General features: G+C 37.7%; 3 protein-coding genes across 3 annotated transcripts; 1 reads left to right on the forward strand and 2 right to left on the reverse strand.

Moving 5' to 3' along the window:
• The first annotated feature begins 5,747 nt into the window (after window positions 1-5,747).
• On the forward strand, window positions 5,748-25,518 carry ASIC5 (acid sensing ion channel subunit family member 5). The gene is made up of 10 exons (XM_063310515.1): window positions 5,748-5,793; window positions 6,175-6,481; window positions 6,717-6,948; window positions 15,185-15,307; window positions 18,419-18,568; window positions 19,269-19,416; window positions 19,975-20,031; window positions 21,268-21,436; window positions 24,622-24,713; window positions 25,195-25,518. Exons 1-10 carry the CDS (start codon window positions 5,748-5,750, stop codon window positions 25,383-25,385), a joined length of 1,515 nt encoding a protein of 504 aa, XP_063166585.1. The 3' UTR covers window positions 25,386-25,518.
• Window positions 25,519-40,864: 15,346 nt separating this feature from the next.
• Window positions 40,865-89,155, reverse strand: GUCY1B1 (guanylate cyclase 1 soluble subunit beta 1). The gene is made up of 14 exons (XM_063309696.1): window positions 89,057-89,155; window positions 88,492-88,565; window positions 64,628-64,728; window positions 63,094-63,212; window positions 59,117-59,314; window positions 54,735-54,965; window positions 53,551-53,667; window positions 52,362-52,495; window positions 51,519-51,716; window positions 50,136-50,373; window positions 49,024-49,164; window positions 48,161-48,315; window positions 45,913-46,039; window positions 40,865-43,457 (listed from the first exon to the last, which is right to left on the reverse strand). The coding sequence occupies exons 1-14, from the start codon at window positions 89,057-89,059 to the stop codon at window positions 43,434-43,436; spliced, it is 1,860 nt and encodes a 619-aa protein (XP_063165766.1). The 5' UTR covers window positions 89,060-89,155; the 3' UTR covers window positions 40,865-43,433.
• A 6,627-nt stretch (window positions 89,156-95,782) lies between these two features.
• On the reverse strand, window positions 95,783-111,205 carry GUCY1A1 (guanylate cyclase 1 soluble subunit alpha 1). The gene is made up of 8 exons (XM_063310852.1): window positions 110,696-111,205; window positions 107,891-107,952; window positions 106,653-106,708; window positions 104,519-105,228; window positions 102,114-102,599; window positions 101,360-101,503; window positions 98,219-98,373; window positions 95,783-97,992 (listed from the first exon to the last, which is right to left on the reverse strand). Exons 1-8 carry the CDS (start codon window positions 110,936-110,938, stop codon window positions 97,791-97,793), a joined length of 2,058 nt encoding a protein of 685 aa, XP_063166922.1. The 5' UTR covers window positions 110,939-111,205; the 3' UTR covers window positions 95,783-97,790.
• Between the last annotated feature and the right edge of the window lie 32,974 nt (window positions 111,206-144,179).

Raw genomic sequence — 144,179 nt, forward strand, 5'->3', positions numbered from 1 at the left:
GGAGTTGGAGAGAAGAGAATTATTTCAGTACATTGGACAGGTGGTGGGAAAGAAAGGATAGTATGTTTCACCTGGCCTGGGCAGAAACTGAAAGTATACCATTGGGAAAAGTAATGTGGAACAGAAGTGTGCTGGCAGAAATGTTGGGAAGAACATAGTTGCCAGGAGCATGGTCTGTATTGGACATCAGCTGGAAGGGAAAAAACAGGAAGGTAATGACCAGCTGAGGACATAGCAGCAGCCCAGGATGAAATGGCCATATAAGGCAGTGACCAGCCACTGGAGGAAAGAGGGTATGTCAGGCACTTGAAGCTGGGAAATTCATTAGAACGTAATAAAGTGTAGTAGACTAACTGCTCAGAAAATCTTAAGATGGCTCAGGATGGAAAACAGCACTTTTGAAACAGAACTTTGAGACATGGGCATGGGATGCCTTTGCAGTGTGTTGGGCATGATTGGAGGACATCACTGTTTGGTTCTGCACTTAAGAAATTGTGAATGGCCTCTATTGGCAATTGGGGGGGGAGGAAAAGTATGTATCTTGCCAAAGTCTCTTTTGTTGTTTTTCATTGTCAGTCAAAATAAATTAAAGGTCATGTAGTGCTTACAGAGAGTTTTATACAGATCTCTTATCTTGAATGAATAGAAATTTGTATTAATGTGTATATGTGTATATGTGTATAGTGTGTGTGTGGCTATGTATACACACATATATATGCATTTTGTGTTCCTTGCATATTTTGTAATTTCCGCTGACACATTGCCCTTTACATTTAACCTCCATTTACAATTAATAGCTGCTTTAAGTAAATGGGAGATCCAATAACTCAAGGTTAGGCAAATACGGATAACAGTTGATGCAATATTAATAATCCAATCACATACTCATTTCCAGTGGGAGGAATAAAGGGCAAGGTTCAACAAACTGCACAGCAAAAGCATTAGCTACAGAAGTTCTGAAATGTTACCCTTGGCTGCTGCTTCTATTTTTTTAAGGGCCTTTATATAATGTAGCCCCAGGCATGTGTTTTTAGTCACTGTGGAACTGGTGGTCTCTGGTTCCTTCAACACTCCTTTTCGATAAGATGGGCTAGAATTTTCCCCGACACGGTTCCATACTCTCTCTTCAGCAGTAGAAAGATTCCTAAACAATATAAGACTGCCAATTCTTTTTAAAATTTTCAATCTAGGTATCTCAAGTACAAAGTAAATGGGGCTGTCAGCAAGCCTAAAGAAACTAATTATTTGGTACCTGCTCTGAGTGGGCCTAGGTTTATAAGCAAAATCCAATATGAATTTAACTCAAATTATGGTTGGTCAGGAAAGAGAACCCTACTGTTGGACAATCAGCTGCAAATAAGACTTTGCAGCTGTTTTTCATTTAGAGAGTTAAAAATTTGTAGAAGTTAGCATTTATTTCGAAAACTTCAGCACAACTAATATATTTTGGAAAGCTACATTAAAAATAAAAGTTAGTTCAGGGACTGGCAGCCTATAACCCACCAGCTACAGGTGTTCAGACTCCTGCAGGGAGTCAAGGGGAAACAAATGACAGAACCAGCATTCTGCCATCATAACACAAGCGCCACCACTCCTTTCGCATATGATGCAGGATGTGCACCTGGGTACAAAAGGAATGGAATTTGCATTGCAATGACACAACACTGCTTAAGTTATTTTGACAGGCACTTCGGTAGGTGCCCCTCATTCCCAATTTTTGCTAAGCCCACCGAAGTATGTTAGGTTATGCTGTTTATCTTCTAGCCACCAAGACACAAAATCTTTTGCACCTTATACCCCCAAATCTCATTCTTCCTGATGTCACTACATCACCAGCCACAAGCCTAGCTATTTCCAGATGCTAAATAAATTTTAAATATTGAAAATTGAGCCCCTGGCTATAGAAAGATTGCTCACTGCTTGTTTAGGCTTAAATTGTGTTTAAATAAATTACAATTAACCATGCATAACTAGTATTAGTGTGTTAATGCCAGTATATTGTTATTAGCTGTAACATCAATCATTACATGATGCCACAGTGTAATAATAGTGTGTAGTTTTGGACCATGTATTTGTATGAATGTGCATGGTATAAAGAATGGAATGCATGGGACTCACTCAAGGCAGGCCATAGAGACAGAAGATTTGTTCAGGAAGCTTTCAGCTTATGCAACATCTAGAAAAGTAGCAGAATGAAGACTTTGAGAATAACATAAGAAGATGGTCATGTTCACCGTTCCAATGGTTTGCATACATCGTAACGTTTCTCATGTCATGTTTCTGATCCGCGTCTATCACCTGCGGGGTGGGGAATTCCAGCCCTGCCAGGCTGTTATCTTTCTGCTGCCCTGAAGGAATGTGTGTTTGGGTTAGGACATGTATTCAAGGTTACTTTCCCAGGCAGAGGTGTGACGCTTGCCAGGCCCGGGAGGGGGTGGTTGCGGGGGTGGGGTGGGAGGCGGGATCGGCTTGGAGGTGAGGGCTTTTAGTTTGTATTTGGCGCACTTTTGCTCATTCTCAGCTTTCTTCGTATTTGCATACTATCCTTTCAATAAATCAGTTTTATTCACTAAACTCTAGTGAGACTGACTTCGTTGGGATAAGGCAATCATTACAAAGATGGTTCTCAAAACAAAAGATTATTAACAACAGACGGTTCCCATGTGAACTCGCAATGGCACTCTGGTGGAAAATTATCGTGAGAAAAGTGTTGAAGTAGGAACTGTAGTCTTTTGGAGCCATCATTTAGGACAAGTTACTATGCACAATGAGCATCCTGTCCTTATTCTCCTGAAACTCAATTTAGCCTGCCCAGTTAGACTTCAAATCGTGTAGGTGAGCCTCGTTGTATGCGTAAGTACAACTTTTACTTGAGAAAGTGAAAAATTTAAGTTGTAAATATGCATTTACTTTTATGAATCCTGAGTCCGTGGAAAAAAATCACATATGGATTTTTAAAATATCCAATTCATACCTTTTTCTATGCCTTCTTATAAAAATGTTACTTCACTATGACACTGTTTACAAAGTACTATATATGGCCTTTATGATAATTCCCATGCTACTTGTCATGAGTAAGGATGGCGAGCAGGGGGCTCCCTTCCAGACTGTTAAGTGCATGCGTAGCACTGAGGAATTGGTGAGCCATTCCAAGAGGCACAGATTGGGATCGCCTTAACCTGCGGGGTTTATATGGCTGGATTTTTCCCACGCTTGTTCAGTTTGTTAGGATTACTGTTATGTATTAGCAAATAAACATTAGAGAACAGTTCCCTGTCTCAGAGTGTTTCCTGGGAGTCAGGACACTACTACTCCTGCTTTCTTTATCCAGAGAGTCAGGACATATGGAACAGTCATATAATCCACATAAAAACCATGGAAATTTCAGGCATGGGGTGTTGGGGAAAAAGCCATGCAATAGTCAGTCTTGATTTTGGAGACAGGGAATTTTTAAAAATGATTTGTTGAGAAATGATCTATTTATCTTTCTTTTATTCTGCTGTATTTCATAACAATTGCAAGTGGTTAACAATATTAACAAATACATATAAAACATCCACAATAGTCAATGTTAAGTAATTAAGCTAAATTATACAAATAATTTAATAAGTTGCTGGTGTGTTTCTGGGTGCAATTCAAGGTGCTGGTTGTCACCTTTAAAGCCCTTCATGGCTTGGGACCAGGTTACCCGAGGGACTGTCTTTTCCCAGTTGTTTCTACCAGTCCAATCCGATCCAGCAGGATGGCCATGCTCCTGGTCCCGTCAGCCAAGGAATGTCAGCTGGTAGGGACCAGGAGACAGGCCTTTTCTGCTGTGGCCCCTGCCCTCTGGAACATCCTCCCTCCTGAGATTAGGATGGCCCCAACCCTTTTGGCTTTGCAGAAGACCTTGAAGACCTGGCTGTGTGCCCAGGCCTGGGATCCAAAGTATGTGAAGGGCCCCATTTCCTGATTGTGCTGACACCAATGGCTTTTAAGATCTCTCAGCTGTATTTATTTTTATATTTAAATTTTTGTTACTGTTTTTATTGTTTTTATTGTATGATTGTTTTTATTATTGTTAGCCACCCAGAGTCACTGGTTTGAGATGGGCGGCTATATAAATGGAATAAATAAATAAATAAATATTTAATTAAATTGATTAAAATAAATAGAATGGAATCATATGTTGATATGTGCCATCTTGGGAAAGGCTATCTTTCTAATGACAGTAGTTAAAAGTAGTTAAGATATGAACTTGCCATAGCTAAGCTAATCAGGGAAGATCACAGATAGTAAATCGAAATGAGCTGGTTCCATGCTCTTTAGCTGCCAAAGCCATATCCTTCCTTTTCATTACTTCGAAAGTTTTCCCCATCACCATCCTGATTCCAGTAAAAAGATACATTTATTGCAAATAATTACTACTCCTCAGAATTATGCTAAATTATCACCATCTCATTTTAGGTTTCCCAGAATGAATGTGAATTTCCAAAGGCTAGTTACTGAGCTCCCTCTAGTGTTATTCAAGGTCATGAATTTTCATGTTCGATTAATTGTTTGAGCTTTGTGAAATTTCATAAGTAAATCAAAGGGAAGCCAGCTGGATTCATTAAGTAAATTGTGTGGAATAAATAACAAATTTTATTTTCATTAAGTTGTAATCTTCAACATGAATTTTAATGAATCACCGATATTAAAGGGGAGAATTTTAGAGTGCAATACTGCCCTTCCCTTCCTATGTTTATTTTGTGCAGTAAGAAGAGCAATTGTGATATCACTGCATACTGTCTGGCTTCCTCTTGTATAATAAAAAGGCCTGTTTATGCAAAATATCAGAAATCTATTCAGATTTGCTGTGTGTTTTCACCTGATAACTGGATTTTACACATATTGTACATCTACACACATATTTATGAATAGACTCTGAACTTCATCAGAATACACGGAGATTACTTCCAACCATAAAACTCTACTGATTCTTTGATAGGACTGTGACATGGAGATACTGTGAAGACTAATGTATGTGAATCAATTTGGTAACCTGTGTACTAATTACAACAGTGAACATTCTGCATTCACAGGAAAGGCTGCCAGTTAATGCAGTGTAATTCACACAAAGCTTTCTATTCAATTGCATTAAGAAGTTTTTTTTAAAAAGTGAAAAAACAAAACATATTGCTTGATCAAAAGTACCGAGTTGCACTCAAAATATATCTTTGCATTCTGGCCTGATGTTCTAGTAATTAACATTTGATTCATTAATTACAATATTATTTATAGTTTTAAAAAGTGTCTCTCACCTTTTTATCTGATATTTTGTGTGCTCAAGCTCATGCATTTGGCCTTCTTGTGTACTTTAAAAATATATAAAATGAGTGTAGCAACAGAGACAGGCAAATTGCACCTGTTGTATATTTAATATAATCCCCACCCCTTTCCTGATGTTATAAAAACAATTAACTGCCTGTGTTCTAGATTTGAATCTTCTAATATTTGTCTAATGGAGAAGCTTAGAAAATTAAGGAGCTTTCATGGCAAAGGTACGCTTTGATAGTTATTACACTGAGTTGGCTTGTCTTAGTTATATTAGAGGGGACTGTTTAGCATTATTCCCTTTCTATGGAAATAATGAAAATTGTAAACACTTGTCTTGTTAAAAATATCTTAAATATTTAACTCTTTTGAGTACAATATGTAGGTAAACTGCAGCTGCAATTTTTCATATACTTAGAAAAATGCCATATGGCATTTACATTTGACTCATCATGCACAGGCTTGGATTGCAAGATGAGAAGGAGATTATGAAGAGAGGTGAAATAATAGGAAAATAACTGGATTCATAGGAAAATGTCTCTGTACTGCTTCTTATAACTTTTTGTGTAAAAAATGCTATCCCAAGTAGACTGATACTTAGACAAACCAGTGTAAACTATCATCAGAGAATCTTTCATAAGGATCACATGATTTATTTATTTTTTGGCAAAACATTTGCATGGCCTCCTTCTCTCTAGTCTGTGCTTCCTTTTTTTCTTAATATTGGTTTGGAGACACATGCCAAATATGTAGACACCAAAAGTAAATACATAAAATAATGAAAATTATTTTCATTAAGGTAGGTGCTTTACAAACAGTATCCTTTATCCTACCGAACCCATTCTCAAAGACCTTTTTCATTATTTGATAAATGTTAAGGATTTCTGGAAAAAGCCAGGCTCTATTTCACAAGAAAGACTCTACCATCTTTGGAAGAAAGGAAGAAATATGATTATGAGTTCGCAACTTCTACTTCCTTCCATGGGGTGCACAATATTGTTCATACAAAGAGCAAGACACGCAAGATCCTATGGATGATAGTAGTCCTGGGCGCCATTGTCCTAGTTGCCTGGCAGATCTGTTGTCGTTTCATCAATTATTTCAGCTGGCCCACCACCACCTCAGTTGTAGTTCAGTATGTGGAAAACATTGAGTTCCCTGCTGTAACATTTTGTAATCTGAACAGGTAAGGCACTGTTTTCTTCCTTGTGTTCTATATTAATTTAAGCATCAAGGCTATCAATTCTAGCATTTTAGAGTATGCATTTATATAAGAGTAATAGATCACAATATTATAGCACATGTAAGGTCAGATAAACTCTGTGTAATTCATCTTTGCTTTGAAAAAAAAATGGTATGGACAGCCTTGGGCTACTCAAGCATTCCAAACTTACATTTACATTTCTGATTTATGCTCATAGGTTCCAAACTCAAGCAGTAGCTAATCTGAGCATCATTTTCTTCCTGTGGAGCATAGTGTCGGGAGTTCTTCGTATGTTTAATACTGTTGATAAGTTTAGCCAAGAAATACAAGATTTTATTCATGGGAATCAGAATTTCAGCATCAAAGAATTTACAAGAAATAATGGTTTCTATCTCAACAACAGCACATTGCTGAATTGTGAATTTTTTGGGAAGCAATGCTATCCAAAGGTAATATTTTTTAATCCAAGAATCAATCAATCAATCAATCCAGTTTGGTCTAGTGGTTAAGGCACCAGGCTAGAAACCAGGAGACAGTGAGTTCTAATCCCACCTTAGGCATGAAAGCCAGCTGGGTGACTTTGGGCCAGTCACTCTCTCTCAGCCCAACTCATTGTTGTTCTGGAGAAAATAGGAGGAGGAAGGAGTATTAGGTATGCTTGCCACCTTGAGTTATTTATAAAATAACAAAGGTGGGATAATATACAGGTGTATGTATGTATATATGTATGGTATATACAGTATATATTTGCTTTTATCAAAAATGAGTAGATATTTTGATGGCGAATTATCCAAATGCTGAAATAAATTTAGCATTTATCTAATGATCTGAAAGACAATATTGTCTGAAAGAATATTGCTTGAAATCTGAAAGACATCTTTCCACCATGGTAAGACAATGCATATGTAGCTGTCAGAATGCATATTTTGATTTTCAGCAAAGATCATATGCAAAGATCATGATGCACCATTATAAAAGAAAATGCCATGTAATACTACACACTAATATCCCAAGGCTGGAGATTTTTGCCTAATGTTTCACCAATACATAGAGGTGTAGGTATTTATTTATTTTATTTATTTATTAAATTTGTCCCCACCCATATCCTCCCATTGGGGGACTCTGGGCAGTTTACAATAAAATAATCAATTAAAACAGTGAGCATAAAAGAGAGCCAGTTTGGTCTAGTGGTTAAGGTGCTGGGCTAGAAACCAGGAGGCTGTGAGTTCTAGTCCCGGCTTAGGCACAAAAGCCGGCTGGGTGACCTTGGGCCAGTCACTCTCTCTCAGCCCAACTCACCTCACAGAGTGGTTGTTGTGGGGAAAAGAGGAGGAGGAAGGAGTATTAGGTATGTTCACCGCCTTGAGTTATTTATAAAAATAATAAAGGCTGGATAAAAATTAAATAATAAAATACATAAAAGATAAATATGATATATAAATATATCATTACTCCTAATAAATGTTAAAAAAATAAGAATAAGAATAAAATCCAAGTGGCAGGAGAATCCAATACAGTCCATATGTGGGAGGAGTGGTCTAAGATACCAGCCATCCCCATGCAGCGCTACTCCCCTCTCCACCCCAAGCGAAGAGGTAGAGCCAGGTCTTCAGGCTCCTCCAGAAGGTCAGGAGTGATGGGGCTAAATGCACCTCTGGGGGCAGCGTGTTCCACAGGGCAGGGGCTACTGCAGAGAAGGCCTGCTTCCTGGACCCCGCCAAATGAAATTCTCTTACCGATCGGGTCCATAGCATGCCCTCTCTGCTTGATAGGGTGGGATGGGCTGATGTAACCTGGCCCCATGCCATGTAGGGCTTTAAAGTTGATAACCAACATCTTGAATTGGACCCGGAAACAAACTGGTACCGAATGCAGCTTGCACAGCAGCAGTGTTACATGTGGCCTTCTAGGGGCCCCCAAAACAGCCCGCACAGCTGCATTCTGGACCAGCTGGAGTTTTTGGATACTTTTCAAGGGTATCCCCATGTACAGAGCATCTATGTGGGAGATAACAAGGGTATGAGTGACAGTTCAAAGGGCCTCCCAATCCAGGAAAGGGTGTAACTGGTACACAGCATGAAGCTACACAAAGGATCTCCTGGCCACAGCTGCCACCTGCTCTTTGAGCAGGAGCCATGAGTCCACGAGGACCCCCAGATTATGCACCGGGTCTGTCTGGGGGAGTGCAACCCCATCCAGAACCAACAATGACAAAGTCCCAGATACAGAAAAGCCATTAACCCACAGCCAGTCCATCTTATCAGGGTTCAGCTGAAGCCTGTTGTTCCCCATCCAGACTCCTACAGCTCCCAGAAACAGAGAGGGAAGTCACAGCATCACTTACTTCACTTGGGATAGAGATGTATAATTGGGTATCATCAGCATATTGATGATACGTCAGCCCATGGTGACGGATGATCTCACCCAGAAGTTTCATGTAGATGTTGAAAAGGAGTGGAAAGAGAACCGAACCCTGTGGTACCCCACAAAGGAGGGGCCAAGGGTCGAACCTCTCGGGCCCTATCACCACCGATTAGGACCAGCCCTGGAGTAAGGAAGCAAACCAGCGCAGAACCATGCCACCCACCCCCAACTCCCTGAGCTGCCCCAAAATGATACTATGGAAAGCGGCTGAGAGTCAAGAAGAGCAAGGTGGATGTGCTCCCTCCATCCCGCTCCTGCATAGATCATCCATAAGTGCAACCAATGCCATTTCTGTCCCATAACCAGGCCTGAAGCCTGACTGAAAGGGGTCTAGATAATCCATTTCCTCCAGGACCCTCTGGAGCTGTAAAGCCACCACTTTCTCAACCACTTTCCCCAAAAAGGGGAGGTGGGAGACTGGATGAAAATTGTCCAGAACAGTAAGGTCCAGTGATGTTTTCTTGAGGAGGGGGTACACCAACGTCTCTTTAAAGGCAGCTGGGAACACCCCCTCTTTCAAGGAAGTATTAACCATCACCTGGACCCAACCTCATGTCACCTCCTGAGCCACTTTTACCAGCCAGGAGGGGCATGGGTTTAGATAACATGTGATGATATTTACTGTCCATAGGATCCTGTCCACTTCCTTGGGCCCAACAGGATCAAACTGTTCCCAGATAACTGGGTAAGTATGTTCCTCCGGTATCTCTCCAGAGCATGCCTCATGCTTAGAGTCTAACTTGGAGCAGATCTGAGTGATTTTGTTCTGCAGATGCTCAGCAAATTCCTTTGCATGGTCCTGTAGGTGGGTCGCTGGGCCCACATTCCCCAAAAGTGATTGAGTGATTTTAAACAGGGCCGTCAGGCAGCATTTTGCGGACACAATAAGAGCAGAGAAGTATTTACGCTTCACCACTTTTATTGCCACAAGGTAGGCCTTAATAGCAGTTCTAACCTGTGTTCAGTTGGATTCGGTCTTTGTCTACCTCCAGCGGCACTCTAGGCATCTCTTAACCCTCTTCAGAACCCTCAGCTCCTCCGTAAACCATGGGGAGTGTCGGGTTCAATGGGCCAAGAGAGGCTGCACAGGCACGATCCTGTCCAAGGCCCCAGCCGCCTCCCTATTCCAGACAGCAGCCAGGACCTCCACTGGACCATGCAGCAGATCCTCGAGTATAGCCCCCAGCTCTCTCTGGAACCCTGCTGGTTCCATCAGTCATTGGGGGCAGACCAATCGAACAGGGGGCAGCATAGAAACTCAAGTCCACCAGGGTGTGATCTGACCATGACAATGGGAACAGCTGTAACACTACCCTCAGATCACATTGCCACTGCCAGGGCTGCAACTGGGGGGTGCAAGCGGGCCATGTGCCCTGGGTGCCACACTGGGGTGGTGCCAAAATGAGCACTGGGGGGGCACCAAAATGAGTGCTGGAGGGCTGCCAAAATGGGCATGGAATCCATGTTTGCCCTGGGTGACACAGTCCCTAGTTGTGGGCCTGGCGACTGCTCCGACAAGAAAACCAAGTCCAGGGTGAGGCCACTGTCTTGAGTCGGGTCCTGAATCATATGGAACAGGCCCATGGCTGCCACGGTAGCCATGAACTCCTGAGCTGCCTCCAAGGAATGCCCCAGGGACAGCAGGTTGAAGTGCCCCAGAGCCATAAGCCTGGGTAACTCCATCGCCAGCCCTGAGGTATACATTAGTGAAACACAAAGCAAATATTGATACCATCATATACCCAATCATATATTAAAAAGGTTTTTTTTCCCATATGGGCACAGAGACATTCCCAACTAAAGTAGTACTTCAAATAAAAGTGAAACAAATTACATGTGCTTGAATAGAAGAAATAATTCTAATTTATTTTAGCTAAATAGGAATTCATGAGCTATACAGTTTAAGAATGAACAAAAAATAAGTTCTTCAATTTATATACTCTCTCTCTCTCTCTCTCTCTCTGTGTGTGTGTGTGTGTGTGTGAGTGTAGAGAGAGAGAGAGAGAGATGCATAATAACACATCTTTCTTGGGATATAAAAATATAATACATAACATGGTCCTTATTGAGTTGTAAGGTAGGAATGAAGATAAATTATTTTGATTTAGACTGTTATATGAACCTGTTGTTGTTTATTTGTTTAGTCGCTTAAGACTCTTCGTGACCTCATGGACCAGCCCACGCCAGAGCTTCCTGTCGGTCGTCAACATCCCCAGCTTCCCCAGGGACGAGTCCGTCACCTCTAGAATATCATCCATCCACCTTGCCCTTGGTCGGCCCCTTTTCCTTTTGCCCTCCACTCTCCCTAGCATCAGCATCTTCTCCAGGGTGTCCTGTCTTCTCATTATGTGGCCAAAGTATTTCAGTTTTGCCTTTAATATCATTCCCTCAAGTGAGCAGTCTGGCTTAATTTCCTGGAGGATGGACTGATTTGATCTTCTTGCAGTCCAAAGCACTCTCAGAATTTTCCTCCAACACCACAGTTCCAAAGCATCGATCTTCCTTCTCTCAGCCTTCCTTATGGTCCAGGTCTCACAGCCATATGTTACTACAGGGAACACCATTGCTTTAACTATGTGGGCCTTTGTTGTCAGTGTGATGTCTCTGCTCTTAACTATTTTATCAAGATTTGTCATTGCTCTTCTCCCAAGGATTAAGCATCTTCTGATTTCCTGACTGCAGTCAGCATCTGCAGTAATCTTCACACCTAGAAATACAAAGTTTTTCAGTGCTTCTACATTTTCTCCCTCTATTTGCCAGTTATCAATCAAGCTGGTTGCCATAATCTTGGTTTTTTTGAGGTTTAGCTGCAAGCCAGCTTTTGCACTTTCTTCTTTCACCTTCATCATAAGGCTCCTCAGTTCCTCTTTGCTTTCAGCCATCAAAGTGGTATCATCTGCATATCTGAGATTGTTAAAGTTTCTTCCAGTGATTTTAACTCCAGCCTTGGATTCCTCCAGCCCAGCTTGTCGCATGATGTGTTCTGCATACAAGTTGAATAGGTAGGGTGAGAGTATACAGCCCTGCCGTACACCTTTCCCAATCTTAAACCAGTCCGTTGTTCCGTGGTCTGTTCTTACCGTTGCTACTTGGTCGTTATACAGATTCTTCAGGAGGCAGACAAGATGACTTGGTATCCCCATACCACTAAGAACTTGCCACAATTTGTTATGGTCCACACAGTCAAAGGCTTTAGAATAGTCAATAAAACAGAAAGAGATGTTTTTCTGAAACTCCCTGGCTTTTTCCATTATCCAGCGGATATTGGCAATTTGGTTCCTAGTTCCTCTGCCTTTTCTAAACCCAGCTTGTACAGCTGGAAATTCTCGCTCCATGAATTGCTGAAGGGTACCTTGCAGGATCTTGAGCATTACCTTACTGGCATGTGAAATAAGTGCCACTGTTCGATAGTTTGAACATTCTTTAGTGTTTCCCTTTTTTGGTATGGGGATATAAGTTGATTTTTTCCAGTCTGATGGCCATTCTTTTTTTTCCAAACTTGCTGGCATATAGCATGCATTACCTTGACAGCATCATCTTGCAAGATTTTGAACAGTTCAGCTGGGATGCTGTCGTCTCCTGCTGCCTTGTTATTAGCAATGCTTCTTAAGGCCTATTCAACCTCACTCTTCAGGATGTCTGGCTCTAGCCCACTGACCACACCGTCAAAGCTATCCCCGATATTGTTATCCTTCCTATACCGATCTTCCGTATATTCTTGCCACCTTTTCTTGATCTCTTCTTCTTCTGTTAGGTCCTTGCCATCTTTGTTTTTGATCATACCCATTTTTGCCTGGAATTTTCCTCCAAGGTTTCTAATTTTCTGGAAGAGGTCTCTTGTCCTTCCTATTCTATTGTCTTCTTCCACTTCCGTGCATTGCTTGTTTAAAAATAATTCCTTATCTCTTCTGGCTAAGCTCTGGAATTTTGCATTTAATTGGGCATATCTCCCCCTATCACTGTTGCCTTTTGCTTTCCTTCTTTCTTGGGCTACTTCTAGTGTGTCAGCAGACAGCCATTTTGCCTTCTTGGTTTTCTCTTTCTTTGGGATGTATTTTGTTGCTGCCTCCTGAACAATGTTGGGAACTTCTGTCCAGAGTTCTTCCGGGACCCTATCTACTAAGTCCAGTCCCTTAAATCTATTCTTCACCTCCACTGCATATTCCTTAGGAATATTAGTGAGCTCGTATCTAGCTGATCTGTAGGTCTTCCCTAATCTCTTTAGTCTGATCCTAAATTGTGCAATAAGAAGTTCGCGATCTGAACTACAGTCAGCTCCAGGTCTTGTTTTTACCGACTGTATAGATGTCTGCCACCTTTGTCTGCAAAGGATGTAGTCAATCTGATTTCGGTGTTGTCCATCTGGTGAAGTCCATGTATAAAGCCGTCTCTTAGGTTGTTGGAAGAGAGTGTTTGTTATGCAGAGTGAGTTGTCTTGGCAAAATTCTAGCAGCCTATGTCCTGCTTCGTTTTGTTCTCCCAGGCCACGCTTACCTGTAATTCCAGGTGCCATCTGACTGCCCACCTTAGCATTCCAGTCTCCCGTGATGAAAATAACATCTCTTTTAGGCGTGTTGTCCAGTAGGTGCTGCAGATCCTCATAGAACTGCTCTACTTCAGCTTCTTCAGCATCTGCGGTTGGGGCGTATATTTGGATCACTGTGATGTTAGATGGCTTGCCCTGAATTCGAATTGAGATCATTCTATCATTTTTTGGATTGTATCCAAGCACTGCTTTAGCCACTTTATTATTAATTATGAAGGCTACTCCATTTCTTCTGTGGTCCTCTTGTCCACAGTAGTAGATGGTGTTCATCTGATGTGAAGTGGCCCATTCCAGTCCATTTCAGTTCACTGATGCCCAAAATGTCTATCTTTAATCTTGACATCTCCCCAATAACCACATCCAATTTGCCCTGGCTCACAGATCTTACATTCCAGGTTCCAATGGTGTGTTGATCCTTAGAACATCGGATTCGCCATTCACCACCAGCACCATTGGCCGCTAGCTGTCCTTTTGGCTTTGAGCTAGCTGCATCATCATGTCTGGGGCTAGTTGAACTCATCCTCTGTTCCTCCCCAGTAGCATTTTGACCATCTTCCGAGCTGGGGGTCTCATCTTCCGATGGTATACCGACATATCTCTGGTTGTACTGATCCATTTAGTGTTCACGGCAAGAATACTGGGGTGGGTTGCCATTACCTTCCTCAGGGATCGCATTTAGTCTGACCTCTCTGTCATGACCTTCCTGTATATGAACCTACATACCTAATTTGCTTCTCCCAAGTCTATATACAAATGAAAGGTCTGGGCATATGTGTATTATTATCATTAGTAGCAGTAGTAGTAATCACTTGGGATTCTATTTGCTGGTATTATATTTTGTTGATTTTAAGTCACTGCTGTGAGACGGACAGCTATATAAAATGTTTAAATAAATAAATAAATAAATAAATAAGCAAATGATATTTTCATGGTAAAACAGATTTGCAGTCCCAAATCTACCTTTTAAAGCAGAACATACTTTATTCTATAAAGTATTTTAAAATATTATGAAGATATATTGTAGGTTAACTAAAATATACACAACATTCATTATATTAGGGAGAAACACTATGAAATATGAGTACAAAAATAGATGTGAAAATATGTGCCAATTTTCCTCGGGTCAGTTTGCTTGAGATAAAAATTATCTAATGAATATAATACAAAAATTGACTAAAGATGCATCATAACCATGTGTTGCTAGTGGGGAATGGAAGCAAAAAAGATTAAAAACTAGGGTTTTTAATTCACAAATTAAAACTGGGGTTTTACTTTAAAAATTAATTCCCACCCATCCACCAAGAAAGGTCAAATAGTAATCATTACTGAAACTCAAGAGCTCATAACTAACCATTTCCATACCCTTATGCCTGGGGAGATTCCATATCATTGTTTATGCTGAACAAAAGCAACTAACATTATGACTGAAAACTCCATAATAAAACTCCATCGGTTTCATTGATGGGACCTAACTTCAAGCCTATGCATGATGACCTGCCTTGATTGCCTACTTTCAACAGTGACCTTTAGCCAGAGCTGAAATTATTATTTTTTAATTAAAAATATACTTACAAAACTGTGTGCAGTACAAACTTCTTCAATCACTGACTTCCATGGTACTAAAATGCCACAGATAACAGCAAAACATGAAAGCTCCAACTGCTGTGAGAAAGTACTAACTCCATTTTTTCATTTCCTTTTTTTCTTCATGGAAGGACTTTGAGCACGTCTTTACTGAATATGGGAACTGCTTTACTTTTAATCATATTAACCTTCCTACAAGAAGAACAGTTAGCACTTCTGGAAGAGGTCTGAGTTTGCTTTTTGATGTCAAACAGGTAGGGTTATTCTCCTGAATGTGACAGTTTTGCAATTCCACTAGTTAGTGAACTGATTTGTCTATAATTTCCTTGCCATGGGTAGCAAGCACGGGAAGGCAAAAACAAAGGTTGGGGTCAGGGGCACAAGCTGTCTGCCATTTTTTATGCTTTTCCACTGGATGGCTGGAGGGAACACTGGCCAATTTAATCAGGACAGTTGAATTTGGGGGAGCTAAACCAGTGATGCAACTCCACTGGGACAAAACCTATGAAGAGCAGTTACATTTTGTAGGTTTAGCCTGAAGAAGAGAAAGCTAAGTAGAGACATGATAATAGTCTTCCAATACATGAAGAGATGTTATAAAGTAGAAGGTAAGACAATAACCAATGGGTGGAAGTTTAACAGGGAGAGATCCAAGCTTGAAATAAGGAGGAATTTCCTGACTGTGAGAGCTATTAATTGGAACAGTCTGCCTCCTGAAGTTATGGGTGTTTCATCACTGGAGGATTTCAGGAAAAGATTGGACAGCCATTTGTCCAGGATGGGATGGGTTTCCTGCAATGAGCAGGGGGGTTAACTAGATTACCCTCAAGATACCTTCCAATTCTATGCTTCTATGAAATGCCTTTTTCTCCTCTTTCACTTCTGTCTGATGATCCAGCAGCCATACAGAGCAAAACACATGATTTTTCTCTAATAGCTTTCTCTATATTGATGCCCCAGATGTATTAGAATGATTCAATGCCTATCGTTTCCAGTCTGCAGGTCTTAATGTGATTTTGTTGAGAGTAATGACATGAGAAGAGATGAGAATTGCAATTCAACCCACCTGGAGGGTATACATTGGGAAATGGCAAATTGTATGAATTTGTCAGACAGTTTTGAACTCAATAACACTGCCTTTAAGTGCTGTCAAAGTTTGAGTATGCTGAAATATTGCTTCAGCTCTATATTGCAATCCCATACATGCTAATGTAAAATCTCCATCCACTTGAGTTCTGCTTCTGGTAACTACATAGTCTAAGTCTTCTTGGCAACTATATGAAGTTGTTGCCATTGTCTTCTTCTTGGTGTTTTTTTTTTAAAAAACCTCCTATCTAACCCTTTGCCCTGGGAATTCCAAATAGTACTCAGCCGATTCTGACACTGCTTAGCCTTTTTATATCCATGATGGTTGGTTTGTTGCTGCCACCTCTGTTGTATTCCATACATTAATTAGTGGACAGTGTGTTGAACATTTGTTATGGAAATTATTGGATCAGTTAGAAAGAGAGAAATTAATTACAGATGAGTCTGTAAATTTTCATGAAGGATGATCCAGATTTACTTATTGTTTAATTCTTCCTAATTAGGAAGGACAGTTCCAGGCCTAGGGTTCCAGTTTATGTACTGTTTCTGGATTTTAAAGCTGCATTGATTCAGACTCCAGAAATAAAAGAGGAGTAAAACATTTTGACTCATCAATCTTGAAGTGTTATATTAATTCCATAGTGTAGAGACTGACAGGAAAGGATTTCCACGATCCTAAGACAACTAGCAATCCTGCTCAACTGGATGTCATTGTCGTTTGTCCCAGACTGAAACTGGTTTAAGGAGAACATTAAATGTCCTGATAATAAAATGGAAATTGGCCATCAAAAGTAAAAAAAAAAAAAGTTTTTCTGAAGAGATGTAAACATTATTGCTGGTTTGTATGTGGTCAGGTATTGAACAGGTCTCATGTTTCAAATATCTGGAAGTTGTTTTTCATCATTCTGGAGCCCCAAAACAGTAGACCAAATACAAGTCCAAAAATACCCAGCAGGTTATTGCTGCACTACCAGGCTTCCTTCAGACTAGTGGTGCCTTGCTTAAGTACTCTATGGAGCCCAACCTGGACTATATGTTAGTCTCCTCCTTTCAGAAATAGTCCAATTAAGTTTTTTAAGATCTATTTTCCAAACTCAAATGCATAGCAAATGATATTTTAAGACTTCAGGCTACATTATTGCAATATGAGGTGAGGATTTGGGCTATTGTTTCTAATTTTTAGTTAAAGTTTAATCTAGCTCCTTCTGGACTTGCTGCTTTAGCACTGATGGATTCCTATCAATTTTCGCAGTGCAATCCCTTAGAGGCTAAATTCTGAGCATGTGGTTTTTTAACAGGATCACCTTTAGGTTTATGATTTGAGCATGCTGAAGCAAGCATTGAACAAGAATTAATGATACAGAATATCAAATAGCTTGGTCTTTGGTCATATTTGGATAAAATAAATTGCTCACCTTAACCAGTTAATATTATTGTAACTTAGCAACTCCTATACACAAAAGAGCATATTCAATAGCAAGATGCAGTATCTTTCTTTCCAAAGTGCGGCATGGAAAATTCAGGAAAATTCCATACACTGAGAGACATGAGTGCCAGCAATGGGAGCAAGGGGGCACCAATGATATCATATGTACCATGATGTCCTCATGAAAAATACATTAATTACACATTGGTGTCTACCAGATGCTTGTGGTGAGAGAATCTGCTCTTGTGGTGGTAAAGCAATAAAAGCAGTAGGTTGCATGTTTTTAACCTGTGTTCTTCATCAGGATCTTCTCCATTGTCTAATTGCCCTTCAGTTCCTATCTTATTTGGGTGATTCTGAAACATCATTCACTTCATTTCTACTTTCCAGCCCAGATGCTGAGATATGTATACAAGTAGCTGAAGTCTGAATGGTAGTTTGTATGGTAGTCAGAGAGACCTAATCTTCAGATGTAAACTGTGGACATTTTACATTTGTTTTTATTTGCAATTCTGGTCAGCGACTGTAATAAAAAATATTCATATTGAGAGAATAATGAGGTAATTTAAATAATAATTTTAAAATGCATGAGTGCTCAGATGTAATGGGATTGCTGTCAAGTAAGTGTGTATAGAACTGCAACCTTAACCTAAGGTATAGCTGAGGGATGATTAACAATGATCAATGACATATTACAAAATATAGCAACTGCCTCATAACTATGTACTTTATGTTGTTGTTGTTTTAGTTAATCATAGCGGTAGATAATTTTGCATCAGAGCAACTCACAGATCACTGACCTGGAACTTATCCCATCTATTTTACTGTATCTTTCTCTAATGAATCGTATTAGGGTCACTTCACTGATGATCCTAGTCTTGGTTTTGTTGATGCTGGCATAACCTTTGCAATCCACTCACCTAAAGAACCTCCCCGATTTGATGGTTTAGGTGTCTCTACACCAGTGGGGATGCATGCCCATGCTGCAATCCAACAGGTAAAAGTAAGTATTAGCATTAGATATGTAAAATGGGGTTCAATGAGTTCACCTTTTATTAAGTTATTTTGTTTCTTATAGTTTAAACTAATAAATAATAGAACATATCCTTTGTATAGCTGTGACAAATAAGTCTAAAAGAGATTACAGAGCTTTAGGATTTAGAACTGCAATGTTAATCTTTGATCTGCATCATTAAATCTAATTCAGTCCTGATAATGAACCATTTTAAGATAAAACCTAGGGAAAAATAGGGTTAGAATTAGGGTTAGGGTTAGGGAATGGAAAGAATAAAAAAGCAGCATTTTTAAAAGTTACATTGAAATAGGACTTTGATTCTGCTGTAGAGCAAAATGCACATGTCCCAATTACAGTTTTTTTCATTTATTTCAACACAGGGATATAATTCCCAGTATATTCAGTTGTGCTTGTGAACAATGCCTTGATTAGGACAAATGTAGTTAGTTTTCCAGAAGGACAGTGCAGTAAAATTCAGTCTGTTAGAAGTGGCAGGACAGTTAACAGGTTTCCAAAGGTCTTTGTACTTGAAGATGGTTTGCACTGAAAATGTTTCTTTTACAGCTATTATTTTTCTGGATTATTTTTTAAAAAGCTGTTCAGTCAACACTTGACAGTTGAAATTGATGTTATTTTCTAAACACAGCATGGGACTCTTCTTCCCCTTTTTTTCTTTTTTTCATTTCAGACAATTATTCAAGAATACCCTTGGGGAGAATGCAACCCAAATATTAAGCTTCGGCATCACCAGATCTATAGTACCTATGGGTGTCAACAAGAATGCAAGGGTCAGCTTATACAAAAGCATTGTGGATGTTTACCTTTTATGCTACCAGGTGCACCTTGACAGATGTTCTTCTTATTTTACAAAGGGGTGGGAATTTAAAAAATCCAGTAATACTGTAGGAATCATGACTGGAGAAAAAGGTTATCAAGATGTCCAGAGTAGAAGTTACAACATATTTAAATTAAAATAAAAACAGGTGAGCCTCAAAACAGAAATATACAGGTTATGATATACAGCAATGAATGCAACACTTAAGTCTAGGGGTGCCTCTGTTTATGGGAGGGAGAGTGGGCATTCTGGAATTTGCCTCACATACAGACTTTCTCTACATAACACTTCCAGGCAAAACTTAAAAGGTGACATCAGTACTGGGAAGAATGGCTGAAATTGCCATTTGATACATCAATAGAATAGGTTAATAGAAATACTGTTACTCTCTTTCTTTCTTTCTTTCTCCTACAGAGAGAGATATTATATCCACCCTGTGAGAGGAAATAAAGCTGAATTGTTAGATGAGTGGAAATGTAGGTTTGAATATGCTGTTCATATTTTTGTTTATATTTCTCATTTTCATTTACCGCAACTGTCCCATGCATCTGTTGAAAAGGAAATGGCACAGAATGTGACTTGGAAAAATATTACGGCTGTGTTTCTCCTACACTGTGTGAGTATAATCAGTAAACAAGTATCACAAAACTCAAAACTGGCTCATAAATCCCACTGTAGTTGACCCAGATTGCACCTAGTCAGATCACTGTGATGTGGAGATGATAAGATTGGCCACTGGCTGAATGACTGTACACGATCTGAGTTCCTGCACCAATGCTGCTGAGGTTCAGTAAGATGTAATACTAGGATGTAACACAGGATGTTCCTAACTATATGCATATCCCAATCATACAAAGGCAGGATCATTGTCAAGATAGAATAAGAAGGATTAGACGAAAAGTCAACAAGATTCTAGCATGTTACATTGATGGGAATAACAAATTAAGGAAAACATACAGGGTGTGGCTTCTTGAATTCTTCCAAACCTTTTACCAGCAGTGGCCAAAAGAAACCTCTGTATTTTCTTCTTTGAATAGAAATAGTATGTTCTATGTGTACATGTCTGTAGGCACAGACTGGACGGCACATGGTGGGCTCCATATGCTGTGCTGTAGGTCCTGTGACCAGTATGTATAGCTATTTGGAATGGAGAGTTTGGCAACATTCTGAGAAGTTGTGCAACTGCCTCTCCCTACAGATTCACTGGGAGAATTTTTTTCTGGTGTGTTTTTCTCCATAGTCCCAAATAGGACCCCTTCGGTTTTGGAACTAATTAATTTTGCTAACTTCTCCCATCATACCAGATTTGGCCCTATTCCACTTAGGTTTTTGAGAGTGAACTTGTTGATAGCCATACAGAAACTTGAGCCCCTTTACCTGATTTTGTTCTGCTGGGTTGCAAAGTATAAAAATGAAACAAGTGAAGTTGGACATCAGTAAATATTTTATTGATATAAATGGCTCAGATACATAAAATATCTTAGTTTTCTCAAAATAGTTTCAATTTTTTCAGCTTAGAATTAGGACTGGGTGCACGTAATAAAGAATACCAATATTAGCTTTATAAATGAATAGACCCCCATTGGAATCCAGGTTCTATTCACCTCCAGCCAGTATGGGAAACAATTCCATCAGGAAGTATAATCCAGAATAATAACACTTCTCCTTAAAAACATGTATAAAAAGCCTTTAATTTGCCCTGTTAATTATATATTAATTAATTAATATTCACTTCAAGTAAAAATCTTGCATTGGATAAAACATCTTATCCAAAGAATATATACTATCTAAGTAGATAAACCAGACCCTAATTTAGTGTGTGTGTGTGTGTAATTATTTTTTTCCATTTTAGATAAAACAGAATTCATGGGATTATGTACAGGAGGAACACATAATTCTACATGTCCAGTACCATGTGAAGAAACAGATTACCCAGTCACCATCTCCTATTCTACATTTGCAAGTGAAAAAGCCCTGAAATTTCTATCTGCAAAGCTAAAGAAGAAACCAGAATACATTAGGTATTTTTCTTTTTATTGTATGGTCAAGCCGATTTCAGGTTTAGTTTCACTCAGTGTGCAGCACCTGCCTAATCCAGTTGGGCCCCAAAACTAAGCTGACCTTGGCCTGCTTAGTACTTATATGGGAGGACACCAGAGAAATAAAAAAGGACCCAGTCAAAGGTAATGGCAAACCACTTCAATCTTGGTCTAGAAAGCTGCTTCCATGTAGTCACTAGGATTTGAATGTGACTCAAGAGCATCATTACTCTTGTTTTAATATGAAGGCATTGAAATTGTTTCGTATGTAGATAAAGTCTCCTTAAATCTTCTCCCTTATCATGACTGTGATGTCACCTGGCAATGCAATCCCACTCCTTTCTCAGTGTGCTCTGACTCTGGAAGCTCCAGTGGAAGAAAGAAGCGGATGTCAATAAATGTCTCCATCTCTTCCTTATTCTCTGGATACCATATGTTGGTAATATTTTAGGCTAGGCTAAATGATCTGATGGTCCTTGGAATGAGTGTAGTCCAAACCCCCCCCCCTACTTTTTTTTTGCCACAATTTGTGTTAGAATTAGGTGCTTTGGAAGATAAATGTTTAACTCTTTCCCCACCTCAGTCCCACTGTTGCATTCTAAATTACTGTTGTCATCCAGGTACTGTTAATTCTGCTAGAAGCAGACAATTAAGTGCTGTGCAGACAGCTGTATGTTTTATTCAGAAGATGAAATTTAGTGTGGGGACTATGGAGAGGGAAGAGTAGTAAAAACCATTCTAGATAAAGAATCCTCCAGGGTCACTGTTGTGATCAAAGCTCTATCTGCTTTATATCAAAAACAGGAGTGCCAAGGATCTTCTTTGCAGACTGAATTTCATACCAACATTTTTATTTAATTTGATTATCCACAAATGGAGCTCTATCTTGCAATTACTCAGTGAAGCTTGACAAATTACAGGAAAATGTTTCTGTTCCCAAGTAGTTAACCAACAGGAACCTAGCAAACATATTAATGAGCAAACATTATAAATGGTCATCTAATTGTCATCCATTGATTAAAAAAAAAGTAAAAAGGCAGATTCATCTATAATACAGCTGTGTGCCATAGGTGTAGAATAGTAGCATCTCTATTGCATCAGCAGTCATAAAAAATGGGGTCCATTAGGAAAGTCATTAAGTAATTGTAAGACAAAGTGTTCTGAAGAGAAAATGTTAGTGAAGAAAGAAATGGTTGCATTAATGAATCCTAAATTTTCAGAGCTAGGCAAAAATTAGGCAACCTTTTTATTATTAAGAATCTACAGTTGAAGAACAAAAAAGAAAGAAAGAAAACAGTGTTAAAATACAAAATATCTAGGCTAAAAAGTCTATTAACAGCTGGAATTAAGCATACCTGTATTGTGTTTAGACCCAATGGCTTCTGATCACCATTGCTCTGACACAGAATTTAGCTACCATCCTAGAGATTTTGTGATATTGGTTGTTTGCATACTGGGACTGGTCCTGGTAATTTGTGATCAAAGTAAAGTAGCTCTGTTCTCCGAAGTTGATTAATATAGCATTTTAGGTGTTCCCACAGCCAGGGAGTTTCCATCTCTAGTTCTGAATGGAGTTGCACTGTTCCAAACTAGTGCACAATTTGGAGGTCCTCCTGGATTCATAGCTTCAGTTTAGGTAGCAGGTGGCAAATGTTGCAAGGAGGGCTTTTGCACAACTGTGTTTTGTCAATTGCACTCTTTCCTGGACTGAGAGGTGCTGTTCATGGTCACTCATGATTTGGTCACCTCCTTACAATGCGCTCTACATGGGGCTGCCCTTAAAGAGCATCCAGAAGTTGCAACTGATCCAGAATGTGGCAGCACAGGCAAGTTATACCCTGCTCTGTGAGCTGCACTGGCTCCCAGTATGCTTCCAGGTATTGTTCAAGGTACAGGTTGTCACCTATCAACCTTGCATGGCATGGGGCCAGGTGATTTGTGGGACTACCTCTCTCTGATTGCTTCTACCATCCAATTAGATCCAGGGATGCTGAAGGTCCTGCTGATTAAAGAATGCTATCTGGCAGGACCCAGAAAACAGGCCTTTTCTATCACAGCACCTGCAGTTTGGAATACCCTACCCCTGAGATCTGATTGGTCCTGACACTGCCAGCTTTTCAGAAAGCGTTGAATACATAGATATGTTCCTAGGCTTGAGGTTGAGTAATTAGCTGGAACCTGTGTGTTGTGATTTGAATTTATTATAGATTGGATTTTTACTTTGGCTGCTTTCATAGGTTTTCAAATGTTGTTTTGAAATGTTGTGTTTTTATAGGTTGTTGGCCACCTAGATTGCTATGGCAAAATGAGTGTCCATGTAAATTGAAGACATGTGTATGTCCATACATACATATAATTTCAAGAGTGCATGGATGACCGTAATTTCAGTGTCTGAACATATACATAAGCACTCTTGTTAGGAGATATTATTAATTCTCCCAGTCACTGATGGCAAAACATATAAAAGATAAAAGCAGTAGACAACTTTGTATTGCCTAAGGCAAGCTTCACTACATCGACAAAAATAAGTGTAATGGCTCTGAACTCAAAATTTAGGAAAAAATGTTAGGAATTAGAAACACAATTCTTGCATTTTAACAACCAATTTTCAGTGAATAACACTCCATGCCAGATACTATCTTTTCATTTTAATTAAAACGCTGAGCCTGGCTGAGACCCACCATTATGCTAATCAAGCCTATCATCCTCAGGAAGTTATTATAGATATTTCACTGATTATTTTGTTTCTACTGCCAGATTAGGGAGAGATGCTTGTGAGATACTCATATCCAAAACTTGCTTAATTTTGATAATATAGACCTGGATTGGGGCAATATGGAGAAGTTGATCCATCCAGGCAGCAAAATGTCTTGGGCTGATGCTGTACTTTGTGTAAAGCATCATCATCATCATCATCATCAATATCCTGATCCAAGTTATTTGTCTCCTTGCCTACTTTGTTAATGCTTAAAATTTTCCTCTCCATTCACAGACTTCCCATGATCTGAACTGGGCAAAAGAGGGTATAAAAGGCCACTAATAAATCATAGGAGAAACAGTGTGCTGTCGGCTATTAATTGATTCTTTTTCCATGCCTAGAAAAAAAAGCATAGCTAAATTGACAACAACAACAACAACAACAACAACAATGTCTTTATAACCCTTAGGCTTAATCTTGTATATATTGACATTAAATATCACAATCTGAATTACAAAATGACCCAGCAGCAGAAGGCACTGAGTATATCAGAACTATTAGGTAAGTATTCTAGAATTACATTTTATGTGTGTTATTGCTGGTTTAGATAAGGCTAAATAATATATAATTAACTTTATTGTTCTTAATTTATTTCAATTTGTCTATATACAACTCTAATGTAAAAATAGATGAGAATATAAGGATAAGCAAAATATATAAAACCCACAGACCTACAGCGAATAAGCTTTTATCATGTTTTGGTCTCATTGATATCAAATATGTACATAGAATTGAAGCACAAGTATTATATCTCAATGTTAGTTACCCATGTCAATATGGAGGAAATGGCCAGCTGGCATGTATTTTCATTCTGAACTATAAATTGCACACAATCCAGATATACCCTGTGCAGATGATATCGAGTTGTTAATATACAATATTAAATCATATTGATTTCTGTAGATGTTATTTCCAATTAAATATGGATGGAATTGCACTTCAAAAAAAACCCAGACTGATAATTTTCTTGTTTTCATTGCAGCTGATATTGGTGGCCAACTGGGCTTATTTTGTGGAGCCAGTATGATTACCATCATTGAAATTGTTGAATATGTGTTCACCAACTTCTGTTGGATGTGTGTTTTTCTTCTATTAAAAGCACCAAAATTGCCTGATTGGAACACTTCAAATCACAATGAACAAATGCACAAGAGAAGAATACAAGAATGTTAAGACCTTGCCGAAAGCAAATAAAAAGTGATATAGAGACCCCTAACCCTTTGTGTGTATACACAGCATTTATTTTTAACATCCATCTTTGTTCCTAAAGGAACAGGTGGCCTTAGTGTCACTATTCATTTTTTATCAGTATAGGTAGAAAGTCCACTTTATGTACTTACTTGGACAGAGTAATAGTGACCTATTGTCTGTTAGCTTACTACTTGGATTACAATATACTTGAAAATGGTCCAGAAAATTCAGCTGGTCTGAAACAGCAGCTAGACCAGTAAAAGTGGTGTGGTCACTGCAATCACATTATGGCTACGCTTTGCAATCTGTCACCATTATCAAAGTACTGATTTCATCTTCAAATTCTTAAAGATCTTATTCTATACACCTAGGGGCAAAATTACCCCCAAAAAACTTCTCCTCCTGTATTTACTCTTTGAAAATAGCTCTCCCTGGAACCCTCCCAATTGTAGACAGATGGTAGCTACAATAGAGAGACTTTTCCAGTGGTAACATCCTTTCTATGAAATGCCTCCCACCAAAGGGATTTTCCTGTCACTTGCATTGTAACCTTTTCAACAGCAAGTTAAAGTTTTGGGGATAATTTAATGATTTACTATCTGTTTTTAGTCCTAATGTTGCTTTATTAGTGTGTTGCATTATTTTTTAGCTGCAAGTGATACTTAAATTATTGTACTGCTGAATTGTTTGCTTTTTTCCTTACATTTCTTTACCTTACGTAAGTAAGTTTGTATTTAATTTATATTTTTATCTAGATATAACTGCAAAACATTGGTCCTTGTTTTATTGTTTTATTGAATAGTGATTGGACAGGATGTGGTTAGTGTATGGTTAAGCATGTCATGTGAACCTAAGAAAAGGATTGAGTAAACTGTGACTAATTATGGTTAAATGGATCATGTAAATACAACCAATATGTGAGTTTGCAAAATAGTCTGTGACTTGCAGTTTGGTATATTCTATGAGTCCCCACATAAGAGGGAAAGCAGAAGACCAGAATCATGTGGCAGGAATCTTAAGTATCCCATTAAATTGTTCCATCTAAACTAGACTAAACTAAATTAAACATCAGCAATACTGGTTTGGTTTTGTTCTGTTTTGCTCTGTCTTTTCCAGTATCTTAAAATAAATTATTCTCGCTCTTAGGCAGTTTGGGTTCCCCTATTGGCCCTTGCACAGGACTTGGCAAATCATAGAAGAGTTACAGTATGTGGAGTGAGCAGAAGTGGTTAGAATAATGGTAGAAGATGTTGCAGAAGAGAACTGTGACCTTGTGGAAGAGCAGGCTGCTTGACAAAACTGCAGGCACGCGCGCTCCTTCCTGTTCCTCCCATTTGAGCCTCTCCCCCAACAGTGTCAGCAGAGTGGCCAGGAAAGTGGCAACCTTGACACAGATGTGGGGGAGATGAGAGGAGACAAGTGTCTGGGCAGTTCTGCAGCTACCAGTGAACGGGGAAGTCCAGCAGCCAAAAAAAAGAAGGTCTTTTTCCTTCAGAGAGAGTGGATGATCCCGAGAAAACAGATGTACAGAGCCCAGCCAAGGGAAAGCATAATTTGGAAAGGTGCAAAAGCTCTATATGTTGGCTATTAAAAAGCCACAACAGTGAAGAGATGTCCCTTTCCAGAATGAATGTGGTGGCAGAATGAAAACTGACATGGAGGAATCAATGTGCTGCACAGATGGATCTCCTTGATGTGTGGAGCATTATGCCTGTACATTGGAAGCTGACTGACAGATTGTAAGACTGCCACCTGAAGAAATCTTTTTTGGTCAGGAACATGTAGATTAAATTTGGTTCATTTCCATATATTTATTATTAATTTTATCAACTTTCCTTTGTATTTTTTTAAACAAGAAAATTTACATTTATACATTTACTTGTGTAGACCTTTTCCTGGAATATGCATTTTTATTCAGTTATTCCTCTGAAATGAAGTTCTTTTAATACCTACGTTTTCTAAAGCAATTAACTACTACAAATGTATGCTCTTTTGCACTCAGATATTGACATGCATCTTTATGCAGTTGCCCATAATAATAGCTGTCTAAAGAACTTCATGTGGTGACAAGGCTTTTTATTAAGCATTATTTAATATATAGATATCTAGATGCACACATTTTCACAGATAACAAGAAGGAAATATGTAACTAAAAGTGAAGTAGATTTAAGCATCTCTACTTACAATGCATTGCCAGCAGATGTCCTACTCATCTTTCTCTTTTAATTCCCAGTATTATAAAAGCATGATAGCCATAGGCAGTGTTTTAGGACTTTTATTGATTTAAAGTCAAAGACCACTAAAGGACTGCTACTACTTTAACCCAGTAGAAGCAGAGTTATGAAAATATAAAAATGCATCCCTCTAATTCCATCAGAACATTTAATAGAGGTAGTCCTTGTTTAGTGACTGCCTGAGATAGCGACCATTTGCAGTTATGACGATGAAAAAATAACTTTGTGACCAGTCCTCACATTTATGATCTTTGCAGGTCTGTAAAGCAAAGGAAAGCTGAAGCAAGACTGGAAGCACAGTTGTGGTTTCATTTAGTGACCATTTTGCTTAACAACTGAGTTGCTGGTCCCAATTGTGGTAGCTAAACGAGGACTACCTGTAGGCACAATTGCTGCTTTTTAAAAGAGGCCACTCTACACAAAATCTTGACTTCTAAGCACTTGAATCCCAGACTTTCAAAGCACACATTTATCATCCAGTTGATCATGTATTTTTGTGAAAGAAAAGTATGTTTCTAAATAGAATCCATGGGTTCTTCAAAGTAACATTTTCAGTTCCCACAGTTTCAGTAGAGGACAGTGAATCTGTACTGAAATCAGTAGAAAATATTACTTAATTTGGGAATTATTTAGGATACAGGTTAAAAAAACAGTGGCCAATATCATAAGGCACTGATACACTGTAAACTGATGGTGCATCTGTACTGAAATGCTTCCTAGCTACTTCACATCAAAATGGTATCTTGACCCTTAGGAAAAAGGGCCTGTTGGAATGCTTTATAGGAAGATACTTTAGTCCCTTGGTCAGTTTACATACTGGATAGAAACCAATCTCTGGAAGTAAGGCAACGGCCACTACCTTAGGTGGGTCAAAAGGAATTATACAAATTCAGGAAAGAAGACAGGATCATGATAGCTCAAAGAAAATACCACTTTCAGAGACTGTGTTTCTAATACGAGTTGCTGAAGCAAAGGAGAAGAAGCTGATTGTCTTTGTGCAAACTTCTCAGAAGCAGCTAACTGGCCATTGTGGAAATAAGATGGAATGCCAATTTCATCCAGCATAGATGTTTGTATGTTCAACACTGGAAATTGTTACCATATCTCAAAATGTTTTTGTAATTATGTATGCATGTTTAAAGCAACGAGCACATATCATAGCTTTTAAGTGCTAAATACTTTTTTTCCCCTGCTCTGAAAATGTTTATCTTTTTAAATGAAATGCAACCCATAGAAATGCTTCCACCACTGGAGCTTTTTAGTTTAGAAAAGCAAAATGGGAAGACATGGCAGAGAATTTTTAGAAGCATACATAGTGTAGAAAAGTGAAGATAATTCTATCCATTCTTGAAAAATAACATTTACTGGAAAATGTTAGGCAGAGAGAGATGTTCCCTCCCCTCAGTTGCTGATACGGATAAGGCAACATCAGTATCTGATGCTTGGCATTCTTCCCAGCCCTGAGAATTCCCAAACATCTGGAGAGAAGACTGATATAAACAATAGCCAAATTGTTATTTGGAAGAAGAATTGTAATCTCTATTCTTTATAGAAGGATCTGCAAACAATCCTGTCAAGTCAGTAATGGTGTGACAACAAAACAATTTTAGTTTTCTTGTTTGTGTTGATAACAATTGACAATTCAGCATTCTCTGAAACTCAGTTGGGTAAGCAAACTCAGTTGTATAAACAAAATGCATGACCTGTATCCTGGAAACCCATGAATATAGACACAGCATTTGAAGATTCACAGAAACCACTGTCTTACACAATGTTCACATGAAGTTTCTTCTTAATTCTTAATACAACTCTGTGTGTGCGTGTGTGTGTACCTTCAAATCAGTGTTGACTCCTGGCAACTGCCTGGACAAGTCCCTGCAGTTTTCTTGCCAAGATTTCAGAAATGATTTGCCACTGCCTCCTTCCTAGGGCTGAGAGAGAGTGACTGGCCCAAGGTCACCCAGCTGGCTTTCTGTCTAAAGCAGCACTAGAACTCTCAGTCTCCCGGTTTCCAGCCTGATGCCTTAACCACTACACCAAACTGGCTTTCTAATAGTACCACTGGGAATGGCAAATTCCCATTCATTAAGGCTTGAAACAGCAAGCGCTTCCATCCCCAACATTCAGACACTCAAAATAGATGTTCCACGTACTGAGCATAGAGGCAGAAGGATCCGTCATGGAGTCCTTGATGGTCTCTGAGCTTGGTTATTTGCTTGCAGATGCTTCATTGCCCATCTAGGTAACATCATCAGTGCTAGTGAGTGTGAGATTTGTTTCCTGCTTATATACAGTAGCTTGCCCTGCCAGTTTCCTCCTTGGTAGTTCCTTGATTATATGCTTCATGTAGCACAGAGTGGTAGGCAGCGGTATTGCAACCGAAACTCCCCATGACAAGGGTTCAATCCCAGCAGAAGCTGGATTCTCGGGTAGGCGGCTCAGGTCGACTCAGCCTTCCACCCTTCCGAGGTGGGTAAAATGAGCACCCAGCTTGATGGGGAGGTGATGACTGGGGAAGGCAATGGCAAACCACCCCGCTACAGTCTGTCAAGAAAATGTTGCGAAAGTAGCCTCCCCCCAAAGGGTCAGACATGACTCGGTGCTTGCACAGGGGACATTTCACACAGTTCCTTGATTAGGAACAGGCTAGAATCTCTTAAGGGTATTGTTTTCTGCTTGATTGATTGTCTGGTGTTAATCCCTGCTTATCTGGGTGTAGGCTGCCAGAGAGGTGTGTTTTTGTTTCCTTCTTAGCTTTTTGATTATATAAAATAATATTTTATTGTATTATTTTAGTGTCTTAATATTTTTCTTAATACACTGTAATATACATTGTAATACATTGTAATAATATGTTATTGTATTATTTTTATTGCATTAATATTTTATTACTATATTTTAATATACAGTATTTTGTACTACATATATTTTAATATATATTGTAATATACATTGCAATAATATTATTATTGTATAAAAACAATAAAAAAGCTAAGAAGGAAACAAAAAGACCCAAACACACCCTCTCTGGCAGCCTACACCCAGATAAGCAGGGATTGACAGCAGACAAACAATCAAGCAGAAAACAATACCCTTAAGAGATTCTAGTCTGTTGCACAGTCTCCGATATTTTGAATTTGCCTGCTAATTGTTCAAGAAAATTGCTCAGATTTTTAAATCAGAAGTTGATTGTCTTTGCCTAAATACTATTCATGTATATCTTATTCCATCTCACGTTTTTGTGCCTCAGATCCCACCGATCTGGAACTGTTTCCAGTCTATGCATAGGTTTTCATCCTGGAAGTTGGACAATTGTTGGTTGTTGAGAGTATAAACATATCTGCCCTGAGTAACACCAACTGCCAATGTTAACACCCACTCCACCCACCCACTCCCCAAATTGCTTGCCCTTTTTGGCATGAATCAAAATGTCTTTCGTTTTTTCACAGCAATTGACAGAAAACACCACCCTATGCAAATACAGCTTTTTTAGCTAAAACTTACTTTGCATGTTCCCATCTGGTAGACATTTTGCTAATGATAAAAATCATTTATGTTTATTGAAGATATTGTACTGAATTTCAAAATCTTTGCATGAATCAGTTGTTTATAACAAGTAATACTTTGTATTACAGGAAATGATTTTTAATGTTTTGATTTATATGTGCAATTTTAATTGCCACATACATACCATTAATTACCAGAAGCCATAGAGAGAGCAAAATATTGCATAGGCCAGTGGGAACAGGAAAGAAAGAATGAATGATACTCTTTGAGCAAAGTAGGAACAACTGTTTCTGTTTCTCTAAATTTATAAACATGAAACCAGAACAGCATGTTATTTTGGTGATATCACTTCCAATTATTTTGGTATTGTGGAATAATTGGCAGGAAGCTGGACTTCTCAGTGATGTCATGAGACTATACAAAACCAAGTCGGATTTTTTCATGCAGTGCTGTGTTAGGAAATATAGTGTACTATTCACCTCCTTTAAGACATAGGCACTCCTCTTTTTACATACCATGAAAGCTTATGAATGAAGTTTAAGCTGCTATATATGCTCACAATAAACAGAAAGGAGAATTAGTTAGAAGGATGTATGGTCTTTAGACTGATCACAAACATCTGTTTTGACCTTGATATTTATTTTCATTTTATTTTATCTTAATGGCTGTTTATGATGCATCCAGATCCAATTCATTTTGAGCAGGGAACTATAGTAAGTCAATGCTACACCAAAGCCTATATTGGTCCTAATAGTTCAACGTTATCTAAACAAGAGGTGAGCCATATGCTACCTGGTGAACTCCCCTCCCCTCCCCTCCTCCCTCCCTCCGTCCCTCTTCTCTTCTCTTCTCTTCTCTTCTCTTCTCTTCTCTTCTCTTTTCTGTTCCAAACTATTTATCTTGAAGGTTGGGTCTCCCTATCTAATACAGTGCTGCAAATAGAAATAATCATTGGAAACATACCATTGTGCTTTGGAAAATCTGGAAATTTTCTAACAGTAAGAGCTGTTGATAAAGGAACTGTCTACCTGGGGAGGCTGTGAATTCTTCTTTGCTGGAGGTGTTTAAACAGAGGCTGGGATGCTTTAGTAGTGAATTCCTGCACTGGACAGGAGTTGGATGATGATCCAAGATCCATCAACCCTACCTTCTGTGATTCTTTAGATCAGAATAGATCTAACATGCCAGACTAAAAACTTGAGTGACTGATTCATATGAATAAAAGAACCACCAGCTTGAAAATTCTGGTAAGTAACACCTATGGTGTAGGTATTATTTCATTTAACAGAGCAAATATCTTTTGACATGGTGCAGATCAAAGTTTTGCTTCAGGTTTTGGCCAACATAGATTTCCTTTTTATTATTATTACTGATCAGATTAAAATAGGCTATTTTAATCCTTTGGCCAGGGTTATTACAAATAAAAATTATTTCCTAATTCCATCAAGGTATCCTGTGGAACTTGCAAGGTTGCCCATTAACTCCTTTTTTATTTGATTTGCTATTGGAGCCCTTGGTCTATCTTACTAGGCAACTGAACTGCACAAAAGCAGTTGAAGGAAATATAAATTGTTATGATATGCTAAACATGTATAAGATTTAATGTATCAAATTCTATTGATATAATACAACAGTTTTGTAAATCAATCAGATTACTTAATTAGTTATTATTGTTGTATTATTACTGTATTTTTCATCCCACCTTTTTAATATATAACTCAAGTCAGCAAACATACCTAATATGCCTGCCTCCTATTTTCTCCAGAACAACAACCCTGTAAGGTAGGGCTGAGAGAGAGTCTGACCCAAAGTCACTCAGCCAGGTTTCCTATTTGTTCTAATATACAGTATCTATGCACATCTGTTAAAATTGGGGGGTTTTCCAAGATGGGGAAAACCCCAAATTTTAACAGATGTGCATAGATACTTTGGGTCAGTCTCTCTCTATCTATCTATCTATCTATCTATCTATCTATCTATCTATCTATCTTGAAATATGTTGAATATTGATATAAGTAAATAGCTAAGGATCCCAACAAGTTTATGGGAAATGATAAATGTTGTAAAACTGAGTGTTACCATAGGATGTAACATGCATGCAACATACATTAGAATATATACTGTACATTAATGTATGTATTATAATAATTACCATGCTAATAACTTTATGGCATTTACACCATATTAGTAAATTATTAAGAACATGTTTTTGGTAAGAACAAGCACATAGATTATATAAAAATTATGTTTATGGCACGGTGATGGTAACTTAAGTTTTATGACATCCACTATTATTACTGGGATTACATTTTGCCTTCTGTTTCTCTAAGCCAGCCTTTCTCAACTTTTTGACCCTGGAGAAATGCTTGAAATATTTTTCAGGCGCTGGGGGAACCCCTGCACATTCATGCTCAAACATAGGCCAGAAGTTACAAAACTATTATATTCATTTCAAGTTTAGGCTAAAAATAAAGAATGAAACTTATCTCTTTAATGTGAAGTTGCCTGAATTTGAAATATTTTTTTAAATGAATTGTGATGTCCCTAGTGACCTCTTGCAGAATCCTAGGGTTCCATGAAGCCCTGGCTGAGAAACCCTGCTGTATGGAATCCAAGAGATCATGTTTAAAAAATCACTATGGCCACAGTTCGTTTTTTAGTTGTTTTAATCTGCACAACTAGAAAACTATTGTGTGACCTCTTCCAGTATCATGGCTGAAGCTTGGTTTCTCTTTTAGTTACAATTCTGTAGTACTCTAGCATTAAATACATATTTGGAAAAGGATGAAAGTACAATTTTTATCTTTATTCACTTAATAAGCCTATATTTTGAGATAACTTCACTTTCAAAATAGTTAGATCTTTAATGGGGATATTAGTACTTTATATCTTCTCATTGCCAATCACTTTTTAAAACTATTAATTATTGCAAGAAGAAACTGGATTATTTGAAACTGCAGAAATGCAATATAACCAATTAAATGTATTTTAATTTCATACTTTATTCTAGATGCATTAACAGTATCTAAAACTCCTGAATTACAATCAATACTGAAATGTGTTTTGTATTATTCTAATGTACAGTATTTCATAGACAGTTAAAGAGCATTGTTAATGGACATCAGTTATTTTGAAGTACTTTAGAATAAAGACTGATAAAAGATCTGGAAAAAAAGGTAAGTATCTTCTTAGGGTGAGACTAATTCAAAATTTATTTTCATACTTACAGAAGTGGACACCTCAGCAACTGTTTAAAAAGAGCTTGCTGTCAACTTCATGCTGGAAGTGTAAAATGCAAAATATGTTACGTACATATGAGATTGCTCCATTGGGTTTAATATCCTCAGGTTTATTATGGCTTTGAAAAGAGTAATATTTATTTGTTTGTTTGTTTTTTGTTTATTTTCTATCCTGCCTTATTTTTATAAATAACTCAATGCAGCAAACATACCTAATACTCCATCCTCCTTCTCTTTTCCCCACAACCACCCTGTGAGGTGGGTTTTGCTGAGAGAGACTGACTGGCCCAAGGTCACCCAGCCGGCTTTCATGCCTAAGGCAGGACTAGAACTCACAGACTCCTGGTTCCACACCAGCCTCCTGAAACCGGCAACCACCTCTCGATGGCACCCAAGCACGCCACAGCCCTCACCGGTGATGATCGACGGGCAACACCACTTCGAGATAAGGAACATACTCGACTCCCGCAAGCAACGAGGAACTCTACACTATCTGGTCAGGTGGAAACACTTCCCCCACCCGGAATGGGTGGCGGCGCACAACGTTAACGCGCCTGACCTGACCAGAGCATTTCACCGGGCATACCCCGACAAGCCACAACCAAGGTCAGCAAGCCGTCCCCTGCAAACCCCCCCCGCAGGCCCCCCCGCCTCCCGTGCCCCAAGGGAAAGGGCCCCCCCAAGCCCGCGACTTGGGTGGACCTCCCCCCCCCGGGACTCACTCCCCTCGCCCCGGGCCCACGAGGCGGTGACAAGCGTTTGCCAGCACCCTCCCCCCGCCCCCCGGCCGCGGGGGAGTGGCAAGCAAGTCAACAGGGCAACCTGGGGGCAACGCCCAGAAGCTATAACAAAGGCGACGCACTTTAAATAAAAAAAAGAAGGGCCCTACCTGGAGCTTATAAGCACCCGACCAGCCACGCCTCTCTCCTCGCCGAACTGCGCCAAACAAACAGGGTGTGGCTGGAGCATGCGCACGCCAGGACGTGACCCGGGCATGCGCACTATGGACACACCCTGGGAAGGCACGTGGTAGAGGGAGGAGCAAAGGGAGGGGTGACAACTACTCCGGCGGGAATTTCAAAAAAAAAAAAAAAAAAAGTGCCGTTTGACAGCTCCACCGGAAAAAAAAAAAAAAAAAAAAAAAAAACCAGAAAACCGGGGGGGAGCACTATTCGGACAGGGGGCAGTATGTCATGAGTGCCGTTGAGCTGAAGTCATCAGCGCAATGGCACACATGACAATAGCAAGGAAACAGGAGAAGGGGCTCAAGATAAGTAGCCATCAACTCACAACGACTAACGGCCAACAGACAATAACTAAACGGATCACGGAGCACACCCAAGCCATCAGCGCCAATACAACGGAGATCGCCCAGCTGACAGCAATCACCGGATGAATAGAAAACCCGATGATGGGCGATCCCGGAACGCCAGCGGGGCCTCACAACCCCTCACCCACCGGCAGGGCAACGTATTGGACAAAGGGGGGTGACGTGACCGCGAGTGAGGGGGCGCTGACCGGCGCGGGGTATTTAAACCCCGCACCGGCGCGCTCCTGTCACTCTCAGCTTTTTTCTTCCGACGCTGTAACTGCGCTGTGAATAAATCAGAGCCTGATCCATCGAACCAGTGTCTGAGCCTTATTCAGAGGCAGGCAGCGCATGACAGTATAAAACGCTGGATTTTATTATAAATGTAGCTAAGCACTAGCATTTTTTTTTATAATGAAAAGGTAGTACAGTATCATACTGGATTTAGTCTTGACATGATATGTGTTTGCTTTCTGCTTATGAAATGACTCTTTCTGTACAATTGTAAAATATATCAATATTATTCTATGTGGTCAGTATAGTATTTTCTTTAAAATCTGGGAATACACACTTGGCCCTTTTTCTTGTCTTCTGTTTCCCTCCTTTTTCTGTATACTAAATTAAAAAATAATTAAAAGATTCAAATGCACTGGATGACCCCATTACAGCATTATATCATCAGTAATATACTCATCCTTATTTGGAAATGAAGATTGGGGTGGGGTTTTTTCTTTTTTGCTGTGCCACTTGTAATTTTAATCTACCTGATCTCTTCACAGCATCTACTGTTGAAAATAAAACTGAATGTGGTTTTCCATAGAACATCTTAAAAGCAGAGAGGAAATGGCTTTTTAAAAATAGAGGCAGATGAGGAAGTGATATTTGCCGTTTTCAATGTCAGGTTTCCTTTCTAAATTTAACTTACACTTTCATACAAAGGAGCTAATGACACTAATGTCTGTCCTCCAAGTAAATGATTGATTTATATATTTATATTTATAAATAGTACTGTAGTTTAGAATTGTCCTGACAAGCAGGAACCACGCCGAGGTGAGGAATGAGTCCCTAGTGTTTATTACTGCTACAGTAGACAGAAAATCCTCCAAACTGAAGAAGCGTGAGAAAACCCCGACAGATAAACCCCCAAATGTCAAGGTGGGTCTGTTCTGTGTCTCTTTGAATGACAGCTCAAATTCTCTCTAGTACGCATGCGTTTTCCCCCCGGATAGGGGCCCTCTCCTGCTCACCATCAGTGCTCATGATAAGAATAATCCAAAACACATTTCAGTAATTGTAATTCAATTACAATTGTAATTAAATTGTAATTCAAGAGTTTTAGATTTTAGCTGCTGATATATCAGCCCTTCAATTTCCTCTACGGATTATATTTTTTCTACCTGTGTCCAATGTCCAAGACATTGTTTGGGAAATCAAAAAAATAGTAACTCCTCCTGCAGCTACTTCACTTTCTATCATGCATTCAATTTAGGCCTATTGCACTGTGCACAGTGAAGTTGCCTCCTCGGTCAGCAACTGCTGGGGTTGGACCAGTAGTGGGACACTAGCGTTTGCACCCAATCATTCCTCCTGAGATCACCCTCAAGCTACCTATATTCTTCTGGCCATCGTCACCTAATACATCATAGATAACATTGAGAAAGGCTCCTTAAGGAGAAAGCAGCAGGGGAGCAGCCAAGTTAAGCCACATGCTCTAGCATTACATTATATTTCTACATGTTACTCTCCACTTTTGTTGCATGCTGTCATAACTGCTGCTACATTGCAGCTCAAGACTGGAAGAAGCTGCCAATTGGCAAGACTGACGGTGAAGTAGATGGAAGAGATGACTACATGGTCTATCTTGTAACACTTCAGGTAGCCTCTGCCCTAAGGAAAGGTGGTGGATGTCTCATTGCCAGTCTTAAAGATTCAGCCAGTATGGTTGGCTTTGGTAGATGAAATGGAGGAAAGAAATCCATTTTGTCCTTTGCTGAAAGCAGAAAATGACCTGACGCTAAGAATTAATCCTGCATTCAGTTCCATACCGCAAACATGTCAGATACATCAATGCATACAAATAGTGAAGTCATGATTAGATTTGTTTTCACAGAGAAAATGTGCTATTTAATTGTGAAAGGCAATGTACATTTATTTAGATTTACACTTTTGTTGTTGTTGTTTATTCGTTTAGCTGCTTACGACTCTTCGTGACTTCATGGACCAGCCCACACCAGAACTTCCTGTCGGTCGTCAGCACGCCCAGCTCCCCCAGGGACGAGTCCGTCACCTCTAGAATATCATCCATCCACCTTGCCCTTGGTCAGCCCCTCTTCCTTTTGCCTTCCACTCTCCCCAGCATCAGCATCTTCTCCAGGGTGTCCTGTCTTCTCATTATGTGGCCAAAGTATTTCAGTTTTGCCTTTAATATCATTCCCTCAAGTGAGCAGTCTGGCTTTATTTCCTGGAATATGGACTGGTTTGATCTTCTTGCAGTCCAAGGCACTCTCAGAATTTTCCTCCAACACCACAGTTCAAAAGCATGACAAAATTATTTTCTTCTAAATAAACCTGCCTAGAATCAACTATTAATGATTTTTTTGGTCCTTTTTGTTATGAAGTGACAACTGAGAATTAGAAAAATTCCAAATGTATCATATGTAACATTAGAGTGCAAAGTCCACCTTATCCAATTCAGAGGCCAAATCTAAAAATTCCAGAAATGGTCTGATCTGGTATGGAACATTTTGGAGGAATTCTAATCTGATTTTTCAGCTGTACTGCTTTAAAATCATTGTTTGGAAGGAATGGCAACATGGTAGATCTTACTGTCAGTGGCCGACTGAGGTGGAATTAACTTGGTATTTAACATAAAATCCAATATCCCCCCTAACTCTCCTGCTTGCCATAATGCTTTATATGAATGCCAAAAGGTTTCTTTTTTTTGTTCATGTTGATGCAGCTACTACTTTACCCTATATAGCACACTGGAGCTTTTGTCTTTTCAGTGACGACCCCTGTAAAACAGCTTAACCCTAGATATTGAATCATCTTCCACCTTGTTGGACTTCTGAATGGATATAAAAACTAGCCTTTGGAAGAATGCATCTCAAGCCTCAGCCTGAAGCTATTTCCATGAAGGTGTTGCCAAGGTACATACAATAGATGTTCAATGTTGGATGTTTTTAAGATCGTTTTGGCATTCCATGAACCACTACAGAAATTTAATAATAAGGGTGAGTAAATAAATAAAAAAGATTAGGAATTCAGTTTCACTAAAGTCCAGAATCAGAGCACAACAGGTTCAGAATTAACAATTCTAGAATAAGTGAGTGGCAACTATTCCATCTCAAAATCTGTACTATGGTGAATCAGATGTATGTGTTTAGTATTGTAATTGTACATCTCTGCCTCTGGCCATCCAGGTGAAGTTGGAGGCTGTGGATGGAGGAAAAAAAGGCTTCAGGTCAACCCTACCAAGACTGAGTAGCTGTGGTTTTTGAGCCCCATGGATCCTGAAATTGGAGAGAACTCATTCTTGAATCAGGGCAGGATTACACTGCCTTACTCAGATTCAATGCTCAATTTGGATGTCCTCTTGGACTCACTGATTCTTCTTGAAGAGCAGGGGACAGCTGTGGCCACAGGTACCTTTGCACAACTTCATCTTGTGCATTAATTGCACCCAATCCTGGGTTGGGAGGGGGGCTTCTCACTGTCACTAATGCCTTAGTCACATCACATTTTGCAATGGATGATTGCAAAATGGTATTTATGGGGAAGCCCTTCAGTACCATCCAGAATGTAGCAGTACAGATAGTTAAGGGTGTCCCTCATTAAGGCCATGTAACAGTTCTATTCCACAAACTTCAGTGGCTCCCAGCAGGATTCATTGTGCAACTGAAAGAGCTGATTATCAACTACAAAGCCTTACGTGACCCAGGTGGTTACTTGCAGGGCTACCTGCTCCTATGGTTATTTGCCCATCCTGTGCACTCCAGCAGATAGAGCACCCTCCAGGTCCCTTCACTGAAACAATGTCATCTTCTTGGTGGCCTTTCCTGCCCCTTAGAGCAATATTCCCTATAGTAAGGCAGATAAAACCTGCCTCTTTCCCTGGGCCCTAGACTCAGGATCAGTAGAGTTCCCAACTGATGAGCTATAGAAGATTTCAGAATTGATTGTATTTTATTGTTTTATTGTCTCAGCAAAATTTAATGAGATACATTGTTTTGTATTAGATGATTACGGTTCTTTTCTTTTTTTTCATTTTGGATGCTGTCCAAAGTCACATGGTCTGAGTTGGGTGGCCATATAAATGCTCAAATAAACAAATATTTATAAAACACAGTAAATTTGGACCAATATTCACAAGCCATTTCAGTTGGAAGTTGTGTTCATTCTCTGATATTTTCCATATTCTTTATTCATTCTGCCCACTTTTTCTCTGGTTTCCACCCACACCTCTATCATTTAATAGTGTTATTTTTAATGGCAGTTCATTCTAAGATGGATGTTTTTCAATCATATTGGCATAAAAGTGGGAAATAGTCTGTAAAAACAATATTGCAGTATATTTATTATTAATAATAACAATATACTTGATATTTCATCAGAACATAATGCAATATGTTGAACTAGGTAAACTTTTATAAAAACCAACTTTATAGCACTCTTTTTTCTCAGATATGGTAGGTTTTATGATTAAATTATATAATCTTTGCTTTGGAAAGCAAAGCTTATGACAAATATGAAAAGCTTATCCAATATATTACACTGAATTTAACATGCATATACTTCTCATTAACTACCCTCTCAAATGCAAGTTAAACTGACATAGATTTTCAAATCTTGCTATTGACTTGGGGTCTGAGCCAAATCAAGCAGTCTGTAATTAGGTCTGAATCAAAACTGTGTTATCCACTACATCCCTTTTTCAGAAGATACACAAACCTAGGATAAACATGTTTCATTAACTTAATAAAATATGAAAGTGTAACCTAAATCAAACAGGCTAAGGTATTGCCTACATAATTCAAGTGCATGATCCTTTATTTCAGTTATTTGGAAAATATCTGCCAAATTATCAGGTCTACCATTAGAAATAGTGCATATTCTGCAGAAATACTCACTTTGAGATTTTTTTTAAAAAATCAAATAAAGCAGGCTGCATATATAATATTAAGAATAAATTGTATTTATTACATCTTTTCAGAAGATTAACATATAACACTAAGGAGAAACAAGAATACCTTGCAAAAATCTATGGGGAAAACCCCTACTTTAAAAACCTTCCTTGTACACATTAACATAACACATTTATACATATATTCTGTCTGTACACATACATCTCTGTATGTGTTTGTGTGTGTGTGTGTGTATGTGTATGCACACAAACACACACATTAAATACTAACAAATTTTATACATAACATTTATATATTTATATATATAAATATACATATATATATTCAATTTATAGACTGCTAACTGAAATGACTCAAGGCAGTGTACAATGGATTAAAAGCATCATCAGACAAAACAAAACAATACAGGATCAAATACAATAACAGCACATTGGAGAATACACTAAAATTTAAATAACAGCCATTCAAGCAGTTCACCAATTGCCTTGATCCAGGGCCTGCTGGAAAAGCCAAGATTTTGATGTTTTCCTGAAGGTCAGCAGGGTCAGGGCTAAGTGGACCTCAGGAGGAATGCTATTCCAGAGGGCAGAAGAGGTGACCGATCAAGTCCCTAAACAGAAAGCTGAGAGAGTGTTCTGACTATGACAAAAGCCAGTTCCAGCATGTGACCAATATGTGACCATCAGTACATATTGGGTCCTTGATGAGGACCCAGAGTCAGGCTCACGGTAGCCATGGTGGCCATGAACTTTTGAGCCACTTTTGAGCCATTTCAGGTTCCACAGGGAGCAAAGGCAGATTGAAGTTTCCCAGTACACGACTCTGGGAAACTGCACTACAAACCCTGTCGTGGGAAGCCATCGTACAGCTCAGGCAGGGGAGCTAGTACAGTAACAACAATCCCAATGGATCCCTAGAACCCAGCTTCACAGAGTCTCACATCCAAAACATCTGGAAACCATCAGTCTCCTGCATGACACCAGCTACTCCACTCTACCTCACTCCCTGGCCTTGTCATCATGATTTATTTATTTATATCTAATACAGATTTAAATACCAAATTAATTTAAACTGATACATTATTCCTACAACATATCTAAACTAAATTTATTAGTTTTGACATATTTGGAATACGTATGAACAATCAGAATGTCATAGAAACACAAGTGCTGTTTACATAATTGTCATGTTTGCACAGGATGGATCTGATTCACCCACATATAAAGATAAAATCCTTTTTGTTATTTTTCAAGCAATCAAATGAAGGCAATTTGAAAGGTTTTATTTGATGACTATGTTACTGACATGTGAAATGTTTTAGTTATGGAGAAACAGTAGAAAAGATACTGTTTTGCAGAACTGCACCATCATTAATTTGGGGATTCCACCCAGATGCAATTTGAAACAGAATTATACACCAGGTTTTTCTTGTTCTTGCCACTAAATGCTTGGAAGGAGAATATAGTACTACATATGAAATGCTATGCTCCCAGGTTTAGAAACCTGTACATGCAGGCATGATCACTTTCAGTGCTCTGTCACAAGTAACGTTATCCAAAAGGACAGGACTTCTGGAAAGGCTACATAATAAAGGACCAGATGTTTTTAAAATCCTAATGTGTTTTGAGAGTTATCAATTTTTACATATCAAAGTGTGCTGGCAATTATACAATTTAACATCTATATACTTTATTTTTCCTTGGATACCTTGTTTTCAAAGCAATGTTGCTGCTTTTTAATTGGTACAAGGGCCCTTTCCATACATATTGGACAGATAAGAATATTCACAGAGCCATGCTTCCTAAATCAGATCAGGGACACAAAAATTTGCCATAATTTTCGCACTTAAAATAGAGCATCTAAATTTTTCTATGAAACTCCATCCATCCCTAACTTAAACATATGCAATATTTAAATCAATAATCTATATGAAAGGTCTGACAACCTTTCATGCATAATATGATTAGCTTTAGAGAAGAAATTGCCATATATTTCCATAAACCTAACATTAAACAACCTAGATTTCTCTTCCATGTAGAAAATGCATATGCTGCATCAGATGACAGCAAATACAACAGTGCAGTGAAGTTATCTGCTAGAATAACTGCAATGTGTCACAACAGCGGATTGGACAGAAACTGATGGATTAGTACACTGCAACTTGTCAAATAATGTCTATAAGTTCTCTGTGTTTATGACTCCTGCTATCAGTTAGAATTTTTTCCTTGGAGAAAGAGTTTTGAGTAGACAACCATAAAGATCATGGTGATTAGTCACTAAAGATGGAGATGAAAAGCACATATGTGAAATATTAGTTATTTTATGATTAGCAAGCGTTCACATGGATTATTTATGTTCATAAATTAGCGAAGGAAGACCAAAGATCTAGAAATACACATTCCCACAGCAGAAATACTATAATATCAAAGGCAACTGAACAAAAAGCAGCAAAAGCAGGAAGGCTTGATGAAGGTATTACTGCTCATTATAGGAAGTGGAGATAGAATTGTAGCAATAGCAGTCATATCTAACCACTACCAGAGCAGATAAATGGCAGGACAGGGTTCCACTCTGTTCTTCTCTCGTATTTCACCTGGCTCAGTAAGCATCATGCGTGACTTCCTTGAAGGCATGCAAGAAAAGTTTGAAAAGTAAGGTGCTGCAGTCTAATAATAATATCTGGCAATTCAGAAATATACTTTCATTTTGGTGAACTCCAGAAATTAAAATGAACTTATAGTCTGAAACATTTTATTCTTCCTCATAAGCCACTGGAATCACTGGTCTGTTTTGCTGCAACCTACTGATATGAATCTGTGTAGTGTCTCAAAGGATAGAGTAATACTTCAGTTAATTCTTTCTTATCAATAATAAATCAAAACATTAGATTCTATTTATTTCAAGGAAGGCTTGGCTAATCTTGTTTACTTACCTTGCAATTGGATAGTTATCATTTACTGCTTCCAAGAATGAAGCTATTTGCACCTGTTACAGTATATATAATAGCTTAACAGTTTACTGTGGCCATGAAAATAGATTTACCAGCCCTTGGTGTTTCCCAAAAACAATAAGCTTCCATCTGGAAAAGCGCATCTTTGTATTTATTTCCAACATTCAGAGTATTAAAAAAAAATCCCACTTCAAAATTGCTATTTCAAGTGTTCCGAAACTCATGTTGTTTGGAGTGTCCAATACTCCATGACTGGCTTTAAGAAAAAGAAATCTCTATAGCCATGGAAACTTGAAGTACATCAGCAATTAAATAATTTTAATTTAAAGAAATTAAAACAGGCATAGAATCCATCCCTTCTACCATTGGTTGCAGCTACTTTAGCAGTAGAAAGAGTGAGGTTAAAAAAAATATTTTCAGTGTCTGAGAACCAGTTTGGATTGTTGCTTCATGGTGAAAGGTGCAAATTAACAGGTGTCTGCTTGGTAGTAAAGATCTAATGTTGCCTATGCATACTTTTTAGCTTTCAGAATGGGTAATACTGTCCACCTTCCCTTAAGCTCTCAGGGAGACACACAGAGAGTGATGTTACATTATATCATAACCCCATTTATGAGGTTTTGTATGATCTCCATCCCCACTACAAGAGAAGAATGTATAGAATATATATCCTATATACTGTATTAGAGAGAATCCAAGATAGAATCTACTGTATCTACCATTCTTATAAATGCTATATATCACTTCCTGAAACAATGGTTTGAGCCCATAGCATATCTGGCTATGTATAACAGGTGACTCCTAATAAGGATGAAACCAGTCATATATTGCCTCCTGGGGGTCAATGTATGGACATTTTTTGTGTACTGTGTTATACGTACTGATTCATATAAGTAAACTGCAAAAATATATTTAGGCTGTTTACTGGCGACTGCTTTCTAGCTGATAAGGGCAAGAAGGGAACGTAAGAACTATCTTTTCTTATGAACTTTTGTTTGTGGGTAGTTTGCAGAACGCAAAAAACACACCTAGATAATTCAGAGCTGCATGCTCTGAAGCATGTTAACAAATGGAAAAAATGTGCACTGCATATGCATTAGAAAGAAACGTTAAAGCAAGATTAAGTGAAATATTACTTTCTTGTTTGGCTGTGTTTAAGCGCTGTACTTTCTGCTAGGCTCAATACTTTGGCTGATTTTGCAGGACAAGGAACAAAACATATACTTAAAAGTTGCATCTACTCTTAGCTAAGAGTTTTAAGCCACTTTTGTACAGTTTGGCTGTTTTGATGCCCTATATGAAAAATTAGTGACGAAGAGGCTTCTTTTGAGTTCACATTGTTTTCTACAGTAGAGCATTCTACGGTTTCAGATTTTGATCCATCAGAACATGGAACACTTGAAATTTTCCAACCAAAGGATCCAACAGCATTTGTTTTATCTGAGCTGTGCATTTAATTGAATTTGCTATATTCTTAATATAATTAGCTAAACCCATATTAAGATAAATACTGTTTCTATTGGCAGAGCATTAAATGCTCTTAATTAAAAAATTGAGACAAGCAAAAATTTTAGATTATATACTGTATATAAATTATATTACAACCTGATTTCATACACACTTTACTCCTTGAAAATAATTTAGAGTTAAGTGTTTTCTACAATGTGGCTGGGCCAAATATTGGGCCTCAATCTATGTGCAAATATATCTTGGTAAAATGGAACTATTTCTGAAAACAAATCTTCCTAAGTGAAAGCAGTATATAAAGAGCTTTTGACTGTAATATGCAAAACAGTAAGTTGTCTGATATTGTTAGGAATAGACATTATATAAATACCAAGTCTAGTACAAGAGGGGAATGAAAAAGATTAAAATTAATGTTTAATCAGTTGGCACTCTCTCAATTTTTCTGAAATACAAATGCATAAAGTCTGGTGACATATAATAGACAGCAAATGGCTGTCCAGATAGCAAATATATTAAGGCAACAATATTTTTTTAATGGTTCATTTCTTCAAGAGGACATCAGTTTTGCAACTAGAAAGCCTGATTTAGATTTCATATATAGTTCTTGCATCATTTTTTGTTTTGTTTTTGTTTTGTTAAACATATTTTGATTAGTCATACCTCTGTCTCTGTGCCCTTTCTGGACAAAAACCAAACTTGCATTGGCTCTTTTTTACCCTTCATAGAAACAGGACCTCTGTGTTCTAGATGGAACTGTGGATCTGAATTTTCAGGAGTCATTAGGCATCTGAAATTAAACAGATATAATTAAGTAGGAGCATGCATGGAATATAGAATTTAAAACATTGAATTCTGGAAGATCTGTTGACGCAGTTCAGGCTGGCTGTGATTCAACAGAAACAAACCTGGAACAGTGCTGGATGTTTCATCCATGAGAAACAGTGAATAGGTTTCTTGGGCTGCAAAAGTTGAGATGACCACCAGAAGGCAGCAGAGAGATGCATAAAACTTTTACTGTTTGTGTCATCTGGATTTTTACAGCCTGGATCTGGTAGCTTCAGTCATAGACTTCTTTACAGCAACCATTTGTCCAGGGGCTATAGGACTTCTAATTAAAAAGAATATGAGGCAGATAGGTTGGCTCTGTTTCTGATCTCCCAAGACATAACCTTTCAATCAATTACTTCCTCAGTCATGAGGACTCCTGTCAGAAAATATTAAATTACATTTATATCCTCAGAAGCACAAACAACAAAAGCATAATTGTAAGTCATGCACACAGCCTTGTTCAGCAGTACAATTGCTTTCACAATAACTGCATCAAATGGGGCAAATTGACAAGATCAGATACCTTTGCAGGAAAATATACTATGGACTGAATCAACAGTGCATAACAGCATGATCAGAATGTACACATACCCCTAAACAGAGCAGACCAACTAACACAGCATCTTTTTACATTTTTAGACACTCTCTGCAAGCAAAAAGCACAACAGAATCCTTAGAGTGCAATGAGGAATGAATGACACCCAAGCCAAAAATTTTCCCAAAGTCAATCAAATCAAAGCAAGCTATTAGCAAAAAGCTTTTGAGAAAAACAATAACCACCAGTAATGTTGATGATGGCTAGCAAGTTTAAGTGTGCAAGTGCATTTTGCTCTTTCTTCTGTTGATTATGGAGCATTCAAAGGCTCTTTGAAGATAAGACACATACTTTATTGCAACAGGCATCCTGAATCTCAGTATCACCAGGAACCAAGAGCATATGCAGAATACATAGACTCATAATACCCTGAAGGGTCCTTAAATAGAAAGGTCCAAGAAAATACAATGTACAATGTCAAAAAATGAATGACAATACCAAAGTAAAACAAAACAAAGGGAGACCACCACTCACTTTCCTATGGTGGTATCTGAGAGTAGTGATAGGCAAACAGATAGAAGAGACACTGAAATCCAGTATCCTCCATTATGCTGAATGCCTGGTCATCCAAAGCCATCATCTGCGTAATAGTACATGTCATTGCTGGTCCATGCACAGAATATTTTGCACATCCCTAGTTAAGCTATTGACAATTTAGTATCCTGGCTTACATTTAAAGATTAAATTATATTTGTCAGAAATTATATTAAATAGACCAACCAGACTATTTGAAAATGATTGTATGATTTCTCTGTGCAACAGTAGGTTTTTAATCTAAACCTTTTATATCAGAAGTCGTGTATTAGTTGAAGTAAAAGAAATTTAAGGTTGTAAACTAGACTATGGTGAACTACTTCCATATTGCTATGAAGAAAACAACATGAGCGTATCTGTATTTCACCAGGAATTTATCTCAACTTAAAAATAAACTTTACTTAGTGCAAACTGAAAGAAAACATCCTAGGAGTAAATTGTATAAAAGCACTCTAAGAACAATTACTTAAAATTTGGAAATAGATACAGAGACATCAGTATAGTTAATTTCTCAATAGAGGAATGGTTGGTGAAGATGGTGGAACTTGCAGTGGCTAAATTTACTTCCATGATTAGAGAAAAGATATTTACATTTATTGCTGACTGGAAACCCCTTATGGACTTTTTGCATGAAACAGAAAAAAAAAATGAAATGATTTTGATGATTAAGGGGGAAAATAGATAATAGAAAAAAATAAAGCTTTTCTTTTTGTAATCAGAGAGAAAGAGATAATTTTATAATCATACTTGTATTTGCTCCAAAGAAAATAAGAAGCTTCTTTAGATTTCTTTATATTTCTTTTCCTCTTTTTTCTTTGCACTTTTTTCTTTCTCTTTTCCTTTTTTATTTACTTTATATTAGTTTTTGTTAGTTTTTACCTTCTTTTTAAAACTTTTAATAACATTTATATAAACGTTTATATATATAAAAAAGTAAACTTAATTTCTCACCTGTAAGTATATTCCGACACATTGATCTTTCCTTTTTCCCCTGTTGTTTCTGTTCTGCTTGTGAGATTCACAGTGTTCCCAAAAAGACAGTAACGGGGCATCCTTTGGCCAATGACACCTGTGACTACTTCTCCAGTGTGAATGCCTATGGTTATCTTTCATAAAAAAAATAATAATAGAAGATAAAATGAGATCAAGTTGGCTTAAGTGCAGTGTATGCAGCACTGAAGATTACATATTAGACTACTGTAGATTAATAGTATTATTAGTCAACAATGGGAAAACACTATAAATACAAAATTCAATATTAACCTTATGCTTAATTTTAACTGAATTAATATTGCAAAGTATATAACACAACATTACAAATTTAGAAGAAAGGTAGCATATCTAGGTCTACTATTTTAAGTTTTCATGTACACGACTGAACTAGAAAATCATTCCCACTGTAATTCCTAAAACATTTACACTTTCTCTAAATATGGCAAGGTAAAGTTATGTATTTAGAAATGTAGACAATTGCTTGATGAAGCACTGCAAAGAAATATTAGTCTATTAATCCATCTATTTCAAGATAAATTAAAATATTATATTATAGAGGCATGTTAACATACATAAGATTTATTCTCCTTCTCCACAATTTTATATTTATGAACCCTCAATTTTAGGAACTGTTTTATCCATATAGACACAAGAAATCAGTGAGTAAATAAGTAGCAGATAGATTTCTTATAATCTGGGCCATCATCTTGCCTGTTTTTTTGGAGTTTACAAACCTGAAAGTTGATCCTATGTTAAGTCAAGGATGAATTTGCACCATAATAAAAACCCTATGATCCAATAACATGTTGCCAATCACTGACCTGAACAGATTCTCCATCAACTTGAACTTGTCCAGCTATTTCCATCATATCCAATGCTAAGTGGCAGATAGAACGTGCGTGATGAATGCATGGCTCTGGCAAGCCACTTACTGTCATATATTTGTCTCCAACTGTCTCAACCTAGCAAAACATAAATCTGGCAGTTATATATGATATTTCCTTTCTTTGCTTATTTCAGTAAAGTAGTATCCTTTGATCAGAAAAAAATCTGGCATTAAAGCAGTATCATTTCATTAGATAGATTATTATTATTACAGTTATCAAATATGGAACATATTTACCCAACCTTTCCCATTTTCGACAAATCCTGAGATGCTAAAATCCTCAGAACATACACTTATAGCACTAATTATGGGAGACGTATTTTCAACACATATGAAGGGTATCAGGTTTTGGAAGACTTGATTAAATTTCCATACCAACCTAGCACTTTTTTGTGCCCCCAAAGTAACTCCTTTCCATCTTACTGCTGGTTTCAGATCTGTTGGCTTTCAATTGCCAGCATGGCCAAGAAACGTTATTTAAAAATAAGTTTGGGATTAGAAAGTACATCAAAATGCACGTCTACCAATAAGCCACAAAAAGAAAAAAATGCAAGACCACAGACCACAACAATCTTCTGGGGAATAAAGCTGTTATCTATTCTATTTTTACAGCAGTAGCTAAAACACTTTTCTTGAATAATATTCAACCCACTATGGCATACAATAAGACTCAAAATTATCATTTTTCCTATGATTAAAAAGATTAGAATAGAACTTACTACGTGTATCTGAATGTATCTGTATACAAAGCTCTAGCAATCTGTCGACCAAAGCCCATCTTTCATTCTGTTTCATGATAAACCGACTTGGAATTCAAATTCAGACTGTAAACACGGTGCATATCACCAGACTGTGCAAGCCCATGCTAGGAAAGTTGCCAAGAGGCGTTCCAAAATGTTTTGGAATCTGTAATCTACTTTTCTAGCTTCTATTGTTTGTAATATGTGAAGAAATACGCTCAGCCATATATATCTTGACTGTCGGTTATAAGCTGGCCCTTATACAGCGTTACCCTCTCCCAGAACAGAAATGAGATATGATACTCACCTTATAAACAAATGGGTTTCTTCGTGAATCAGTCAGAATATCAAATCTTGTGTAAAGGTCATTTAAAAGATTGACAATTTTCATGGCTCCTTCTCCAGACGCATGTTTACTGCAGAAGGCATTGAAACCAACAATGCCACTAAACAATATGGTCACGTTATCATAACGTTTTGCTGGCACAGGACGCTTGTGTCTCAGCTCATTGGCCACAGATGGAGGAAGCACGGAATACAATAACCTATGTAAGATTGGGTAAAGGTAGCAAAGGACAAAAAATGAGGAGAAGTACATTAATTTTATTCCAATCAATTTTTCATATTAGCTTCTAATATTCACTGATTTAAAAACTTAGTATGTTCTACAGCAGGCATTAATTTGCATTAGAAACATTCTTTCTAACACAAGCAATGTAATAAATATATAAATTCATTATATATATATTTATATTATATATACTGTATAATATAAATAATACATTATATATATATATAATAAATATAAATATATAAACTAAGCACAATGTAGGCAAATTATATTCTGCTGAATAAATATATGGTTAAATTGCTATTATTATGTTTATTAATGTTTATTAATAGCTATATTATCAACAACTAAAAATTTTTGCAGCATTTCACTTGCACTTATTGTTATGTTTTTGATTTTTCTTTATTTATTTGAATTTAATGCACAATGATTTTTGCAACAGAAAAAAGTTTAATAAAGGCAAAAATTGCATGACAAGGTCAGTATTAGCCACAATGCACACCAAGCTTTCAATTACAGATATCCTTGAGATATGTTAAACTCCCATAATTAGAAATCAGTTTGGCAATGCTGACTGCAAATTATGGGAATTAAATTTCAGCTCATTTGGAAAGCATTTAGTTTGTGAAGGCTGATGTATGCATTTATTATAGAGTTCAGTACCATGTCTTGTTTAAAAAAAATTAAGAAGCATCAAAAATATTTAGTAATTGGTGTGATTAAACTGCATATGAACATTCCATTCAGAAAGTTTAAATGCTGCAGATCCCGTAATCAGTGGGATGACATTAAAATATCTTCACTGTATTCAAGCATTTATATCTTCCTGAATCTTATCCACTCAGACTGATAGGAGAAATGGGGACCTAAATATACATATAGGTCACAGGAGTGCAAGAACTGGAAATGGCTTTAACTATTCTCAGGCTTCATCAAGTCATATTTTTTGTGTTTCTCTGGTCAACATGTTTTATGTTACTTTATCTAGAGTATTTTCATTGACTTTAGGAGACAATTAGGAATCCAAGTTGTTTATGAACCTTCAAATAGAGGACAGCAGAGTGATAAAAATTAACCATTTTTATAACTTCATACTTAAAGTAGGAGATTAAATCTTACGTATCTGTCTTCTTCTTTTCATCTTCCAGGGCTCTTAAAGTGTGTTGGAGCCTATCCGTTAATATTTCCAGTTCTTGTGTCAGTTTGTATTCCTCTCGGAATTGCTCTCCCAAAAGGACCAAATCACGGGTAGCATCATGCAGGGGAATGTCACTTAGGTACAGCCCTCTTCTAGTTAAGTCATCCAGATTCATCACACTAATGCAATTAAAAGAGAGATGAGAAAATGATGGAACAAGATTTCTCCAGCATTTACATAAAAAATACTGATTCATCTGTTTTGCAAGTATTTTTAAATTGCCAAAAAGTAACAATACCTCTATTTCATCATTTAATAATTTATTAATATTGTACTTTTCTATCCCTCTAACACAATATGACTGGCACATTTCTATAGAGAAGAGGCAGTTCAAGGTATTTAAAAACATCCATTAACATCATTAGCCTTATTCAGCTGCAAAAACTGATTCTTTGGCAACATCCTTCTTGTTTTGACTTTGATTTTAAACAATTAGAACAGCTGTGGGCAAGGGACTTCAATGATTACCTCCCATACTTCTATTGCCTAATTTTTTTTGTCAGTGTTATTATACCTTCGATACTTTCCCCAGCAGTGATACTATCAGCAGCTTGAGCGGTGGACATTAAACAGGGATGCAGGGCAAGGAGAAAATGGTTAATCACCTCCTCACCAAGTATCCCGACTTTGTTCAGAAAGGGAGCTTCTAATGTGGCAATTTAAAACAAACAGAACCTTTTGCATCACAGCTGTTTGATCTCAAAGGCTGTAATTCTAGTTGTAGCAATACAAATGCACCACACACACAAATCTTATCTGCTTACCTTGGAGAACAAAGAAAAAGAATGCTATCTGCTTCAGGTAAGTAGATCATTTGACCTTTCAGGCGTAAACAGCTAATTTCTGTACCAGTTAATTCATCTTCACATTCCAATTTTTCCACATCCAAGAGACCTTCCTTTTGTTTTAAAGAACAAAAAGAACTTCAGTGAAAAGTGCCATTGCCGTAAGCTGGGCCTTCATGTGCACCCCCAGAGCACTTTAATGCTTTCATTTCTGTTTTTCCTACCTTTACCTAAACAAATATGATAAAGGGGTTCTTGTTGCTGTTGTTAAACCTGACTTTGTTGTGGTCACAACATTCAAAAGAAAGAAATTACAATAACACATTAAAAGGAAGAAAAAAAGATTTTAAAAAAGATGGTAAGAATGACAGATTGGATGGAAACAAAGCAAGGGTCTCACTCTCCCTTGCCAAAGGCCTGGGTGAAGAAGCCATCTGGATCTCGGGGGCAACCTCATTCCATAGACAGGCGCTCCTACAGAGAAGGCACACTTCCAAGGTCCCAATAGACGACACTGTTTAACCAAAGGAACCCTGAGTATGCCAACCCTGCATGAAAGAATCAGCTGGGCAGATACTATGAGCAATAGGCAGTGCCTCAAATAACCAGTCCCTATGCCACATAGGACTTTATAGGTAATGACCAGCACTTTGAATCCTACCCAGAAGCAAACTGGCAACCAGTGCAGCTTGCGAAGCAGAGGTACCCATCACTGCTCACGCTGCTGCGTTCTGAACCAGTTGGGGCTTCCAGGGGGACTTCAAGAGCAGCCCCATGTAGAGCACATGGCAGTAGTCAAGCTGCAAAGTAACCAGGGCATGAGTGACTATCTGAAGGGCCCCCTGAAAGGGCGCAACTGGCATACCAGATGAAGCTGTGCAAAGGCCTTCTTGGCCACAGCTGCCCTCTGCTCTTTAAGCAGGAGCTTTGAGTCCACAAAGACCCAAATTGCACACCCCATCTTGAAGGGGGAAGTGCAACCCCATCCAAGATCCAAGATGGAATATCCTCATATCTGGGCAGTCCAAACATCCCTAGCCACTCAGTCTTCATAGGATTGAAAGGTTTTTTGCCCTTTCAGAATAATATGAGTTTTTAAGAGTCTTTTCTTCTTCTAAGTTCAATAGATACCAACTGAAAAATTGCAAATAAATGTGTTTTGGATTACCTTACTCCTTAACACAAAGACTGTGTTGATATGTGAGAGGATTCCATGGAAACTAATATCAATATGAGGCCGAACCAATGAAAATACAGATAATAGGTTACAATACCCTGGCTGGAGCTGAAATATAAGTAAAGAAGATAAATTTTATTTTAAAACTTTGAAGAAATTCTGGTTAGTGATTGCAATCTATTTCCTTATGTTCTATCTTCCTGATTAATACAATAATATGTAGTGAATTAGTATCCATATGTTACTGAAATTAATATACAATTACATGTGGACATTTTTGCATAAGAATATTTTCTTTAAGTTGGGTAAGAGTTGTTCACACTGTCCAAAGTTCTGGGATGAAGGAATGAATGCTATCTTCAATGGCATTGAGCAAGGAAATATTCTAAAGCAGTGTTTCTCAACCTTGCATGCTGGCTAGGGAATTCTGGGAAGTCCACACATCCTTAAAGTTGCCAAGGTTGAGAATCACTGCACTAAAACATCCCTGTGTCTAACATAGTGTCCTATAATCTACAGCAACAATTCAAGCAACACTTTATAATTACAACAATTATTATCTAGAAAGTGATGGCCATTTCTACCTTAACAGTGGCTCTGTTCTCACGGTTTGTATTTACACTGATTCAGGCTGCATAGGCTAAAATACATTCAAATGTACTCTTTATAATGAAGAGTTTTATGATGAAAAACCAAGGGAAATGAATGTGCTGCACTGTCCTATTTTATGAAAAACAACCTAAAAAAAAGGGAGGGGGCAGGAAGAGGCAGGAAATAACAAGAACCTTTTGAAATGCTGGCTTACTGAATTTTTGCTAATTAAAAACAAAACAAAAAAAGGTTCAGCAAGGTAACATAGCTACAGCTAACCATAAAATGAAAACAGTTTAACACATGTGATGCCACAGTATGCCAAATAAGGCTTATGCTTGTTTTTCAGCACTGATGTTTTTTTTTAAACAGAAGTGTTTAAAAGGGTGATCACTGATACTTTATGTATGCAGAATCAGATATAATGGTAAAAGGGAGAAGTGTGAAATATATTTCATAGTCCAAGCAGTGCATACAAATTGTTGAATAATAGAACTGGTATAAAAAAGTGAATAGTAGCACTTGAGTAGGATGGTAGAAAGGCTGGGGTTCAAAAGCTTTGCAGGAAAAACAAGAATTCTTACCTGGGGAAGGACTCTATATATTGCATTTCCACACTGAGTGACAACGAGGTCTCTATCAAATATAATGTGGAAAGGAAAAGCCTTGCAAAACGTGTATGGACTGATGCGAGACTCTTGAGTACCATTCTCTTCAAACCTGTCAAGGTCTTCATAAAAATCTTCTTCTTTAGACTCTTTTTCTTCAATTAAAAATTGAATATGGTCACACTCCTCATTTCTTTGTTGAACAACCTGAACATAATAAAGAAAAGGTGATAATACAACACCAGCCTATTTTTATTCTTCAGCAACAAGTGTTGCTCTTAACTTTCATACTAAATTCCGTTCCAGAAACCTGAAGTGCATGAGTAATAAAAAACAGACCTAAATTAGAATTCCCGGCAGTGTTATTATATTATACTCCCGAACAATGAAGTAATGACATAAATGCCATGCATGATGGCTTAAAAACTAGAGAGCCTACTTTTGAAGCGCAATTTGCTCTTCAGACCAAGTGATCTGCCAGGAGAAGAGGGTCACTGGAAGATTCGATTTACAGCATAGAAAACTATAGGTTCCATAAAGTCCCTTGCCTACAATTAAGAATAACTTGACAACTTGAATCTCTGGTTTCTAGAATACTTAGGTCTCTCTGCAATACTTTGAATACCTCCAGTGCTTCTTTAGTATATTAAACCAAGAAAGGAAGAGTAATGCCAGTGAAGACAATGTGCTTTTGCTCTGAAATATAATCGTTTTAAGTTATTGGCACTCCACTGAATCTAAATGGGGCATTTTCACAATATGGTTTTGTGAAGCAGACGTCCGGTCGTAATATAAATCCCTTTTCATCCACTGTATTATTTTTTTTCACATACCCATATTCATAAGGAATCTCTCTCTAGGCCCTTACACAGAATCCAATAACCCTGAATTAAAGGTTTAAGAAGAGTAGCAATTTTTAATTTGTATTCTGGTTTCTCGTCAGATTGTATAAATCTTCTGCTTGAGAAGGAAGAAATTATCATCTATGTATCAACTGATGTATTCTGGCATGTGAAAAACAGGTCTCTGGATGCAAGCCAGATTTGCTTCTATTGTTTAAGGTATCTGCACTGTTGCTTTGAGAGGAAACAAGAAGGTGAAACTCATAGACATTAAGAAACAAGGGTTGCTCCATAATTAAAAGAACTACCTGTGACTCACTGTTATTTAAATTAATACAAATACCATAAATTCATGACCTTCCAGTGAATTTACATAAACTGCATTGCAGAAAATAAAGTACTTGGCATGAAACTATTCATTTAATAGCACTGACAAACTATGACAGGATAAGGTAAAACAGCCTAAGGATACTGGAAAAAATCCTATTAAATTCAATATACCTTACTTCTAAGTAGACATGGATTGCACTCTCACTTAAATTTTTAAATATCCTTTTTTCAGCTATATAATACACTATTAAAATTTGAACTGTATCTAGTTAACAAAATTTTCATTCATTTTTATTGGTTAAAATAGTAATAAAACATTGTGACTGGAGAAATAAGCCTTACTATCTTAGTTGGGTAGTCATGCACATGTCACAGCAGACACTATTTTAGAGAAGGCTAAGAGGGTGCTGCTGCTGCTAGTGCTTACCAGCGAAATGCCTGATATTTAAAATGTGAATTTAAGAGCTTTTTAATATTTTTTAAAATATTATGACTTATTGGAACCACCTTTACTGATCAAAGAGTTTTAATAAAGACATAAATTAAGTGCTGTAGACCTATTAAAATTGGAAAGTTTTCAAAAACAGTATAACTGAAATATTAAAAACACTAGTAAATAAATTAGTCATCTTCTGTCCAAAGCCCTCTCTCTTTTACCACCAAACTAAAAAACTGAATATCATTTAGAAAACAGCAACTTCCTTCTGCCACTTAATTAGGCAGTTTCAAAAGCTGATGCCAATACACTCTAGCACTGTAAACTTTCATCATTTGGTAAAATCCATCTTCTAGTGTTCTGCTAGTCTCCTGTTTCAGTAACAGCAAAGTTACGATGCAATTTATAGTTATTGGTTTATAACAGAAATTAATATAAGACAACCTTAAGAAGGATATGTGTATTAAACTAGGAGAAGAAAGGTCATGAGTAAAGCAGAAAAGTGAAAAACAAGACATTAAAGCACAACTGAAATTAACAGAGATGTTTGTATTATATTCAATAATATAATGCATAATATAAGAATATAAGAAGGATGGAACATTGAACTAATTAAGCATTTGATAGGATTAAAAAAATATGTCTTGCTGGTATAAAGGATCACTTCAAGGAATTTTACCCAAACTTACATAGAGTAATAACTGTATTAAAAGATACCTTAGAATTAGATGTAATAATCTTTTTTACCTATAAGCTCTAAAATATTAAATATTGCAAAAACTTGTATTTTCCATTCCTAACAAATTTGGTAACATTCCAATTTCCAATGTGTCAAAATCATACTGAATAACCAGTTCCATGCCTCACTTTGTTTCCCCAGGACTAAGAATCCCTATCTTCTCTTCAATATTAGATTGTGAGATTTTTTTTAAGAAAGCAAACACACACCTGAGCCTAACCAGTGGCAGTGAGCTGGAAAATAAAGCTAAATAACTCCCTTTCTGTGAACTGTCTACATTTTATTAGCTTTCAAGCAAGTTTAAAGACATGCTAAAGAAGAAGCTATACAAGAACACCACCACCAAGTGACACAACCTGGAATAAACTTTAATTCATCTCCCCCCATGAGCTAGCTAGCAAATGAGAGCAACCAGCACATCTACGAAGTCATTCACCATGGCAACAGCAGTAAAAATGAAGACAAATCGCCCATCAGGTTTCAAACAGGCAGCTGACTCGCCTTCCCTGATCAGCAGCAAAATAGATCTTCTGTAAAATAGAAGTTTGCGCTCAGCTAATGAAAGAGAGGAAGGGCTCTGAAAATGCCTTTCTGCTGCTGTATATAAGAGTTCAAACATTCCTCTCTTGGGAAGAGTTCATTCCTGTTGCTTTTTCAGATTTAAGCTATGTAGTAACATGTATTGTTAGAGTATATTAAATATGATTATTTACCCCCAGAAGGCAAGAATATTTGCTGTTTCTACATTTTCCTAATATATGCATGAGTTATTGATGTGAGAAAAAAAAGTTCATACACAAAGATGCAGGCCTAAGCAGGCACTTATTAATTATAATATTGACTATAATATAATATTATTAATATTATAATAATATGCTGGTGTTTTGAAGGGCCTTAAAAACCTGGCTCTTTGCCCAGGCCTTTGGAGTAGATGATTGATGCCCCTTCTTTCTGTTGCCTTCTGGGTTTATTTTCTTTGCCATCATTGTTCTTCTGTCTTGTGTTGTTTTTGTGTTTGTGTGTGTGCATTTTTCTATTGTTCTTTGCTTTTAAATGTTTAAACAAATGTAAGCTGGCTAGAGTCATTGTTTTTAAATTGTATCATTCTTCTAGAATAGTATTTGGTAGCCAACACGATGCACAGTTTTATACCACCTGCTCTGGGAGGATGCATAGTCTTTGTTTAGTAAAGCTATCTAATTTATCTATGATTGACTTTTCTTATCTAGAAAGGACTCTCAGAGTAAAACTAAACAATAGGTATCATCCTATCCCACTTCTAATTTCACTAACGCTTCTCCCATCCCATATGTTTAGGCAAACCAATTAACCTGTGAGGATAGCATGGTTTGTTTGTTTGTTTTAATTCAACTGGATCAATTTATCTAATCAGTTATCATCTCCCCCATGTGCATTCCATCCTGTCCAGATTAAACAGCTGACATTTACACTTTAAAAGGTAAAACCAGAAATAGGGCAGTACAGTATGAATTACAGTACAGATATCATCTAGTTCTCAGTCTGTAAGTGGCCACTTGACGTAACAGTACCTGACTGGTCCCTGCCATTTACTCATTTCTGTCTGGTTTGAAGAACAGCACTTGCTCATAATAGAAAGTGGCCCACTGGTGCCACCAGTGAACCACCAGTGAACCAGCACAGAACTAGCAGTGGTATCTCAGGTGGGAATACTGTTCTGCTGCCAGTTAGGTATGAGGCTGTTTGTGGAGCACCTAGCTAGCCAGCTTCCATCAATGGTGAGCAGCCCAACTCCAATTTGTTCTGGTGGCAAAGCTCAAACTGAGACAAATTTGGTGTAGTTCATCAATATTTGTAAATAGAGTAACAAAGCAATGATGAAATATCTATTGTCACAATATTTTGTCCCTAACAACGGGAAAACAGTATCTTGGAAATATGTTTAATTTTAAAAGAGAGAGAAATTGCTATAAAGTAATTTTACAAATCTGTAATATATCAACCATTGGGGAGACTTTATCTTAAAACTTACCTTCATATCTATTTCTGTTCCATGAATTTGTTGAGCAACTGTTTTGATGATTCCAATGACAATATCTTGGAGCCCTTCCCTCTCTGAATAGTAATGCAGAATGAGGCCCTTCCCCTTTTCTGCATCTGTGCATCTAAAGGAAGGCGCACGCATACCTGGGTATATTGTAGCAAGATGGTCATGTAGAGCATCAAGATTCTGGGGGAAAAAATTAATTATAAGAAAATGTTGTAATCTAATTTTCTAGCATTCTCACTAGAGAAACTATGCTCAAGATGAGGTAAATATAGCTTCCAGAGTATACCTTTATATACAAAATAAACCCGTAAAGGTGTTGGAAAGCACATATTGCAAGAAATGAAATCAAGAAAACATTACTTCGACTGGAAATTACTTTGCAAGGATCTCTTACTTTCATTAACTTACTTTCATTATGATAGCATAAGGAAAACATCCACATAGTAACCATGTCAAGAACATTTCCATCAGTTCTAAATTATTGTATTATAAGTCTTTCTTACATTTATCCCCGCTCCTGAATTTTATGCTGCTATATTTTGTTAATGTTTGTTCTGATGTATATGTAGTAAGGAATGAAGATGGTTTTATATGTAATGTCATATCTGATCCATGCTTCATACCTGCAAATCTTCAAAACTTTGGAAATAGATAAGAATTTGTCTCCTATGAGTTATGCAAAGCCTCATCTTGGGATATCTCCAAAAGAAGCAAGCATCTCGTGAATTAATTTCTTAGGCACGACATTTCCTCCCTCACATATTTGCTTGTTTCAAATGTATCCAAAAGAAGAAGAGATTTTTTTCCATGGAATTTTATTTTGTTTTTAATTAAAAATACAGCAACAAAAATAACATACATTATAATACAATGAGCTGTGTACAGGAACTCACCAGTTATAAACCTTACTATTTAAAGGATATGCTCGTGGGATAATAAAATAGAACAGCCTAAGGAGAAGTTTACTCTCTAAGGAAAAATTGGATATATTACTTACTTTAGATTTGTGTGTGTTCCACTTCATAATAAGCTTCATAGTCAACATGATTATATTGACAGAAACTTTGCCAGAATTGGAACAAAAATTTAAATGAGTTCAGTTTTATTATTTGAAATTATATCTCACGTTTTCTCAAAGAGGGAAAAGTATTTATAAAAACATACAAAATTCATGATGCCATAACAGTTTATTTAAAATGGGAATTCCTTGCATTTGAAAACATATAATTATGACATTGCCAACCTATTAAACCCATGTATATGCATCTATATGGGTTATTCTGATAAGGCAGAAAAACTACATTATCATGAACTTTTAAGCACCATGGTATTTCTTAGGGGCAAGCAGAGATTTGATTGTTCAGCAAAAAGAAACTCAAGGGTCAGAGGGAGACTGGGGGTGGGAAAATGGCAGGAAGCCAGGGCTCTAAGAATTGCCACTGAGGCCATTTTTCCACCAGAGAAATGAAAAGAGAAAAATGGCTGGCTATTTCACCAGGCATAGGCAGGCTGATACAGTTGGGGTCACTCCTGCAGTATGAGTACTGCTTATATTTACTTTTCTTTTGTTCCATGGTGCTGCACAATGGGAGCAAGGGTTACTGTTATGTTGGCTGTGTTTTTTAAACCTCTTAAATGTACACTGGGAGCGTAAGCCACCTAGATCTGGTTATGATCAAGCGGCTTATAAGCCTAAGTATAGCAACAAATATTCCCATTTAAACTCCCCTTCCTATGTTTTTGTCTTTAAGAGCATGGGAGTTTTTAGGGAATAAGATAATGTTTATAGTTGTATTTGTTATGCCTTCCTATCTCTTCCATTATTTACACCAATTTTTGTTTCTCCAAAATAAAATTAACTCATGCAATTTTTTTATACCCATACCATAACAACAATCTCTTAGTATAATTTGCTGGTTGAGAATATTCTTAAGAAGAAATCTATGCATACTAAGAGGTGATGAGCAAGTGGATTTCCAACCAATGAAACCCCATTCTTAGATATTCAATGTTCCTTATCGTATTCATATTTTTCTTTTTTCCTTTTGCTTCCTTCATGGTTCCACTTAGCACAGCACAGGTGGTAACTTAAGACCTCTTCACTATTATCAGTTTTCCTAATCTAAGTACTCATGTTGCTACTAAAACTCAATTGTATACCTCAAGTGGTTTTTAGCCACTGATCTATTTTCATGAACCACTGATTGACTAACTGATGATGAACCTGGGAGGTGAGAGCTGAGGCAGTGAACAAACTTTGGCCAGATGATTAGCGCTAAACATGAAGATGATTCAGAGGAGCTCTACAATCCCATGGACCATAGTTTGAGGTTCACTGGTCTAGAATGTTATGGTATGGCAGCTGGTGACATGGGCTAAGGAGGAGTATGTCCCACACTATTCTTACAGATGCAGGGACAGGAAATGGCTGCAACACTTCCATTCATATATCTGATTACTAATAGTCCTTCCAATTAGTTGCTAAATAACTACCTGCTTGTTTTTATTAGTAACAGCCTCTGGCTTTTATGCAATTCATCAAAGGAGTGGGAAAGAATACACATTCCATTTGTTTCAACTATTAGTGAAAAATATGGAAGCACAACCATGTTTTTCTTGTTAGATACGTTCTGGTAAAGATAAAGGTTTGTGTTTTTAATAACTGTGCAGAAAACTCAATTTAAGTAGATGGAAATATACAAGCTTTGCTCATTTTTATATCTGGCCATCTTTAATAGCAGTGTTTTTAAAGATATGCATGTGAGGCACCTAACTTTAAAGCTCAAAGCTGTCTGATATGTTGGCATGTTTTTGAATATTATAACTTCAGAGACTGTATATTTGTGTTAGTAATAGAATATGAGTAGACCACTACACTGCTCCCTAAAGTATTTTTTATTAACCACCACTCTCTGTTTGATTGATTTTTCCTTTATGCTGTTAATACAAAAATACCCTTGGGATTCCTCAAATTGCACTTATTGACTAGCTGCTCTCTTTCACATGGTGCGTTAGCACTGCTTTTAGCAATATATTCATCTCACATTATATACAGGATATATATTTTAGAAGTCATCATATTAAACAATTGTACTTAACATGATGGTTGCATTTTTGAATGAAAGGTTGATAAAAGCATGGACAAAATCACATTTTCTCAAGTTTTTGAGTAATGCTATTTGATGTATAAATTATTATTTATTGTCTACAGAGTGTGTAGGTTGAGTCATGGCAGCTGGATTTCTTTCTTTTTGGTAGAAACGTTTCGCTGCTTGTCCAAGCAGCTTCTTCAGATAAATGTTTCAGTCAAAAAGAAAGAAATCCAGTTGCCATGGCTCAATCTGCAGATAAATCCACCTGGATGACTGAGAATCTTCATCGACATATTGTCTACAGAGCTACAGAAAAAGAAAAATTACATGATTAGAATACCAGTTTTAGATGCTATGAAGTGTCATCAACAGGATTAAAACAATCCCCATATGAATAAATGTATATAGTATATTATAAAAACAACTCAGTTTAGTTATAATTGAGTGTGTTCTTATTGCAGTAGAAGTTATTCATCTCAAGATGTGTCACTTATGTACAACTATAGCATTATCTGGACACAACAAAAATGAAATGGAAATGGTAGACAAGTTGTTTTTTGATGTTGTCTTCTCAGAATTTCCACTAATTTCTTAATTAGGTGGAAAACTGAAGCTTCAGGTATATTATTTTGGTTTTTAAGTGCAAAGTATCAAGACAATATTTTCGATACAGGTTGGTGAACATAGCAAATAAAAAATTGCTGCCTACAAAAATAGCCAGAGTGAAAGGATTTCCGATTCTGGATCCAGAGATTTGATAAATTATATTCCTGCATTTAAGTAAATGTGTATAGTACCACAGCATATACCTTTCAAGTTAAATTGTGCTGGAGCAGGCCCATTGATGATTTGTCTCAGATAACTTACTTGTAAAAACTCTCTAACATTTGATCCCAACACACGCAAGATGGTATCATAACCAGATTCTTGGCAAAACACAAAAAACATCTTTCCAAACATTTGAAGGATTTGTCCAGCATTAAGGTCTGCAAAATAAACAAATAAACAAACAAATACGTTGTCTGTGTTTTTAAGTGTCCAGGTCAATGCTCTTTGCTAAACAAGAAATCATAGTACAGCCTTGATGAAGAGATAAGAATAACAAAAAGAATAACGTCAACCAATGCCACAAAGAATCTAGCAAATTATAGTCTAGAAAGACACAATGTACCTATTATTTCTTTAGTTTCCTTTTCAAAACTGCTTTTAAAATCGTTATGAGAACTTAAAGCATTTTACAAATTTCAAGTAAGACAACCCTCACACTTATAATTCAGAGGAGCTTCAAGAATTGCCTCAAGGTTCAGTGGGCTGGATTGTGTGAAACAAATTCTCCCAAAAAATTCTCAAATATATATATATGCACAAACATTTGTTCTTCTAAATTGAAGCTTATAATAAATAACAGTTCAGTGGTATGCAAAATACGTTATGTAACATACCTCCATTGGTTGAGAGGCTCACATACATATCTTGCATTCTGTCTCACACGATTCTAATTTCAACAAACTACAATTTAACAAACTACAATTTCAACAAACAATTGAGGCTGTTTCAAAACACAACAATTTGGAACAAACTATATGTGATGTTAGGGATGTGGTGGCGCTGCAGGTTAAACCGCTGAGCTGCTGAGCTTGCCGATCAGAAGGTCGGCGGTTCAAATCTGCTTGACGGGGTGAGCTCCTGTTGCTAGTCCCAGCTCCTGCCAACCTAGCAGTTCGAAAACGTGCAAATGTGAGTAGATTAATAGGTACCGCTTCGGCGGGCAGGTAACGGCATTCCGTGTAGTCATGCCGGCCACATGACCACGGAAGTGTCTACAGACAAACGCTGGCTCTTCGGCTTTGAAACGGAGATGAGCACTGCCCCCTAGAGTTGGACACGACTGGACTTAATGTCAAGGGAAACCTTTACCTTTACTATATGTGATGTTAAATGCTCACATGCATTAGATGTGTGTGTGTGCATTTGTGTGTGTATATACATATATGGTACATATATATGTTCATTTAAAATTAAATGGCAGAAATCAGCCAGTGAAGGGGGCACCAATATTGAGATCACAGCAGTTAGGTACATTAATATAAGTCTAGCCTCTCCAGAGAAAAAATGATCCTCTGAGCCCACTATCTGTATTGTAAAGAAAGTGCTCATTAGCATCCCTGAGGCCTGCTCTTAATTTGAAATAAACATTCTAAGAATGTCTGCACGGTACCATTGCCAAGTCACAGAAAAAATAATAGTCCAGATTGGACTATAGAAAAAGCATCTTTTCAGTAACTTGTAACCACTTGTAACTTGCCTTGAGACAAGTTAAGGAAGGCAATGGCCTAGCTGGCTGAAATTGCAGCATATCCTTCAGGAGAAGCAACACTGAAGGAAAGCCAGATTTACTCACTGAGGACTTTGCTTGCTGCAGCAACCAAATCATATGTTTTGGAATCATCATAAATAATTCTGACCAGAAACTGCCCTTCTTCATCCAGTTGTGCCTCTCTCCTAGAACAAAGCACAGTAAAATACACATACTTTTAAAAAATGGATGTATTTTGGACATTTTTTTTAAAAAAGGATCACAGTTGTGAGTTGCTGAGAATGCTGAAAATGTGCTAGGAGTGAAGATATGATATGGCCCAAAGTAACAATATTAACCTGAAGGAAAAAAGGAATAAACGAAGTATAGATGTCATATTTTGACTTTAGTAGAAGAATCTCGAATATAACATAAGAGAAGGGAAGATAGCATAACATACCATAATGGGAAATTAGTCTTTTTTTTTCCTTTCTTTTTTGTGCCTTCAAGTCAGTGTTGACTCCTAGCAACTGCCTGGACAAGTCCCTGAAGTTTTCTTGGAGAGATTTCAGAAGTTGTTTGTTATTGCCTTCTTCCTAGGGCTAAGAGAGAGTGACTGGCCCAAGGTCACCCAGCTGGCTTTGTTCCTAAGGCAAGACTAGAAGTCACAGTCTCCCGGTTTCTAGCCTGGTACCTTAACCACCACAACAAACTGGCTCATAATTAGATTTTAGTCCATGTTTTTTTTTTAAAAAACTTATCCATAGCAAACAACTGAGAGAATGAATATTGGCATGTTAATTTGGGACTAATTTTCAATTATAAATGAATTTTTAAACAGATAGATGGCCATTTTTCTCTATCTTTCTCATTGTAATAGGTCCTCCTATACACACACATGTACTACAATATGGCATTATGAAAATAAAACTATTTAAACAATTCACAAATTTCTGTACAGGAGTGTGAATGTGTGACTCTTTTCTCTCAAACTCTGTGAAATTTTATTTGGTAGTAAAAGGAAGAGAAGAAATAGCATTGATTCCTGAAAAAAAAATCCTGTCATTTGAATGGTGATGTTTAATTCACCATTAAGATTCAGGGGGTCTAGAATAACAATTTGGAATATTAAAAAAATGCATTTTGATATTGATCTAAATTAGTCTTCTTGTTTTAAATTAGACCTTGTTCTTTACTGTGTTTATTTAAAAATACAGCAAATCTTAAAAACAAAAGTCAAATCACAATACAGGGAGTTGTTAAGTTAGCTATATTTGCAGGTTTCCATACCTGCCTTCATTGTTTTCCATGAATCAGAAGTATTAGAGCATGAAGTTGAGACAGGATACTACTGAACCTGCAGTATGCTGCTCTTAGTTAAAAATAACAGTAATAGCAGTAACTAAGTATTTGGAAAAATTATAACATGTACATCAATATGCAGTCCTCTGAATATGCTGCCCCTGGTTAAAAAATGTAAATAATTAATGATTTCATGCATCTCTATAATAATCAACTACTGGACAATCTACATGTACCATGTAACTGTATCGCTATTTAATGAATAGCCATTCATTAAAAATGATCCAAGGAATTGACTAAGAAAAGATTATTCCTTGTTCCTTTCACCAAATTACAAATCTAACATGCCCACTGAAATAAGTTGTGTTAGCTTTTGCTGTTAATTGCTAAATATCTCTTATATACAAAACCATTTTCCCAGCTAAGTTCAAGCATATGTCTACAATTCTCACAAGCATCATTATGCACATTTAAATTTGGAGTTAAAAAATAAAGCTAGTCACCCAAAGGACTTCATGTTTCCTTCCTGAGCAGAAAGTACACTAAAGGTTACTATTGTTTCTTTTGTTTTTTTGGAATTAGAAGACTCTATTACAGTACTAATTGTTTTACTGGAAGATTAGCAAGGAGAAATTGGATAATCGTATGTACCTCTTAGGTACATTATATACAGTATAGAACTTCATATTCCCATGTAACACAGACTCAAGCAAGCATTTATTTTAGTCACTAAAGAGTTATCTTCTTGTATACTTTGCTTTGCCTTGTCCTTGGTGGCACACCCATATAAAGTAGGATAATCTTTCTCATCTCCAATCCAGAATACTGGGAAAAAAATACACCTTAACCTTGTGATGGTGTCATCACCAGCTGGTACTATGCAAAGCATTCCAAAAAGAAGATAAGATAAACATCCTCTTTGGCCTTGGCAAAATCCAGTGAGATGACACCACCAAAAGCAGGTATGAGTAATGGTGGTTCAAAGCCGATATATGTTAGTCAGAAATTCCCATAGGATGGAAAATTTATGCAGACTTAACCAGTGGGGTCTGCCCACCATCTTTTTTGAGTTCCCTGATTGGCAGGAGGCCATCTTTTTTTTTTTACTTTGTGTTATTGTACTCTTGAATATACTTTGATTGCTTCTCATGCTATGTTATTATGTTATTTTTCTTATACACTTTGAAATAAAGCCTTCAGTACTCGTACCAGTGTGGTAATTGCTTCAGAATCCAAAAGAACCTGTGACCCAATTCTGCTAGGCTGGGGAGACGACAATACACATATAGACATCAGAGACATTTCCAAAAATATTCTTATGGACAAGTTTTATTTGAATGTAAACTTCATTTTAGTGCAATTGTAAATTCATGTGATGTAGTAGTTTGCAATCTCCCTTTTAATCTAAGCTTCATGACATAGATTCAATGATTTTCAAGAGTCTAGCATTTTAGTATAGCAAATTAGATTAAATGATTTTTAAGAGTATAGCAAATTAGGGATTTTAAGCCACTTTCAGAAGAATGATTACAGTATATACATGCCTAACCCTCTACATTTGATATCTATGGGACTTTTAATAACTTGTATCATGGGCTACGTCACTGCTGAATCCTCAATATTTGAAGTCCAATGCTTCTAATATCTGCCTATTCTATCTATCTATCTCCCTCCCTCCTTGCCTTTTTACATTGCCTTCTATACTTAACTTTCAAAAACGTAATCTTTGCAAATAATTCACACTGCCAGTTAGGGGAGGTTGTCATAAACCTGTTTATTGTAACTTTTATGCAACTTTGCACATATGTAAATAATGAAATATACTTATTGTTACACACAGGGCTTTCTCCTTGCAAACCTCGACCTGCCATGTAAAGTCCAACTCATCGTCAAAGACCTTCCATCCCTTGAGGCTTAAATCTTGTCTTTGGTCTTGATATTCTAAGAGTGCAGCCATTTCCATTCCCTTTACTCCCAAAGCTTTTCCTTCTTCAAAATTGACATTCCAGAGGTGAATCTTCTCCCCTTCACTTTTTGGCTTTGAGTTGTTACTATTCATTTTCTTCTTTGAAACAGGAACATTATTCTCGAAATAACATTCACCCTCATCACTGTCATCTTCCTCCTTTTCAGTTTGTTGATAGCCTTTAATTTCAACAAGCTCTAAAAGGTGTTCCAGGGTATGAGTAACCTTAACGTAGAACTCCTTAAATATATATTTAAAATCTTCCATATCCCTCCACAAAATGTTATGGCACCCTTTAGTGCCTCTGGATATTAGGCAAAAGGCTATGTTAATTAGACATGAAAGTGAAGGTGGGGGAGTGAGAATAAACAAAGCTGTTTTCACGGGAACGAAAGCAGATATTTTTATTTATTTTTATTTTCTATCCCGCCTTTATTATTTTTATAAATAACTCAAGGCAGCAAACATACCAAGTACTCCTTCCTCCTCTTCTTTTCCCCACAACAACCACCCTGTGAGGTGAGTTGTGCTGAGAGAGAGTGACTGGCCCAAGGTCACCCAGCCGGCTTTCATGCCTAAGGCGGGACTAGAACTCACAGACTCCTGGTTTCTAGCCCAGCACCTTAACCACTAGACCAAACTGGCTCTAATCTGATACAGTAGATCAAAGCTCAGCTCCGCAAATTCAACAAAGTGGGTAATTCTTTTGTAATCCTTCAAACTTTGAAGAAAATAACAGTAAACAGTCAAAAGTCTTTAAATCCAACAATACAATTTGAAATAAAAGAGAGAAAAAGAAAATATTTTTTAAAAGCCAGATTAACAAATTAATAACTTCCAAAAGTAATGAAAATCACCAAGAGGTTCCACATTTCTTTGTTGCAAAAAGGCTTTCCTTAATAACAAACAAAAAATAGTAATTGGTGTTTTAGAAATGGGGTGGGCAGCTTTTGAGTCCATTTGAGGCTTCAGCAAGCCTTAGGAAAGAATGGCAATCACACCAGCTGCTAGCTTATCAGTCGATCGCTAAACGCTGTTTTGCAGTCTTCTGGATGCGTCCAGCCATTCGGAGAACAAATGGGGTGATTCCTGGGATTATCCTTAATCCGTAGAACACTTCTGGGCTCTAGTGAGACTGCCTGAGCCCAAAAAAGGTCCATGCTGCCCGGTCTACTGCTGAGATTGCGGAGAGACGTCTCAAGTTGCCAATCCCCCACCGGTAGTTCCACATGCACAACATCATGCAAATAGAAATATGTATAGGCACACAAAGGGAATTCAGATTGTTTCCTAAGAAGAGAAACACTGCAGAGGATTTAGAAATCAGACATAACTGAGGCCTTGAACATCTTTACTCTGATAGCCTAAGATAAAAAGCTCAAGCACTCAGAATCATCCACTTCTGAGTGCAATAGTGCATGTTCCCCCCCCCCAAAAAAGGAAAGGGAGATGGAGAGAAGCGAATTTAAAAGCTGCAAGATACATGATAATAAACTGAATGAAAAAGAAAACTGCTGCAGAGGCTCCAGTGCTGAAAAAATATTCATACCAATTATTTGGTAATGGAAATGTTATTTTATTCTATAAAACACTATTCTGATTTCACATTATTCTCATAAAATATCCTTGACTGAATGATTATGTCCCATCAAGTTGTTGTCAACTCTCAGTGACAACGTAAATTCTCTCCATGACCATCTGTCCTTAACCTGGTCTTACAGGTCTACCAACAATGCATCCTATTGCCACTGTAACTTGCTGCTGGTTGCTCTCTTCTTGTTTCTTTCTATGTTTGCCAGCATTAGAGTCTTCTCCAGAGAGCTAGGTCTTTGCATAATGTGTCCGAAGTAGGATAATTTGAGCCTGGTCATTTGGGCCTCGAGTGAGAACTCTGGGTTGAATTGGTCAATGATCCACTGGTCTGTTTTCTTGGCTCCCCACAGTGTTTTCAGGAGTCTTCTTCAACACCAAAGTTCAAAAGAGTCAGTATTTTTCTTATCCTGCATCTTCAAAGCCCAACTTTTGCTTCCATAGAATATCACAGGGAATACCATGGCTTGCATGATTCTGATCTTTGTAGGTATTGACAAGTCATGGAATTTGAATATCTTTTCCAAGGCTTTCACAGCTGCTCTACCATGTGCTAGTCTACAGCATATTGGTTGATCCTAAAACGCAGAAGCTATCTACCACTTCAACATCTTCATAGACAGTTCTAAAGCTGGTTGTTCTACTTGTTATTAGTTTGGTCTTTATATTTAATTTTAGTCCCATTTTTTCACTGGGCTCCTTGACTTTATTACTAGAGCTTGCAGGTCCTTTGCATTTTTGGCCATCAGGGTAGTGTCATCAGTGTAGTGCAGGTTTTTGACATTTTTTAACATCTCTTCCTCCAATTTTAAAGCCACGCTCATCTTCTTCCAATACAGATTCCCTTAACATACAGTCAGCATACAGGTTGAATAAATAAGGGGAGGGTATACAGCCTTGTCACACTCCCTTGCCCTGGAGCCAGTCTGCTTCACTATGTTCTGTTTGTACTGTGGCTTCATGACATGTGTATAAGTTTCTCATGAGTACAATGAGATGTTCTGGGATTCCCATTTTTCTGAGCACATTCCACAGTTTGATGTGATCAATACAATCAAAGGTTCTTCTATAATCAGTGAAGCATACAGTGCTTCTTTTTTGTATTCCAGTTAATGCAATTTAAAGGAGACTTGCCCTACATTATTTGTATACATACTGTGCACACATATACAATCAGCCTGTTCTTTGCTACAAACAGATTGCATTCTGTAATCTCAGTCTGAAATCAAACTTATATGCAGTTGAGTAAATTAATATTTAAGATGATAAGAAAGAATGGTAGATAGTGGCACGCTTCAAATACCACAAAGGTGCTTGTGGTACTGAGGCTAAGAGCAAGGATATAATGTTAGCTGAGGCCACAACACGCTTAAGCCAAAATGGTTTCTTTTCCATGCCTGGCTTCAAACATTCTGAAAATTATGTGTATCAACCCAAGAAGCATATTTGTTAAATAGAGTAGGTATTCATTTTCTCCAATATATCTGTCAAATAAAACAGACTTAAACAGACTCTATTAGATATGTATCCAAACTTTTTGTTTTGTTTTAAAACATTGCTGAAATCTTTTTCAACTGCAGAGCTGCTTTCTACCTTTAACTAGCATCAGTCAAATTTTAGTAATAAGCCTAAGGAACTATTAGAATACTTTTGCAAATCCTACAATCTAATCATTAACATACTGATTTTGGTAAGTAGATTGGAAATTCTTAATATATTGGTTGGAACTATCCTAGGGCAGCTATTTTTGGAAAACTCCCATTTGCAGCTGGGCTTTCCTCTGAAAACCTTCATGAAGTATAGCAGCAAGTTTAAATGTCTACATGAGGTTTCCTTTGAAAATGGCTGCAGAATAATTGCAATACGTGATTGTCATATTTATATTTTTCTTCCTAATCTAGAAGGTACTTCAGTTCTAGCTAAATTGATTTACAAAAAAAAAAAAAACTGGTAATGATATAGATGGGGAGGGAAATGACAGTAATTGAGGATAGAAAGGAGCTTAATTCCAGATTATCCTTAATAAAGTAAAACTTGTTTGTTGATTCTGTTTTTCAGAAAATACTGGGAGGTACATTGACAAACTTTGCCATAAATAAATTATGTCCCATCAAATATTAAAGAAGTACATTCCTTTGGTTATTGCAAGTAAAAACTATAATTTACAACGATTAGTAATAGCTTAACAATTCTTGTCATATACAAAATTGCTGTCATATATCACTACCAAAATAGAAATTAGAAAAAGGGAACTACCCTTATTTCAGGCCACAGCATAAATTGACTATTCAGAGGCTCCTGAATTGGTTAAATCGAGGACCGTTAATTTACATGCTGGAAATGAACAATGACAGTTTTTCTTCTCTAAGGTCCTAGCTGTTCTTTCTCTGCTATCCCTAAAATAGGAAAAACTTAGTGCTACCAGATCTAGGCTACAAAAATCTGTACATCCACTAGATGGCAGGAAAGAGATACAGAAAACTAGGTTCTGTAGCCTAGATCTGGTAGCCCTAAAAAGGTAGCAGAGTGCAGATATAACTGTATCAACAGACCTTGTTGATAAGAGAATTCCATCTGGCGGGGTCCAGGAGGCGGGCCTTCTCTGTAGTAGCACCCGCCCTTTGGAACATCTTGCCCCTGGAGGTGAGATTAGCCCCATCACTCCTAGCCTTCCGGAGGGAATTGAAGACCTGGATCTGCCACCGGGCTTGGGGCAGGGGGGAGAATAGTCATACCTGGGGCTGGCTAGTGCCTTGAAGTGCCCTCCTATGCAATGACTGAATGAGACCACAGCCATCTGGATTTTATTACATTTGGTAGCTCTGTGAAATTGTTTTATAGTGTGTTTTATATTGAAATTTTATTATATTTTTATTGTTTTATATTGTAAACCGCCCACAGTCCCGCCGGTCGGAGATGGGCAGTGATAAATTTGATAAATAAATAAATAAATAAATCCAAACACATTCATTATGAAACCTTAAACTATGGTTTATCTTGTCAAACAATATTTAAGCTTTAGCACACTTTAGGATTTAGAGAGGATGATAATCAAAAGCTATGCAATACCTCCTCTCTGCCATGGTGAGATAATGGGAGAGCGTGTAAACACTAAGGTGAACAAGCCTCATTCTCTTCTCTTCTCTTTTCTGATCAATGAATATAGTCAGTTATGTTGCCCCACTTCTATTCTCCAGTTTGGTTCATTCAAGAAGACAGAAAGTGTGTGACAATGTATTTATTAGCAGGAGATAGCAACACAGAGAAAGAAATGGAAGCTAAGGTCACTGCTTATGTTTTGAAATTAAATTGGGTGGGCATATACAGACAGTAAACAGATTACATAGGATAGTGAGCAGGCTTCTCTATCACACACATACTTTACTCCTTTTGGTAAAGGGCAGCAACTGTCATTCAGTTCAATATAATCCACATAATTGAACACATTTAAGCTCCATTGAGATTTATATAAACAAATAAATTGTACTCTTTGCAGAGAAAATTAAAGCAACTTACTTTGGTCTAACCATATCATACAAGAGTATTTTTTAAACTAGATTTCTTTGGTGCAAAAATGATATAAATCAGAACAGTGAACTTTGAATTTTCAGCAAATCTAGCAGGGAATTTTTTTGCAACTCACCAGCCTAATATTTCTGCTCTTTGTTCACACTTCGTATCAGCCTTTTATCTAAGTATTAGAGTGGTAACTATAAGCAGTCAGGCAAAAGTACAGCCTGAACAAACAGGCTGGCAGAAGAGGGACAGCAATATGAACAGTTCCGTCTTTTTCTCCACATTTTACAAAGAAATGCAGCTTTCCATTGCTCTTCTGCTAACAAAATTATATGCAACCTGGTAACGTAGCAGTGTTTTCCCTTACTGTGATTTATGGCCATGTTCGAAGCCGTGACATATAAACTTGATGCTATATCTAAATAATGCATTTCCTATTCACTGTGAAATCCCTTGCCATAAATTTTTAATATAAAAAGGAATAACTCATCAGTAGGAATAGAACAATCTCAAAACAGAATGGATAGCATCTTAGAGAGGAAAAAGAAAGTGCTACGTATCTTTATAAATGTAAATACAATTCAGCTTTATCTAGGACAAGTTGGATAATAGGCTGTGACAAACAATTAAGTCAGACACAAAATCTTTGTTCCATTTGACTTAAATATTTCCTGAGCTGGTGTTCACCATTTTAAATAATGTTCATTAAAGCATATATCCAAGATTCGTTTTGTGCACCTGAGGCATTGCTTCTATTGGGTGTCTTGCCACTCCTCAGTGTCAATAGCACTGGCTTTTGATGGATACTGACAGAAACTAAGTTTAAGGATATTGTAAAAACCATTTTGTTCAGATTAATATTTATTACAGGATAATTTCCAAAACACCTGGTATGGGTGGCTTGATAGTATATTTTGACTTACCCTGTATGTAGAACACATATACAGCCTCCATATTCTTCCTCTTATTAGCATGTTGAAAACATGCACGGGGATGTGACAACAGCAACTGTTTGCAACCTCTCAAATGGAAGGCTCTTTCCAGCTCACACAAAATGCAGAAGGCAACTAAGCAAACTTGGGAACATGATTCTCTTAAGGAGTTAGAGAGAGGAGTTATATATGCATATGTTCCAAAGCACCTTTTCCCTTAAATCCAAAAGCTGCAAAGCCCTAATTTTTAACATTATTAATGGACAGGAGCAAAGCTTGCACAGCATTCAGCTTAAAAGATCTTCCTGGAAAACTGCATTCACAAATCAAAACAAGTCTTTTTAACAATATGGAATGAAGTTAATATTAACAAAGAAGGGAATACAGGCAGAGCATGGCTTGAGGAACTCTATCCAATTCTTCTACCAGCAGTGGCCAGAGTGGGTGGCATATGCTCTTCTCCGTTCACATGACCAGGAGGGATGAAGCTTAGCAGTGGGCAGCATTCCAAGATGCTGCCCAACTGCCTCTCTCATGGGGATGTATTGTGGGAATTTTTCGGGAATGTTTTTTTCTGCAGCACCCAGCCAGATCAAGCCCATTTTCAAACTCAATCTTTCCTTTTCTATCTTCTCCAACACCAAATTTGGTCCCATCATGTTTCATTTTTGGAAAGTTATCCTGCTGATGGACAAGAGTTCCAAAACCCTTTACATAATTTCTTTCCAACATTCCATTGGGCTGGAAAAAATAAAAATGAAAAATCTGGTATTTCTCTGAGACATTCTTCTTTATAAGAAGAAATACCTATCCAATGTTTCAAGCTATTTCCCTGTAGCATTTATATTTCTGCAGACTGTTTAATATTTTCTATGGCAAACCATAGATTACCAATAATTAAATGCTAATCATTATCTGTAGCAAAAATGCCTTGTAATATCAATCCCAAGGAGTAGAACCAAAGCCATTTAACCATTCTTTTAAGCATTATCAGTGAGAAAAAGTAAAAACTTTAAATGGAGTACCTCAAACTTCTTTTCAGACATTGATTTTTCATATAAAGGCAACACGTGAATGGAAATAAGCCAACACCCAGTATCTCTGTTTTCAGTTCCTGCATTATATTTCTACTTGGAATTGGAATATCTGAAAATGTCATGCCCTGGAAATGGACCAGAAAAGATCTACTAATGACAAAAGTATCAGTAACCAGTAGATTTTCTGAGGTTGCAATATTATACAAATTAACCTAGAATAAGTTCCTGTGACAGGATGAGTTGCCCAATTCAGAAGGAATTGCAATTTGGTTCCAAATATGAGTTTTTCACTGTGTGCCAACTCCATTCAAAAAGTTATGTCAATAGCTAGAGGATTCTGAAACTAGTAAAGGTACATCTGCCTTTTATAGAAGATTTATCAGGAGCAGATATATAAAGCAAATGAGGTTGGCTGGTTGTTGTATTTGTGCTCTGTAGACTGGAAGTACGGTGTTAACCAAGGACCAAAGTCTGAAATCATTGGAGGAAACCAAGCACAGATTTGGAGAGAGGATCCCTGAAGGAATGTGCAACTGACAACCTAACAGGACCCAGAAGAATCAGAAAGGGATCTCTGTAAGGCACAAACATCTGGTTGGTGAAAGGACCAAAACTACATTTGGAAAGGACAGACCAGGAGTCAGAGTAGGTATCAAATTGTGCAATAATGATTGCAAATTAACTAAAAGGGGATAATGAAATTAAATGGAAGAGAATATATGTAGCTCAGGGTTGAACTGTTGGGTTCTTGCTGCTCTCTGAGCTTGGTTTTTTTCTTGCAGAGGTTTCAGTACCCAACTAGGTAACATCATCAGTGCAAAGGAGAATGAAGTTTGCTGGCTGCTTGTATATAGTAGCTTGCCCTGCCAGTCTGGGTGGGGTTGTGGATTCCTTCTTGATGGTTCTTTGATTGGGGTATTAAACAGATTCATTTAATAAATTTCTGCACTGAGTAGCAACAAATATTAATTTGGTGGCTCCTTTATTACACCCTTACAGATTTTCCAGTAACATTATGAACATTACCGTTAAGTATCTTCTGTAAAATCATAATTTAAAGAAAACGTTAATATTAGTATTTATAATTTTCCAAACGGCAAAGTCATTAATATTTATTATATACATACTGTATAATAATAATTATACAATTATTTATAATTTATAATTATAAAATTATAATTAAATTTTGTTTCATGAATTGCTAAAGAAAAGTAATTTAACTTGACTTGGCTGCTATATAAATGCAAAGAATTATTCTACTGATGTATTCTTGAAGATTATTCATAGGCAATAAAACTGGACATCTGTTTTAAGTGAACACAGAGATTAATTCTATAGGCAAACATCTTACCTCTTATCATCTTTTCAAACAAGAAATGCACAAGACAGTATTTGAAGCTGCACATTTTGCCAGGCCATCTGCCTAATCCAAAAACTCATCAAGTCTCTCACATGCATATATGTGTGCATAATACATGAGAAGGTTCTAACTTTATGCTTTGCAAGAGCTACTTTACCATGTATATCTTTTTTCCCCCATAAATTGAGGAAATGCTACACTACATTTAGAAATCCACAGAGTAAGCTAAAAATGTCCCCTATCTTGGCAGAAAGCTAATAATCCAACTTGCTTCAATTTTCGATTACCTCTGAATACATAAATAAAAAATGTAAGAACTGCATAACTGCATAAACGTTTTTATCCAGTGATTATACAAGTATAATTTCATGCATTAAAATTTATCTAATGACAACAGAAGATTGCCTTTGAATTTTATATGCTGCTGAATGGCAATTTAAGTAATTGTTTTAGTCTAGATTTAAAAGAATGCAATGTAAAAATGAATAATATTTTGTTGCAAACTAAATGGCATATTCTGATACTTGAAACATTCATATAACCTACTGTTAAGGTTAACCGTTCTATTAATTTCTAATGTTACTGTCTGAGAATTAAATGAAAGGTTGATCCTGTGTCATGAGTAAGGATGGCGAGCAGGGGGCTCCCTTCCAGACTGTTAAGCGCATGCGTAGCACTGAGGAATTGGTGAGCCATTCCAAGAGGCACAGATCAGGACCGCCTTAACCTGCGGGGTTTATATGGCTGGGTTTTCCCACGTTTGTTCAGTTTGTTAGGATTACTGTTATGTATTAGCAATAAAACATTAGAGACCAGTTCCCTGTCTCAGAGTGTTTCCTGGGAGTCAGGACATCCTGCTTCTGAAATACTTGAGTGTGGCAGGCCACAAAGCAAATCTCTTTATTCATGTCAGCCCTTCAAGGTAGTCCAGACAAGAAACCAAAACCATGAGTCTAACACTACCTTTACTGTAAGGTTACAGGAATGTTTCTCAACATTAGTAACTTTAAGATGTCTGGACTTCAACTCCTAGATGGGGAATTTTGGGAGTTGAAGTCCAGATATCATAAAGTTGCCAAGGGTGAAAAACACTGGGTTACAGTAACAGAACCCTGCAAGTCTGAAGGCACTTCTCCCCTTCCTCACTTTTACTTTCCAGAGAACTAGGGAGGGCCCCTCCTGAAATGCTTCCCACACCCCCATTCCTTCTGTGGGCTGAGATATCTCTTGTCTGACCATCACCTAGGCTGCAACTCCTCCTCCTCCTTTCTCCCAAGGTTATTCTCACAGACCATTACAATTCTCAAGTTCCCCTTCACTGTCTCAGCTATTAATTCAGAGCATTGCTTTGTCAATTACATATTATTGAGGTAGAAAAACCCAATTTCTTGTGATAAGAAATCTTGGGAAAATGGTATCTGGGTGATTTATCATCTTCAGCAAAATGGCAGTAGGTTACAATGGAAGCCCAAATATTCAGGCTGTGAAAATATTATGTGTCATGCTTTCTGTCCAACCTCCTGAAAAACGATGCTTGTTTTTGTTTTTAGAATTTTTTAAAATGCTTTTAATTGATAAATTTTGTTTTGTTTTGTTTTTTAAATCCAGCTCCTATAGATAGATTCTTCTATGTCTTTTGATAAGCTTGCTATCTATTTTTCAAGAGAATATTATTCAAATCAACTTGGAGATTGCAAATGTTAATACTGAAATACGTAGATATCAGGTCTTTCCTTTATGTGAATCCATCCTTTCTGATGCACGTGACAGGGTATGGGGTGTAGGGGGTGCATATAAGTGACCCCAATTAGCTAGGAGGAATTGGAACATTTGCCGGTTGTTGTTACTGATTACTGTTAATGTCCAAGAGCAGGAAACCATACAAATCCAAATCTTCAGGAAGCAGTTGGAATATTTCTGAGAGCCAGACCTGATGTCCCACCCTAATAAGATAAATGCTACTTCTAGCCTTCCCTTTTTGGGGGAGGGGGGAAGCAAGAATTATCGCTTTATGCTGTGAAGTATTTTTAAGCCTGGCTTTCATTTTAGCATAGCTGTCAAGAACATCCAGCTATAAATAAGGGGATTTCTTTTTCTCGTAGCTTCCCTGTGTCTTTCTGCAGTTAGACCAGGTAAACAGCAAACATTAACACATTAATTTATACAACGTTAATTGATTTTTACTTAAAAGCATGATAAATGCAATATGATAAATTTTCATATCTAAAAAGACAGAAAGAAATGCTTTCAGAAATCTTTTCGGTAGACTGTGGTTATTTGTTCCATAAAAAATGAACTATTCCAGAATAAAATGATTGCTTGACTAGCAACCACAGCACAAGGCAGAAGACTTTTTGGTTAGCACACAGTATAAAAATGACTGTGTAACAATCATTTCCTATTTTTAGGAAAAAAAGAGGCTAAAGCAGGTCAATCCCCTTCATAGATTTCACCATGTATGGAAACTATGACGTACAACTGAACCCACGCCAACGTACAGAACTATCATGTTATTTAAAGCAATACTTTAATAAAATATTAATTCTAAACTTTGATAGAGAAATGTTAAAAGGATGTGAAAACATTATGTTTCAGAATTAGATTTTTTTCCAAATATTCTGGTCTCAGTTTGGACTCATTCAGTTAGTAGACAGTAAATCATATGAATTTTGTTTGGTTCGAATGATTTCTTTCTCTTTTATAGAATTGTTCTAGAAAAATCAATTCAAATGCATGACTAACTTAGTATTGGCACAACAGCTAATGGGGCTGTCCTCAAAGTGGCAAGCTATGCTCAGTTGCTATGATCTTCTGGTACTCTATCCCAGTTGGAAGGTAAATGCTATTAGGTAGGTATGGTAGCTACTGACCGGTATAAATAGTAAATGCTTTCTCTGTTAGGATGTAAATCACACAGAACAGTTCTCTGTTGCTTTTTCAGGAACAAATGAAATTGAAACAAGGATAGGGATTACCTAGTCAATTTTTCAATTTGCCATTCTAGTCAGGTGGGTAAGAGTGGATTACATTTTAATTCTAGATAATCTTGAATTGAGATATTTTTAAACCTATTGCCATCTGGATTCTGTATTGCCATAGCACTACAAGAGACTTGGTGGCTGATTGACCATCTGCATCATAGCAAGGGCTCACTTTTCCATTTTCAGTGCAATTAGTCATTATATTATATAAGGGAAGAAGTGGTATCATGTAATAGAATGTGGATTCAAAGGCTCATATTATATTGCTTCAGGCATCATGGTGTTATATACACATACCCTTTGTTCAATCATTTCATGATGCATGTGTTTTCATTTTAACATTATCATGTTGTTATGATGGACACTAGTGTATTCATATGAAATCTCTTGCTTTCTCAGATCCAACATCACTTTGGGCACATACAAAGGGTCATGACCGGGACATCCACAAAGACAGTCAACTGTATCAGAATTGTAAGCATGATTAGGCAATTGAAGCCTCATCTCTTCTTAATGAGCATCACATGCAGATGAAAAGGGGCAAAGCTTTGATTGCCCAGTCCTGTCTGCCATTTTGACATTACTGACTGCATGACCTCTGTCATTACAGAACAGATTTAATGTAGATTGGGGAAACAAGATACAGTAATACTGCATGTTCATTGGGAAAAGCTAATAGAGCAAAAGTAGATGGCATCCTTATGAACTTTGGATACAAAATGGTTTTAGAATAACAGAGAGGAATACTACTTTGATTATAAAGTTTCATATGGTTTTACCCTATTCAAAGACTGAGCTTTTCATCAACAGGAAATATTTTGTTTTGTAAATATTGTAAGTCACCTATGCTCTGATTAAATTGTGAGTCATAAGAGATTTTGTCCCCAGTGCAATTTAAAAATATATGAAGCCACTGGGGGTAGCATCAGGAATTTGAAGGTAAGCTGTCATCCTTATGCTGATGATATTAATACTCAGCTCTACTTATCCATAATAGAAGAATCAGAAAAAGATGCATATTTTGAGCCAGTATCTGAATGAATTATATGGGAATGGTTGGATGCATTGGTAAAGTAGATGAGGTCCAATAATATGAGGTTGCATTCCGACAAGCGGGGGACCTTGTGGTAGGATGATTCCTAGGTATGAGAAGCGGTGAGTCTGTCAGTGTTACATTTCTCAGAAAGAATGGATATAGTGTTTGGGGAAACTCCAAGAAGCCTCATTGTCATTAAATGTCCAATTACCTTTTTGGCCAGGAATGCCTATTCTGACTTTCCACTGGTATACCATCTCTGCCTTTCCTGGCAGAATACTTGCTGCTAGTGCTCATGCAGTGACAAGCTTATGTTTAGATTACTCTAACACATACCATATGAGGCTATATTTGTGCTTGGTCTGGAAGCTATAGATGGTACACCATGTATCTTCACCTCTGCTGGCAATTAACTATGAAGCCAAGTTTATTTAATTATTTTAGACATTTAGCAAGTGACCATACAATAATAACAAAACCAATATTGGCAGTGAGGATTCCACATTTAATTCCCAAAGCCCTCCCAGAACAGTTTTCTTGTCTTGGGGAGCAAGCTGTTCGAAAAGAGGGGAGCCCCACAGAGAACACTCACAGTAAAGCTCTCTCCCATCACACCTCAAAGTAAGTGGGGACCCTTAACAGGTGTTCTCTGGTCACCCAAATCAGGCAGGCCTAATTCAGCTGAGAAAGGCAGATTTTAGATATCCAGGCCCTGAGCATATACGTAGCAACCAGCACTTTGAATTGTACTCTGAAACACACCACTAGCCAGCAGAGATCCTATGGCAGTGGAGTAACATGGCAGCAATGCAACTGACCAGGAACAATTAAGGCCACTGCATTTTGTACCAGCTGAGGTTTTGTGGTAGTCTTCAAGGGCAGTCTTATATAAAGTAAATTAATATAATACAGGTTAAAGAGTTTGCTGTGTTGCATTTGGCCTTAAACAACTTTTGACCTAGATACCTTCAGATATTCTTTCCTGTTACAGGCTTGGAAAATTGCTAAGATAATAAATGGAGTGCCTGTTGCATTGCTGTGACTGATAGTGTCATCTTGTGAACACTTGATAGACAGAACCTCTCTGTCTTCACTCTGGAATGGTCTACCCCATATATTCATGAGGTACATATTACCCCTTTAGGTCCTTCCCTATACAGATGGTTTTGTTTCATTCCCTCCCCCCACACACACATTGTACATACTCATTTTTAATATATTTTATACCCTTTTAATTTACAGTATATAGTATACATTATATTTGATCACTTGATTTTTTATTATAAACTGCTTTAAGATGTGACTACCTGGGACAAAATTATGTTAAATGCATTTTAAAAATCAGTGTGTATATGTAAATATCTGTGTTTCTCAACAAATAATTTACTTTTAAAAAGGAAGAGTTGTTTTAGATGCACTGAAAATACACTAAACAAGGTATTTGGGTTTATCTGTCTGATCTTCCTGTGTGTATTTGGGAGAGGGGAGTGGCTCAAAATCAGAGTTCATGTTGTATCACTTTTATGATTCCGATTGATTCTAATTCAGGTAAGGATGTTTTAAATTTTTAAGTTGCTTAAGGGATACAAATTATCTGTTTAATTTGTATGATAGATAGATAGATAGATAGATATGCACATACATACAATTTTTGCTTTTATATAGTCCCTAAGAAAATAGAATCCTGTAAGCTCTATTTTGAAAATAAATCAGAAGGTCAGGTTTGACTCACTGTGGGAAAGTTCAGACAAAAGAACCTTGGTAATTTAAAACAGGATACAAAAGAGTGGTTAGTCCTGCTATACAGGTTTGCTAGGCGTTGTTTGTCTGTGTTTTTTTAGGTGTATTGTTTTATTTAGAAATGAGGAAACCCATCTGTTTCAGCTTAATACAATACTGTTTTGGTTCACAGTGTGTAAATAAAAAACTCAGCTGCAGTCTGAAATTTCATATGGGCTATAATCGCATTCACTTCTTAAGGAGCTAAGCCCCATAAACTCAATTAATTTTTAGCAGATAATATATATTGCACTGTCAATTATTGTGTTTATGACGGATTTAATTCATTTGTCCAAGGTCCCATGGAAGGACTGGAATAGCTGCATGTTGAAATAGCTAAATGGACCTCTAGTTTGCATCTTCAGTTAATTAAATTAGTGTAATTCAGTTTAATGTTATGCCTGCCATAACTCAGGTTTAATTAAGAAAATGGAAATACATATTTGTCCTAGGCAGAGGTTAAAGTTAGGCATACAACTTCATCGTGATTACAATACTCATAAGGAAAACAACAGTATAAAAGACAGAGACCTTAAATGAAACACAGTTCACTTTCTGAAAGAACATGCATTTTTCATCATGTGATATAGACAATACTACTAGCAACACAAATCTGCATCACACACATACAATCCCATTTGTCAGAGATATACAGGAAACCATAGATTATAGTGTGCATTTCATTCTCATTCTGCCTGTTACATGATGGTGATTTTCTTCTACCTCTTCTTATTAATCTTTTTCCTCTGGCATAAGTTTGGTCCTCAGGAGACTGACAAGATAAATGTGACAGAGAGTAAGTGCACTTTCAGAAATGTGTAAATGTGGGATGGAGAGAAGGCTAAATATTAAAAAATCGATCACTATGAAAAGTGAGTTCATTGTGTAACTACCAACTGAGTTACACGATGGACGCATTTGGCAGGATCCAGGGAAGAAACCACACATCAACAGAAGAGCTAAAGTTTGCATGAAGACTCATGTTCTATCACTGGCATTTCCAGGTAGAACAAAAAAACTGCTGCTTGAAATCCCAGGGAGCAGTAGGAAGTTAATAAAAAAAAGAGTGTTCTAAATGGACTGGGGGACGGACTCATAAAGAGGACCTCCTTTGTTCTTCCCTTAAGTGAAGGAACAGGCCCAGGAGCACCCAACGGTTCTACCCTCATTCGAATGCACACAAGAGCAACTATGGATAAAACTAAAATATCAAACCAAAATGAATGAATATGGTTTTTCTCCCATCCCTAAATGCTACTGCACATTTTGCATCTTCTTTACTAAGGATAAATGGAGAAAGCTGAAATCCTTTTGAATTGTTCTTCTTCCCTTTTCCCATTATTTTTAATTAAAGGGAAATGACTCTAATCCAAGAGATTATTTGAAAGCGGTTATCTTAGCCATTCAGTTTTTTCTCTTTTCCCTGTCTGTGCATACTTATGCACATTCACATAGGGTATATTTTTGGGTTTGTTGTGGGGGTTTTGTTGTTTTTGTTTTTGGGAACAATATCAGAATAATTTGCCAGTGTCTTCTGGAATGCTTTTTTTCAACTTTCTAGTTTAGCTTACAGTCCTGAATTTCTTAGTGGTCTTTGATCCAAGTATAATCAGATCCAGTTGTGCTTACCTTTCATGGACAGCCAGGTGTATCAAAATACAAAGGAATATCCAACTGCCTTTGTGGACTGCTGGTCATTGACTGAGGCAAGGCACATGGAACCCACTACTGGACCCAGAAAGCAGTGGGCTGCCTTTTGGTGGATGTTTTATTTTTTTATTTATTAAATTTATCCCCGCCCATTTCCTCCCATCGGGGGACTCTGGGTTTTCGAGCTGAAGCTAGCCAGCTTCTCCTGGGATACATTAATTGGGATTCCTATGCCAAGTAGATTAGACTCTAATCTCAATGGCCCTTTCCAGCACTTTGATTCCACATTTTCTACACATGACTGACAGCCCTAACCCAATTAGGTGCTACGAAGGGATGATTTAGACATCTTGGATAAGATAGTGTCTCATGTATATGTACACAAAATGTAATGCAGTTTCCCAGAGGAAACTGTATGTTTGAATGAGGAATTGTGCCAAAGGGCAAAATGATATAAGCATGTATAAAGTCATGCCATAAAACAGAATGTGCATATTTCTGTCTGTTAACAAGTGGCATTCAAGTATGGCAAAAGGAAAGAAAGAAGATGTAACTTATTAAGTGAAGTAGTATCTAGAGCAGCCTTTCTCAATCTTTTTGCCATGGAGGAACCCTTGAAATAATTTTCAGGTCTCAGCAGCTGAGTTGCAGCATGTAAAAATTCACACAACTGTGAGCATTAACACTGAGTAGTGCAAAAAGTTCCAAAAATATTTTTTCAATCACAATCTATAAGGTTCCATAGAACCCCAGCTGAGAAAGGCTGGCCTGGAGATTATAAAAAAGTACTCTTGTTTATTTATCTGAAGTAAATTCCACACCTAGTTTTGGCTTCAGGATTTCTAAGGGTCTTAGAAAAGACCCTTAAAACTTCTTACTTAATACCCATAACCAGCTGCCACATTTACAACCAACAAGTTAAAAGAATGTGCTTTTCTATTCATTTTCCATATATTTTTGGGTTGTGCTGGCATTGTGTTCTTGGATTGTTTACACTGATTTTAATATAGCTATGCTAGTAACACTCTCTTCCAACAACCTAAGAGACGGCTTTATACATGGACCTCCACAGATGGACAACACTGAAATCAGATTGACTACATTCTTTGCAGCCAAAGGTGGCGAACATCTATACAGTTGGTAAAAACAAGACCTGGAGCTGACTGTAGTTCAGAACACGAACTTCTCAAGAGATTAGGGAAGACCCACAGATCAGCTAGATATGAGCTCACTAATATTCCTAAGGAATATGCAGTGCAGGTGAAGAATAGATTTAAGGGACTGGACTTAGTAGATAGGGTCCCAGAAGAACTATGGACAGAAGTTCGCAACATTGTTCAGGAGGCGGCAACAAAATACATCCCAAAGAAAGAGGAAACCAAGAAGGCAAAATGGCTGTCTGCTGAGACACTAGAAGTAGCTCAAGAAAGAAGGAAAGCAAAAGGCAACAGTGATAGGGGGAGATATGCCCAATTAAATGCAAAATTCCAGAGCTCAGCCAAAAGAGATAAGGAATTATTTTTAAACAAGCAATGTGTGGAAGTGGAAGAAGACAATAGAATAGGAAGGACAAGAGACCTCTTCCAGAAAATTAGAAACATCGGAGGTAAATTCCAGGCAAAAATGGGTATGATCAAAAACAAAGATGGCAAGGACCTAACAGAAGAAGAAGAGATCAAGACAAGGTGGCAAGGATATACGGAAGACCTGTATAGGAAGGATAACAATATCGGGGATAGCTTTGATGGTGTGGTCAGTGAGCTAGAGTCAGACATCCTGAAGAGTGAGGTTGAATGGGCCTTAAGAAGCATTGCTAATAACAAGGCAGCAGGAGACGACGGCATCCCAGCTGAACTGTTCCAAATCTTGCAAGATGATGCTGTCAAGGTAATGCATGCTATATGCCAGCAAATTTGGAAAACACAAGAATGGCCATCAGACTGGAAAAAATCAACTTATATCCCCATACCAAAAAAGGGAAACACTAAAGAATGTTCAAACTATCAAACCGTGGCATTCATTTCACATGCCAGTAAGGTAATGCTCAAGATCCTGCAAGGTAGACTTCAGCAACTCATGGAGCGAGAATTGCCAGATGTACAAGCTGGGTTTAGAAAAGGCAGAGGAACTAGGGACCAAATTGCCAATATCTGCTGGATAATGGAAAAAGCCAGGGAGTTTCAGAAAAACATCTATTTCTGTTTTATTGACTATTCTAAAGCCTTTGACTGTGTGGACCATAACAAATTGTGGCAAGTTCTTAGTGGTATGGGGATACCAAGTCATCTTGTATGCCTCCTGAAGAATCTATATAACGACCAAGTAGCAACAGTAAGAACAGACCATGGAAGAATGGACTGGCTTAAGATTGGGAAAGAAGTACAGCAGGGCTGTATACCCTCACCCTACCTATTCAACTTGTACGCAGAACACATCATGCGACATGCTGGGCTGGAGGAATCCAAGGCTGGAGTTAAAATCGCTGGAGGAAACATTAACGATCTCAGATATGCAGATGATACCACTTTGATGGCTGAAAGCGAAGAGGAACTGAGGAGCCTTATGATGAAGGTGAAAGAAGAAAGTGCAAAAGCTGGCTTGCAGCTAAACCTCAAAAAAACCAAGATTATGGCAACCAGCTTGATTGAGAACTGGCAAATAGAGGGAGAAAATGTAGAAGCAGTGAAAGACTTTGTATTTCTAGGTGCAAAGATTACTGCAGATGCTGACTGCAGTCAGGAAATCAGAAGACGCTTAATCCTTGGGAGAAGAGCAATGACAAATCTCAATAAAATAGTTAAGAGCAGAGACCTCACACTGACAACAAAGGTCCGCATAGTTAAAGCAATGGTGTTCCCCGTAGTAACGTATGGCTGCGAGAGCTGGACCATAAGGAAGGCTGAGCAAAGGAAGATTGATGCTTTTGAACTGTGATGTTGGAGGAAAATTCTGAGAGTTCCTTGGACTGCAAGAAGATCAAACCAGTCCATCCTCCAGGAAATAAAGCCAGACTGCTCACTTGAGGGAATGATATTAAAGGCAAAACTGAAATACTTTGGCCACATAATGAGAAGACAGGACACCCTGGAGAAGATGCTGATGCTAGGGAGAGTGGAGGGCAAAAGGAAGAGGGGCCGACCAAGGGCAAGATGGATGGATGATATTCTAGAGGGGACAGACTTGTCCCTGGGGGAGCTGGGGGTGTTGACGACCGACAGGAAGCTCTGGTGTGGGCTGGTCCATGAAGTCATGAAGAGTCAGAAGCAACTAAACGAATAAACAAAATACTAGTAATTCTTGAAAATTAATATTTAGAATAAAACTAGACTGTAATTTTGCATATATAACATGCAGCAGATAAGACTAACATGATACTTCTATAAATCCATAGGAAATTATACGTAATCACTTTCCCCACATTAGAAGACCAGTTAAGATTACCCAGCACCAAATTTATTTTGGCAAGAATGATATCTGTTGAATATTTATTAATTTTTGCAGACCCAGAGCAACCAATTTCTCAAAAAACAAGAAGTCACTCAGGAATAATTTATATCCAATCAGGAATAATTGGAATCAGGAATACTAATATCCCTGCACAATTTACATCCCAATTTTATGCATAATTCTCAGTGGGATAATACTTATATTAGACCCAATCATAAATATAACCCTAAATTGGTACATAGTGTGCAAGCTTTTGCATGCTCCAGAACTCTTCTTGGGATGGTGGGATGGATAGCTCTCTGGTGCTGGGCAGCTTGCATCCACACACAAGTACACAATTTGTTTTATATTTAGCATCTAAAAATGCATACAGAGAACCTGCAAGCTTGTATACTAATAGTTGGTCCTAATAAAGTTATGACCATGACTACTGCAGTCTGCTGTAGTGGTTAAGGCACTGGGCTAGAAACTGGGAAACCGTGAGTTCTAGTCCTGCCTTAAGCCCAAAGCCAGCTGGGTGACCTTGGGCCAGTCAACTGTCTCAGCCCTAGGAAGCAGGCAATTGCAAACCACTTCTGAAATCTTGCCAAGAAAACTCCAGAGACTTGTCCAGGCAGTCGCCAAGAGTCAAGACTGACTCAAAAGCACCACACACACACACAACCCCCCTGCATATTCTGAATTTTTTTACTATTAGGTTTATATATTATTTTTGCAAACCGAGTGCATATTTATTTAAGTGGTTACATCCAGGAAGCAAAACTGGACATAATCCCAGGTAAGGTGAGGGGTGTCCTCATCCTGGTTGAAAAATCCAAGGAGTGGGACACACTCTGATCCTGAAAAGTAGCTGTTGTCACAAGTAATGCTAAAAACTCAAGATTTTGTCCACTTCCTCTCCCATGGAGGTTCTCAACCCTAGATGTTGCAGCTGCCCGTTTTGGTTTTCCTATCAGCTTTGCGGTCAGAGTCAGAGATGAAGAGGACTGGGGTCACCTCTTCCTATGAGCGATCGAGTGCCCCGGATCTGTCCCCACCTCCTCTCTCTCCCCTTGGGAAAAAGAGTCTTGCTCCCTCTTCCGCCAGCACTTTTCTCCCTCCTGCACCCTTCAGAGCGTGAGAACCAGGGAAAGCGATGGACTGGAGAGAGTCCCACTAGCGGAAGCAGCCTCTCTCCTCAACTCCACCAGCAAAGGACAAGGAGGAGGAAGAGCGTATGGGGAAACGTCTCACCCCCTTCCTGATAAGGAACAAGGACGCAGAGCCAGTTCTCAGCGGCGGGGGGGGGGGGGGGGAGGACACAGCGTCCTATGGCACACAGCGTTGGCCGGGGTTTTGCAGGTCAAGCTGAAGCCCACGGGGCTCCTACTTACTTGATGTCTTCCCAGACTTCGGGGCCGTAATTCCGAATCACCAGCAGCTCCAGGGCATGATTGACGAAGCCATACTGTCAAAGAAAAAGCGGGGGGAAAGTCTTTCGTGGCTGGAAGGCTGTGGAGCGCTCGGCGAGTAGCAAAGGGCAAGAGGCAGAAGAAGGGTGCGTGCGTGGAACCCCGTGACAAACCTGGGTTGGGTCCCGAAGAAGCAAGAGAATGGATAGGAAAGCCAGCAACTCCCCTTCACCTACTCCAGGTATTTTATGCCTACCCAAGGCAAATTTGAACGCCCTGCTGAAGGCGGAGCTACTAATCTGCACGAAGGGAGGGCGAGGAGGAATGCTAGGGGCAATCCGGACCGGGACAGATAGAAAGGAGCGGGTGGGCCGCTGCATCCCTCCGCTTGCACCTCCTTTCTCCTTCTGAGCTCTCCTCTTCCTACCCTCTCCCCTTTTCCCGTCTCCCACCTCAGCCCCGCGCATCTTTGGCTTCCCCACCTCTGCTGCTAAAGAAGACCCAACACCCTCCGAAGGGCCCTGTGCAGCGTCGCCTTGACACTCACCATCGCGCCTGCGGGCTACCCCTCCCCGGCTTCGCGGGGACACCGTTCCAGCAGCGGCTCAGCGAGGCGAAGGCTGAAGAAGAGCAGGCAAGCTGCAGCTCGGCGCGCCAGCCGCCCCCGCGGGCACCCTCTGATTGTCACCGGGCCGTAGCCAATCGGAAAATCAGCCAGGAGCGTGGCTTCCAATCAGAAGCAGAGGAGGGAATTTGGGTGCTGTTCTGGCTCAGGGCGGGGGAGGAGAAAGGCCGGGGGAGGAAAATTGATCGGAAGGCAGAAGAGTGCGGGCCGCTGTACCCGATGCTCGCAAAGGCGCGAATGCCTCGACGGAGGGAGGAGAAGATGTAACGAGTGCGAAACGGCGCGTTTTAAGCCCCTATGCTGTGAAAGCTGGTCTTCCTTCTTGCGCACACGCATACCATCTTTCCCTAATAATTGTAGGTGCTGCTCGGTCGCCTTAGTTACCTGTTTGCTTTTTTCTGATTAATACAGAGGTGTAACTTGCTAGAAACTGGATTTGCAGGCTTGCAGAGTAACTATCTCTGCTTTATTTCATTGCCTTGGTTGTACCTGAATGAATAGAGTCAATTCCAGCCATGATTTCCCCCTCAGGAAGTGCAGTATGCCCATTCTTTTAATGGAGATCTGTTAACATAGTTCTCCGATCCAGGCTTCCAACAGGCTCAGGGGTGTTGCCTCTTGATCCTTCGATATTCTGCCCCATCAAGAGCTGGACATTATAGATGTTCTCTTTACAGTCTCTTTCTCAGTTCATTTCAGTTGCCAATTTACACCAATGATGTGCATTCTGTTGTAATTTAACCCTCCTTAACCAACTCCACTAGAGAAAAGCCGATTTGACACCAAAATTGGCGATATAACTACAGCTGAGTGATTAGGGTTAACTATATTAGCACAGACCCTTCCCATCGAAAATGCTGTGATTATTTTTCAGATTGCTTCATCATTAAAGTGAACATTAAAAACGGGCTAAAAACCATAACATTTTCCAATATTATATCTGTACATAGATGGGAAGCAGTAAAACAAGGATAGGGGATATGAGCCCCTTCATTACTGAATTACAACTTCCAGTACCCCAACCATCATGGATCATGATGATTCAGAGAGATGTCAGTACTGGATTTTTGATTACACTGTAGTGATTAACGTCTATGAAGTGGAAAAGGAGAAACTGTAAAGTATTAGATATATTTTGATGCTGCTGCAAAAGTAACCCTTATTATCAGAATTATCCAAGCTTCTCATTATCTGAATTTATTGCATTCTGTTGAATATCTATAATACTGTAACCAAGCCATACCACACCACTGAAAAATGAAACATTATTTCATTATTCAATTAAAAATAAATATCTAAATTGAAACATATGAATCTGAATGGTATTTTGGCAGCACCTTGTAATGCCAAAGAATCTTCAACAGATTCAAGTTAATATTTAGTGCCTTCTACATAAATTGCCTTCAGCATACTCCACGTATTAAATGAGATGCCAAAAATTTAAATGTTAAGGTATGTAGGAAAGCAGAACTGCCTGGTCAGTTACTCTTTTTTACACATAGTTATCTCAGCTTGGTGATTTGTACTGGATGGAAGACTCATCCCTTCCCAATGAACTAACCTAAGAACACACAGACGTTCAGAAGCTACCAAATCAAACAAAAATCAAGTTTTACAAAATGTCTGTAAAAAAAGAGTTAAGGTTGAAAATTCTGCCAAACTTCAGCTGGCACTAGGCTAGGAAAAGAAAAGTCCAGCTTTCTATTTAATGTAAATGGCAAGTTTGGTTCCAGAAACAAATTAGGGCTCAATTCAAGTCACTCCCTTCTAATTTGCAAGTTATTGGTAAATAAAATAAAATAAAGATACCAACCCAGGTTCTCCCTGCACCCAGTCTGCGGGTTAGTGGTTAAAAAAATATGAGCTGAAAACTGACTGAAAAAAAGTGATTTGATTAAAAATCCCCTGCAAAACAGGGCCAAGCTACACATTTAGTATAAAAAAATGACACATTTATCAGTGACTTCTAATCAGTGAAGAAAATTTTATTATGATTGGTTTGTTCTTGGAATTTAACATAGTCATATAACTTTGCCAGGCTGGTCCACAAATTACAGATTACCATATTTGGTAGGTTTTCTATATTTATAATTTTATACTATTCTGCTTCATATGAACTTTACTCCTAATACCAAAGAATTTCCAAAATTCCTGAATTATAAGGCGTACTTGTGGATTTACTTTATGGATTTATTTCCTGTTTTATATAGGAAGTTCATTACAGAACTAGAATATGCAAAAAAAGCTCTTTGGAGATCACTTTCAGAGCATCCCCATCCCTCAAAATGGCACTACTCCACTTCCTCTACACATCTTCATTTGATTGGACAAAATCAGCCTGACATAATCAGACAATCTGGATTTTTATGCCACAATGAACTGTAATTCTACCTAGAAACCCCCAAAATACTGAATCTCTTCAGATCAATACTTTTAAATCAGTCTCATGTCTGTATCTATTCATTCTCAGTTGTCTAGAGAAGAATTGTTGCTTTCCAAAGTACCTGGTTGGTCATCCAATGTTTTCAAATGATAAATTTGAACCTGATTTTTTTCCTTATCTGTATTGTCAACAAACTGTAAAGTATTAAATATCTCTCTTGAGTCTTCCCTTGCATCCTTTATCTACTTCATTTGCAGTGCAATATAAATTGAACCCTTGCTTTCACCTTTTGCCAGTTTTTTCATTAAAAGCCAATTTTCAAGAATGCTTTAGCTGATTATTTTACTTTACTGCTGCTTTTTTTATTGTAAGTATGCGTACTGTCATCAAGCAATATCTGCTGCTACATACTTTGCAAATTGATTTAAGTGTGACATAAATAAACTTAACATTGCACAGATCTTGCAAAATTTATCTTAGAACAGCTGCTTCCCTAGATAAATCTCTGGAAGTTTTCCCCCAAAAGGAATTATTTCTTGTGTCTTTTTATGGAGCAATTCCTGCTATTATTACAATGTATTACACGTTCAGAGGTATCGCAGGCAAAGCTAGTATTCTCTGATAGTCTCTTTCTGAACTAGCCAGTGAAGCTGCTTGATTAATCTAGTATTTTCCCCCTCAGAGATGAAACCTTATTTATTTCACAGCTTCCAGAAAAGTTTCCTAACCAAGGGCCAGTTATTCCCAGAGCCAGTTATTCCTAACCCAGAGCCAGATGTTTAAGAATTTCTTCAGCAAATAGTATAGAATATCAAGGCTATGTAAAATGTATGTAATGTTAATTGGGGTGCATTCATGTATTTAAGGATCCGAAGACTGAATAGATATAAGGAAAAGTTTTCACTTGCTGGCATAAGCAGAAGAGCTGCCCTGTTGTCAGCTCTGAAACCTCTGAAGCCCAGGGGACAAACATCTTTAGAGGATTGTTTATTTTATTTCAAATTCCTGAACAGTTTATTATTTCTTTGACTGTATGTCTAACCTCATGTTCCAACATAACTGCATATTTAACATTCAGATCCACCCTTTGTACTTGGGAGAGAAAACATCTCTTACTACATATTAATAGAGGCTTGGTTATAACTCTTTATACAGAGTTCTAAATCATAAATGGAATCTGCATGTAAAGTAGGCTTGTGTCTACAGTGTTCCTCTCCACCAAATGAGTACTGGTGGAAAGAGGCCAGAAGGCACCCTGAGGTTTCCTGAAGGGCTGTAGTATTTAATCAAGGGACCCTGAAATTCAAAGATTTTTACAAATGGACTACTGTTCCTTTATAGTTTCACTGATTTGTTCCAATTATAGAATAGAGCCTGAAACCATATTTTAAAATATTCCAACAGTTTTTTGTATCATATCAGAACTAAACATAAGGCTGAAGATACGTTGTTTCTTAAACTGAAATGCTATAGCTACTGTTTGGCTGGGGGTGGGGGGAGCAGGGGCAATGTAGAGATACAAGAAGTTTCAGTGATTGGAGCTGCACCTTATTTTTTGTAGCTGCCCAACCTACATAGGATATTTCATATATCTCTATGTACAAATCCTTAAAAAAATTGCTAATCTCTGTTCAATTACTTCTTACTTTTGCAGAATTAGGCAATTTTAAGGCTTAGATGCCTTTGGTACAAATACAGGAAAGGGAAAAATACAAATGGAACAATACAAATATAATGGAATACATATACAAATGAAAGAATTCATGTCCCCATTTGTCACAGGCTTTATAAAATACATATATATACTGTATATACTGTATATAGCGTATGATGAGTATATGACAAAAGAAAGGCAAATACATACCACACAGACCACACAATTATACACAAAAGTTCTGAAGGGGTACAGCAGTAGCCTCATAACTGGATGTCCAGTTCAGCTATCCAGGCGATCGCTTTTGGTGTTGCTTCGTGCAGACCTTCTAAGGAGCAGGGGAACACATGTTGTGGGCAGTCTTGCACAATATGTTTAATAGTTGGCATATCAGCACCACAGTTGCAACAAGGAGAATCTTTCCAGCCCCACTGATATAGAGCAGAGGCACTCCTTCCAGTATCGCATCTGATTCTGTTCAATTTCGTCCAGGCAGAGCAAGGCAGGTTAAAGCCAGGAGGTTTGGAATAGGGATCACTAATGACCAAGCCACGATGTGACAACTTGGACCATTCCTGTCTCCAGGCATTCTTAGGATTTGACTGGATAGATGTCAGATGCATGGCTGTTTTCCAAGCTGGCCTATGAGATTTCAATCTTGTGGTGGTCTGTGCAATATCCTGATTAATAGGAAGGGCCTTGTTATTCAACATCCTTGACCATAACCGGGTGAGGGCAAGGCTGTTGTTTGTAGGGTGTTAGTGTCAGCACCCCAGGATGTTCCAGCCAGTCTGTTCAATAGATTGTTGTGGTTTTTCAGTTTTGCAGCTGTTTTTTCCAGATGTTATTAGAAGGTCAGTGATCTGTCCAGTGTTATCCCCAGGTACTTTGGGAAGTTATTACACTGTAAAATATGGTTCTGGAACTTCACTGAAGGCTGGTAGTTTGCGTGCTTGTTGCTGAGGTAGAATGTAGCTACTTCTGTTTTTGATGGGCTTGGTTGGAGGCGCCATTTTTTGAAGTAGTCCATCTTTTGAAGGTCTTGAGAAAGGATATCCTCTGCATCACTGAAGTTGGTCCTTTGGACTGTAAGACTAATGTCGTCAGTATAAATACATTTCTGAGAGACAGTTTCATGCAAGTCATGTGTATACAAATGAAAAAGAATAGGGGATAACACTGATCCCTGTGGTAATCCATTATTCAGCTTGTGAAATCTACTCCTGTCAAATTCTGTGGAGACTCGGAATAACATTGCTCAGCATGTTGTCAATTAAGGCAATGGTGTCACAGCAAGATACAACCTTGATTAGTTTGAGGAGAAGTCCTTCTCTCCAGACAGTGTCGTAGGCCACCAAGAAATCAAGAAAGGCAGAGACATTTTTCATTTTCCTTTGGAATCCAGGTAGGCAGTTAGTACGAGGACTTGATCATTGTAGTCACATCTGGGACGGAATCCAACTTGTTCTACTGGAACTACAGATTCTACTGCCAGAGCCATTCTGTTCAGAGTGAGTTTTTCTAAGAGTTTGTAGGTGACACAAAGGAGACCGATTGGTGTGTAGCTCTGGGGGAGATTTGGATCCTTTCCTGGTTTCAAAATTGCAACAAGTTTGATCTTCTTGAATAGGAGGCAACCATCCTGAGTGTAGTATGGAGCTAAAAAAAGAGGCAAGCCAACATGTGATAGCTGGTCCATAGTTCTTCAGTAGCTCTGGGTACATGCCATCAAATCCTGCAGCTTTACCATTTTGTAGTGAATCCAAGCCCTTCTGCACTTCTTCCGGGGTAATGGGCATAAGGCATGTGGTAGAGCATCATGTTTCAGCAGGCTAAGCTCAGATCTAATCTGTCTGGTGAATTTCTTGTGTCTTCTTGTCCTTGAGGTGGAGACAAGGTGGTTAGCTATGGATTCCATGTTAATAGTGGAATGTTTTTTCGGTGGTACAGATGATGAATCCAGTTTACAGATAAGGGACCAGGCTTTCCTGCTGAAGTGAGTGAAATTTAAGTTTTTAACAATCCTGGACCATTTCTCTTTTCTGGCACTGTCCAGGGATTTCTGCAATTCAGTTGCTTTCTCCGGTTACTGTCTTGATCAAACTCAGCACACAAGTAACTTGTCTCCTCGCTCCATCCAGGAATGTAGTCTTTATGAAAGCCTCTTGGGATGTTCCTCTTAGCCACAGATTTCATTAGGCCAACAAACCGATTGTAAAATGCATGATACAATATGATTCCAAATGCATCATACAATATGACTCCAAGTAATATCTAATTCCAAATAATATCTAATTCTCTGCATTATATTACACATACACTTCTTTTCTTACAATGTACTATCTAGATTTAGGTCTCCTTATTTCAGTGCCTCTGAAAAACAGCTATACATGAGGGACCAGGATGTTGCAATGAAAAAGTTACATGTGTAGGGTTTCTCCTCCCGTAAGAGGTATGTTGCACAGCCTGAAGTCTGTGTTATCATCAGAAGCTCTAGGTGTGGCCTCCAGAGATTTATAAATATTGTTTCTAAACTCTAATTGTTAATGCAAGAAAAGAAGAAAATTGTTAAGTACATAGCTGGAAAGTAATCAAGAACAACTATAGTATATTTCATTTTAATTAAATATAAAGTGCAAATGAAATGAAATTAATGTTATGTTGTCCTATTCATTTCTTTTCAGATTATGGAGCTGCCATAGCTCTCAAAGGACAAATATGCTCCTTAGTTCAGTTATGTATCCCTGATGTATGACATGGAACAAGGATGAATCATAATTAATAAACATACTGGCACTGGTGAATTGGAGTAAGCATGCTTAGTTGTTCAGAACTTCTAGGAGCTATAAGAATAGTGTGCATTTGTTAAAAATAGAATTAGAAAGGATCTACTCAGGATTGGAGAACATAAGGATTGAATTAAATTAAACGTCCTATGATATTAAGTATATTACTGAAACACAATTGGCAGATAAAGTATGCCAATGCAAAATAAAGTTTTTGTACTATCTGTATAAGTTCTGTACATCATTTCTGTGTAATTCTTTTTATTGAGCTCATTATATATCAAATATTATCATAATGCATTCAAAGTCTCTATATACATATATTCATACGTCTTCATATTTTTCTCATATCTCTGTGCTGAATACTATGGTAATACTGTTAAGCAAATATTATACCCATTTTAATCTAAAAATTAAAATTACGTAACAACTCAAGAAAACATTTACTGCCATTATACAGAACAGGGTATATATGTGCTCCTTATAAAATGTGTAACTCCCAAACTTAAAATGCTGTTTGAATACAGATTTTAGATTTGATTATACAGTATATTACATATATTAATTTATAGACAGTGATAGCAGTGAGTGGCATCTTCTGTATACTAGTTCTGAAAATTGCCAACAACCATACAAGCAGGGGAAAGGTAGTCCTATATAGGTATACTCAGAAGTCCCACTGAATTCATTGGCATTTATTCCCAGATAGGTGTGCATAACACTGTAGTCTAAGTAACACTGTTTACCTATTGATATTTCCATAGCATCTGGTATTACCACCTGACAAAAGCATTCATGCTGATGTTAAGGTGCAAATATTGCAGTAATGACTAATTTCAATGGCCTTCACATAAGCTGGATAAAACATACTCTTTTCATGGAAAGATGAAAATTGTAAATAACATTAACAGCTGTGCACTAAAAGTCTAGGCACAAAACCAATCAGAGAGGCAATTCTGAATTTAATTCTATGTAGTCCACAGGTGTAAATATTATTTAACTGACTAGAAACAGGGAGTACAGTGTCATCAAAGTTAATTTATATGTAACTAGAAAATCACCAAGGAAGTCAACCATAAAAAGGAGGTTCAGAAGAAAAATAACAAGAACTGGATTTCCACAGGCAGGTATAAAATCCAGATACTGTGTTCTACAGTTCCCATAAATTATGGCCTTTTGAGCTATGTTTTTAAATATTTTAGTCCAAAGAGTGGGTTGGCATACCTGAGGGTTGCTAAATCCATATTAGTAGAAGCTCAGCAGGTCATGAAAGTGTAAGAGGTCACTAATAAATGTAATAGGAAACCAGACAATAATGTATGGCTGCACCCTCCCATCCCTTATAAAATTATTCAGAAAACTTCATTAAACAGCAGTGGCATTCATCTAGCTGAGTGTGTGTTTATCACCCATGCACTAAAAGCTATAGTACATGCTCTGATGCTCATACAGCCACAGCTCGGATCTGGATGTGTAGAATGCTAAGAAGCTCCTGTGAAAGCTGATTCTAAAAACTGGGAAGGTTGAGGAGATGCAAAGCTCATGCTATCAAAAAAAACCAGGTTCAAAGTAGTTCATTGCTAGACAGAAGGAATTGTTCACAGGCAGACTGGCTCTGTCTTGTTCCTGCTTCAATTATTCCTTGCTATTCACTGAATATATTATCTCAATAAAAATTCATAGTATGTGATATCCTTTTTCCTAAAATTTAATACTGGCTTTCAAGTGATTAATAAGCTAAAGTGCTATTATGTTTCTTTAACAAAAAAAAAAAAAATCAAAACTCAGAAATACTGTAATCACACACACCCCATTTTGTCCCCAAAATCCAATTTAATCTACTCCTGTTGATGTCCCCAAGAAATTTGTCTTTCCTTCTTCAGCATCTTTCTTCTGAAACCAGGCCTTTGTACTTTTCCCTTGACGATAAGCATCAAGAAAGTAACAGATTCCAGGTATATCACTTGGAAAGTTGGGAGGAAGTTCCTGTCTTGAGCGAGGAGTAAACACAAAGCCAGGGTGATCCTTTAGCAACCTGCAGTGAAAATGAAAAGTATTATTACATATTTCGGATGTAACCTGTAGATCTCACCAGCACAGTTAGGAGACTGGAAGGGCTACTCATCACTCCACACAAAGTAACAAAATAAGGATTCAAAGAGAATTCTGCATTCTGAGAGAAGGAAAGGTTTCAGATCATAATTACAGTGGTAACAAACAAGTAGCAAAAGCTAAGCACTGGACATGGTAAGCTACTGTACCTGTAGGTAGTAGGACTAACATTTATTTTCCTAGGGACACTGCAGGACTCAAACTTGTTGGCAAGTGTTACATTGTTTCCAAACAGGCAATAACGTGGCATTTTAACACCAACAACACCAGCAAAAACAGAGCCAGAATGTAGTCCTATACGCATCTTTTATAAAAGAGAGAGAGGAGAGAGAGAGATTAAAAAAGACTAACTCATAATCACATTTAACAAAAATCAAATCATTACTAATATCAGTTTTATATGTTTCTCTCCAGTCAGGATGACTTGTGAGGTCAACTTGGAGGCAGTATCCAGTGGGTGCAAGGAAAAAGTTCCAATGCTTAATTTCTAGAGCCACGTAATGAATTTGAAATACTGGCATGATTCAAATCTGTATTTTGAGGCAAAAAGAGTAGGCTCTGAATGATACAAAATTCAAGAGTCAATTGACAAAAGATTCAACCTCAGCCTAAAGAAGCATCAAAACCCCCAAAGTCTGAAATATGTTATCACTATTGTATGTATAATATACTATAATATAAAGAAATAGTCTGTATTATATACAAAGTAGTCTAACAGCAAGTACCCTATCTCAGACCCAATTTTTGCACAAAAACCAAGTTTGTTTCTTTCTCTACAAGACTGAGGTCAGAACCAGGCCAAGAACAACACTGAGTCAGTGTTTTCCAACTCTAGTTCTTAATTGTTTTCACCATATAGACAGAATCTTGCCAGACTAAAGCTACCCTGACTAACCCAACCGCAAATAATCTGAGAGACTCTAGGGTGGGGCCACCTTGAGTCTCTTTGCTTTCCCCCTAACAACCTCCAGACTACTGAGAGTTCTCTTATCTCCCTGGAATGTGCTCCCTCCTTCCTGAGAGCTAGCGGCAGCGCCGAAATCCACCACATCACACACACCCCACTTCAGGGATGCATTCCATCACAGAACTTAATGTGGTGAAGAGCAGGTAGCCGGGTTTGTTAACCTTCAGACTTTCTTCTTTCTTGTTGAAGCTGTGGGATGTTTGTGGATTTCAATAGCTCCTATGTGCAGGCATATGTACTGTAATAGTTTCATGTTGTTGACAGGACTTGTGTGCCCCTGAATTGAATTTCATTATCATTATGGTGCAGTGCATAATGACCAGTGTCACTAAACCCTGAAGCCCAACACTGCCCGACAGATACGGACCATTAAAGCCTACACCAGTATATTCATGGAGTTGTTAAAACACATTGGTCAACTATTTGATAACAGAAAGCAATTCACACCACTTACACCCCTTCATCAGCTTTGCCTATATAGCAGCAACAATGTCTGGGTTTCTGCAAAACTGGGAAGTGCACAGAACCTTTGATTGGAAAACACCTGATTACATTTGTAATATCTGATTTGAAAGAGAAATTCAATCAAATCTACTTCAGATCAAAACAACTATTTGAGGTTTCAGAATGGTTAATTTCCATATTCATTAATGTACAACATTAATGTAAACAAGTCCTGTAAAGAAATTATATGGAAATAAATCAAGTTTATATAGCTGCACTGCTTAAAAGATAAACCCTTTGTTTAGAACCATATAGGGGAATGGTTGATTTCCTGAGATTTAGGAAAAGATCAGAAAGCCCCCTTACAATTAAAGCTGAGAATTCTCTTAGCTTGCACATAGGTGTGGATGACTTTCACAGAGTGTGATTTAGAGTGGTTATAACATTCAAGGTTGTTCAAAGCCATAATAGCTGCATTCATATATAAAACCAGGATTTTTCTTACAAGATTTGTAACAATCCCATAATGGCCTGGTTTATACCTAATATTAAGCTATAATGGATGGATTCACATATCACACTAAGCTAAAAACAAATAAATACATTATGACTTAGTGTTATGTGTGAGCCAGGCCAAACAGAAATAACCATATGAACATGGCTTGTTTTTTCAATGAGACACAGCATTAAGACTCTTAACTATGCCACAGTTCCTCCAGCTGGAAGCCCAGGAATAGCACTAATTCCTAGGTGCACTTCAAGAAGACAATTTGAATAAATTAATACTCACAGCACCAAAATGAAAGTGCCTTTTTTCATATATTACAAAGGATAAAAAGAAGAAAAAGTAAGGCTTAATTATAACAGAGGCTCAAACAGGAAAAATGATCTTTTCTTAAATAATGCTTTGCTGGTATTATGTACAACATTTTCATGTCTCAGGTTTTACATTCCAGATTTTATACCATGTTACCTTTCCCCCCAAAATCAACACCGACGATGACTTTCATTCCTGTTCTGTAGTTATGACCACAATTACATTTTAATAATGCAATACAGCATGTTTATCCTCCCATATCCCATAACTGTCTTGCACACTGCTATTTATTTATGTTGTAACCTCCCTAAGCAACCCTCTATGAACATATATGATAACATATCAATGTAGTCAAAATCAAAGTTTTATCTATCAAAAGCATCAAATGTCTACTTCTTTCTCTACTGATGGACTATAAATGGGATGAGGTGATTTACATTTGGGAAATAGGTAGAATTTTATCCTCTACTATTTCATTGATTAAATTAATGCCCTTATGCAATGTCTTAAATTTACAAAATACTGACACTGTGTTCACAGATTTCCTTCATCTGTCCTGCTACTGAACTGTGAAAACCTCCAATTAATATGGAACACAACTCACAGCAAATGGATTAATGCATCATTAATATGAAACATTGCTCACATATTAAATTAAAGCATGTGTGAAAGAAAAACATATAAATTAATATTGCTTGAGACAGTAACAACAAAAGAGAACATTTCCTGAGAACAGATGATTCACTGCAATGACAGTGCAAGGTATTAACCATTCCTCCCATTGACAAAACCTAAGTGTCTTAGCATTAAGACACATGGGCAGAAGAAAAAGATGTTAGCTTTGAATTCTGGATTTGCTGTATATAAGCTTTGGGTGTTACAAGTGCAGGTGCTAGTTTTATTTGTATTAATGTTTTTTTTAGTATCACACTAAAAACTAACTTATCAAGAATTATGTCCAGGAAGCCCAACTGTGAGTCTTCTAGTGCAGGTATCAGTTTGGGAGAAGCCTGACACTATACAGAAAATGTCAATAAATGTAGACATGTTCAGCTTGCTAACCTTGATGGATTCTCCATGTGGTGACATCACTTCATTGGATAGATCCATCATTTTCAGTGCCATTAGTGCAATCTGAATCGCATGGGTTTCACTTTCTTTGTGTAAGCCTCCAGCTACACAATATGCATCTCCAATGGTTTCTACCTAAACATTAAAATGAACAATTTACAAGATGAAGAAATAAAAAAAGAAAACCCAAAACACAGTCTGAAATGCTTTTGTTAACTATGTTCTTTCCCAAACCACCCACCATTCTACTCCTCTGGTCAAAGTAAATGTAAATTGTAGTACTCTTATGCAATTTATCAACTCCTAAAGATTTTTGCATTACAAACTCTGATTCATTTGTGGTAATTCTTCATTATAATAAAAATGTTATTATATCAAAATATTTACCTTGAATTCTACTTCTATGAGGCTCTATCAGCAATCCCAAAGCACTTACTCATAAATAATGCAATTGAAGTCAATATATTTATTCCAAGGTAAATGTAGTGAAGATTGCAGTCTAAAGCATATAATTTTCCAGATAACTTATTTTACATCTAAAGCATCAACTTCTAAGTTACATTATGCTTTCTACTTGATTACGCCTACAGTTTAGTTGCAAATAAACATGTTTCATTTAATTCTATATCATGTTTTAAACCTGTTATACTTTTAAGCTCTGAATCCAAATAGGTCTTCAAATCACATTCACTTCTTTGCAATTATTTCTCTCTGGAAAGCCAAGCTGATGCAATAAATTCTCTACCTTGTAGACATCCAGTTCTCCACACTGATAATCAAAGCGAGTGTAGAGTTCATTAAGCATGGTGATAACCTGCATGGGTGAACACTGAGAACAGATTGCAGTGAATCCTACAATGTCGGAAAAAAGCATTGTGACATTATTAAATTTCTTGGCCTGTACAACTTGTCCTTGCCAGAGCTGCTGAGCAACCTCCTCAGGGAAAATAGAGCATAAAAGATCAACTGTCTTCTTTTTCTCTTCTTCAAGAGCTTGATGTGCTTGCTCAAGAGTAGCCTTAAGCTTCCCTAATCTTTTCTTCAATCCATCTTGAGCTCTGGCTTGTTCACCTATTAAAACAACATCCCTAAGTGCATTATGAATTGGAATATCTGAAAGATATAAGCCACGTCCTGTAAAATCTTCCAGTCTATCCACACAGGGAGATCCCAAGAACAAAATGGCATTAGATTCAATAATGTAGATCATCTGTCCTTTAAGGTCCATAACCTAAGCCAAGAGAGTAAAATGAAGCAATGAGAGCATTCTGAAGCTATTTCACATATACAAAGGTAACAAAAATCAGTGTCTACCGACATTCCAGACAAACTTCTCTGGATGTGGAGCCCAAAGTATAATCCTCACCACTCTCTCTCATTTTTGAAAAACCATCCCCCTTTTACCTTTTCTCCATAAACAATTGTGTATTTAATAGATTTCTACTTTCTGATGCCTATATTCTATAACTCTGATAAAGTTAATTGTGGTAAGTTATAAATGTGCAAGTTTTTAAAAGTATCTCTAGACTCTTGCAATTTTCATCAAGATGAGCATGGTCTATTATCTGAAGAACTAACCAATGCTTTTCACATTACAATATCAGTGGGCAAGGGAAAGGGATAGATAAAGATGATTCAGGGTGCTGGTTATCACCTATAAAGCCCTACATGGCATTGTTCTAGGCTATTTGTGGGACTGCCTGTTTCTGCTTGGCCCACCAGATCCAACAGGGGTGAGCATGCTCTTGGTTACTTCCATCAAACAATGTCACCTTGTTGGACCCAGGAGTCATGCCTTCTCTCTGGAAATGCCTGCCCTGTGGAAAACCATACCTCTGGAAATCAGGATGGCCCCAACCCTATTAGTTTTCCGTAAGGCACTGAAGATCCAGCTGTTCCCCCAGACATTTGGGCCGGGAGGTTAGGTGAGCTCTGATAGTTAATGCTATTTTTATAAGTTGGGATTACTATTTTGACCTCAGGTATTGTAGCATAGACTGTGAAAGTATTGTTTTAAATTTGTACACTGCCCAGAGTCATTGCTGTGAGATGGACAGCCAGATAAGTATAAGTTAGGTAGGTAGGTAGGTAGGTAAAAAATCAGAGTAAAAAACAATCAGAAAATAAATCTATCAATAGGCTAGCTTTTGTGACAGAGAGGGAAAAATGCCAATTTGTCTAGGGACAGGAATAACTTATATAGAATATCTAGTGGATCTGGTGTTATTTTTTTTTTTAAAAATGCATAAGTAGGGGCTGTGAATTTGCTAGAACTAGCAACTCATGGTTTTATTTTCTGTAGGTTAGACTTTTCTACTCTCATGTACTATCAGTATGAATCTGAAGCAGAACGAATTCAGAACATCTAATATACAGTACATGCTATCAAGTCTAACGATATCAAATATGGAAGTAAGATGATAGCTATTTTTAATCTATATTAATCATTTGATTGTAAGCAGTACTATGATAATCCACCACCCATCAAATTTCAAAATGAAATGTTTAGAGCAAAGCATTCCCAAATTTATATAGAGAGCCACAACAGGAATAATGTATAAGAGCTGGAGAACTTAAGTTAATCTGTATATTTTAAGGCAGGATTCACATGTTCAAATACTGTCAGTTAAAAAGAAACTCAATGAATAACTAGATTTAAGAAAGAAGTCTAACTTAGTCTCACCAACATGTAAATATTTCACCATGGGTTCATGATCTGGTTGTCAGTTGTCTCACATGCAATCTAAAGTAATATTGTTCCAAAATATTAAATAAGTTGTTCTTGAATGAATGAAAGAACATCTCCTACTTTGGAACATCTACTGCATTGACTGAAAGTGAACATACATAGAAGAAAGATATAGATTTCAAATACTTAATGTTTTTCCCCTTCATACATTCATAAATTAAGGGAAAACCTAATCCGGATTGGCTGGGTTCATTCATCACAGTAAACCATAATGTGATTTGTTTATGAACCATGCCATCATAGGCTGTGAACCATGGTTTATGGCTTATTTATCCAAACAAAGATAATTAAGTAAACTATAGGTCAGCATGATACATAAATTCCATCATAGTCTTATACCTGAATTAAAGAAAAATGGATATAATGAGGAAATGAAGAAAAAAGATACATCCAATTCTTACCCCAGTTGACTTTTTAAGAACCTTGTCTCCTCGTCTCACTCTTATAGAAAACTGCATGTTCAGCATTGTCATGATCCCACTAAATGTGCAATTTATTTTAGGAGCTAAAATTTCAAACCACTCATCAAACTGTGGCTTTGCTTGAAATTCTCTTTTGTTTAATAATCTCCTGATGCCATTGCCAACTTGCAGAATAACCATGTCCTTGTCAAACATGCAATGGAAAGGAAAGGTCTTACAGAACATAGAAGAAGGAATGACAAGAGAAGATTGGGGTTTACAGGGTGACAGTGATGGCTTTGTGTTTTTGATGTGCACCGAATACAACAAATAAGGTTGATCAATAAACTCAGCACTGTCCCTGCAGAAGCTGGGTGGCATTACTGTTACCTTGACCTCCGTATCATACAAAATGAGAGCTGCTGTCTTAATAATGCCAGACAGGATGAGGGTAGTTGGTTTTTGGGGAAAGAAATAGTACACATTTAAAAAATGAGGGTCTTTTTCCAAACACAAAATTGAGACTTCTTCAACTCTGCCCATTTTTCCAGCTTCATGGCAGTGAGAGCTCTGCTTCAGAAGAGTACTGAAACTGTTCAAAAAGTCTTTGAGAGTTCCCCCAACAACTGCAAGAATGTGTTCATCTTCTTCATAGCATATTTTGAAAAGCTCTTCGCCAAGTGATTCTTTTACAACATTGACTGGAATTCCTGCCAGCATAAAACAATTTGGTTAATGGTATTGTTCTAAATACAATCTTAAAGTCCCCCAATTAATGTGTTTTTGATTTTCAATGTACATTCTCCTGTTTCTTTTATCTAACCCTGCTTTCTATTACTGAACACTTCAGATAAATAGCTGTTTTAGACCACTCTCTGAAGACAGTTTTTCTTCCCTGAGACCTTGTATGATTGAAGCAAAGGATCTATTTTTTTGCAAAAATCTGGTGAGCATTTGTTATGGGCTCTTGCAGATGAAATGTAACCACCAACTAGGCATCTGCAGCAAATAGCCTTCTGGAATTTGGCATGTAACTCTACTAAAAATTACTGTTGGTACTAGTAGCAAATGAAAAATGGGACACAGGTGGATCTTGAACCCCTTTCTTGTTTAATCTGCTCACAGCAACTTCCCCTCCTGAAATGAGAAGCACAGAGATGCAAATGATGAAAGCTAGGGATGAGAAAAATGAAACTCTCTGATTGCTGCTTTTCTCCTACTAATCAAGGGAACTGATCCCACAGATTTTGAGTTTTATCTTTGCAGATTAACATTTAATTTGAATTTGAGATAATCTGAAATAACACTTAATTTGATCTGGCTATAGAAGGACAACATCAGAGGAGATACACATTCCAATGTTTTATGGAGGGAGGTGTTTGTGTGCACATACATGTGAATAACAAAGAAAAGAAGAGGACTTTGAGGGGAATGAACTAGGGTTTTCAGATATTTTTCCTGTTAAATATTAGGAAAGTATTCCAATTTGAGGAGTATATCAGAATCATTGTATGCTTCCCATCCATATCCTTTCCTTTCATTAGACAACCAGATCATTTCCTGAAGTATATGAACATACATCCTCAATATCTTGTATTTTATACTCGTCATGAACTTTATTTACTGACCAGCAAGATGTCTACAGAATAATGAAAATGTATCAAAAGAGGCAATAAACAGAGGAGAAAAAAAAGGGAAGGGGAGAAAACAGAATCACATTTTCTTGGTGTTCCAATCTTGGGGTTTAACTATGGGGGTATGGCATTTCTCTGTAGAACAAGCATTTATTTAACACCTCCTCCCCCCATAATGAACAAATACCATCCAGCATATATAAGGGAACCTTTTAGGATAAAAAGTGGGCTGTAAATGTCTTAAATACATTAAGAAAAATTATATGGTTAGCATTGTCGACAATTTCATGCCATGCTGTCAGAATATAAGCCACATAAACTCAGCTGTCGTTATTGTTGATTATCTGCCTTTGCAGCTGCATGCCTTCATTTTGACTCTAAGACATTCAAGAAGACTCCATGTTATTAGTGATCTTGGTTGAACTCAGGTCATTGGGGATGCTTAATAATCATAAATTGGTTGTAGTGGCAGTATTTGCTATGCATAAATATGTCATTACCAGCCATATTTGCATGATCAGTGATCAGCTTCTCAAAATCTTTTTCATCATACTGTCTGTAAATGAAGAAAAACAAAATTTTTAAAACTACAGTTAGTAAAGATCAAGTAAAACTTTTCTTGAATGGAAATAATTAATAAAATAATAAATAATGTATCCAGTGTTTAAAGTATAATGATACTTTTTCTTAGTTTTTCAATTTTTCACAAACTGAATGATGACCCTCCTATCCATACATCCATATAAACCCATAAAATTCTAAGCAAATCTAAACTTGAAAATTGATAGAACATGCAGCCAAATGAGTTTGCTTGCAACTGCAGTGCCATAAAAAGATTATAACACTTGTTCTGATTATATAAAAAATAGTTTAACTTCCAAATTGGCTAGATCAGAGAAGCAGCCACAATGCTAGGAAATGGTACAATCCAGCCTGAAGTCTGGCTCTTAGGCACCTTCATTTCCTTTTTCTGAGGAAAAAATACTAAACATATGTAAAAGTCAGTTACTTTTAAGCTGTCAGTTCTCATGACAGCACAGCTTGAAAGGAAAGGCAAAGGGTGCAAGCTATCTTCAAAGTAATGAAGTATTCCAGTACTCTAAAAAGGGGATACAGCTCAAGATTCAGCCTCTTGACCCTGTCCTGATGAAAAATTCTAATATTTTGCTGTTAAATTATAGTTCAAACTCCTCATTTTTTAGTACAGAAGACTCTGTTTTATATTTCAGGTACTTGAATTCAGCAACAAATCGGACAGTTGTCTAGGACCACCAGATCTGAGCTGCAAAAATCTAGATGACCACATGATGGCAACAAAGAGTTCACATCTTATTTACATTTTTATTGCCATCTTGTGATCATGTCTATGCCTGTTGCTCTTATTGTATAACTGGGACAGAAACCTTTACTGATTTACTGAAAAATCACCCAGAGGTTTCTTAGTTTATTTTCTACTTTCTGCCCATTTTTGTTACAGAATACGTACATTACATTTAATAACGTTAAAGCCCTTATTTAATAATACACCTCACTCTACCAACAGCATATAAAGCCTTACAGTCCAAAATACTGACAGGAGAAATTATACTACAAAGTTGCTGTTCAACTTATACTTCGTAAGTATTAAAACTTAGTCATTAAATAATAGGAAATAGGGATTAATGAGGCAGCACTAACTGCTAGATATATCTATAATTCTTTTTGAATTTATTAAATGTTGCAACCATAGATAACTTACCTGATTTCTTTTATATTATTATTGGCTAGGGTTCTTTGAAATGCAAGATACAACCTTTCATACTGAAATGAGAAAAGGTCATATTAAATCAAATGATATTTAAACATGTAATACTGGAATCAGAAAGATCCTGATCTTTTAAACAGAAAGAGACAAAAGGTACAAATGTCATTTAGCTCAGGTTTCAAATCCATTCTATGTATTTAATAGAAATATGCTGTATATTTAAATAGGAAGGATCCTATCCAAGGATCTGCAAAGTTTTCTAACTTGAGTGATACTTTGCCAACCACAATTTCAACCAAAAGCAGTTTTTGAACTTTCTTCAAAGACAACCACACTTGGAGAATATTTACATAAGGGAACCTGGAAATGACTTAGACATGATGTTCTAGTACAGCTTCTTCACAAAATGGCAACCAATCACCTGGCCAGCCAGCAGCAGGAGTGAATCCAGGAGCATCTCCCAGCTGTGAACCCTCTGTTTAAGGCAGAATTCAGCCTCATACAAAATGAAAATATGCTATTCACGGATTGCCAAAATTCCTAGCTAACATATCTGTCTTGTTTGCATAGTGGCACAATTTTCAGAATCTGTTTTCAGAATTCTCTGTGCATATGGATCATAAATTTACAATTTTATTTTATGATCCATTCAAATAATATGGTCTCCAGGAACAGCTGCTATTGCACCAACAATTCTGTATTAATGCACTGTATTAATGCAATGTAGTAGTATTGATTTTAAAAAATGAACAATGTACTTGTATTTCGCACTTATTCTCTATTACCCCTCAGCAATCCAACCCAGGGATTATGATGGCTTTAAGAGACTTCTAGTAAGCAAATTTCCATGACCAGTGAAGGGGATTTGTAGGGTATCTATGCAACTAAGCAAGGACTTTGCACAATGCAAATATCCAAAGATAGTTATCCAGATTCCAACTATCTTCAGTAGATGGTTGTCCAGACTCCTATTATTAACAGTCCATCAGAATGGCAAACTTGGGGTTGCTATTACGTTTAACATCTGTTGCCATTTTCATTATTTGTTACACCAAAATTTTAGAGATTTTATGGAAGTAAAATAGGGATGAAGGAAGATTATGCTGCCTCAAGAAAAACTGTAGTGCTGACTTCAATATTTTACATTTGAAATAAAAAGAACAGAAATAATGTTTCTCCTTATTAAAACAAGATGTAATTAATAATTATATTTAAACAGAAACAATATGTGAAGGATTTTCCATATCCTCACTTGATTCTTCAATTTCTATTTTTGAATTCAAATTAATTAATAAGCAAAGAAACATCACATGCATTTATTGGTATCTTGAATGTCATCAAATGTTATTTCAGCCTGTACTGTATTCTCCATGTAATTCTTACAACAACCTCTGATTGACGTCAATGGAAGCATATGAACAGATCCGGGGCATGATAGTTGCAGAAAGCTTTCCAAGTGGAAAATGGGTAACATAAGCTGATCTTCAGCCAGTGGAAAGAGAGCCTAACTTCTAAATAAATCTGGTTCTAACTAAGGCAGTGCTTCCCAAACCTGGGTAAATTACCCAGAATTGGGTAAAAGTTGTTTTTCTTTGGGTAACAACACACAAACCCATTACCCAATCACAACAGGGACATTTAAATTGACTTAAAGTGTTTTACCTACACTGGGTAAAAAGGACTTTCTGATAAGTGGTTTTGGGTAATGAAGGAAAAAGTTTGGGAAGCACTGATCTAAGGGAACAAATGCAATTGGGTGCCAGTTTTGTCCCATATACTATAATCAGTTCCTTGTAATATTGGAATACTTTCTCAGCTAATTTATATATAAAATTCTGCAGGTATACTAGAAAACAGCATCATATAGGAATCAATATCCCCACCATCCATATACATATCAGATTCCTATTCTACTTTTAAAAAGAGTGTAATATGAATAATTTGAAAAGGACTTTAGACATCGCAGGCTACGCGTTTTACATGAAGGTCACATATCTGATGGATCCCAGACAATGTGATTCGAAAACACTTTTGCTTTAGAGATCCATAAGAAATGCTGAGAGGAACAGAAAATTAGATTCACTCCAGTTGTTTTAGACAATTATTCCCATATCCCTCCACTATTGACTATTCTGGCTGAAACTAATGGAAGTTAAATACAAAATGTTCAGGGGGCAGTAAGTAACTTGATTCATCCAGACTGTACAAAAAACAGTATTAGACTGATTGAATAATAAGAATAACTGCTTCTCTCTTTAAGAAGTACCCTCAGACATCATCCTTTTTCTTATTAATGTATATATTTCTGTGATATGGATGTTTTTCAAACTAAACCAAACAGAAAGATTTTCTCTTAAAACGTTATTAAAAATAGGTTAGGGAGCCCAGGAAGAATAAATAAAATGCATTTTGCTAAGGCAAAAATCCCACCTCTATTAGTATACATTGGATGTCTCCATTGTTACTATGAAGGCATAGTCAGAAGCTCTAGGAACCAACTCCTTTTGCTGTAAAAAAACGAGTGAGCCATAGTACTGTATGTATAAAAAATCAGGTCCATTTAAATTTTGCTGTAATGGTCCTGTCAGAATTCTGTATCCTGAGTTTTGCTAGATTGCTAGCCAGTGTAAGCCTTGTCAAGTCACTGCTAAATCAAGGTGTACAAAAGTATCATACCTTGAGTACCTTTATCAAAATGTTTCAAATAGTAGAACTGGGCATAAATAAAGATAGAACAAAGATGGGTAAGGGATATTTTTTAAAAACAGGATTTTCCTACTGATATTCCAATCAACTTACCTGGGGAGAGATGAGTTTGTAAATGCTCTCAGCTAGAGTATGTAGAAATACTCTGCTCCTGGTTTTCCTTTGTGGAAGGTTTCCATGAGGGTCTTTCTCTCTGCAGATGGGCAAAGGAGCCTTAGAACTGTTTGGCACCTCAGCACCTTCTTCCTCATTTTCATCTGAAATGCCACTTTGGGTTAGCAAGGAGAAAGGACATTCGCCAGTGATCTTCAGCTCTTTCAGTTTTGTGCAAAACATACTGTACAAATCACTATTACAAAATTGTGTGTATCTCTATTTTGTGCTGAACATGTCTGTTCCATTAACCAACAACAGAAGAAAGAGCTAACAGCAGGAATTCCTGTGGTAAATTACTTTTGACTGTAAAATCAACTGCCAAAACAACATTATCTTTATTAGCCTGCAATGAAAGAAGGAAAAAAAGTGAAAGGAGACAAATAGTATTATATTATGCTTTTCACTACATTAAAGAACACAGCATAAATTCTCTGTATCCCCACTGTTGATGACTATAGTTGGATGTCTTATTAAACTACACTGTAATTGGTGACAGAGTAAGCTTCAAGCACATGAATTCTCCTTACATTCTTCTCTTTTAGTGGCAAGAGAAAAAGACATGAAACCTAATTTACATTTTCCATGAAGCATAATTTATTAGCACTACGTCATGTTTAACTGACTGTGATTTATGAAACCCACTTCATACCTTATGTTTGTTTTTAAAAAATCACAGTTAAATTTTCAGTTTCAGACAAAAAAATTGCATTTGAAATTAAAAACTTTCAATCTCGTGCTTTGAATGATCCTAAGACTTGCTGCATCTTGTTCTCCCAATGCTACACCATACATCTGAGAACAAATATCTTACTTTCTTTAAAACTAAAATATTGTATTAGATATTTTTATTTATTTATTTATTTATTTAGCACATATTTCCACTGCCCATCTCAAACACGACTCTGGGCGGTGGAAAAATTAGTGAATTAAAAATTAGTGAAATAAAGGACTTAGCAAAATTGGATAGGACAGACAGGATCACTCTTCCCAGCTGAAGAGATTTTGACCCATGTGGACAACTCTCAGAAGAAGATTGTGCAGGTGATTGGCAAAGCAGGTGGCCAGAACCAGTAATAGAAATAGAAACGAGCCATAGCTGCATTCAGACAGGAAGGAAGTGTGACCATGGATGGGTGCAAAGGCTTTAAAGGAGTATCTTTAGTAGTTGGGGAAAGAAAGGATGTAGCAAAATTGGATAGGCAGATAGGAAGCCAGTGAGTGGCTGTATCAGTAATGCATCTTGTTCATCCCAGTTATGATGAGGTCATAACCAGTGACTCATTAATCCAAAAGCAGAAGGATTGGTAGAGAAAAATCTTTTTGCTTCAACAGAAAGTCAACTAAAAATGTTCAGGCAAGGAAAGCCATGTATGTCATTGTGAGCTACCTTGACTATCGGAATAAACCAAAAGGCAATGTATAAATTCAACAATAAACAAACAAACAAAACAGGGCTTTACTATATGCCTGGTCCCAGCAGAAATACTCAACAGAGATGGAAAGACAGGCAGTGATAGGCAAGAATTCTTGATGAATAAATCTAAAAACTATAGTTTAAGTTATTTAAATAAAGTAGTTTTATGACATACTGAGGAAAAATTATCGAACTTTGTTGAAGTGTTTTACAGTGGATTTTCTTATCTTAAACATGGATCAAGACATGGATTTGAAGGGTCTATCAGCCCATCTCCATGAAATAGGTTTAGGTTGCAACTGCCACCTTGCTTTTTCTTAATACCACCCCTCCCCCCAATTAGACTTCTATTTCCTGTCTTCTCACTGATAAAATGGATTTGAAGAAGAATTACTAGGCTTGGGGTTCACTACACTTCACCTATGTTCTTCTAATAAATACATTTTCCGTCAAAAGAAATTCCAGTGGCAATTAAGAGCAAAAGTCATAGCTCCCTCACATTCTCTGCTACAAGGTTAATTACATTTCACTGACTGTAAAGACAGATTAGAAGTTTGTGTGTAATTTCAAGATAATAGTGGTTTTGTGAGTGACAATATGCCTGACATGTACAATCCTCCTAGGTACTGTAACAATTCCTATGTTTCATTTGTGCTAAAAAGAAAAATGGGCCAGAAAAAGCAGCAGAGCCATTATTGTATAATACAATCGTAGTAACCAAGACTATAGCTAAAATGAGGTAATACTTAATACGGGGAAAGGGATATTTTCTTTTCTTTCAGACTTTTTGATTATATTCAAAAACTAATATATGACAAAAGTTAAGTACCAGCAACTGGTATCTTGGGTCCAACACGTGGAATCAGATAAGTCTAAATTGGAATAAAACACAGACAAATTTGTGAAATTTAAATTATAATGCAAATATGCATTATGAATGCAGTTATGAACTCCTTTTAGAACACTTAAGACACTAATTCATCACATTGTTCTTTACTATACAGAGATTACAGTATAATTGAGAGAACGTTCCATTGACTTTTACTCATTTCTCGACCTAAACAAGAGGGTTCAAATCTACTTATAACTGTATAACAAAAATGCATGGTCATTGATATATGTGGATTATTTTGTTTTCTTTCATTCTAATTTGGGGGTGTGTTTTTGCAAAAAAAAATCCCAAACAAAAAATAAGCAAATGTGATTACTCATTCATATCATCCCTATATTTGCTTATGATATCAATAAAGCAAAAGCTCAGCCAATCTTCTTGGCTAAAAAGTCTACTCTTACTGAGTATATTTAGCATTGCACAGAATCATATAAGATGCTTAGCAATCAACACAAACTGACAAATACTGAATTTATATAAATAAGTCTGCCTAATTGGATATGCCAGGAAACATAGTTCTATATGAAAAAAAATTGAAAAATAGTTCTTTGTGAAGAATTATGAAGATCAATTGAGTGGTTGGGTAGAAAACAAATACTAGACATGAGTTAAGTCATAAGCATCTGCAAGATGGGAACAAAGGGTGGAAGAAATAGCAAAAGATGCATTGTGACACCATAACACAAACTCTGTGACTTACATGCTTGCTTCTGACAGAACAGTATTGTATTGTGATGTTGCAACACACATTTCATCATTTTTCCCCATCATTGTACTGGATACCTATGAGTTAAATCAAGATCAAAACTCAGCAAATTGAAGTACAATGTGTAGCTATTATGCATGCATCTCAATCTACTGTTTACTAAACATTCTCTTCTAGTGTTTTGGTTAAACATTCAACATTACTTGCATGCCGCCTTGAGTTATTTATAAAAAATAATTAAAGCAGGATAAAAATAAAATAAATAAATAAAATGTAAAGTTGATTTAAAGAAAAATTAACAATAATGGACTTAGATAAATGTAATGTATGCAATGACAAAATCAAAGAACTATATTCATCCAATTGCTCCTGTTCTCAGAACTCTACAGCCTGCCAAGCGGAAAGGGTTAAAAACAAGGTACAATTGAAACACCATCTAAAATATAGATATTCCAGTCTTATTTCTGTTTAGGCACAACGGAATCTCTGTTAAACAAACTATCTTGCCACTGAACAAGAACAAAATTCTCCCATCAAAACCACCCCATTGTTTATGAATCACATTGTCAAACATACCCTTTGGCTAAAAAAAAGTTAATGGATACATAGTGACTGTTATCTCAAAAAAGATTTTCACTGGGTTGCCAAGAAACAGGGAGATATTTCTGGAACAATGAAGCAGAATCAAACTAGTTGAATAGATTCCTATTTGGACAATATGGTAAAAAATAGTTCTGAAGATGGTCAATTGTATGAACAGTTTATTTTATTTATTTTTATTTTCAGCAAAATGGGTAAACTCTGCATCTGTTGCTTCCAAAGGCAAATATTTTGGATGGTTATGGAATGAATTCAGGTTGAAAAAAAAACTTGAGATGATAAAACATGATGGCCTTTGGGAAACTATCTACCTTGCCTAGAACTGTCTTCACAGAGATGGTTGCTGTAATATTTATTTATATTTTCTTGGTGCTTTCTATTTAGATTATGAAGATAAACTTCTTTAGCTGAGCTCATCAAATCCTGATTTGAAAAGGCAGCATTTGCACCCACATAATCAATTTGAGTTCGACAAAGGGGGCAAAGTCCACATGGAGTTGGAATTTAGAGTAAAAGTACCCACAATATTTATTGGCTGTAATTTACAGATCTTTGCCATACCATAAAACATATAACTAGTCCACAAACAGCCTGGATGGCAAGAAGGTGGACCAGCTACGATACGTAATGGAAGCCACTCCTGATACTAGGATGAGGGACAGGCATGCTGTCAGCTGAACTAGGCTGGAATTCTATAGCCACTTCCTAAGATCCATATATGAACTTCTCTTTTTGGAGAAGCCAGCCGCCCTCAACTGCACTTCCCCCCCAAAAAAGAATCTGATTCTTTGCCTCCAGCACTCCCCCAGGGAAAAGTTCTGACATAGAAATAGGACTGAAATATATTGCTATGAGCTAGTGTGAGGTGTGTTGCTATGGAAAGAACCCCCCCCCCCAGTCATATATATTCCTTTCCAACTTCCTCAGCTGGGAATTAACCTCTGTCATAGCAGTGGAAATCAGCTTATACTTTGAGGGGGAAGAAGAGATGGCTGAGAAAATTGATGATAATGACTGAAGGCATGTGGAAGTTTCCTTACAGACCACTGAAACACCCTAGACAGAAAATTACTTTTCCCAGCTCTGCCTCCAGGCTTTATTCCTGTGGCTCCACCAGCATTTAAAAATGATTAGTTTGTGTCCAGTTTGCAGTTTTTCAAGAGTTATTGTAGACACCAGCTGCACAATGGGCAGCTGACCAGGTCACAACCCAGTCTTACAACTGCATAATGGTGCAATCTGTTTTTGAAAAGTGATAAACCAGACTTAGAAATAACAGGCAATAATAGAAGACATGTAAAATTAACTGTAACTTTATTGACATATATCTGAACAACTAAGTATTCTATTTACATAGGTAGAAATGTCATCTTAATTAAAATGTATGTATAAACTGATTGCAATATGGGATATTAGACATTAAAGCCTAGGGATATTGAAGCTCAAGACTTCTTAGCTCCTCAGTGGACAGAACAGTTACTAAGAAATTTTATTCTGACTGTCTAGAATGAAATCTATTCTATTATTATCAAAGAAAAGTGGCCTTAAAATAGCTACCTGGAAGTTACTGTTTTTCTTAAATGTATGATAAAATATTATGTGGCAACAATATTAGAGTTCCTACAGTACGTGTGTATATTGCCACTTTTGTATTTACTGATAATGTTCATAGTTCACATGATTTTGCTTATGCTTCATCTATTTAAAAAAAGAAACTCCTAATTGTAAAAACACTTTTCATCTCAAAGTCAACTTATCATGCTTCAGGCATGGTTGAAGCTTCCAACAGAATTCTCCCATTCTAATATTAGCAGAAGAACAATGTGAAATGGCTGTTGGACTTACTCTGAAGTGCCTTCTGGTCACAGAAGATGGACCTGGCAGTAAAGGGGTAACTCTATCTCTTCTACCTGCAAGGCAGGGTTTAAAACTTATTTCATACCCTTTCAGGCCCATGTACTGACTTCCACTCAGTGTGATTTAAATCTTTTCTCATTTATTCCTGTATGAACACACTTGCAAGTGGGAAAGAAAGAACAATGTGTACTACAGTAAAGACACTCACATACTGGTCCTTGGGCACTTAGATAATTCAACCAACTTCCCTTATTAAGTAGAATGGGACTGTTGGATTCATCTTCTGGTGACACAAGGCACTTCCTCATAAGTCCAACTAGTGTCCTGGATCACCAGATACAGTGTTGACAGAAAAGAAGAATGCTAAAACAGTACTTCATGGCTGAGTGTAAAAGTTTATAGCACTTTATGTGCCCCAGGGCAGCTAAGTCCACCACTGAGGAGGTAGTCTTAACTATTTTATAAAATTCCGTAAAGATTAGTGGCTCTGCTTGAGAGCTTTCCTACAAACATCTACCAATGATCATCTAGCCATTAAGGCCACCAATGTACTCACCCTTCTACAGAGAAGGCTGTGAAGCAGGAAGGGGATAGCTTGTTGCTGCCTGTAAATACCATGGCAAGGCATTTGTTACTCCTAATTGTGGAGTAGGAAACTCTTCCCTGATTGATTGATTTTATTTAATCAATTTATATAGCCACCCAATCCATGTATAATTCAGGTTACATACACAATAAAAATTGCAAATAATACCACCCAAAACATTAAAATATAGTATTACACATTCCATTAGAGACCATTTCAAACAGCCAAAAACAATGAGAAGCAGTGATGACAGACACAAAATCTCCTAACCCACTGCCTGCAATAAAAACTGGTCTTCAGAGTCTTCTTTATATATATATACATAAGAATTTTATTAAGTTTCAAGCAAAGATAACAGCTACAGAAAAAAACTACAATGAAAAAAAAGAAAAAAAACTAAAAAAGTGTAGAAACACAAGAGAAAAATTTTCAAAAGTACAAAAAGAGGTGACTTCTGACTTTTAACAGCAAGGATATACAAAAGTTTCCATAATCAATCCCTTACTGTATATTAAACCACAATCACATTATTTTTATAAATCATTCCATTGGCACATTATAAAAATCACTAAATGCAGTTGCTCCCTCCCCTTATAAAAGGGGTGTGTGTGTGTATTAAAAGAATACACACACACACACACACATACATACACACCTCCTAATCAACTTCCCCCAAACATAAAATTTATTTAATTATTTCCTTCCTACTACTATTCTATACATTCCTGTCTACTATAATAAAGATCAAACTAAAAACATACATTGTCTGTCGTTGTATTCGATAATACAACAATTTTAATAATATTAATCATATTAAACCAAAAATCAGACATTTCTTATTTTTATTATACCTTAATAATCTTAATCCAAATTGTTAAACATAAATGAAATCAGCCAAACCCTAAAAGCAATCCAGATAAATATTCTTAAGCCCTTATCCCACTTTAAAATAAACCAGAGCATTTACATATCCCCACAAAGAGCACAGAGCTTTTTTCTTTAAAAAAATCGACCAGCCCAACTGCCCCCTCAAAAACTCCAACTTCTCTTCAGGAGAACTCCCATACATAATAACCCCTTCTTTTCCATGGCATTCCATCAGAAGATCAATTTCACTTATAGCCTGCAACTCGATCTCTCCATTTAACTTCTTCAACTCGACTATCCAATCTTCATCCATCATTTCAACAGAAGTCCAGATCTCACTCTTAGAAGAGACATTTCTGTCGCTGTTAAATTCCTCAGTTTCATCCACAACATCCCCAACCAGATGACACATTTTAGACCTCATATTTTGCACAATGTCCTGAATGCTTTGCATAAAAACTTGGTAGGAATCATAAAGAATCTGTTTAAAATCTCAGTGGAAGTTAGAGAAAGTCTGTCTAAAATTCTCCATGTCTCAAGCAGTAGAGACATGGCGCTCCCCAGGAGCTAAACCAGTGAAAGTCAAAGATATGAAAGAATTCCGAAATGTGTTCACATAAGCGAAAGTGAGATATGCAGACAGTTCCCCAGGGAAAGTAGACGCAGAAAACTGGAAGTTCAAAACAGCCAATTCAACCTGTAGGAAAATGCTAATATCGTCAAATTTGGTACAAAAATATTAACAGGGAGACAATTATTTACTCTCAACCCTCCTTAATATTTGGATGGAAAACAAAGTCCAAAACTTAAAAAGAGTTTTTTTTTAAAAAAAATTATCCCAAAAATAATGATAAGCACCAAGAGAACCCACTTTTCCTTGCTGTAGAAAGCCTCTCTTAGGGTACAGGTACTTAAAATAAATATAAATTGGGTGATTTAGAAATGGGGTGGCTGGTCTTAGTGTCCCTTTAAGGCTACAGCATGGCTTGGAAATTGTAATGTCCCAGCCTCCTGGCTAGCTCTTACCAGTTGAACACAAACGCTGTTTGCAACCTTCTAGTTGCAAGCAGCCATCCAGAGGACAGATGGGGTGATTCCAAGTGTTTTCCTTTTTCTGGAAAAACACTCCTCGGCTTCAGGAAAAACCTGCCTGAGTCCGAAAAAACAGCCGCATTGTCAGTTCTGTCTGCTGAGTCCGCGGGGACAGCTGTTCAGTCTACCATGTCCCACTGGAAGTCCAGTCTTCAGAGCCTTCTGAAAGGCAGGCAAGGTTGGGGCCATCTGAATCTTGTGGGGCATGCTGTTCCATAGGGCAGATGTAGTGACAGAGAAGGCACATTTCCTGGGTCCCAATGGATGACACTGCTTAAGTGATGGGACCCAGAATTCCTGTTTGTAGGAGACAAGCTATCAACACTTTGCTCCTTTAAAGCACATTTGAGGTTGATCCTTAAGAGTCCGATGTACAACTAGCCAGAGGCAGGATTGGACATGTTAGTCAAAATGATAAAAGCAATGTCACCCCAGTGTCTGCCTCTTTTGTACATGTGTGACATCATGAAGCATGTAGAAAGGGGGTGGATCTTGCAACACAATGGCACGATGTTGCTTTCATCATTTTCCCTTTTGTTTCCTCCACCCTCTCTGCATATATCTCTATTGCTATCTTTAGCCGCTGATGCTGGGAGAGTGGAAGGCAAAAGGAAGAGGGGCCAACCAAGGGCAAGGTGGATGGATGATATTCTAGAGGTGACGGACTCATCCCTGGGGGAGCTGGGGGTGTTGACGACTGACAGGAAGCTCTGGCGTGAGCTGGTCCATGAAGTCATGAAGAGTCGGAAGCGACTAAATGAATAAACAACAACAACATCTTTAGCCAGATACATTATGTGGGGTGCACAGTTGGGAAGCACTATCTCTTGTCCTCAATATAATTTGGAAATTTATATTGGACATAAAGCAAGGGTCTGTCCTAGATCCTTGCTGGAACATGCAGAGAGAGCATTTATAAGTATCCAAATGCTTCAAAAAGGTCTACAAAGGGACCAACTTTCAGATAACAATGTCAGTAGGAATCTGTTTAATGAGTGCAGGGGAGCAATCATTAAGACCTTGAGTGTCAGTGATGTCCCATGTAGGGAAACAATGGATCACTGGAAGTGAGAGGAGTATGTCCCTAGATATTGGAACATTAGAGGATGACCTGAAGGTGATGACCCTGGGTTATCCACAGAATAAAGCCTAAAGTGGCTGCTAGAAAAAGGCTACCTTTTTAGCTTCCTTTCCAGCTTTGCTAATAGGAAGCTCAATAGATAGCAACCACAACTCCATTGTCACAAGTTTCTTCTGCACCCTGTTCAAAGGTGCAGCAAGTCAACTGATGTCTTTGTGTTGGCCAGTCACTCTGGGACCAATAAGTTCTTTACTTTCAGCCCAGAAGATCTATGTTTAGGGACTGTATCATTAAATATCCATATGTATAGCTGCAACTACCCTGGGCCTGGTGCAATAGTGGACCTTGTGACAAGATGTCCAGACACTGTTAGTCAACCCTAGTAAACAACCACAGCCCCTGGTGTGAAATGGACCTGCACACCATCTTGGATAATGCTGCAAAAAGTGTAAGTGTGCAGAGCTAATCTTTAGCCACAGTGCCACTAGGTATCAATCACTTCTGCTCTGTTGTCTTCGAATTGTACGAAATGCTTCACCTGTCTGTTGATCACTGTCACAACATGTCAACAGTGGAGGTTATGTCTTGCTGACATCTCATGAAAATTCTCCAAGTTGAGATGCTAATTATTAAGCAACTGATATATTAAGCAACACTATTTTTTTTTAAAAAGTCACAGCTGAACAGTCTCTGCTGTGGAAGTGCAGACTATGTGAAACTATTATTCAATACTATTATTTAAGAATTGGATAAAATTATAAGTAACAAATAAAATAAACCATTACCCTATATCATCAAGTTTAGTGTAGTCTAAGGCAGCAGAGGCTGATATTTATTTATTTATTTGCTTGCTTGCTTGCTTGCTTGCTTGATAACTCTTTGGATCAGCCCAAATATTTTGCTGTGGAAGACTCATGGCCAACCAAATTATTTTCAGGGCCTGATACAGAAAATTTCACAAATGTCATTCCTCAGAAGTAAATACAAGAAAAATTGAATAACTATTTCCATGACATCCAAAACTGGCTGCCTGAGAAGACCTTCTCACTTTGCCTAATAATAGGTCAAACTTTATCAGTGTTGGCAGTACTTGGTGTCAAGACACAGTGTTGTGTAAATAGTCTAAACCAACTCTACTCTCATCTTTGTGCTTTACATTGGATACTTAAAGGTGCTTCACCACAGTAGACCCTGCCTAACAGCCACCATTATCAGAGACTGATTCAAGTTTCAGACAACATCAAAAGAAGAGAGAATGATGGCACAAAGATTCATTCATCCTGAAACATGACTGTTTTTGCTGTTTCTAACTCATGGAAAGATATACACCTGTCTGCACAACACTCCATTCTCACAGTTAGAATCAGAATGGAACAAAATAGGCACTTATGTTTTATTTAGTGTTCAAATAATTCTGGTTCTTGGTATTTACTCTTTTATGGGAACTGGGCTTTTTCCTGGACAGAAGCACAGCTGGAGTTGGCCAACAGGAGAACGAGAGAGAAATGACATACCATACCAATGGAGCCAGTCTGAGCCTTGATGTTTATTTTTAGTATAAGCCAGAATATGATGGATTTTAAAAGCACATTTAATTCTTATTGAAATAAAAAATCCAATTTCCAAGAAAGTCCAAGGGAGATACAGAAGTCAGTGCTTCATAAAAGGCAGTATTATTACAAAAAGTTTTGGCACTAGCCTCCTTCCAGCATTGGATCTTCCTGTAAACACAGTGCTTTATTTGATCCTTTAATACTTTGATATTTCAAACCCAATTTATGGAATTAAATCCAAAGTAACTAGGAATGCATCAAACTGACAACAAGAATATTCCAAAGCAACACAACATTTTAATTAAAAGTCAAAATACAAATCTAGTATTTGAGATTTAAGAGACATTAATATGCTGCCATTTAATAACTAAATTTTACAATGTAATACATTTAATAATATACGTAGCACTTCTACTTTATTAACAAGGGAAAACTTGTATTTATTTTAATAGTAATATCTCAAAGCATGAATTATTAGAGAAAGCAGGATTCTTGATTGAATTAAAAAAAAACAAACAGAGGGCAACTATAAATGGAGCTTTCATTACATCTCCCAGAACTTTGATTTTTAGTTCAACAAGGGAAGGAGTCACAACAAAACCTCTGGGTTACCAAAAGATAGGTCATAAGACAACATGGGAAAATAATTAACCACCTCTCTCCCATAGTTCAAATCTTAGTTACACTTACTCATTTTTTAAACTAACCCATTTTTTAATTAAAAATGAAAAGGGATCCAATCACACAAATTAACCATATCAGATATTCTTTGGCACATAGCTCATTTAGGAACAGTTTATTACAGTGAAGTTTTACATTTAGTCAGAACATCAGTCACCAAGGCTGAAATTTGGAACAGAAAAGCAAATACCCAGAACCTTGGGTGCAAGGTACATTCATGTGCATTTGCAATCCCTAATCAAAATAGCCATTTTAATGTATCCAAAGTTATTGTTCTACACATAGGCTGTTTACTAGAATCAGCTAGAGGAAGCAGAAGCAAAACATTGCTGGATGTGAAATTAGTTTCTTACCTTTGTTTTAAATGTTTATATTTTATTTAAACCCTTATATACAATAGAAATACTAGGTCTGTCTTTGGTCATGCATTTATTTACATCCTTGCAGCATGGTAACATACATCTATTCAAGTTAAAAAGACATGAAAAACCCTTCTCTGACAATCTGGAGAGAATCCTACATGCATGAGCAATCAATTTCGATTCACACCACTCTTTTTGGTCTGGTTCATGTAGATTGGATGTTACTGGACTACAACTACCATAATCCCTCCTCATTTAACATTCTGCCAAAGTCTGAAAGGAACTAGAAAAAAATAGTATCTGCCATAGACACTGGTGGCCAGATGGATTAATGGTATATCAAGGTTTTGTGGTGGTGTTTTTTTTTTAATAAGTAATTTTATCTTAATATAGTGGACAAGTAACAGGGTCTATCTCTATATAAGTAACTTTTACAAGTATCTTTTCTGGAACACCTCAATGTTTGATCCACTTCAAAAAAGCAGACTACAGGATCAAGCTAAACAGCTGCCTATTTAAACAACTGTTGTATACTTTGAAGTGTGGATGAACAATGAGTGGTCCTCTAGATATTACTGAATTCCTACTAGCATGATCAGTCTTGGCGGGGGTGATGAAAGTTGTAATCCAACAACATCTGCAATCTAACACATTGTTCCCCTGCTTTAAAAGAAAAATAGTCATGAATAACAGTTCTACAATATATACTTGGTGTGTTTTCTTGGTTCCCATTTATACGTACGTATATTGTTACAAAGCTTGGATTTTAAGATTCTTTGCATTATCTTTCTTACATTTCTTCTACTGAAAGGTTTTGCTTTACAGTGGTTCCCTCTTGACATTTTTCCCCAAATTACTTTCTTCACACCATGCTGTTCCCCACACTAACTGTATCTTCTATTAACGTTTTGCAATATAAGCAATTATATACATATATACTCGTTCTTATATACATAAGAAACTACAGAAATGAGGCTGGAGACAATGGAAGAACACTAATACAGAGTACATTTGTCTGCAATCCCATTTCTCTTTGTACAGTCTTCATGTATCTGAGTTTTTGAATTATAGGAAAGTAAATAGAAAACCACTACCTAAATCTCATTGGAGTTTCTCCTCTGATTTATTTACATCTATAATTGGGTCATTTTAGTATTGTGCAGAATTTTATGATGAGGCTTGTAAAATGATCTTACTATATCAGGCTGGGTTGTATCAGACTGCAATATGCTGAAAGAAACATACATAGGACCAAATATGAATTTGTGAATTCTGAGACACCAAGGATCAAAGTCAGAATTCAGGAGCCTCCAAATCACTTTTTAATATCTTTCCCTTATCCAATAATGGAGATATTGCAAGAAAATTGGGGAAAGAGATCACCTTTCACTTCACAGGGGCTTCTAACCCAAGACAAGTCAAGATGAACAAGTTAACTTTAGATAAGAAGAAAAGGCACACTTTTCTGCAAGAATGATAGCCATTCAGAAGCTTTTCTGGAGTCTGAAATCATTACATAATCAAGTCTCCCTTGATTTCTGTGAATTACATGGACATACAGTATCGAAACTGTCTTCTTCGCAGAAATATAGAAGTGGTTTGTTATTTTCTTCCAGGATGTTTTTCCAGTTTCCCAGTCTACTCTACAGCCCTGAGATTTCCTAAGCTTCTCTCACTTAAATAGCAACCAGCAACCTAGTGCATTGTGTAACACCAATCACTGTGTTTTGTAATCATGATTATCATTATGTCTGAATTGGCCTATCATTGGTATATTTGGTGAATCATGGTTAAAAGACAAAATGCATTAATATGATGTGCTGTCACAGGCAAAATATAATTGTAAGTTAATATATTTATTAATATTATTAAATAGTTGCAAAAGCCCAATCTCAAGTGCAATTAAGAGAAACAGCAGAAAACCATTAACAAAGAAAAATCACCTCATCTTTTTCTTGGAGTCCTAAATACTGTCTTTGTTGGCATCACAATAAGCTGCTTTATAATTCCATATAACCCCGATGCCAACATCAGCACAGAGGAACAGCTAAATTAGAAATAGTGAGAAAATTAAATATCGAGATATGGCAGCAAACCTTGAGTAAAGGTGGTACATCTTTCCAGTCAAAGCAGTCTATAAGATGTTAAAATTAATCAGACATCAAACTCTTTGTTTCTCTTTTGTCTTTCTTGGCACACATTTCCAAGATAGAACTCTAGTTTAAAACCCTAATCTGACCAGCAAGTATAATTGGGTTCCAGGCATTAGGAAACAGTGGTTATTTACCCTAGTAGGACTTACAACATCTATAACATACAGTATTTCTTCAATACGCACAATTTATTCAGAAGTCCCATTGAGTTCAGCTTAACTTACAAACAGATATGTGTAGAAGACTACAGCTATATCAACTTATCTGGGAGAAAGCCCCACTTAGTTCTGAAAAAGCATTTACAAACTTCACTTAATTGTTATCAGTAAATCTGTGCAAGAGTCGAAGGACACTTTGAATAAATGGATGTAAGAACTGATAGGTGCTATCAAGACAAATTCCCAGCACCACAACCTATCACCTACAAACTTGTCACTCTTCCCAGGACATTCCAGTAATCCTACCCATCCACCTTATCTGTCTTCCCATTCTTTTATATAGGCATTTTTTTTTCTAGTCCATCCTCTGGTCATATCATATGCCCAAAATATCATAACTCCTAGAGAGCAGTCAGCTTTTGTTTGATCCAGAATTAACTGGATTCTTTTTGAAGTCCATAATACTTTTAGTCCAAATCCATACTCTAAAGGTGTCTTATCTTTCTCTTTCTCAGCATCTAACTTTCACAACCATATATCACTAGCACATTTATTAGTATCACTCATTTACAGTATATATAAATTGAATTACTGTCTATTTAAAGTCCATCTATGAACTGATATAGTTTCAATATGGTTAGGCTATGCCTAGCGACTCTAATAATTCAGTATGATATGAACAGTCAATGCTACTTTTCTAATTTTCAAAAACAATTATTGTCCCAATAGCCGTTCTTAACCAAATCCCACTGGTCATTAGCCGAGGACCCAACTCGATCCAAGCCATTCCTGGCTTGGTCCCTCCTAGCACCAAGCCTCAATAACAGACTGCCTTCTCTTGAATTCCCCCCACCATCTCTGCCGTTTTGGCCACCCGCCTACCTGCTGCCACCAGTTGCCCCGCCACCCAGTCCTGCCTGCCATGCCCACCGCACCATGTGCCACTATTGTACCAGCCAGAGCCTTCTTTCGCATTGATGCTACTGGGGCTTCTCTTGCACCCTGGGCACAGCCTCCATTTGCAACCCAGACAGGTCCTCTGTTTGTGTGCCAGCCAAGGTCTTCTTTCATGGAAGAAGGACCTGGCTAGAAGGGTCCTTCTATTGTTCCAGTGCAGCTGGGCCTTCTTTCACGTGCCTACCTTGAACAGAGGCCCTGGCCAGGGTGTGAACAGAGGCCTGGGCACAAGAGATGCACTGGAGGCATCAGCACAAAATAAGGAGGCACAAAGAAGGACCAGCTGGTACAGTACTGGTGCATGGCATGGCGGGCATGGCAGTGGTGGGCAGGGCTGGGTGGCAGGGGCAGCTGGGAGCAGTGGATAGGCTGGTGACCAAAAGGTAGTCGTAAATGTAGGTGGGCCTGAGAGGGCCTGAATTTTGTTCACAAGATCCCAGGGGCACAACGGATGGAACTTCGAGGACTGATTGTAAGTCCCTTCATTCAGTTCCATCATAATTTCAAATGATCACTAAAAAAATGGACATGAAACAAGGACTATTTGTATTAAGTTATAGTAAGCTTGCTCTTTAAGGGATGCATTCAAGAATCATAAATGTTCAGCCAGAATAAATTGTCCACATGAGGCTGGGTGTCCTTCTCCTATCTCTTGCATTTACCATGCAGTATGTGAAACAAGGCCTACTTACATACAAAAGTGCATGCATGAATTCTGTATATATAATTCACACGTCATAGAAGAGGGGTTAGATATTTGCCATTAGATATCTCTTTGCAATGCATTCTGTAGAGAATCTATGCAAGGCATAGACATAGGCAGAAACTTTATTTTTGTCACTGACCAATAAAATACATTCTATAAAACAAGCAAAATGATCCCTTAATAACAATAACTGTTGGCAACCATTTGTGGGTGAAGCTTACACATAACGTAGCAGAATTTTGCTACTTTCAAAGAAATACATTTATCTTGGTTGTTTAACAGATAACATAAGTAACGATTATCAGAATGCCCCGGGAATTTAAATAAAAGGGGGGTAATCAGCTGGTGATGAATGTCCCTGTAAAACTGACAATACAAAAGAACATGGGCCATGGTTTCTATGGCACTTGTGTCACAGGGGCAGTATCGGGTTTCATATGGGATTTTCCTATATTTCCCTTCCAAAACAGCTGTGGGGAGGGCATTAAATCGGGCTAGAGATAGGGCTGTCCTAAATTTAGGAACGGTAACATAATATAAATATGAAGCTGGTTTGGACACTAGGATTTGGTTACTGACGAATATATTATGAGAAAAAGCAGCAATTTCTGTTTGGCCTTCTACATCTAAGATCCTTTGCCTTAGTATTGATCTAACCTGGTCTGACTCTAAGGCTAAGATGGCATCCCTGGAGAAGCCAGAGGCTTAGTCTCTTTTGAATAGCTATTTTCCAAGAGGGAAATCTCATCCCACCTCTCATTATATCCAAAGCCTATCAAAGACAGGGAACTGGCCTTATGAGAAATTAATTTCAATAAGACTGACTTACAAGCTAACTATTTTGGAACGCTATGGGGCTTGACAGTTCTGTGATTTAATGTAATGCCCTCCAAGGTATTCTGAAGGTGCTTTAATAAAATTTACTGCTTTGTTACTGCTTAAGAAGCAAGACTTTTATGACTATATCAAATGGTAATATAGTATATGGAAAGGGGTAAAGACAAATGGAAAAAAGAAAATATCCCTACTGGTTTTAAATACCAATGAAATAAATTATTATGGTATAACAGAAACAAGGCATACTTCATGAATGTTTTCCAAACAGAACCTACAATGAATCCATTAATAAGTTAAATAAAATAATATACTGAAGGTAAAAAGGCCAAATAATTCAGAATTACTGAATTCTACTGCAGTTATTATATTCTATCCAAATGTTTTCCATAATTATACAACCTTTAATTATATGTTCAGTTGTCAAAAGAGGGGAAAAAAAGGATCATCAGTATTTGATCATTCTGTGATCCTTTTCCACTTTCTTGTTTTTTGTCTTCTCTTCGCTGTTGTGATTATAGATTGTAGATTGAAAAATCTCCTTTGTCTGTTCTACTGTTTTCAGATAATGATCCCTTTAGCTGATTGGCCATCTCATGCTTTTATCCAGCATCCTGTAGTCTCATGACTGACATGATACAGTATAAGGGGGCCCAATCTTAGCTCCATAATTCAAGTAATGCACAGAGGAATTAGACTTCCACAAATTCAGCAATACTGATAAAACCCTGTAGTTAGTTACTTTATCAATCCAGTGAAAAACACTGCTGCTTCTCTAAATGAGAATATCAAATTCAGACATTGTAAAATAAAATTTCAGGAACCTTTGAGCTGAGATATGCTCCTTAACAATGGTAGCCATTCTTGTTCTTCAGTCGCATTTAGTTTAACTTGATTTTGTTGCTCCTTTAAAATTCTTATGAAAGGTTCCTTGTTATCATAAACCTATAGTTTGATACATTGTTCTGGTATTACAGAACAAGTCTACTTCATCAAGATAAAAGGCATTAGTTCTCTCCAGTAACATTACAGTGCCTGTCAAAAGGTAGTTCTGAATAACATGCAAGCAATAGGTGGCAAAATGTCAAATCCTAAGGAAGTATAATAAAGTTTCAAAGATTCTTATGGTATATTAAAATGTCAGGTGCATTGTAGCATATGCTTTTGTATATCAGACTCCAATTCTTTAGATGCATTTAGCAGAGTAAGCTTATGAATAGTTATGCCACAATAAATTTACCAGCTCTTCAGTTTCTATCCAAATTCCAATCATATATGTAATTTTAAACAAATAAAACTAGAAAAGTGTTTAAAAAATAAGCTAAGAAACAAATACATACTGCTTAGCATTTACTTTCCCTTCCTCCCCATTAACAATTAAAAATTGAAAAGGCAAACATAGCACTGAAATCCTTGCTAAACATAAAAATCTATCCCAAATATCACAATCTGATGTCTTAATGATCAACCAAAGTGTTTTTAACTAATGCATGGCTTACCAACAGGCCTTTCAAAGGACAACAGCCTATTATAATAAATTCACAATGAACCTATTAGGCAGAGTAAATTTTAATCAAAATATTATTTTCTAAGCTTACTGAAAACAGTACAACTATGACTCTACATAATCATGTAAACAAATGAAATCAAGGTAGAAAACAAATTGCTTTTTGTTAAATCAAACTATTTTCCTAGTTATTTATCCCATAAATCAAGACTTGAAACAAAAGACACTTTATACACCAATAAAATTTATCCCAACATTCTACTAAAAATAGTGCTCAGAGTGACTAACAGAATATGGACAAAATTTTAAAACGTAAGTAAAATATAAAAACATTTAAAATATGATAAAACAAAAAAACAATCATTAAAATATTTTAAAATACTAAGATTGTTTTGTTTACTCAGATGCACCTTGTACTGCAATAAATTTGGACCCAAATCTATTTAGAAACAGGTGTCTGTATGGCTGCAAGCTATTGTTTCCTCTGTTCAGTAGGATGAATATACACATCAATGGTAATCAACTAAGGAGAAACTCAGCAGCCTTGGCTTGGACTTCCACTTTTAATAGCTGTTCAATGAACAAAATTCTACAGGTGAAGCTTTTCAGGAAAGGATTCTGGTAGCCTTGAAGCCCTCTCCACTTGAGAACAGGTACCTGATACCCCTGCTTTTCTGAGAGAAAGACTTTTCTGGGAAACTGAATTCTTTTTCATTTTACTGGAATTCTGGAGTATCGATACTGTGTGATTGTTTTTATCTTTTATTTTTTCTCTTGTTTCCATTGAGTGACATTTTTATATTACAGGTTTTCACTGTTAATATGTATTTATTTAATTATCTGTGCCACAAAAAGGCAGTGTAATGCAGCAGTCAGAAATAGTGGATTAACTTGGAAGAGATTCAGAACCCAAATTCTTACCCAGCCTGAGCAGATGATCCGGCTGGTCAATACCAGGCAGCCTCATCTCATCTCATCTACCAGTTTATTATGAAAATAAAAGAGAGGGGGAATCTTGCAAATTCTTTTAAATTTATGGAGGCAGGATAGGATAGAAAGGCAATCAGTCAATTGGTGAACCAAAACATCAGTGTTATAAACATGTTTGGGGATCAGTGTGGAGGGAGGAAGCAGTAAAGTCCTTTTCTTCCTTTAGGGAAGGAAGCCCTAGAAGAGGCGCAGATACAAAGGTCACTAGAAAACTTGGCAACTGCCAAGCTTCAGGGAATGCCAGAAGGGGTTGCGGGGTGCAGCTTCCGTTGTAACCTTCCCAACAACCGCTGAAGGGTTAGAAGGGGCTCTGGTCGCCTGTTCCCACGAACCTGCCCCGCCGCCGGTTCCTGGCAGTCTGACCTTGAGGCCTCGTTCCCGGCCGTTCCCCCCGGCTGCGCGTTCCGCGGGATGGAGCGTGGGAAAAAGGGAGAACGAGAGGCGCGCTCGAAGGGGAGGCGGGGAGAGGCGAAGAGAAGCGGGGGCGGGGCGCCCAGGGATCGTGCAGCCGCGTCCGCTTTGGGCCGAGAGCGCCTCGCGGAATGCGCGCGCGGCCGCGGCGAAGGCAAATCGCGACGACTCCTTCCGAGGGTGAGGGTGAGGGTGAGGGTGGGGGTGAGGGTGAGGGTGGGGGTGGGCTCTAGCTACGCTGCCACCTGTAACTGCAACTCGAAGAAGCCATTGCTAATGCTTCGTGGAAGCAGAGGAATACCTGCGCGCTGGGATGGAGAGGCAAAAAAGGACGCCGAGGAAAACGCTGAGGGAATGACAGAGGCCAATGGGGAAGATCCCCAGGGCATCCTTCCATTTTCCGCCTCCTTCGCACATCACCTGCCTCGGGTGGGTGATGCCCAGGGGAAGATACCATAAATAGTATTCCAGTGAAGCCAACCATTAAACTAGAAGCGAGGAGGAAGGTGGGAGACGACACCAAGCATTGGAAACGAAAAAGACCGCTCATTATCCAAGTTAGGCTGCAAAGAACCAGCAAAGCAGCTTCCGCGCCAGCCACCGCAAGCAATTTCTCCCCTTCCCCGCCGCACCTCTCGTGCGGTCCAGAAGCCGATTTGCCCTGGCTGGCACTCTCCCCGCAGGAGCTCCCTGGCTTCTTCTCAAAACTGTCCAGGCGAGCGCAGTCACCTGTACACAGGGGCGGGGAGAGACATTCCTAGACTAAGGGACAGCTTAAACTGGGACTGCTTAACGCGCGGTCGGTCTCGGCGCTGCTCTCTTCCACTCACCGTAGCCCCGCTCTCGCTTCGTCTGCTCGCCGCCGTCCGGCCGTGGTCTTCGGAAGGTGGCGGGGGAAGGAATGGCAGGCTAGCTTCCTCGGAGGCCAGTCTGTTCCCAGCTAACTCGTGTTGGAAACGTTCGTTTGGACAGCTGGCTGCAGCAGCTTCTTCTGGCCCCTCCACAGCGGCTCTCTCCGAGCGAGGAGGCGCCTTTTTTTTTTTTTTTTTGGTGCCCAATCAGAAAGCTTCTAAACTAGAACTCGAGCAGCGGAAGGGGGAGCGGGTGCGGGAAAAGCCGCACAAAAGAGGAAAGAAGAGGAGGGGAAAGTCACGGATTCGCCAGGATAAGCGGGTCCCTGCAGAATCCCCGTCAGACCCTTCGAGTGGTTGCAAGACGGAGTAAAGATCTTTACGATGAAAGGCATAAGCATCCTCTGAAACTATTGCACCCTCAAGCAAAACGTAGATGTGTTTTGTCTGCGACATAGAACTTCCACTCCATAATGCCAGATTTACGGGAGGGAAAACTGTAATACCTTTGAGCTCTGCCGGGATTTGGCTGTCACCGGAACCCCTTTTCTCTAGGACAGGCTTGGTTTGCGCCCAATTGCAGGAGAGCGAGGGCGAGAGCACATTTTACAAGAAGAATAAGTAAACAAAATGGGGGGAAAACCACAAGAGGGGTAAAAAAAAAATAGGTGCCGATGAATAAACGGGGAATTGACTGAAGTAATAGAAATTAAGGCTGTTCAGTATTTAACTGCTTAATTGTAAACACATGAGCATATCTTTTAAAAAACTAAAACTCTGTATTGAGCTCTAAACAGAAACAGTTGGCACAGTATAAGATTTAGGAAACACTATAAAACTTAAATATTAAGACTTTATATAAAGGGAAAGCCAAATCTGGATGCAGTACAAAGCCATATATAACACTGTAATATAGAAATAGGTTTCGAATTGAGTTAAATTTTTGTCAGATTTATTTTTAAGGTACAAAGTTATTTTGGACATTGAAGCATGTCTCAGCTTAGCTAGTTGTTCTTGTGCAGAGGGGAGCAAAAGTCCTTTCCAACAAGTGCAGGGTATCCTTGCAGCAGTTAGCATGTATAAAGCTAGCTCAGAATACTTTGTGGAAATACATGGTTTAGTAAAGTTGAATACAAGTACAACACTGCAGGCTGATATGAAATTCACAATTGTAGTATTAAGGAAACCCAAATGAAACATATGCTAAATTGAGCAGATTTCTCATTTCTCTATGAACCAAACTGGGGGGAGAATTTTGGGTAGATTCTTCTTTCAGCAAACCTTAAATTGTTACTGTTCAGGGCTTACTTTAAAAAGCTTTCATGCCTTCCTAAGCACCAGATATTTCTTGTTAGAATAATTTGTTTATATATGTTTGTGTTGGGATTTTTAATAGTATACATTCAATTGTACTTTTGTCTTTCTTCTTTTATGCGTTGTTTGTGGTACTAAGGATAATACCGGACTCGTTTATTCTGTTATTCATATGTTTATAACTACCAAAAATGAAACTTGCATTGGCAAATACAGCCATTGGGAAGTGATCCCTCTGTTGACTACATTTAGACTTCAAGAGAGGTAGAATTTCCACACTCCAATATTCCATCTCTTGTACAAGGTGGCTTGCTAACTCTGTGATGAAATGCTGGCTATTTCTATGAAACAAATATGGTGATCTATATTTGGATAATTATAAAACTGTTCCATTCTAATGATGTGCTTAGCCTGCTTCTCTATATGCACGTGTACCAGATTTCAGCTTCAACTCTTTAATTGTTTGGAGTTGCAACTTAAAATCATTTAAAGAGAGAAATCCTGTTTTTAGTTTTGTTACAGCACAATATACCATAATCAAGGAACTAGTAACTCAGTCAATCAACCCAGCATCAAACAACAACCCAAGCACAGAACTCCCAAGGACAGAGTAACACCCCCACCAACACAAGCTGGACAGTATATAAACAGAGCAAGGCCCACTCCCTGTTCACACTGAAGATGTTGCCTAGCCTGGCAATGAAACGTCTGCAAGAAAACAACAAGGCAGGGAGAGCACCAAAGACTCCTCAAATAATGTGTTTGTGTTTTCCAGTTTTCCATTTGATACTGGATAATGAGTGGATGGCAAATGAATACAAATGTCCAGTAATTGGAAAAGGGCTTTCCAAAACCTGGATGTAAGTAGGGACTACAACCTCCAAAATTGTTGTGTAATTTTATACAACTGAAAGATTGGTAGCAAAATTCAGGGAATCAGGAGAGGAAGGGAGCAGTTGAAGTAAACCAGTCAGTTTATCATTGACAGCCTTAGTCTGCTGACATATATGATAGTATGGCACATAGTCTATAACATCCACTCTCATCCTTAGCCACCAGAACTCTCTGAGCACCAGATGCAACATGCTAAACAGGTACCATGCCTGCAGTCTTATTGTCATGAGTGAGTTGCAAGACTTCTTTCCTGAGAGGAAAGGGAGCATATAAACACCCATTTTAAAATAGTTGACCTTCAGTCATAGAGAAAGGGAAAGAATCTTTCTATGGAGGTCATGCATATGAGCTCTGACATATTGATCTTGCTGTTGCAGTCCATCCAATCCAACAGATCTACTGCCTGCCTCCCCAGTCTTTCTGGATTGCATTTTCTGTGGTGTGAGAGGCAAAATTATTCTCAAGATCATGGCAGGGGGTGATGACCTAGGAAAACCATATTCAGGCTTACATGAGAGTGCATCTGCCAGCTTGTTCTGTGAGCCAGGAACATAGGTGATATAAAAATTGAAATGGGAAAATATGTGTTGCCTCATCTGATGTGGAATAAGGGTCTGAGCTTTCTCAGGTGCTCAAAATTCTTGTGAACTATATGTATCTGTATGGGATGGGTCATATCCTTCAAGAAATGTCTCAATTGCTGAAATACTACTTTTATGGCCAGCAACTCTTTATTGAAAATAGCATAGCTCTATTCAGCTCAGAGAAGAAGTCCAGAATAAAACTACAAGGCAAGAGAACCTTCCCACTCTGAATCCTGAAGGAGAACATATCCCAAGGCAGACTCTGAGGCATCCATTGACAACAAAAGAGTGGCTGGGATCCAGATGGTGGAGAAGAGGTAGAAGGAGAAAAGGAGTTTCAGGTCCTGAACAGCTGCTTGCTCTTGAGCAGATCATTTGAATTTATAACCTTTTTTATTTTCAGAAGTTGGCCAAGTGGTGAACTTGGATGCTGCAAAATTAGGGATGAAATTTGTACTGTATAGAAATTAGCAAAGCCCAAAGAAGTTAGATATCCTTCATATTTCTAGGTGCCTGCCATGTGAGAACAGATTGTACTTTTGCAGAAATCCATTTGTATTCTGTCTATAGATTTCTGGTAACCCAGATAGTCCTATTGGGGGAATATCAAACATGCATTTTTCCCACTTAAGAAAAAACTTTAAAACATCTGACATAAACCTCATGCAAAGATGAGCCTTCTGGAAAAAAAAATCAGGATGTCATCCAAGTAGAGCATTTTATACTTGTCCAGAATATCAGAAAATATTTCATTCATTAATCTGGAGAAGACTGCCAGACAATTAAGCAATGCAAAGGGCATTACTCTGTATTTAAATTTGCCATACTTGGTGTCAGAAGGTGTTAAATATTCATAGCCCTCTTTCATTTTGATCAAATTGTAAGTGCCTCTCCAATCCAATTAGTGAAAATGTGTGCCTTCTGATGGTGGTCCATCAGATCTGAAAAAAGAGGCAATGGTAGTGATTCCTAATGGTTACAGAGTCTATAATCATGCATAGCTCACAAGGAATTCTCTCTCTTTCAGTACAAACAACATAGGTGCAGATGGTGGAGATGTAGAAGAGTGGATTCTTCAGATTGTCATCCAGATTTTTTTTTTTCAACTAGCTAACACTTGAGTAGACATGGGATATTGCCTTTTCACTGGGACCTGGGCTCCAGGCTTCAGGTTGATAGTCACATGCTTGATGAGGGGACAAGGTAGCTGCTTCCTCTTTCCCCTAAATAGCAGCAAAATCTATGTATTTTTCTGGCAAGGAAAGAGGTTTAGGTAGTTGTGTAAGAGAAGGAGAAGAATGGGTTCCTGCAATGGTGCTATTGATACTTTTGAGAGGGAAAAGTAATTGTCCTTTGCTTCCATGGATTCGAGATTATAAATTTGCAGCTAGTCTATACCCAGTGCTATGGAAACATGTAAGGAAACTGTGACTTAGCCTGGAAAGGGGCAGTGAGTTCTGTATGATCATTTATTTTCAGTTGTATATTACAAAATAGGACCAGCTTGAAACTGTTGGCTGTTAACTGTTTCAGCTAGCATTAGGTTCTAATAACTGTGTGGGTTATACAAAGTGATGTACCGTAGTCGCATCTATGAAATCCACTGTTGCACCAGTCTAAAAGAGTAGAGAACTGCACTTTTGTGCCCAAGGAAGGTGTGACAGGGATAGTGAAATGCAATTGCGTGCTACCAGTTGTTTGAGCTGTTCTCAGTTGTCTGAGAGTCCCCCTGCTGAGCTCTTGGAAGGGGAGCCTACAAAGCTTTCTGAAGATGAGACTCTGGAGCAATTCAGGCATTTACTCACGAGGTGATTCCAGTTCCACAGGTGCAGCACTTTCCAGCTACTTCAGACTAATTAACTTTAGCAGGACAAGCCATGGCTAGGTGTTCTGGAGCTCCACAGTAAAACATAAATCAAGGTCTTTCCTGCTCTGTTTCTCTGATGCAGACAAGCATCCCCTTACCCCTTCTATTTCCATGGGTTCTGTGGTGCTGCAATCCAAGGAGGCTGCCTGTGTGTGTGTGTGTGTGGCAACAAAAGCCTGTAAAAGCTCTTCCCTTTATTGTTTCCTCAGTGCCTTAACTCTTCCAGTCACCAGATGATTAACAGATGACACTGAAACAGTACTTTAAAATTATTTGGTATGCCTTGTCTTACTAATTCATCCCTCAGTTCATCAGAAAGTCCTTTCTAAAACTGGTCAATCAGGGCAAAATCATTCCAATGCACATCTCTGGCATCCACTGGAAATCAGCTATATATTCATGAACTTGATTATTTCCTTGCTTCAGCTTGCAGATCACCCAGTTTGCTATTCTCCTGACTGAATCACCAAAAGCAGCTCTAATTTTTTTTCATGAAGTTCTCATACTTATCTGTCAATGCAACATTGCCCTCAAGGAGGGGCACAGCCCATATGGCTGCCCCTTCTTTCAGCAGACTAAAAACAAAGGCAAACTTGGTATGATTTGTAGGAAATTCTACTGACCAGGCTGCCATAAACAATTCATACTGTGTTAATGAAAGTCAGGAACTGATCTTGAACACCTCAGACTTCTCTGATAGTCTTCTAGAAGACTGGAGCAAAACTGGTTGGGCAGCAAGTTGTGGGGCCACTACTGGCTGAGGTAAGCCTTGTCCCAATAGCTGTATCATGGCATTGTGCAGGTTTGTTATTTGTATACTTGATGAAGTATATTTCAGCAACTTGTTCTGGAGACAGCAAGATACCTCAAGGATCTGTCACAATATTCAAAGCAATGTGATGAGAGAGTAGTGAGGCTTTCAAGATTTATGCCAGCCCTTCAAAGTAGGCAATGTCAAGAAACCAAGGATTCCAAGAATGCATTAGTATGGTAGAATAACAAAATCTTGAAAGCCTTTTCAAATTTCTCTTAAACAGGCCATGATATTTTGAGTTTCTTTCTCACGCTCTCCTTTTTCTTAGGACTGAGTAATCTTTTCATAAAGTTCTTAATGGCTTGTTAATTCCTTCCCTCTTCTCAAGGTTGGTTAGTTCATTCCTTCTCAGTGATTTATTTTCATTGTGGGGAAATAAAAGTTATGTCCATGTGAATCAGCCCTGGAAATTCAAGATTCAAGGAAGCCACGAATCAGTTTGAGATCTGAGGACAAATGAATTCAGTTTGACCCACTTTGAGATCTGTTTGTTTATTTAAATTAATCATAGGATCTCATGGAGTAGCCTCAAAGCACTTGTAGCTGCTTCATTGCTTGGCTGAATGGATGAAAATAAAATGACCTTAAGAAATCATTAAGCCTGTGATGTTTCAGCTGGATACCTTCAAGGTTTTCATTGCAAGTGGGTTTGCAGAGTGAGATATAAGGCTGCAGAAGTTGGCTCCGGAGGAAGAAGCTGACACAGAATATGTGACATTTAAAGTCTTGCCACCCAATATTCTTAGAAACAGGAAACACTTAGGCAAGCATTTGACTTCACTAAGTACCAATACATTCTTTGCAAAAAAAGGAGGTGAAAACTGTCTTAATGAAGCAGATCTTTTTTAAAAGTTAGGTTTAAAACTGGCCATCTTGTTGCCACTACTATTATCTGAGGTTATAAATATTAACAGCACTCAGTGCAAGAAAAATTACAAAGGTACATTCTGAAGTAAGTGGAAACTGTTCAAAAGTACAAAAGAAAGGGAAAAGAGAAGGGGAAAAGTGACATTATTCTAACACGTCTTAAACATCATTCATTTCTCTATATAGTTGCTGATCCTTTAAAAGTAGCCTAGTTTTTACATGCCTTATGGCTTTTAGTATAAAGTATGGAAATACTTCTTGTTATACTGATGCCTGAATCTGTATTTTGCTCTGGACATAGTGTCTTAAGTTCTACATTGTATTTTCTGTTATATTTTATAACTTTATAACACATAGCGTCTTGGCTCAGACCAAAATGTATAAACCAAAAAAGCAGATGATTAATCATGAAATGTCTCCTTTTTACAAGCATCTGGATCCATTCTTTATTTTATGAGAAAATTGTCTCTGTGTACTGTTCATTCCCAAAAACATCCAGTGTAAAAAGACATACAATTGAACACAGATGAAGTCTTTCTCATTCAGAAGGCTGAATCATTCATTGACTAACATTTGATGGTTGAAATTTTACAGTTACACTCATCTATATAAGATGAAAGTGATAGCTTCTTAACTGACAGTGCAAGCCAAAACCATTTTCATATAATTATTAGAAAAATAGTAACATTTCCATTTAATTCAACAATGCAGACAGCCACAAAATTTCCACAAATTCCTGTTAGTGAAGCATTAAAGTATGGGACACCTACCATCAAATCATAGTTTTAGTAGGTTGCATAAGTTTCACTTCCAAAATCAAACCCCAAACCCCAATAAAACTATCCACCAAATAAATATTGATTATTTAACAGTTATGTTTATACGTTATCAATACATGTTGACTTTGGGCAGCAAACAACGATTCTAGTAATTGTAATGCTGTTTAAAGAGTTCTAACATATATGCAATTGTCCAGTAGGTTTAAAGTTAAGTGATTTTATCTAAATAATGTAGGAACCAGATGTTTTGGAGGGCTTTAGTTGGTTTGTGTGCTACAGTGATGCCGTGTGGTTGTAATAGTCTTTTACAGACTATTATAATTGATTGTATTGCACTGTTGTATACAATAGATTGTACAACTATTACAGTAGGTTGTAGTACTCTGTTACAGACTATTACAACCACATGGCATTACTGTAGCACACAAACCAACTAAAGCCCTCCAAAACAACTTAAGCAAATCAAATGACCCAGTAACCCAAGAAGGAAAAACAGGAGTCATCTACAGCATACAGTGTAAGGACTGTAACAGCCACTACGTAGGACAGACAGGCAGAAAACTAGCAGAGTGCATCCATGAACACCAGCTAGCAGTCAGAAGACACAATGAAAACTCCTTAATCTCACTACACATGGGCAGACTCAACCACAGTTTTAACTGGGAAACTGTGAGCATCCTAGACCAAGCCAAATCCAAAAATGCTAGAGAATTCCTAGAAACTTGACATTCCTAGAAATTCCTAGAAACTTGACCAAATAGTTACTTGGTCAATAATTACAAATCAGCCATCAAAGAGATAAACCACATTTACACACCATTCAAAGGAGACAATAAAAAATCCAAGAAGGAAACAAAAAGACCAGAACACATCTTCTCCAGCAGCCAACAACCAGATAAGCAGGGATTAACACTGGACAAGCAATCAGGCAGAAAATAGTACTCTAATCAAGGAACTATCAAGGAGAAAACCACATGAATGAGTGTTACTGAAACAATTTGCTGGATGTAGAGAATTAGGATGATACATGCCACTTTAGCCCCCCACCCCCAAAGGCCAGAAAATGTAGCATCTGCCACATCTAAACCCGAGTCAGACTAAGGAAATGGTTACACTGCTAGCATAAAGTTAGTTCAGGCTGAATGTAATCCTAACCAGTTTCCAATACATTGAGCTTTCTAAGAACTTCTCCCAAAATTCTCTACCACCAATGTAAGTTCAGCTGGGTCTTGACCATTTTCATTATTTAAAATCAGCTGACTCTTGGAAATATGGTCCTTACTTCTGACTTACGTAAATAATTATGTTTTAACAATATTAAAGAAAAGCAATATTAAGCAATATGCTTTAAAAATGCACAGTCCTTGATAATGTTCAAAACAAATTCAGCTATCAAATCAAGATCAGTAATTATAGGCTTCAGGCCAAATTTGTGCCCTAGAAAAAAACCAGATTTCCTCCTTGTCAACCCAGATACAACAGAACATAAGAAAGGAACGATAGATAAGGAAGTGAACTTTGTTTGAAGTTCATCTGTGGAAGTGAATGGGAAAGCTGTCTCATACTTGTATAAACTTTCGTCAGACTGGTTCAAATTTTTCATTAATTGGTCATAATTAGCAGAGTAAGTAAGGCCTTTCTGAAAGACTGGGCTTGAAAAAAGAATAGAAGAAATAAATATATTGATAAATAAGTACAAGATGCAGGGAACATAGCAAAAGTAATAATACCTCAACAGTACCTATGCAATCTTTTCTAAGAAGCCTTTTAATGTTATTTATTTGTTTACAGATGAATCAGGTTTTCAATCATGATGCATGTCAGCATTTGCTATTTCTGTTGGCAGATGCTGGGAAAGCCTTTAGCCCAGGAGAGGTCAAAAAAGTCACACACCAAGCATTTCTATAAAAATAATTTATTTACAGAAAGCAAAACAAAAAACAAAACATATTTAAAGGACATAGCTCCCCGTTTGGAGCAAGCCTTGCTTGGCTACATTGCCGGCAGAGAAAAAAAAGAAGTAAGAACAAGTCCGGGCAGGTTTTCTCCCCCCCCCCCCCCCCGGTGATTTGCATGAAGCACGTGAGAGGAGACAATCACTTGCAACCTTTTCACCCGGCCAAAATGACTAGGCACAATAGCATCTTAATCTATTAGTAGGAAAACCTCAACACTCCCCTTTTTACACTATAGATTAAGTTGCAAACCAATCTTCTCTGACAACTTTATATGTCTTTCCATTCACATTACTTTACCATTATCTCCCCTTTGGTTTAACAGAAAGCTACCATCCTTGTCTCTGTGTACTTCCAAACCTAGGTAATTGGTCACAACTCCAAGGCTTTTTAATATGAAGTGGCTTTTCATGCAGGCTTCAAAATCAAGCCTGTTTTTCTGTTGATGTGAACAGCAGCAAATCATCAACATAAATGCATAGATACATACAGCCTTGTTTGTCCTTCATATATACACAGGGATCTGCTTTTCCTTTTTCAAAACCAAAATTCTGCAGTTTTTCATCTACTTTTTGGTTCCAGGATCTAGCAGCTTGTTTTAACCCATAGATTGACTTCTGCAGTTCACAGACCAGATTCTCCCCTTTTTCATAGCCAGGGGGTTGCTGCATGTATAATCTGTGGTCTAAATCACCATAGAGAAATGCAGTTTGAATGTCATAGTGGTTAACTGACATTCCCTTGAGTGCAGCAACTTTTAACAGTAATCTAATTGATTCACCTTTAGTAACTGGTGCAAAAGTCTTGTCAAAGTCTAAATCTTTCCTTTGAGTGAACCCTTTTGCAACTAACCTTTATATTTTTGGATTTTGCCATCAGCATCCCTTTTCAGTTTGAAAACCCACCTACAACCTAGACAGCGTTCATTGGGAGGTAGATTTACCAATTTCCATGTTTTATTTTCTTTCAAGGATGCTAACTCCTGTTGCATGGCAGAATGCCAATTTTGTGCAATCTCAGGTGGTAAAGCATTCACTTGTTCTAAAGACTCAGGTTCTGTGAATATGTGAAAAGCCTTTACTGTTTCAGCCTGAAAACGTGATGGAGGAACGCCTTTATTACTCCTCTGAGATCTGCGAGGTAATACAGGGCTTAAATTTTGACTCCTATCACTTTCCCGAGAAGCATCTATCTCATCAGACAGATCTTCAGTTTGCTTTTCTGGTTTAATGTCCTCATCAGGCAAAAGATCACCATCAGCAAGTCCTTGCTGTTCTCTTGTGGTGGTCAGTTCAACTGGAGAGCTAGAATTTAATCTCCCCCAGTTTTGTTCAGCAAAAGAAGCGCTTTTGCTAATTATTAATTTCTCTCCCATTATGAACCTGTAGCTCCTCTGGCTTTGTTCATAGCCAACAAAGATGGCTTTCTTTGTTGTGGGGCCTCCTTTCCTTCTCTGCTGTTTTGGAATGTGAACCCATGCAGTGCTACCAAACATTCTAAGATGGTTTACCTTTGGTTTCACACCATAAAACAAATGGAATGGAGTGTCCTGAATCATAGAGTTATACAACCTGTTCTGTACATAAGTGGCAGTAGATATTGCCTCTCCCCAGTACTTAAAACATAATCGTGAATCTTTTAACATGCATTCCATCACATTTTGCAAGGTTCTGCCCTTTCTTTCAGCAACACCATTTTGCTGAGGGCTGTAAGGGTTAGAAAGAATTTGTTCTATCCCTTTTTCCATTAGGAACCTTCTGAATTTGTGAGAAAGGTATTCTCCTCCTCTATCACATTGGAGTGCAGATACAGGCCTAGGGAATTTTCCATTTGCCCATGTCACAAAACTTTTAAATTTCTCAAATGCCTCATCTTTATGTTTTAAGATGTAGATAAATGTGTATCTTGAGAAATCATCAATGATGGTCATTGCATACCTTGCTTGTCCAAGACTTGGAGCAAAAGGACCAATAATGTCAGAGTGTACAATTTCCAAAGGTCTAGTTGTAACTCTGTCACTGGGCTTACTCACAGGAGCTTTTAGTGTTTTGCATTCTTTGCAAACTACACAGTCTAAGTATTTATCACAGGGTTTTATCTTTAGGTCAGCACACAGCTGTGGCATTTGTGCTATATACTTGAAATTAGCATGACCAAATCTCCTGTGCATCAGGTGTACACATTGGTCATGATATGGTGTGTTGCCAACTGCAGCCTTGCAGCTTGGCTTCCTTGCATTTTGCACAATGTACAAGGAGTCTTTTAACATACCAGTAGCACACAATTTCCCATTTTTACGTATCTCACAACCATTTTTCTTAAATGTTATGATATACCCTGTTGCAGCCAATTGTGCCACAGATAAAAGGTTTGATTGTAAATTTGGCACATACAACACACCTTTTACAGTTTCTCCCAAGCAGGATAAATACAAGTCACCTTGTCCCATAATTTTGGTCACAGACCCATCAGCCAAAGATACACTTTGTCTTTCAGTTTTAGACAGTGACACAAAAGAGCTTTTACAATTACATAAATGACAACTGGCCCCAGAATCTAACACCCATACATCAGAATTACCCTTCTCAGCAACCTGTGCAATTTGGGTTGTCTGAAGAGCCTTCTTCTGTGTTGCCCTTGTGTTCTTCTGCTCTGTCTTTCTACTCTTGGGTCTCATGGCACAGTCTCTTTGCAAATGTCCAGCTGAACCACAAGTGAAGCATCGCTGGCTGGCTAGCGCTGTGGCCTCAGGTTCCTTTCCCTTCTTTTCCCTCATTTTCTGGTCTTGCAGCTTTCCAGAAGAGATGGGGGGGGGTGTCTTTCCTCTCTCTTCTCCCATTCAGCGAGTAAGCGCTGTGGAACATACGATGGGGTGAGGTCTGCTTCAGGCATAGCCTCCAGAGTACAAATCAGCGTGTCCCACGTTGCATTCAGTGAGGACAGGAGGATACATGATTTTGTGAGAGGTGTAAATTCCATTCTTCTCTCCTGCAACTCAACAAACAGCTGCTGAATATAACGCAGGTGTTCAGGAAGGCTATCTCCTTCTGCAAGGTAGGCTCTGTACAGCTTTTTCATCAGAGTAACTTTACTCCCTGCTGTTGCCTTTACATATAAGTCTCTCAAAGCGTCCCAAAGTTGCTTTGCAGACTGCATGCCTCGCACGTGGACTAGCTGATTGTCCTCAACTCCCAAGATAATGGTGGCTCTAGCCCGCTCATCCTGTCTCAGCCATTCAGCACTGGGATTTTGGGGGTTTTGCTCACCAATTGGCAGCCAAAGATCCTCTCTGCGAAGATACATTTCCATCTTCAGGGCCCAATTCAAATAGTTGGTCTCTGATAGGCGCTCCAGAGGCATCGCTGAGGGCTGGGAGGTAGCCATGGCTTCTTCCTTCTTTTGCAAGTCACCTCAGCTGGCTTCTTTGTCCTGCAGACCAGCAGTTGCTGGAGAATCTCCAGGTGGCTCCAAAGAAAATCTCCACAGGTCTTTGCTACCTGCCTTTAAATTGTTCATGAGGTGTGGAGTTGATCTCTCTTTTCTCTCTGGGTTTTACTGGGCACATAACCTGTTGGCAGATGCTGGGAAAGCTTTTAGCCCAGGAGAAGTCAAAAAAGTCACACACCAAGCATTTCTATAAAAATAATTTATTTACAGAAAGCAAAACAAAAAACAAAACATATTTAAAGGACATAGCTCCCCGTTTGGAGCAAGCCTTGCTTGGCTACATTGCCGGCAGAGAAAAAAAAGAAGTAAGAACAAGTCCGGGCAGGTTTTCTCCCCCCCCCCCCCCAGGTGATTTGCATGAAGCACGTGAGAGGAGACAATCACTTGCAACCTTTTCACCCGGCCAAAATGACTAGGCACAATAGCAGCTTAATCTATTAGTAGGAAAACCTCAACAATTTCTTCAATGGAGTTGTTCAAATAATTTAAGTCTAAATATATTATTACAAGTAACTATTTGGTAAGTAAGTCTACCCAGTATTGTAAGCATAAATATATATTTCATAATATTGCTACAAGGCGTTCATATTTAAATGATTCATATTCACTGGCAAAGCTGTATAGTGATTGAAAAAAACCTAA

Source organism: Candoia aspera, chromosome 8 (assembly GCF_035149785.1).
Source record: "Candoia aspera isolate rCanAsp1 chromosome 8, rCanAsp1.hap2, whole genome shotgun sequence".
Taxonomy (NCBI): domain Eukaryota; kingdom Metazoa; phylum Chordata; class Lepidosauria; order Squamata; family Boidae; genus Candoia; species Candoia aspera.

Coding starts and splice junctions, on each gene's coding strand:
- GUCY1A1 (XM_063310852.1), bottom strand. CDS start 110,938: ATGTTTTGCACAAAACTGAAAGAGCTGAAGATCACTGGCGAATGTCCT. Junction 106,709..107,890: donor AATAATATAAAAGAAATCAG/GTAAGTTATCTA, acceptor CTTCATTTACAG/ACAGTATGATGAAAAAGATT. Junction 102,600..104,518: donor TTCTTAAAAAGTCAACTGGG/GTAAGAATTGGA, acceptor CTCTTGGCTTAG/GTTATGGACCTTAAAGGACA.
- ASIC5 (XM_063310515.1), top strand. CDS start 5,748: ATGCACAGGCTTGGATTGCAAGATGAGAAGGAGATTATGAAGAGAG. Junction 5,794..6,174: donor GAAGGAGATTATGAAGAGAG/GTGAAATAATAG, acceptor ATAAATGTTAAG/GATTTCTGGAAAAAGCCAGG. Junction 20,032..21,267: donor CTGTGTTTCTCCTACACTGT/GTGAGTATAATC, acceptor TTTCCATTTTAG/ATAAAACAGAATTCATGGGA.
- GUCY1B1 (XM_063309696.1), bottom strand. Junction 64,729..88,491: donor GAAGTCTGGGAAGACATCAA/GTAAGTAGGAGC, acceptor GCTTTGTTCTAG/GAGAGAGGCACAACTGGATG. Junction 50,374..51,518: donor GAAAAGAAGAAGACAGATAC/GTAAGATTTAAT, acceptor AATCTTACATAG/GTTATTGTATTCCGTGCTTC.